Source organism: Drosophila mojavensis, unplaced genomic scaffold (assembly GCF_018153725.1).
Source record: "Drosophila mojavensis isolate 15081-1352.22 unplaced genomic scaffold, ASM1815372v1 contig_136, whole genome shotgun sequence".
Taxonomy (NCBI): Eukaryota; Metazoa; Arthropoda; class Insecta; order Diptera; family Drosophilidae; genus Drosophila; species Drosophila mojavensis.
In genome coordinates, this window is record NW_025318667.1 from 2,285,719 (window position 1) to 2,407,614 (window position 121,896).

At 43.0% G+C, this 121,896-nt stretch overlaps 20 protein-coding genes and 1 long non-coding RNA gene across 34 annotated transcripts; 12 read left to right on the forward strand and 9 right to left on the reverse strand.

The window, feature by feature from the left end:
- Positions 1-6,093: 6,093 nt before the first annotated feature.
- LOC6585547 (alpha-endosulfine) lies at positions 6,094-6,900 on the reverse strand. Its single transcript, XM_002011139.4, has 2 exons — positions 6,731-6,900; positions 6,094-6,662 (listed from the first exon to the last, which is right to left on the reverse strand). Exon 2 carries the CDS (start codon positions 6,622-6,624, stop codon positions 6,334-6,336), a length of 291 nt encoding a protein of 96 aa, XP_002011175.1. The 5' UTR covers positions 6,625-6,662; positions 6,731-6,900; the 3' UTR covers positions 6,094-6,333.
- A 16,344-nt stretch (positions 6,901-23,244) lies between these two features.
- Positions 23,245-25,776, forward strand: LOC6585545 (venom carboxylesterase-6). Its single transcript, XM_002011137.4, has 4 exons — positions 23,245-24,227; positions 24,287-24,637; positions 24,702-24,994; positions 25,061-25,776. The coding sequence occupies exons 1-4, from the start codon at positions 23,325-23,327 to the stop codon at positions 25,296-25,298; spliced, it is 1,785 nt and encodes a 594-aa protein (XP_002011173.3). The 5' UTR covers positions 23,245-23,324; the 3' UTR covers positions 25,299-25,776.
- On the forward strand, positions 25,695-28,173 carry LOC6585544 (ubiquitin-conjugating enzyme E2 G2). The gene is made up of 4 exons (XM_002011136.4): positions 25,695-26,173; positions 26,366-26,447; positions 26,545-26,804; positions 26,896-28,173. The coding sequence occupies exons 1-4, from the start codon at positions 26,131-26,133 to the stop codon at positions 27,012-27,014; spliced, it is 504 nt and encodes a 167-aa protein (XP_002011172.1). The 5' UTR covers positions 25,695-26,130; the 3' UTR covers positions 27,015-28,173.
- A 434-nt stretch (positions 28,174-28,607) lies between these two features.
- On the forward strand, positions 28,608-33,998 carry LOC6585543 (MAP kinase-activated protein kinase 2). The gene is made up of 5 exons (XM_002011135.4): positions 28,608-28,720; positions 30,419-30,725; positions 32,175-32,446; positions 32,518-32,933; positions 32,998-33,998. Exons 2-5 carry the CDS (start codon positions 30,439-30,441, stop codon positions 33,088-33,090), a joined length of 1,068 nt encoding a protein of 355 aa, XP_002011171.1. The 5' UTR covers positions 28,608-28,720; positions 30,419-30,438; the 3' UTR covers positions 33,091-33,998.
- Positions 33,999-35,248: 1,250 nt separating this feature from the next.
- On the reverse strand, positions 35,249-39,221 carry LOC6585542 (N-acylneuraminate-9-phosphatase). The gene is made up of 3 exons (XM_002011134.4): positions 38,729-39,221; positions 37,043-37,528; positions 35,249-36,463 (listed from the first exon to the last, which is right to left on the reverse strand). Exons 1-3 carry the CDS (start codon positions 38,885-38,887, stop codon positions 36,047-36,049), a joined length of 1,062 nt encoding a protein of 353 aa, XP_002011170.1. The 5' UTR covers positions 38,888-39,221; the 3' UTR covers positions 35,249-36,046.
- A 471-nt stretch (positions 39,222-39,692) lies between these two features.
- Positions 39,693-40,556, forward strand: LOC6585541 (protein lin-52 homolog). Of its 2 annotated transcripts, none has more exons than XM_032732715.2 (4): positions 39,693-39,848; positions 39,910-40,014; positions 40,078-40,182; positions 40,239-40,556. In XM_032732715.2, exons 1-4 carry the CDS (start codon positions 39,806-39,808, stop codon positions 40,400-40,402), a joined length of 417 nt encoding a protein of 138 aa, XP_032588606.1. In that variant the 5' UTR covers positions 39,693-39,805; the 3' UTR covers positions 40,403-40,556. The 2 variants fall into 2 exon arrangements, with proteins under 2 accessions (XP_032588606.1, XP_032588607.1); XM_032732716.2 differs by having other exon boundaries at positions 39,694-39,848; positions 39,913-40,014.
- Positions 40,516-42,488, reverse strand: LOC6585540 (high mobility group protein DSP1). Its single transcript, XM_002011132.4, has one exon. The coding sequence runs from the start codon at positions 42,127-42,129 to the stop codon at positions 41,341-41,343; it is 789 nt and encodes a 262-aa protein (XP_002011168.1). The 5' UTR covers positions 42,130-42,488; the 3' UTR covers positions 40,516-41,340.
- Positions 42,489-42,755: 267 nt separating this feature from the next.
- Positions 42,756-43,794, reverse strand: LOC6585539 (NTF2-related export protein). The gene is made up of 4 exons (XM_002011131.4): positions 43,682-43,794; positions 43,496-43,548; positions 43,343-43,429; positions 42,756-43,254 (listed from the first exon to the last, which is right to left on the reverse strand). The coding sequence occupies exons 2-4, from the start codon at positions 43,502-43,504 to the stop codon at positions 42,943-42,945; spliced, it is 408 nt and encodes a 135-aa protein (XP_002011167.1). The 5' UTR covers positions 43,505-43,548; positions 43,682-43,794; the 3' UTR covers positions 42,756-42,942.
- Positions 43,795-44,065: 271 nt separating this feature from the next.
- On the reverse strand, positions 44,066-45,356 carry LOC6585538 (putative glutathione-specific gamma-glutamylcyclotransferase 2). The gene has a single exon (XM_002011130.4). It carries the CDS (start codon positions 45,213-45,215, stop codon positions 44,247-44,249), a length of 969 nt encoding a protein of 322 aa, XP_002011166.1. The 5' UTR covers positions 45,216-45,356; the 3' UTR covers positions 44,066-44,246.
- A 421-nt stretch (positions 45,357-45,777) lies between these two features.
- LOC6585537 lies at positions 45,778-47,011 on the forward strand. The gene is made up of 2 exons (XM_002011129.4): positions 45,778-45,974; positions 46,040-47,011. The coding sequence occupies exons 1-2, from the start codon at positions 45,946-45,948 to the stop codon at positions 46,881-46,883; spliced, it is 873 nt and encodes a 290-aa protein (XP_002011165.1). The 5' UTR covers positions 45,778-45,945; the 3' UTR covers positions 46,884-47,011.
- A 566-nt stretch (positions 47,012-47,577) lies between these two features.
- LOC6585535 lies at positions 47,578-54,563 on the forward strand. 3 transcript variants are annotated; one of them, XM_015160945.3, is made up of 5 exons: positions 47,578-47,756; positions 53,129-53,377; positions 53,440-53,622; positions 53,684-54,142; positions 54,213-54,563. In XM_015160945.3, the coding sequence occupies exons 2-5, from the start codon at positions 53,225-53,227 to the stop codon at positions 54,312-54,314; spliced, it is 897 nt and encodes a 298-aa protein (XP_015016431.1). In that variant the 5' UTR covers positions 47,578-47,756; positions 53,129-53,224; the 3' UTR covers positions 54,315-54,563. The 3 variants fall into 3 exon arrangements, with proteins under 3 accessions (XP_015016431.1, XP_043867573.1, XP_043867574.1); XM_044011638.1 differs by having other exon boundaries at positions 53,149-53,377; XM_044011639.1 differs by having other exon boundaries at positions 47,582-47,686; positions 53,149-53,377.
- On the reverse strand, positions 47,862-54,665 carry LOC6585536. 2 transcript variants are annotated; one of them, XM_002011128.4, is made up of 4 exons: positions 54,554-54,665; positions 49,001-49,115; positions 48,749-48,940; positions 47,862-48,673 (listed from the first exon to the last, which is right to left on the reverse strand). In XM_002011128.4, the coding sequence occupies exons 1-4, from the start codon at positions 54,559-54,561 to the stop codon at positions 48,047-48,049; spliced, it is 942 nt and encodes a 313-aa protein (XP_002011164.2). In that variant the 5' UTR covers positions 54,562-54,665; the 3' UTR covers positions 47,862-48,046. The 2 variants fall into 2 exon arrangements, with proteins under 2 accessions (XP_002011164.2, XP_043867571.1); XM_044011636.1 differs by lacking the exon at positions 54,554-54,665 and adding an exon at positions 49,167-49,212.
- A 1,905-nt stretch (positions 54,666-56,570) lies between these two features.
- LOC116804814 lies at positions 56,571-57,020 on the forward strand. The gene is made up of 3 exons (XR_004364832.2): positions 56,571-56,674; positions 56,737-56,802; positions 56,895-57,020. It is a non-coding gene; the product is annotated as an uncharacterized LOC116804814 (long non-coding RNA).
- Positions 57,021-59,172: 2,152 nt separating this feature from the next.
- LOC6585534 (homeobox protein B-H1) lies at positions 59,173-65,652 on the reverse strand. The gene is made up of 3 exons (XM_002011126.4): positions 65,211-65,652; positions 60,119-60,626; positions 59,173-59,873 (listed from the first exon to the last, which is right to left on the reverse strand). Exons 1-3 carry the CDS (start codon positions 65,281-65,283, stop codon positions 59,615-59,617), a joined length of 840 nt encoding a protein of 279 aa, XP_002011162.3. The 5' UTR covers positions 65,284-65,652; the 3' UTR covers positions 59,173-59,614.
- Positions 65,653-66,437: 785 nt separating this feature from the next.
- On the reverse strand, positions 66,438-70,888 carry LOC26528675 (folylpolyglutamate synthase, mitochondrial). 2 transcript variants are annotated; one of them, XM_015160943.3, is made up of 5 exons: positions 70,800-70,888; positions 69,997-70,384; positions 69,764-69,937; positions 67,888-68,726; positions 66,438-67,099 (listed from the first exon to the last, which is right to left on the reverse strand). In XM_015160943.3, the coding sequence occupies exons 2-5, from the start codon at positions 70,285-70,287 to the stop codon at positions 66,685-66,687; spliced, it is 1,719 nt and encodes a 572-aa protein (XP_015016429.1). In that variant the 5' UTR covers positions 70,288-70,384; positions 70,800-70,888; the 3' UTR covers positions 66,438-66,684. The 2 variants fall into 2 exon arrangements, with proteins under 2 accessions (XP_015016429.1, XP_015016430.1); XM_015160944.3 differs by having other exon boundaries at positions 70,759-70,849.
- Positions 70,889-71,095: 207 nt separating this feature from the next.
- On the forward strand, positions 71,096-72,581 carry LOC6585533 (box C/D snoRNA protein 1). Its single transcript, XM_002011125.4, has 3 exons — positions 71,096-71,187; positions 71,269-72,038; positions 72,096-72,581. The coding sequence occupies exons 1-3, from the start codon at positions 71,156-71,158 to the stop codon at positions 72,353-72,355; spliced, it is 1,062 nt and encodes a 353-aa protein (XP_002011161.1). The 5' UTR covers positions 71,096-71,155; the 3' UTR covers positions 72,356-72,581.
- Positions 72,582-73,887: 1,306 nt separating this feature from the next.
- LOC6585532 lies at positions 73,888-89,392 on the reverse strand. Of its 5 annotated transcripts, none has more exons than XM_015160939.3 (12): positions 89,243-89,392; positions 84,695-87,873; positions 82,820-83,140; positions 80,487-80,943; positions 79,674-80,419; positions 79,117-79,381; positions 78,890-79,054; positions 78,347-78,832; positions 77,553-78,017; positions 75,385-75,548; positions 74,733-75,319; positions 73,888-74,668 (listed from the first exon to the last, which is right to left on the reverse strand). In XM_015160939.3, the coding sequence occupies exons 2-12, from the start codon at positions 87,844-87,846 to the stop codon at positions 74,466-74,468; spliced, it is 7,011 nt and encodes a 2,336-aa protein (XP_015016425.2). In that variant the 5' UTR covers positions 87,847-87,873; positions 89,243-89,392; the 3' UTR covers positions 73,888-74,465. The 5 variants fall into 5 exon arrangements, with proteins under 5 accessions (XP_015016425.2, XP_015016427.2, XP_032588747.1 ...); XM_015160941.3 differs by having other exon boundaries at positions 78,347-78,835; XM_032732856.2 differs by lacking the exon at positions 89,243-89,392 and adding an exon at positions 88,573-88,678 and having other exon boundaries at positions 78,347-78,835.
- Positions 89,393-89,560: 168 nt separating this feature from the next.
- LOC6585531 (kelch domain-containing protein 4) lies at positions 89,561-91,468 on the forward strand. The gene is made up of 4 exons (XM_002011123.3): positions 89,561-89,774; positions 89,838-90,143; positions 90,206-90,626; positions 90,685-91,468. Exons 1-4 carry the CDS (start codon positions 89,661-89,663, stop codon positions 91,401-91,403), a joined length of 1,560 nt encoding a protein of 519 aa, XP_002011159.1. The 5' UTR covers positions 89,561-89,660; the 3' UTR covers positions 91,404-91,468.
- Positions 91,469-91,793: 325 nt separating this feature from the next.
- LOC6585530 (mitochondrial potassium channel ATP-binding subunit) lies at positions 91,794-94,845 on the forward strand. Its single transcript, XM_002011122.4, has 6 exons — positions 91,794-91,980; positions 92,251-92,584; positions 92,643-93,176; positions 93,242-93,724; positions 93,791-94,396; positions 94,461-94,845. Exons 1-6 carry the CDS (start codon positions 91,934-91,936, stop codon positions 94,629-94,631), a joined length of 2,175 nt encoding a protein of 724 aa, XP_002011158.1. The 5' UTR covers positions 91,794-91,933; the 3' UTR covers positions 94,632-94,845.
- Positions 94,846-95,026: 181 nt separating this feature from the next.
- LOC6585529 (LIM domain kinase 1) lies at positions 95,027-103,826 on the forward strand. Of its 4 annotated transcripts, XM_032732897.2 has the most exons (6): positions 95,027-95,223; positions 96,084-96,719; positions 97,890-97,976; positions 98,089-99,391; positions 99,875-101,534; positions 102,918-103,826. In XM_032732897.2, the coding sequence occupies exons 2-6, from the start codon at positions 96,133-96,135 to the stop codon at positions 103,217-103,219; spliced, it is 3,939 nt and encodes a 1,312-aa protein (XP_032588788.1). In that variant the 5' UTR covers positions 95,027-95,223; positions 96,084-96,132; the 3' UTR covers positions 103,220-103,826. The 4 variants fall into 4 exon arrangements, with proteins under 4 accessions (XP_032588788.1, XP_032588789.1, XP_032588791.1 ...); XM_032732898.2 differs by lacking the exon at positions 97,890-97,976; XM_032732899.2 differs by lacking the exon at positions 95,027-95,223 and having other exon boundaries at positions 96,631-96,719; positions 97,890-97,980.
- A 4,625-nt stretch (positions 103,827-108,451) lies between these two features.
- Positions 108,452-119,728, forward strand: LOC6585528 (probable E3 ubiquitin-protein ligase IRF2BPL). Of its 2 annotated transcripts, none has more exons than XM_002011120.4 (4): positions 108,452-110,133; positions 118,056-118,145; positions 118,218-118,870; positions 118,970-119,728. In XM_002011120.4, exons 1-4 carry the CDS (start codon positions 109,215-109,217, stop codon positions 119,108-119,110), a joined length of 1,803 nt encoding a protein of 600 aa, XP_002011156.1. In that variant the 5' UTR covers positions 108,452-109,214; the 3' UTR covers positions 119,111-119,728. The 2 variants fall into 2 exon arrangements, with proteins under 2 accessions (XP_002011156.1, XP_043865327.1); XM_044009392.1 differs by lacking the exon at positions 108,452-110,133 and adding an exon at positions 116,544-116,592.
- The last annotated feature ends 2,168 nt before the right edge of the window (positions 119,729-121,896 follow it).

Below are 121,896 nucleotides of genomic sequence, written 5' to 3' on the forward strand. Positions count from 1 at the left end.
CCAAACGGTCGAACGTTTGGACGAACACAAGGAGGAAAATATAGACGAACGAGAATACGGGCATACGAACGGACGGAATATGAACGGGCGGACAAGAATACGAATAGATTAACGGGAATATGAATGGACGGATGAGAACATGGACAGGAATACAAACGGACGGAGGGGAATTTGAGTTCAACGAACGGGCATACGAACAGACGGACAAGAATATGAAGGGACGGACGGAAATACGAATGAAAGCAGGGACAGATACATCGATATATACGCGGACGGAGTGCCAGACGGATGGACAAAGGGCTCAACAAATATACTGAGCTATACTAAAGGATAATCGAACAGATCGACGAACAGACGGACAGACAAACTATAATAATAGTCTAGAATGTTTCACCTAATCAAAGAATCAATACATTTATATAACTAAGCAAGCCTATTAACTCAATTTCCAATTTTTCAAGAACTTTTTTATATTAACTACATCGATTCTTAAACAATATACGTGAGATTTGAAATAATAAAGATTTGTCAGTAAATGTCTAGCCTATTTGCTTATCAAAAGGAGTGAAATTCCTCGGATGTAATACAGATTACTTAAATGTGGGCAAAGTAATGAACAAAAATATGATGAATTTCTAGGAAAAGGCCTTACACATATTTTCCAATCGGTTTCCTTAGACTCAAATTTGATTGGCATTTGAGCTGCACTACATTGTTGTACGTCTTATGTGTTCTCTCCCATCTTGAAGTCGAACTCAGAGATATTTAAGGTGTGAGACATGCCGAAAAGTCGATCGTTTCATTCAAGGTAAAAATGTCACTTGGAATGCATATCAGAGCTACTCTTATATGTATACAATTTTCAACATATCATAAACAAATCTAATGATTAAATGGACTTGGATGTATTTATTAAGAAATTCTAATTTTGAAGACTTTAATTCTTAGTTTTATTGAGATTCCTATCTGAGAACTCTATCTTAAAGTCTCTAGAAATTCAAGATTTAAGACTTCATTTGAGTTCGCCTGGCTGTGACTTAAACCTCAGAGATTTCTCAGTCAGCCAGAGAGCAAAGCCTGAGTCCCAGGACTTAGCTGCTCTTGTCTGTGAGCGCCAACTTTGGATGCTCGACAAGTAGCTCTACTACATCTTCACACATACGCGGCGAGTGTTAGATAATGGATGCTCAGCTCAGATCCGTTGGGAACTGGGCTAATTGTTAACTGCTTGGCGATGCGCCATCGGGTCATAAATACAATAAGTTGGCCTTGCCAAAAGATATACGACTCTTTATACGCGACAATTTATGAAAGTGCGAACGGAGGGGGGGGTGGGGGCTGGCTTGGCGAGAGGCGGGGCAGCTGACATTGGCGCTCAGGCAAGGCGCTCATTAGGATAATTGCAGGCAATTAACTAAATTGCTGGCGCATTTGTCGCTTTAGCCTCCGAACAGAGTGAGCGAGTGAAAGAGAGGGAGGGGGGGGAAGGAGAGAGAGAGCGCGAGAGGGGCGCGAGCAAAATAAAGGGGGAAAGTTAAGTGCGGGGGTTGTTTGGCTTATAGAAATTATGGTTCATAAATTGCGCCAGCTGAAAGTATGCCACACATACAAAGAGAGAGAGAGAGAGAGAGGGAGAGAGAGAGGTAGAGAGAGGGAGAGAGAGAGAGGCGAAGACACGTCAGCGTCTGCTTTAGTACGTTTTAATTAGCTGACGCATTTTTTGGCCGCCGCTGCCGCCCCATGTGGCACGTTCGGCAACCTGGCCGAGCCGTGATTAGATGACCGCTGAATTGGTAATCAATGCCGAACGCTCACTCCCCCCTGCTCTCCCTCTCCCTCACCCTCTCTCTCTCGCTCCCTCTTGCAGCTTAATAAAAGCGCGCTGCGTACGTGACGCTCACGTTAAGAGTTTTCGCACACACTTTACAGCCAACCGCCCCCCCCTCCATCCCTTCCGCCATCCCCCTCAGTTCTGGTGCTCTACCTGCCACGCCCATCAGCCTTGTTTTAGACGCCTTTCGCTGGCCACGTGATGCGGCTGGAACGTGTCTGGTAATGAAATCATTTCCGTGCGCTTTTGAAGTTTCTCTGCCGGTATTATCTGGTCACAGCTGCCAAATGCACTGAGAGAAATCGCCTAGCAATAAGTGGAAATGCAAAGAAGAAACACAGATGGGACAGACGACGGACGGACGGACGGATGGATGAATGGAGAGAAAAACATATACAAAACTAGGCGGATGAACGGAAAAACGCACAGAAGAATTTCATGGGTCGAAAGGAGGATCAAAAGTACGGGTAGTCGGGCAAAATGACGAACTGAGAACTGAGAAACAAACAGACGGACGGAGAATCCGGCGGAACCTTAGACGAACACCCAGACGTACGGAAGCAGAGACAAGCGAGCAAATGTACGAGCGGACAGATGGATACAAGCACGGAAAGACAGACAAATGGGCGAAAGAACAGACAGAGAGACGTCCAAGCAGAGAGACAGATGAATAGAAGGGTAACGGCACAGACGAATGGATAAATGGACAGAGAGATGGATAGATAGGCAAATAAGCTGATAGATAGACAAACGGATGGAATGAAATCCTCTAGGATCCTCCAAGACCGAACTCAGCTCCAAATGCAAGACACATTGTCCATAAACCCCATTCAATTATTTTCTATCGGTATCAAACTGTAATAAAGCTCATATACTGATACGACAATGTCTTTTTTTTTCAGTGTACTTTCGGCTAAGATGCTTTGATCGCATTAAGCTGCAAGCTTCGTGTTTGTGCTTCACTTGACTGTGGCAACGGAATGCTAAATTAGTGCTACGCCAAAAGGTGGGCGTGGCTGGCCACACAGAGAGCGAGAGCGAGAGCGTGAGAGGGAGAGGGCGAGGGAGAGAGAGAGAGGTGGAGCATGAGAGACAGCGCCTAGTGTTATGCAATGGTAAAATTTTTGCAGCTTCAAATGCAACAACAACAACAACAAGACGAAGCAGCAGAAGCAAACGAAAGCTGAGAACCAAAATGAAATCGATTTATCTGTTCTATTGACGCAGCTAACCAAACACACACCCACATGCACACACCCACACATACATACATACAGAGGAGCGCACATATGACCATTGTGTGGGCGACAAGCTGTCGGTGGGAGTGTATATATTTGGCTTATATACCTAAAATAACGTATACACACACACACACAGCCACACACATGTGGGTGTGTATGTATTTGTGTACATGTTCCGCTATGTGCGGTGGGTGGAGCCTATGAAATGGCCAAGCGCTTACGCTCGCTCTGCATGTGTGTGTGTGTGTGTGTGTGTGCATGTGTCGCAACTGTTTTGTGGCTGTGTGCGTGTGTGTTGTGTCCAATCAGAAGCAAGTGCCAGGCACACACACACACACGCACGCACGCACACAGACGTAGGCAGCTGCACATGTGTCGGAGTCGTGGCTCGCAGTGACAATCGCAATCAGACGAGGAAAAAAAAACAACAACACACGAAGAAGAAGCAGCAGCAGCAGCGGCAGCGGCAGCAGCAGAGAAATAGTAAAGCAGAGCAACAGCAACTGGAAATACAACGGTGAATGGTGCGGGGCAGAAAGCAAAAGAGATGGCAAACGAGCTTCAAGCAAAACGGGAAAAAAACGAAAAAAATTACAAGGCAGAAGAGCGAGACAACAAATAAAATACAATAAAAATTCAAGAAGAAGAAGATGAAGAGCAGAGCAATAAGAAGAAGCTGAAGTAGAAGAAGAAGAAGGCAGTATCAAAACAACAAAACAATAAAAAAAAAAAATAACAACAAATGAAATAAAATCGCAAAAAATCGCTGAACCAAAAATTGTTGAAGCAAATAACTGAGAGAAATATACAATAGATGTAGCTATAGATAGATATATGTATATGTATGTATGTGTATGTAAAAATGTATAGGAATAGTAGATGTAAATATGGAGAGAGGAGCAGGCAGACAAGTCTCAGCTTAGAGCTACAGCAAAAGTTTTGTTTAAAAGGTCTATACATATATGTATGTACATATTTCTATACATTTGGGTCTATATAAGGTTTTTATATATAGTAAGGAATAAATGGAATAAATAGTCTTTAATATATGGTATATAGCGAATATAAAATATAATATAATATAATATAACATAATATAATGTATAATAAGATTGTATTAGAACTACTACATATGTATGTACTATGTATATAGAAGCAGATATCTAAGGAATGTTATTCATAATCTATACGGATGGTATTTGTAGTCTACATACATATATTGAATATATCAGTTTAAAGTTTTTCTTAACTTTTCATAATGTTTGTTAATTCTACCTAGGAACATAAGATATATATAATATATACATACATATATGGTACATAAGTCGGGGCTCACTTTTTTATATAGCAAGATCTTTCAATTGTTTGATTATATCATATGTATATGTACATTCATATGTAGAAGGTCTTCTGATGCTCATTGCTTCATATCTACTGACATGCATAAGTACACATAAACAGACATATACATATCGCGATAAATCGAAAAAAATTCGATCCCCTTGAATGAAATTCGTTCCAATAATTCTCAATAATTTCAATTTATGTGTAAATCGAAAAAAAAACGGATCCCTTTGCCATTTCGAGCTATCCGGATTCTACTGTATATCTATAAAGAGTTAGATCTTAATACTCGCCTATTAAGGCTTTAACTATATAGAGGTTGATCCTAGCATTACATTTATTGAAAGCCAACCCGAGCTACTATACTATATATAGAATACTACTATATATAGAATACTACTATATATAGAATAATATTATATGTACATATGTCTATAGAAGAGTATATGCATTTCCATACATATATAAACATGCAGCCATGCCCATGATCTTTAAGCATTCATACGGACACATGAATACATATATACGTATGTACATATGCATTTGTATGTGATTTTTTATACATATACATATGTATGCTACATTTCCCTTTGCTTTTTGTGTCTGCATTAAAGTTGACAAAGTTGTCAAATGTTGAGCTGGAAACGAAAGGCGCAAAACACACGCACACACTTAAACAGGCATACACACACACACACACAAACACACACAGCTAGAGCAATGAAATGTGTGCTGCATATTTGTTACCAAATGAGTTTCTGGCTGCAATGGGACATGCAGCAACAAAGCCGAGCACAGCAGCACTCTCTGCTTCCTTCCCCTTCTCCTTCGCCCTTCTCCATTCCCCTTCCCCTTCCACAAGCACTTACCCTGCCGAACAGCTCCACTTGCCTTACCAGCCGTTTAACACTAACTAAGCAGCTTATTTTGTTGTTGCTGGCGATTTTTCTAATACACAAAAGAAACAGCAAGAGGGAGGGAGAGAGCGAGATGAAGATGAAGATGGAGAAAAAAATATATGTATGTATAATGTGCCGCAGGGTTGTGGCAGTGGGGCAGGACGCTGGGCAAGTTAAGAAATCAAACAGCTGACATAAATAACATTTTAATTTAAATACGACAGGACAACGGCTACAACAACAACAACAACAGCAGCAACAGCAATAATAATAACAAAAGCGGCACAGCACATCTTTTTACCGTTAAGGTAAAGCCAGCGAAGGCAAGGCAAGGCAATCACAGCAACAGCAGCAACACATATTTAAAGAGCAGCTCAACAGCAACAACAACAACAACAGCCACAGAGAGGGACAGCGAGCACGGCAGGCAGGCAGGCAAACAAAATTAAACAGCACCAACAACAATAAGCACATAGCAGCAATGAGAGAAGAGAAGAAGAACGGTAAAAATTCAAATGCATTTGCTATGGCAGCATAGACACAGCAATGCCCTGTAAAAAATCTTTTTCAAAATCAAATAAATTAAGCTAAAATTTAAAAAAGAGGCAAAATATAGATAAATATATATTTAAGAAAAAAGAATACATGCATTAAAATCTGTATTTAAAAAATAAAAAATTTATTAATATATATAAACACAAGGTATGCATTTAAACAAGTCTCTATAGAGCTCTGTCTTGTAAAGAGAGTTTGAGAAGAAAAGAAAAATACATCGTCGTTAGTTGAAATAAAGATATCTCAGCATTATTTATATATACACAGAAATATACATTGTGTACAGTAACATACATATATGTAAATATTAACATTTACATAGAGAGTAGTGACAATAATTTTGCTTTCCTAATGAATATAATTATCTCAAATTGATTATGGCACCACAACGTTATCTATATACATATATGTACAAATACAGAATGATATCTGCATATATATGCACATGTGTATGTATATACGTCTATTTCTTAGCCAAATTGGATGTTTTGATCAAGAAACATTTGAGCTTTGTCACAGTTTCGGGCGTTGGAATAATACTTCCGGTAATCACTTTATTCGCCTGCATCGGCTGGGCGGGATTCTGTTTGGCCATCTGGTAATCGCCCGAATCGAAATATTTTTGCCCCTTATTCAGGCGCTTCTGCAGAAATATGGAGCCAGCATTGGGTAAGCCCATTGGATATTTCTTTGCGATTAGCTTCTCCTCCTCCAATTGCTCCACTGATTTGGGCTCCTGCTTATCCTGATCCATGCTGATGCAAATATGTGTATATGCAAATATATATATACCTAGACATATGTGGGTATGTAATTAATGTGCCAATCTACATATGTGAGCAGAATGTGTTGGTAAATACCTGTAGATTTATGCCGTTGGCCTCGAAAGTCTTGAAACGCTTTTAGCTTTAATTTGTAACTTGAAAAGTTTTTTTTTTTTTGTTCAAACACAAGTGAAATATTGAAAAAGCGAGAGAACAGTGCTCGAATGGGAAAAATACGAAGCACCTATACAGCGTGACAAGCAAGGCTTACTTTGATTTGTCATAAACGGCTTTTGATTTGAGGCGATAGCCCACCTATCGATAACAGCTAAAACTGGAATACTTTGAAAAATTGAAAATACGATGAATTCCGATATGCAAAATTATATATATACAATATATATATTTTATATTATTATTTGACATCTTTTATCTATATCTAAGGTTGATCAAGCCCCACTGCCTTGCCTAAGCCTACAGGGTATTTGTAACGAGCAACAGCAGTGGGAAAGTAAATTTTATTTTAAAATAAATTTATCGCCTTATCCCGTTGTCCACGGCAGCAACGGGACATAACGGGACACACACACCTATACAGAGGGCAAAGTCAAGTTATTTTTTCAGTTTTCTTTTTTGTCTCTTTGTTGATTTTGGTTGCAGCGAACTGGCCCATAGCGCCAATTGCAGGGACACAACACATGCCATGAGCCGGCCCAGCTCACCTGCCCACCAGTCCAGCAGTCCACCTGGACGCAGCGCCCGGCTGCCCCCCACCCTGGGACCCAGTTGGCCGCACGCAGCGCTTCATTTGAACGAAATGAAATCATAATGAGATTTTCGTTCAGTTTTTTGTTGTTGTTGTGCTTGAGAGGGGCTGGGGTGGACGACGCTGGCTGTGGGCGTGGCTTGGGCATTGCCATGGACGCGGCATAATGACAAAAAATTCATAATTGGATAAAGATGCGAACGTGTGCGAGCTGCTGCTGCTGCTACTACTACTTCTGTGTATGTGTGTGTGTGTGTGTCTGTGTGTGTGTTTGTGTTGCGTTTAGCTATTAAAATCAGAGTCATAAAGTTAGCCAAAAGCTTGAGAGCGCTTTAAAGCTGCAGTCTGCAGCACATAACGTAAACACACACACACATTGACACACACACACACACACATGTGTGTGTTCGTATGGCTCATTTGTCAGTTCGTTCGCTTGGATAATTGTCCTGCGATAAACAAAATTAGCAGCAATTTAAGCGAATATAGCTAAATGCCAGCCGACAAAAGGACATCGACAGGCGACAAATGCCATCAGCACACACACACACACACAAGCACACACACCCTCAATTTATAGCCTTTGCCTGGATATTCATGTGCCTGCTGTCGCCCTGCGACGACGACATTAGTTATAGTTTTGATGAGTGGCATTAATGAGTCGTCTCTATGTCTGCAACTGTCTAACCGACACACACACGCACACACACACACACAGCTAGTGCCTTTCTGTGTCGCCTTTTGTCTTTTTTGGCTGCGGAGGGAGTTTTGGACGCTGACATTAATGACACCCACACATGGCATCCAATTTGACAGGCAACATGAGCAAAATTAGTGAAAATCACAATCGCAACTCGCTAACCCCAGCCAGCACTCACACACTTACACACTCACACTACTCGCACTCCTCACACACTCACACTACTTTTGCACACTCTCTTTTTGCTGGCACTCTCTCACTCTCGCTCTCTCCCTCTCCTTTGCCTTTCTTTATGCTGCGCCTTAAAGCACTTTTTTTCTGTCTACTCTGTGACTTCTGCCAGCTGCTGCTGCTGCTGCTGCTGACCAATTCGAGGGGTTTGGGCTTGACTTTTGGGTGCCGATAACTATCGACAGCAGCCGATACTGGCAACAAGGCATGAGTTATTTATGGCTTTTAAGCGACAGCTACAGCTACAGCTAAAATCTTTCAAACACTACTTACCCCACAAAAAAAAAAAAAAAACCAAAGCAAAAACAAATAAATAACGGCATCAAGACTCGATGCATAGTGCAAACATGTTGGCTTTCTTTAAAGCTAAATTCCAGCTAGCCATTGAGTGCTGCATTAACAGTTATAGCTTTAAGGCTAATGTTTTTAGCTTTATCTAAATAAAAACTAGCTTTTAGCCTTGAGCAGTCTAGTTACCTTTTTAAAAGTAATTGAAGCACAAATAAATGTGTATTAATAATTTACAAAATTTTTTTTAAATGTTTTTTTAAATCAGTTGACACATTTATACTATACTTAAAATATATATATGTATATACTTTAAATTGTAGAACATACTATTAATTCGCTTCAACTCCCTCGATTATATTCTTATTTGAAAGTTAGCCGTTTTCTGGCCAACCGCAATACGGCAGCACTGTAGCGTACGCTGTGGCAGGCGCCTTAACAGTTAAACAGCAGGGATGCCAGCCGGGCGAAGGCCTGTCAACTCACATATGGAGATTTATTTGCAGCACATTCGCATGTTAAGCGCATTTGTAAGCATTTTTAATAGAGTCCGCTGATACTAACGGTAGCGGGTCTTCGGTGGGTTAAGCGCTGCCAGTGTATGCGTGTGTGAGTGTGAGTCCACTCTGCCTAGCAAAGTTCTCCACTCTCTTTCTCTGTCCCTCGCTCAACATATCTAGCTGTCAATTGCCCTCGTTTGCCCTTCAACAAATTTGGCTGATTGTGATTTAAGGCTGCGATTGTAGCTGACATAATCGAAATGCCAGAGATCAGAAATCGAATTAGAGCAAGAACAAGAAGAAGCAAATATGAAGTGAATTTATATATATTGTACACATATATTTTTCTTTAACAAGTTTATTTGAGTTGGATTTGTTTGACATGTTATACGAGAGATGGGCAACTGATACTCAAAGCAAATCCAATTGAATATATCATGTCAGATAAACATACATTCATAGCTTTCATATATGTATGTATGTATATGTATGCATGGTTAGCTGGTATTAAATACCTTTCACTCTAAATTACTGGACGACATTTGAAATAGCGGCAATTTTCCAGCCAAACACTCATTGAAACGTTAAGCAGCTGCTTTATGGCTTAATTTTTAGCTTTAAACAGCGACCGAATAAGCGCAGCGGGTGGCAGCGACGGCGACGGGTGAAGGACGGCAGGCACGTATGCATATTTGCCGAAAAGAAAAAACGAAAAACATCTGGCAACGCTGCTTAAGCAGACAACAGACAACAACACCGCAGAGTGCCAACTACATGCGTGCAATAAAAACATAGCCAAAAGCTACAGCGAAAAAAAAGGAGAAAAAAAAACACGAAGCAAAACGAAAAGAAAAACAAAACAGAAACTAGACAAGCAGTGCTGCTTGCGTTTATGTGTGTGTGTGTGTGTGTGTGTGGGTTGGTGTGTATTTTTAGCTTAATTTTATTATAAAGCGCAGCGTGTGCAGGAGTGAGAGCGAGAGGGCGATGCCCGAGAGCCGCTCCCGACGCTGATAAGCCGGCAACGTCTTGTGACTTTGACTTTAATGACTGGATTTATAGGTCCTTGGAGATAATCTCGGCCAGCGAGCGACACACACAACAGCAGCAGCAGCAGCAGCAGCGCTGCCGGCGGCGACTGCTGCTATTTTGTTTACCAAGCGTCAGGGCAAAAATTTGCCAGCGTCTCGCATTCAGCGAGATCCACTGTGTGTGTGTGTGTGTGTGTGCGAGTGTGAGAGAGAGGGGAGGTGATACTATAGCGCTAAGGACGTCGTCGTTGTTACAGGGTAATTAACATCAAAGCCCGACAAAGCTCATAAAAAGACAGCGAGATAAACATACGCACACAGTGAGCGAGCGCGTGAGAGTGAGTGAGGGGTGGGGGAAGAGACGCACACATGGGACATAGTACGTGGTGGACGTGCATAGTGAAATCAGAGGGGGAGTGGGCGAGGGTCATCAACTTGTCTGCCAAGTGGCAGCACTGTTCGGCGAATTGACGACGAAACGCTCAACGTGAAATAATGTTGACAGCGACAGAAAAAAAGGATGCGCTAGAAAGCAGGAGACACACACACACACGCACACGCACACACGGACACTCATTGCCAGACAATGAGCGTGCACGCACATGTTTGAAGCAATTAAAATCAGATAAGTTATAGAAAATGGCCTGTCGTCGACATTTAGACATGCCACTGTCACAGGAGTAGCCCTGTCTCACTCTCCTCCTCTCTCACTCACTCCCTCTCTCTCTGCCTTTGTCTCTCTGTCTGTGACGTCTTCCGTTACGTTTGTCACGGCTGCCATTGTCTCGTGCCTTGTCTGCCATGTTGCATGTGCCGTTGGCTCTGCATCCGCCCGCCCGCCCGCCGCCACGCCCCGCTTTACCTAATGAATTTCAACGAGCCAAAGTGACAGCCAAACGAGCAACAGAAGCAGCAGCAGCAGCAGCAGCAGCAGCAACTGCCACTTGCCACACACACACACACGAACACACACTACTATTGTACGGCCACATAGGTGTGAAATATTTTTGGGTTCAAATGCTGCCAACAACAAAAACAACATGAGGAGGAAGAAGAAGCAGCCAAAGAATCCGCAAAGGCAGCCGGAGCCAGCATTCAACTGTTCATTCGTATGCCTCATACACGGAATCAGCTCCTGCCACTTAGCCACGCCCCCTCACACACACACACACACTCACTCACAGAGAGAGCAACTGCGCTCAGCCGCATCCGCGGCATCTTCAGCTGATGTATTCATGGCCTTGACGTTAACGGAGTGACAAAATTCGCACCCTTCGCTCAAGTGTAAATGGCAAAAACCCAAAAGAAACACGACAAAAAATGTGGATGGCTCGAACTGGAAGTGACCGACTAGAAGATACACTGCTATTGTCATCAGCATTAGCATTGGCATTGACATTAGTATTAGCATTCAAACTAGTACTAGCGCTAGCACTTGCACTTTCATTAGCATTAGCATTAGCATTAGCATTAGTGTCAGTATTAGTATTAGCATAAGCATAAACATTCATATTTTCATTAGTATTAGCACTAGCATTAGAGTTAGCATAAGCATACGAAGCAACATAAGTATTAGCATTATTATTAGCATTAGCATTAGTGTCAGCATTAGTATTAGCGTAAGCATAAACATAAGAATTAACATTGGCATTAATATTAGCATTAGCATTAGCATTGGCATTAGCATTACCATTAGCATTAGTATCAGCATTAGTATATACATAAGCATAAGTATTAACATTTGCATTAGTAGTAGCATTGGTATTAGCATTATTATTAGCATTATCATTAGTGTCAGCATTAGTATTAGCGTAAGCATAAACATAAGAATTAATATTGGCACTATTATTAGCATTAGCATTAGCATTGGCATTAGCATTACCATTAGCATTACCATTAGCATTAGTATATACATAAGCATAAGTATTAACATTTGCATTAGTATTAGCATTGGTATTAGCATTATCATTAGCATTAGTATTAATATTATCATTAGCATTAGGATAAGCATAAGCATTCGTATTAGTATTAGTGCTAGCATTAGTATTAGCATTAGCATTAGTATCAGCATTAGCGTTAATTTTAGCTTTATCATTAACACTGGCATTAGCATTAGCACTAGCATTTTTTATTACATTATCATTGCCATCAGTATTAGCATTAGCATTATTATTAGTTTCTCAGGCTCTCTAACTAAATGATAATACCCTAGGGTAGAGCACTCAAATCCTACAGTCACGTTGAAATATTCGCACGCCCCGTTACCACATTGTTGTCCCGTATATGTATGTATGTATGTGTGTGTGTGTGTGTGTGTGTGTGTGTGTGTGTGTGTGTCTGAGTGGTTGGGTGGATGTAAATCCCCCTCTACTCGATGTCGGGTCTGCGGCTCCATTGTGCACTTAAGACATTTGGCGTGCTTAACGCGCCCGCGACATTTGGACAACATGACGGAGATATTTCGAATGCCAGTTCATAATTCCGAGCAGCAAAGGGGAGAATGGAGAGAGGAATAGAGCAGAAGAGCCCCAGCCCCCATCCAGAGCAGCGGGACACTTGTCTAAACACTTGCGTTTATCACATTGCCAAGCGATTGTTTCTTGTCCCCGTATAGCCCTCGAGTTGATTGCGAATGAAACACCGTTTTAGACTTATAAAATTTCGATTTAATAGAGGTCAATGTGTCAAAATTTTAATTTACATATTAGAATAGACGCTGTATATATATATATATATAAATGTATATAAGAAATAAACATATATATGAATCTATATATATATATATATACACATATGTCTCTATATATGTCTATGATTGGCTTCTCGGGAGCAAGAGCTACTTCCTCTTACGTCATTTGGTGGGACTGGTCAAAAGTTGTCGATTTGGAATTTGTGAAGGAAATTAAAAGAGAAACAATAACTTTTTCGCTCTATCGTATGGATGCGGCTTGGCGGTTATGTGGGTAGATCTTGAATAGAGAATTACGGAATTAGATAATTCGAATTTAGCCTTATACCATACATAGATCTCGGGCTTACCAAGTCCGATGCTGGAGCGGCTATTGCTTCTTGTCGCTTGGCTCGTAGCCCGTTTCGACGATGTTCTTACCAGGTTGTTCCGTATCGCTCGACTGATGACGCAGCTCCGTGGGCTTATGACTTGCTTTAGAGGTAACTTTCGGTTTCTGCTTGCCCTCGATATTGGCCTCGGAATGACTCAGTTGCTCGGCTATGAAACGCTGCAAGCGGGATCGAGCGAGGCACACATATATATGCATATAGTTCGAGGGATCTATGATGGATCAGGTTGCCTGTGGCCAAGAGATGGCGGCCCACCACCCACTTACCCCATTCAGGTCGAGGCTGGCCTTGCTCTTCTTCAGCATTCCGTACAGACCCTCCTGCGACATGTCCATATCCATGCTAACTGTATATGCAACGAAAATTTTGAGACTTTGGAAAATGTAAAAACAGAAATTTAAAAGAATAAATTGTGTACTTCAAAAATTATTTGTGAATGGAAACAATTTTTGGACTGAACGGCTGAGACAAATTTTGTTGACTTTTGACTGGATATACTTCCCGGCCTACTTCGATGACTTGAAGTGGCCCAAACCAGGCCTACTTTGTCAAATGGCAAGGGGGGGGGGCTGTTTCCTGCTGCGGCTGCTGCTTGCGGGGCAATTGCTGGCACTTGATGCTTACCGCCCACTTGGGCACTCAACAGGGCGTGGCCCAGCTGGCAGCCAAAAAGAAGTCATTGTTGTTGTTGTTGCATTGTTGTTATTGTTGTTAATCCAAATGCCAGGCATTCGGATGCACTCGCGCGTACCCAAGCAGCAGCAGCCGCAGCCTCATCCACCCCCTCCCTCTAGAGGACTACACTCCATCCCCCACCCCCCCTACACTCCCCAACAAGAGCAAATGCACTTGACTTGAAAAGCCAAATGCACAACAACAGCAACAAAGCAGAGAGCGAGAGAGAGAGAGAGAGAGAGAGAGAGCGCATGAGGACAGAGAAATCGCATTCGTAATGCTGTAGCACATGCCACGCCTCGGCGCGCCCCTCGGCCATCGTTTGCCAACAAAAGCGAACTTTCTGAGTTTTTGTTTGGAATCAAAATCTTGGGCAACACAAATATTATGGCTTTAATATGAGGCACATATGTGTGTGTGTGAGCGAGAGAGAGAGAGAGAGAGCAAAAGAACGAGAGGAAGAACGGGAAAGAGAAAGATATAGAGATATAGAGAAACAGGAGTAAAAATCTGAATACAAAAGATTTTGAGATGAGAATTGAGATTGATATGTGAAAAATGAGAGAGAGAAAGAGATAGTTAGAGAAAGAGGGAAAATAAAACGAGTTAAAGGAAGGGAGAAAGGAAAGAAAGGAAAGGAGAGCGAGGTAGAAACTATAGAGACATCGAAGAGAGAGAGAGAGACAGAGAAAAGGACAGAGAGGTATAGAAGCGATAGAGAGAGAAAGAGTGATGCCAGCGAGAAATAGAGGAAGATAGAGAGACTGGGACAGAAGTGATAAAGAGAACGAGATAGAAGCGATAGAGAGAGCGAGATAGAAGCGATAGAGACAGAGAGATAGAAGCAATTGAAAGATAGAAAGATACAAGCGATAGGAGCGAGAGAGAGGAAGAGAAAAGCGATTGAAGGCGAGAAATGCGAGAAGGGAGAGAAGAAGAAGTGATACAGAGAGAGAGAGAGAGAGAGAGAGATAAACATATAGCGCGAGAGAAGAGAATAGTGATCTGGAAACCCAGATTCAATTAGAAATGAAGTAAATTTATTAAGATCTTGAAGAGAGAAAGAGATGGAGATAGACATAATTGCAGATTTAACTAGAGAGAATGAGAATATGAATACAACTTAGATTAGAGTTAATACTAATTTCAATGCGAGCTGAGACTTAGACATTTGCTTTGTGAGAATGCGTGTGAAACAAAGAGAGAGAGAAAAAGAGAGTGAGAGAGAGACAGAAAGAGAAACCTAGATTAATTTTTGCATTCGTTGGGAATGCATTCAACATGGACATAAAATGAGATATCAATGGATACGACTAGGGATGGATACAATATGGTCTCTATAACTCTGGAGAAGGTGTATGTGTGTGTGTGACTGTGTATGTGTGTGTGTGTGTGTGTCTTTGTCTGCAGTCGAATCTGTATTAAATCGTGCTGAATAACGAAGTTTGACAGCAGCTCTTAGCACTCTATGCCAATACTATGTGTGTATGTGTGTGTGTGTGTGTGTAACATCAGCTGCCACAACTAATTAGCTGTGGCCCATATGCATTGGCAGCGGGCGTTAATGGAGTGCGTAATGGGTTAATTTTTTGTTGTATGAACAGAGGAGAGGGGCTGGGCAGAAGGCAGGGATACAGGGAGAAAGGAAGGGCGTTCGGCTGGGCTTGGCCAGTGGGCCGCTAGGTGGACTGTCAGGCTGGTGGGCGTGCCGTTGGACGTGTTGGTGCGTGTCATGTCGCGCGACGTGCTCGCCTCAGATGAGCCGCCAAAGCTGATGACAAGTTAATCACATCGTGTCCAATCAGGCGAGCTAATCCCCGGCACTGACTTCAGAGAGCAAGACCACCGCCCACCCCCCTCCCCACCCTCCTTACTCACCCCGTGGGCAGAGGCTATCTCTATATTTGTATATATATATCTGACTAAACATATTTTTATTATTATTACTATGAATGGCGCTTAAAATGCGCAGCTGTCCCCCACAAAGACCCCTCCCGCCTGCCCCCTCCCTCCGCCACAGCCCAACATCGGAAATACGCAACAGCTGCTGCATATCAATTTGTAGAGCGCACTAAGACCCCGCCAGGAGCTGGAGTTGATGTCCATGCTCGTGGCCTTGTCATTGGACTGGATTCCACCACCAGCGCAGCAAAAGTTCTGCTTCTTCTGCTTCGTCCTTTGGCTTAGAGTCTAAGCCCGAGCCGAACATTGAGCGATTTACATTTGGTATTTGGGCATGTTTCAACATCCTATCGAAGCACATCCACATCCACATCGACATGGACATGGACATGCAAATGGATATAGCCACGGATAAGGCTAAGTGGCAACTGCGCCGCGGCCTCCACGCGTTCCTAGTGGCCAATTATCGCTTAAGCCGCTGCGTTTTGCCATATTTTAAAGTTCCATTTTGAGCTGTTTTCAAAATTTTCGTTTAAATTCCATTGCCATTGAGGCGGCCTCGGCCCCTGCCCATAACGAGCCATAACACCGCCTGCGCGCACCCCCCGCCCCTGAGCAGCCCTTAAAACTCGAAGCCAAGCAAGACGTCAACTCACTCGAGTGAGGAGCGAGAGAGCGACGCATGGAATACCCTGTAAAAAGGGGCAAGCAACAAGTTGATAGAAATGAGAGAAAGCGAGAGAGAGAAGCAAGGGAAGAAGTTGAGGAGAGGAATAGAGAAATGAGGGAGGGCAAGTGAGTGAGAGAGAGAGAGAGAGAGAGATAGAGAGAAGGAAACAATCAAGTTGAGAATGAAGAAGCTAAGAGAAGTTAAAGGCAAAGGGAGAAGCAGAATCAAAGGGAGAAGCAAAGGAAAAAGAGCAAACAGAGAATCTAAGAAAGTATCAAATAATCTAAGAAAGAAGCAAAGTAAAAAGAGAATTGAAGAGCAAAAGCGAAATTGCAAAGAAAAAAAAAAGTGAGAAGCAACAGAGAAAAAGAAGTAATAATAGTAACAAGAGAAGCAAAGCGAAAAGTAATGCCAAGAGATAAACAAAGTGAGAAGCGAAGAGAAAAGAGCAGTGAGAAGCTAATAAAAGAAGTCTTGCAAAGAGAAAATTCAAGTGAGAAGCAAAGAGAAAAGAACAGTGGGAAGCTAAGAAGATATAAACCAGAAAAGAAAAGTACAAAGAGAAGTAAAGACCAAAGCGAAAACTATTGCAAAGAAGAAAAGAATGTGAGAGGCAAAAGAGAAAAGAAAGTAGTAAAAGTAACAAGAGAAGCAAAGAGAAAGCAAAGCGAAAAGTAATGCAAAGAGCTAATCAAAGTGAGAAGCGAATAGGAGAGACAAGTGAAAGAACTAAGAAAGTATTTATAAGAAAAGAAAAGTACAAAGAGTAGTCAAAGGCATAAGTAAGAAACACATTGCAAAGAGAGAAACAAAGTGAGAGGCAAAACAAAGAAAAAGGAAAAGAAATAAGACGCTAAGAAAGCAGCAATACGCAAGAACAAAGAAAAGTGGAAAGCAAAGCTAAAGAGAAGAAGCCAAATCCAATGATAAAGCGCAAATCAAGAGAAACTGACAGTTGGCTGTGCATACCCCGCCTGGCCAGCGCGTACAGGGTATGCCGCGGGCATGGGAAAATATGCAGTAACCGCGAAATTGAAATTTTGGCTTCGGCTTCGGCGGCGGCGGCTTCTTTGCATTGTTTGTATTATATGTATGTATATCTATATATATTTATATGTATATATATTTATTTTAATTTTTTTTTTTTTTTTTTTTTTTTTTGGTTTGGCAAACGAACGACGCTGGCTCAGGCTCGGGCTCCGGCTAAGGCTCACCACCTGATCCTAAGTAAATACAAGGATGCCAACAAGCTAACAAGACCAGGGACAGACATGCATGTGAATATATACCTCTCTCTCTCTCACTCTCACTCGCTCTCTCTCCCACTCTTTCTATATAAATTTATACGTTTTTTATTGTGCGTCGCGCTTTTGCTTTTTTAATTAAATGAAACCAAAGGAATTGACCCAAAATGCAGAATAAATAAATACAGCAAAGGCGAGTGCTGGGCGAGGGGTGGGAAAGTGCTGGGCGTGGCCCGCATATTTCTAAGCAGCTGCTGACCCGATGCGCGCTCGCTCTGTGTTTTGTTAATAATTATTTCACTTTTTATACTCGTTCGCTTAGCCGCAGAAGAGCTTATTGGAGACTGTGTCCAGCCGTCCGTCCGACTTGCCCAACAAATGGGCGAGTATTATGCAGTCGTTGACGCCCGACAGCGAAATTCTCACTTGATTTTTAAAGGGTTTTCCGAAAGAAACAAGAATTCAAAAGATGCCGCGTGACCTTTTGTTTATTTTACAACAAAAACAACGGGAATTTGTGTAGAACACAAAAAAAGTTGAGCGCGAGAGAGAAGGAAAGAGAATGGGAGAAAAATAAAAAACAACAATAAATATTTTACCTACAATAAATCATTTTTGTATTTCCATTCGACTTGAGTCGGTGCTGGGGCTGGGGCTGGGGCTGGGGATTTCAGATGTGGCTCGACTTGTTGGCCCGCAAAAAGGGTTTTTGGTCAATCTTTCTCTGCCCTTCAAGTGCAAATACCTGCATAATCTGAGCGGAAATACAAATTTTTAGTCAAATAATATTCCTACTTTTCCTTTATTTATTCCCCTAATATTTGTATATGTCTTTCTAATTCGCACCAACTTGACCAAAGTTTTGTTGGAATTTGCAAATTTTTAATTATTTTTAGATTTCTTTGTTATTTGTATATCTAATTTCCATACAATCTATCGTAACTCCGCTTTGACTTAACCTAATTACTTGATTTCAGTTTCGTTTTACAAGTTTTTTCTCTCACAATTTAGTTTTTCCTGCATTTCCGGTATTTTATCAAAACTCTAACTCAGCTCCCGAGAGAAGTATCAATAATAGCATAAATTTATATGATATTATATTGATATATATGTATATGTCTATATATGTCTTATATATTGAGTTTTATATTACATATGCCTAATTTATTTATCCATATCATGAGCTATACGTACCTTCTTCAATATATTTATGCTCTTTTATCAGAATATTTTGTTTCTTATCTGTTTTTTATTTTTTCTTGCATTGTCCTAATCCTATCCTATCTTAATCCCATGTATTTATTCTCCTTTTTTCCCTATCTATCTTTGATTTACTTAGTGTAACCTATCCTATACCTTCTATACCATCTCATCTTATCCCTTATCCCATTCCCTCTATTCTTATCCATGTGCCAACACAGACCTAACCTGCTCTATTAATCAATTGGAACTTTATATGCTTCGAGCTCTTTTCTCTCTCTCTCTCGCTCTCACTCTCACACACACACACACACACACACTACTCACATGAAGCAACATACATATATGATCATTCATTTCTATCCAAATGACCAATTGCCCGAAATGTCCTGCGCTTGTCCTGCCTTCCTCGCATCCTTCCTTCTTTCCATATACACATAGATATATACATATATACGATTTTGTTTTTTTTTTTTTTTGACAAATGGCCACTCAAGTGGATTAAAATCTGGTCGGCTAACTGAATAACTAAATAAATCTGCGGCCTAGACACGAACATTTGTCAAACGTCGCTTCAACAAATTAAGCGTTGGGCGTGGCAGGTGGGCGGCACGGTGTAAGTGAGCATGGGGAGCATGTCGAAGTATTTGTCGCATATTAGTAAAAACTTCAAAAACAACAAAAAAAAAAAAAAGAGAAAATAAAAGAAAAACTGAAACAGCTAAACTTTCGTAGCATATCTCTCTCTCTCTCTCTTTCACCTTCACCTTCTCTCTCACACACTCATCAGCTGCCGCAAAGTGAACTTCAAAGGCCGCAGACGTTGCGCTTATTAGCCCGATGGTATTTTTCCACTTTTTCTCTTTTTCTGTGGCATGCAAAGGCATTTTTTGAAGTGCGCTTCAATATAAAATACCTCGTAATTTGAAAGAAGTGTGGGTATATGTGGGCGTAAAGATGATATATATACATAGTATATGTATATATGAAGTGGAAATGCGGAAAGACTAAGAGAGGGAGAGGTAGAGAAGCGAGAAACGGAGAGAGAGCGTGGACCAAGAGAGAGAGAGAGAGAGAGAGAGAGAGAGAGAGAGAGAAAGAGAGAGAAACAGAGAGAAGGAGAAAGGGAGTGAAAGAGAAAGATAAAGATAAAGAGAGAATAGAAAGTGACGGCAAGATATGTAGAGTGAGAAAGACAGTGAGAGTGAGTGAGTGAGAAAGCGAGAGTGAGATAGAGAGAGCGTGAGAGAGTAACAGCGTGATGGAGAGAGAGGAGAAGAGGGAGTGAAAGAAGACGGAGTGTAGAGAAAAAGACAGCAGACTAACATAGAAAAACATAGAAAAAGAAAAAGAGAAAGAGGGATAGACGTAGGGAGAAGAGGAGAGAAACAAGGAAAAAGGAAAGAGTGAGAGAGAGAGAAAAGAGCGAGATAGTTGTGCAATTAATGTTAAATACAGTCGACTCTTGTTATTTCAAACCTGTGTTATTTCGAACCTCTCATGAATTCAAAGTTATCACTCAGTAATTCGAACTAAAAATCATTGCTAAGACGCGGTAATTCGTACTCATATGGTTAAACACTCGACAATTCGAAATATTTTAAGAGTCCCTTGAATTTCGAAATAACGAGAGTCGACTGTAATTAATTTGAATTTTTTTGTTTATTTAATATTTATTCACACCTTAACAATAAATAATTAAAGCTCAACATGATCACATAATATCTGCAGCAGAAGGTTTACTAACATATTCTTAGCCATATTCCACTTATTCTACTCGGGCTCATAAGGCTTACCTATCTGAAATTTTCAAGTGTTTTTTATTTATATTGCTTTTACAACAGGATATATCAGAGTCGAGTACTCCCGGTTGTGAGTACTGCGATTTGCATTCATTTGCTTTTAACTTCAGTTTGATTAATTTTTGTTTGCTCTAACTTTTAAGTGGAAGCTGCTAATCGGGTATATCAGTTCGTCTGTCGGCCTTGAGATTGTTCGTGTATTGCTTTCAGTTCAAAAAAAAAAAAAAAAAAAAAAAAAAACTTTCAGTTGATTCATGCGAAATTCTGCTTGCTTCTTATGGCATGCCCCCGCCACGCCTTAAGTGGGCGTACATCAGAGTCAACTGCAATTGAGTAAATGGACAAATTGGGTTTCATATACCCCATCATAAAATAGAGAAGGGTATATTGGATTTTTCTATAACTCCACTAGAGGCGTGGCAAGTCAGAAAATACTTGAAATTTGAAATTTTGACAAACCCAAAAGATGGAAACTATATAGATAGATATTACTTCTGGTTCATAAAGCAGTTTTTTAATTAGCTCATCTGTGGATTGACATATATATATATATATATATATGCCTCTTGGGGGCGTGGCATATCGACATACACTCTATCTTCGCAAGCTCTATGATTTAAGTTGATGTAGATGCCCTCTTAGAAATCAGAGCGAGCGAGTATTATGCAGTCGGTGAGGCCCGACTGAAACACTCTCAGTTGATTTACTGTTGCGTCGCTAATGAGGGTGAATAATACAATATCAATCGAGTACTCGATCGTCGAGTCTTCGGCTGAAGGCCAAGTTTTGATTGGCGAAATACCAGATTTCAAAAAATCCCATCTTAGATCTGGTGCGAAACGAAAGGAGAACACAGCTTGAGCGAATGTCCAAATCGGATTGGGGCTGACTATATTTATGTGTTTGTTTGTTTGTTTGTTTTTTTGCCAACTCATGCGACACAGTTAGAAGCGCAGCACTCGGAGCCATCGCACAGTGGAACGAAGCAACAACTACTACAAGAACAAATTCAGCTTGGCAACAAATCAAAGTCTAAACAAAGGAAAAAAATTAAAAAACAAAAAAAAAACAAGTATGAACGTTGCAGTGGGGCGTTACCGACTGTCGAATACTCTGTCATGGCCGGATCCATTTTGCGATTTACCACGCCTTCAATTGTCAAATACATTTTCCGCTCTGCCACGCCCCTGGTGGGCGAATCATGAAAGACTTGACAAAGATGAAGGCTAAGAAGAAGATGGAGAATAAGAAATTGAACAATAATACGAAAAAAAAATAATAATCATAAGAATAAAATATATACAACATAAAATAGAATACAATTCACAAAATTCGAGCAAGTCTATGCTGCACTTGACCCACTGTGCGCTAATCTGCGTTCGTCAACAAATCAACTTTTGCATTGCAGATTTTTTAGGAGTATTTATTTCACACATTTGGCTAAGTACCGAAGCAGGCAACAACAACAACAACAACAACAATAAAACATGTATTTTTAATTATTGTAAACAATTTAACAAATCAGCTTGAGGATGCGCACAGTGGGTCAGGTGAATATTTGTCAAGTTACAAAAAAAAAGAACAATGCAAATAAATTATTCATAAAAAAAATAATAATGTATTTTATGAACTTAAGATTTGTATAAAAACGAGTTTGCGACAGTAGAATTAAAATAAAACAGCAAATATTTTTTTTTTATTTTAATTTATGTTTTATTTGCAAAATATTTAAATATAAACAAAAAGCAAAATTTTTGGGTTTAAGGTTAAAGCAACAGAATTTAATCAAAAATAAATAAAATTAAAAAATTAATAAAAGAAAATAAATAAAAAATAAACAAAGAGTGTGCAAAAACCCAAACCAAAATTTAATTAAAAATAAATACAAAAAATCATAAATAATAAAAAAAATTGAACCAAGCGTCTATATAAGCCCAATCTGTCTAAGCTTTGCATGAAGAAGCATCTTAAGAAGCGCATAAGAGCTTGCAACGCCTGAAAGCTCGAAAAGCATAAAGGACTTGCTGCAGAAAGCTCAGCTGGCCTAAGCTTTACTGCGAAAGCACACAAAAGCTCCGCGTGAACAGTGATAATTCTTGAACTAACTCAAGTTCAAGGACTTTCCGCAAGCTTTGCTGCGAAAGCACAGAAAGCTCTGTCAGTTCGTGAAACTAAAGTTACAGGAATTTACAGCTAAAGTACGCCGAGCCCAGAGTGTGAGCCCATCGAGCACGTGCAAGCTATCAAGCAGCTTTCAGAGAGACTCTGATTAAGGTAAATGTATAATAGCTGCCAGATTTCAGATCAAAGATTACAGATTACAGATTACAGATTACAGATTAAATTATAAATTTGACGAGTCCGAAAAACGACTTTCAATCTCTAAGAATATGTTGGCCTTTTTCCAGTTATGGAAATTTATTGAATTTCAATTATTTTGTTGGGTTCATTTAGTGTTGTTATTGGTTTCATGGGTATTTTTAGTAAGCGGAACCAGTGTGCGCTGCCCGCGCCTGGCAAGAGCGAATGTTGTAATATTAAAAGCGGCAGCAGCGGCCGTTGGCCAAATCAGTTGGCGAGTTGAAGAGCTGGGACTGAGAATGGCAATCGACTGGAAGCTGCTGTGGCTGGGGGCGCTCGTGCTGGGCGCTCTGATCGATGGGGCATGGTCACGCGCCTCGCAGGGCATGCACGTCCAGATGCCGCACGGCGGCTGGCTGGTGGGCCGCCACAGGACCACCCACAGCGGGCGGCATATGCGGGCGTTTATGGGCGTGCCGTATGCTGTGCCGCCGCTGGGCGAGCTGCGGTTCCGGGCGCCCGTCCCGATGCCAGCGTGGCAGGGCGAGCGACTGGCCGTTAAGGATGCGCCCGTCTGCATGCAGCGCGATCCGTTTCGACGCGACATGATCATCGAGGGCTCTGAGGACTGCCTGTACCTCAACGTGTATACGCCAGATCCGGTGCCGGCGGAGCCGCTGCCCGTGATGGTTTGGTTCCACGGCGGCGGCTGGCAGTGCGGCGCGGGCATCAGCAGCTTCTACGGGCCGGACTTTCTGCTCGAGCACGACATTGTGCTCGTCGCGGCCAATTTCCGGCTGGGCCCGCTCGGCTTCCTCAGCACCGAGACGCTCGACTGCCCGGGCAACAATGGCCTGAAAGATCAGCTGGAGGTGCTGCGCTGGGTGCGCGACAACATTGCCGCCTTTGGCGGGGATCCGCAGAGCGTGACGGTGTTCGGCGAGAGCGCCGGCGGTGCCAGCGTCACCTACCACATGCTCTCCGAGAAGTCACGCGGTCTGCTCCACCGGGCCATTGCCCAGTCGGGCACCTATTTCAATCCATGGGCACAGCCCGCCCACACGGGCGTGGCCGCTCGGCGCGCACTCAAACTGAGCGAGCTGCTGAACTGCACCGCAGCTGGCGAGGATTGGCCCGCGCGCTTGAGCTGTTTGCGCGGCAAGCGAGCCGAGGATGTGGTAGCCACGCTCTACGACATGTTTGTAAGTGTGTGGGTGCGCGTGTGTGTGGCGACAGTATATAAAGATCCCTCCACTTTCAGGTTTGGGACTTCGATCCGATGATACCGTTTCCGCCCGTCATTGAGCCGGAGCATGAGGGCGCCTTCCTGACGCAGCGACCACGCGAGGTGGCGCAGCGACCGCACGGCCAGGAGCTGCCCCTGATGATAGGCGTGACAGCCGAGGAGGGGCTGCTGAAGACGGCGGCGCTGCTCAATCTGCCGCATCTCATGGCGGAGTTCAAGTCGTCCTTCGAACGCCTCCTGCCTGTGGTGCTCAACTATGACCATCACGACGAGGAGAAGCAGCAGCAGATAACGCGCCACATAGAGAACTTCTACTTCAAAGCGGGCCACAACTACAACAAATCCAACCACCAGAATCTGACCGATGTAAGAATCAGATCACCATACCATATATATATTCCAATATATTGATACATTATATCGCTTGCAGCTTATATCCGATGGCTGGTTTGTGGCTGGCGTCGATGAGTACTTGCAGCTGCGCTTGGACGACCAGCAGCTGGCGCCCACGTATGTCTATCTGTTTGATCACAAGGGCGCGGCCAGCTTCTCGGAGATCTTTAAGGGCGCACGCAACGAGTTCTATGGCGCCTGCCATGCTGAGGAGCTGCAGTATCTGTTTCCCATCGGCCGGGAGCTGTTCGTGAGCGCGGTGCCGACGCGCCAGGACCTGCAGCTGCGCGACCTAATGCTCCGCCTCTGGGTGAACTTTGCGCGCAACGGGTATGCCAGCTCTCTCTCTTTAGCAACTGCAACAAACATCAACTGAAATAAATCGATTTCATTTAGTGATCCAAATCATGTGAATGGCACCAGCAACCTACCCACCTGGCTGCCCACGCGCACCTATCCAGTGCAATATGCCCGCCTGGGCTCCAAGTTGGACTTGGACGAGACCGAAACCGAACTGCCGGCGCTGCTGCGCATGGAACTAGCGCTGCTGCAGCATCGCGTCGACTTCTGGCGCGAACTGAAAGCTCATCTGCCTGCCAATTCGTCTTCCCGCAATGAGCACAACGAGCTGTAATTTTTAATTATTTTAGCATCTCAAAAGTATTTAAGTTTTGATTTATAAATACAATAAATAAGAAGTAAACACGGAGTGTATTGCCAGATCTAGCCATTTGAGAGAACGATAGAACAACGTTGCCACGTTGTAAGAAGCAGGCAGATTTTCGTGTTGGCAGAAATAAATAGAAAAACAAAGAAATTTTAGCTCAAACAGGTACTTACAAAATTCGATTCCAACGAAACAGTAGAACAACAACAATAACAAGCAGCAAACACAAGAATGCATACGATTACCAAGTAGCTCGGCGCGTTGTGCGCACCACGATTTGCACACATATGTTTAGTGTATGCGATAAGTGCGATGTCAAGTGAGACAGTCTGGCAACCCTGAAAAAGCAAAAACGTAGTTTCATTTTTTTTTCAAGCTGGCCGACATTGACATACGCATACGGACAAAATAAATACATATATACATATATATATATATACATACATACATATATATATGTGTATATATACACACACACACAAGGCAGTTCGATAGTTTTGTTTGTTTTTTTAGTTGTATATATACGTATATATATATATTCATATATATATACCACACACTAGCATATATCTTGTATATATACATATATATACATATACATGTATATATAATTATATATATATATGCATATGTATGTATGTATATATATGCATATGTATATATATATGCAAGCAAATTATATACATATATAAAAATAAACACTTTGCAACTTTATGCCACACGCTCGCAAATACCAACGTGGTGTTTTTCTCGCTTAACTTGACCTCGAGCTGCAATTTAAAATTAAAGTGGACAACAAATGGCTGGCTCGGCGCTGCGTCGCCTGATGGCGGAATACAAACGTAAGTGAACGGGACTTTGGGCAGGTGCTAAAAAGATGCATATTAGCGAGCTGCGTTCGGATGAACTTTCATCAACAACAAAAACAATCCACCGCCATAACTGTTCCCCTATCTTTCTATCTCTCCCTCTATCGTTCTCATACACACACACACGAACTCACACACGTTCGCTCGCCCTACTGCATCATATAGAGTTAACACTGGATCCGCCTGAGGGCATTGCCGCTGGACCCATCAGCGAGGACAATTTCTTTGAATGGGAGGCGCTAATTGCGTGAGTTGTCAAATCATGTGCATACACATACATGTGTGGGTGTGTGTGCAGATGTATGTGTGCCATTATGTATATCTAATCTAACTGTATATTGTAGCGGACCCGAAGGCACCTGCTTCGAGGGCGGCGTGTTTCCCGCCCGTTTGGTCTTTCCACCCGACTATCCACTGAGTCCACCTAAAATGAAATTCACTTGTGATATGTTTCATCCAAACATCTTTGCCGATGGCCGCGTCTGCATATCAATACTACACGCCCCTGGTGACGATCCCATGGGCTACGAGCTCTCCGCCGAGCGCTGGAGCCCTGTTCAGAGTGTTGAGAAGATACTCCTGAGTGTGGTCAGCATGCTGGCGGGTAAAGACACCTATAGACCTATAATCTATATGCATATATATATATATGCTTGTATACTTGTCCATTTGACTAATCGTCTGCCTTCCCTTAGAACCGAACGACGAGAGTGGCGCCAATGTGGATGCAGCTATCATGTGGCGGGAGCGAAGGGACGAGTTCAATCGGATCGCACAGCGATTGGTACGCAAGACACTCGGCTTATCCGCATAAGAGCGACCACAGCGACTGATCCCCAGACACAAATAATAATCAAAAACCCAGCAACAACAACAACAGCATCAAAAAACCAAAACAACCACAGCAACAACAATATGCAAAAATCGGAAAGGAAGTAGGGAGTAATGCGAAAAGGTCACGGAGGAGGAGGAGGAAGACGCACATAAAACCCAACACGTGCACGATCAAGGACCACTACCCACTGCATACCATTAAAACTACTCGAAGGGAATCGAAGCAACCAGCTGGAGAGAGTTGCAAGCAAATCGATCACTACTACACTTCCTCCACAGTGCGTGTGTGTGTGTGCGTGCGAGTGTGTGTGTGTGTGTGTATGTGCATCGATATATGTGTGTGCTTGCATGGAGCTAGTGGCTTGGTTGCGTGCAAATTTTCAAAATTTAGAGATCAACGTGAAAATAGAAAGGAAATACGGAAAAACCCCCCTTTCAGGCGGAGGATAATGAAACAAAGAAAAAGGAAGAGACAAATATGATGAAAATTCTAAGCTAATCTGAAATTACCAAACACTTTGTCCAATTGATATTTTGAAACAAAAAATTCATGTCCCTAACATGTAGTGTACAAAACAGAAAGAAAAAACCATAAAAGAAATGAAGCAAAAAAAAAAAAAAAATGGAAAAACAATGCAATCCCAAGTCTTATAATAACACCCAGGTCATTCACTAACAATTTAGCACTATACAATAATTTTCTCCTTCCCAAGCCCAGGCTAGTTTCAATTTTAACTCTAAGTAAAAAAAAAAAAAAAAAACGTGAGCAAAAAGGAAAGCTGAAGTCCGACAGAAAGCGAAACTGGGGAAAATAAAGTTTAAGTTAAAAATGAAAAAAAAAAAAAAACAAGAAAAAAAAACAGTTAAATATGTGAGCCATTAGTGCAATACTCAAAATAAGGACTTGTTGGGCATAGCTTTCGCCATGTCCAAATGCACAATTGTGAACAATATAGACCTAAGCAAATGCATGTTTTGTGAACAGTATGTTTAAAAAGTCCTTTATCCATAATTATAAATTGTATGGTGTATTGTGTGTTTACCTATGTTACTCACCTTGTAGATGTGCCGCTAAAGACATTATTTAGGTTCTTTTTTTTTTATTGCTCTAAATTAAATATACATACACTTATGTTGCACTCATAGCGATTTTATTTCTTCGAATCACTGACTACATATTTATCTTCCATTCACAGTAGTGCGCGTTTAAATGATGGCGGCTCAGCAAGCGCTACCAGATGCTGCTTAAATGCAAAGAACACTTTAGGTGTGACCAGCTGTTATGCGCGTGCTATGGACAACTTCGAACAGCACGGAGTAGGCAATGCATATATTCGTTTGGATAATTCAATATATGAAACTCAAGCTGTCAGATATATACACAATTTATATATATAATTTGATATTGAATTTATTGAACAAAAATAATGTCTTGTGTCATCTTTTACAATATTGCGCCCCATTCACAATATTGCGACCAAGGGAACGCTTGGCAGCCACACTGAATGTGTTTGTATTTGGTATTATGCGCCTGGTGCAACCTGGTCGCACTTGAAAAGGTATTTTCAGTTATTGTTTTTGCTTTTAAGTTGAAGCTCGCAGCGTGTTGTGTCCGGAGCGTGTTGTTTTCTTTTTTTTTATTGTTATTACATCGCACGCCGAACAAAAAAAAAAAAGCAAATAAAGGTATGTTAGCGAAGAACGAGAACACAAGTGCTAATATCTAAAATATATATAACACTGTGAAGCGACATTGACCCGAACTTTTAATCAAAGAGAAGACAGATCTCTGCGTGTGTGTGTGTGTGTGTGACTGATAAAAATAAGCGCAAAGTGAAAATGGTACTAAAAAAAAGAGTACCGCATTAAGTGGGGGGAAACATGACGCATGTAGCTGCGGCTTTGACACACACGCCAGGTGTGTGAATGGCTGTCTGTGTGTGTTTGTGTGTGTGTGCGGGGGCAACTGAAGTTAAGAAGAAGAGCTGTGCAATATGCTGTATTATTTTCAATATTGCTTTTACATAAATGCATTCATTGAACCGCAATTGGTTTTGTGCATTATATATTAATCACAATAAATAACATAAACTCATTTCATCAGCTAAGCACACACGCACACATGTGAGAGTGACAGAGAGAGCGAGAGTCGTGGGATAAAGTGGGCATGCCAACGCAGCTCAATGTCCAATCAGAGTTGCCAGGCTGCAAGTGCATTTTCCTATTAGCACTCCCCGTTTAAACATTGTGTAATGTTTGCTGTGCTCTCTCTCCCCCCTTCCCCCTCCAGATCTTCATTATTTAGTGCAAGATTTATCATTTATACTAACTGTACAAGTCGCATGGCTAAAGCAGCTGACCACGCACACACACACACACGTACGAACGTTTGCTGCATAAAATTTCATAAACAAAACGGAAAGCCCTGTAATGCCAATTAGCATATGCAAAGCAATTCCAATTCAATGTACAATTCCAATTCGAATAATTTATGCCCATGTAAAGAGCCACTCGAAATGCTAAACCAATGCGAATTCCAATTCGAATCCGAATTACTTGAAGTTCGGTTTTGTTGCGAGTTTCGCAATTTCTGCCGAACAGAATTTTATCTCTTCTTTATTCTGTCTATTCGTTAACAAATTGTTGCGCCCACGTAAAGCCAAATGACAACAGAAACGTAGCATCAATTTGTTTATTTGTAAATAATACCACAAGTCAAGTGTCTCTCTGTATGTATGTGCGTATATGTGTGGTTGTGACGTCATTGCTTGAATTATTATTCTTAAAAGATCATTATGATGCAATGACACTTTAAGCTAATTGCGACACGGCAACACTGTTAACAAGGTACTTGAATTCACACTCCGTTAACGATATGGCAACTCTAGCTGGAGGCTGCCTCTATCTGGTGTCATCCTGTCTGCCAATTGCAGCACGGCAACACTGTCAGTTAATTTTACTATTCTAAGCCGACTCTTTATTCTATTAGCGAAATGGGAGCTCATTCATACTGCTCAGTGCAGCACGGCAACATTGGCACCGGCTGCAGCTACAATTTGCCGGGAGCAACGGGCACATCTACTACTAGTTGCACCACATGGCAGTTAAAACTAGGATTTTACTGTGTAGCAGCAGCAGCTTATATTTATGGCTGAGTGCAGCACTGCAACACTGGCGCTTGGAGCAGTTAATGTTATTCTTTATGTTATCCAATTAGTCGGCTCTAACTAACTGCAGCACGGCAATACTGTCGATCTTACTCTCACTCTCCCTCTCTTTGCCTTCCACTCGCTCAGCTCGTTCAAGCAGCTGTAAAACCCGCATAAACTATCAATTCTAATTTGAATACTCTCTCCTCTGCCTCTTTCGCTCTCTCCCTTCTAGGCTAGGCCCCAGCTTTCAAGATGCTTTCGCTGCAGAATCAACGGCAACCAAAGACAACGCCTTTGGTGGACGATTACGAAATATCGGACACGGTGCTCGGGCTGGGCATCAATGGGAAAGTGGTGCAGTGCACCCATCGGCGCACCAAACAGAATTTCGCCCTCAAGGTCCTGCTGGACAACGAGAAGGCGCGACGCGAGGTCGACCTGCACTGGCGGGCCAGCGGCTGCAAGCACATCGTGAACATCATTGACGTCTACGAGAACACGTACAGCGGACGCAAGTGTCTGCTGGTCGTAATGGAATGGTAATTAGACGGGCTAGCTCCAATTGGACACGTGTCTGTGGTGGCTGACTGAACGAGTGATCAGATTGGGTTTCGGAGTTTCCAATTAACGGTATCATATATCAATCAGTCACAAAGCTGGCTCCATTCGGGCAATTAACAAGTCTCATTTCCAATATGGGTGTTCAATGAAGCAGCATGATATAACAATATAATAACAAATCCAACTAGGCACTGGCTTAACCGATTTGAATGTTATGGAATAGCTCTACAATATAGTCCAACTCAAACCTTGATCCCAACTAGTTTCAGTTATTTGTACAGTCAATTAATTTCCAATTAGAGCGTATAGAATGAGTCCGACTTCGGGTGAACCCAATAGAATAATGTATTCCAATTGGATATACTCCACCTAACCGCCAATCTCATCTAATTTATTTTATCGATTTCCAATTAGATGCTATACTACAATGAGTTCTAGTCGCGCCATCCAACTCGCATTTGCCTATTTCCAATTGGAAACAATAACTCAGAATGGCACACGCTATACACCGTTATTCATTAATTCGGTTTTTCGCACGCAACTCAATTAGTGCGTTGCCACCTTGTTTACATTCAGTTGCCATAAAGGCGCCATAAATCCGCATTATACGCGCCATAATTAAATAAGTTTCGAGTTTTTCTTTCGCATCGCAACTAATTTATCGTTAATTCGTCTAATTGTGGCCGACATTCGCTGTGGCTCTATAAATAGGCCAAAGACTCCAGCGCTCTTGGCAGACAATTCTGTCTGTGGCATTCGTATAGAACAATGGGATGAAAGAGAAAAGTGAATTGCGGAAAGGAGATAGCTCGTGCTGGGAGGGAAAATGATTACAATAGAGGGAGAGGTACAAGTTCAGTTCTCTCTCTCTCTCTAATAAGCGAAAGGCGGAAAGGAAAGCGAAAATCAGAGAAGAGAGAGCGAAAACTTATCTTACGATAGAGACAGGCAGAGAATAAAATGGAGAAAGAGAGCTTCAGGACATGGTTCTCCATCATCTATAATTCATTCGTAAATCGAAAGATCGATCGAAGAGAGATCAAGGAAAAAGAGACTGACTTCTCTCTCCCTTTCTCTCTCGCTCTCTCTTGCTCTATTTGTAAGATTTAGATCTGATGAGTGGTCTAAGATTGAAAGAGAAAGAAAAGGAAAGAGAGAGAGAGAGAGAAAGAGTGCAAAGCAAAGAGTGCGAGAACTAAGCTCACGATTTCTTCTTCTTCCCCCACACCCCCTATTTCTGCTTTCCTCTCTCTTTGCTATAAGTATTACTTCCGCTCCAGTCAGTAGAGGGGCCTTCTCCCTTCCCTCTTTCTCTCTGCAATCGCTTATGATAGACGCTCAAAAGGTCTCTTTCCCTAGCCAATTCAGTCACCCTCCTCCGCCAGCTTTCCACACCCAATTCACGCGACTTTTTCTCTCATTTGCAGCATGGAGGGCGGTGAGCTGTTCCAGCGCATCCAGGAGAAGGCGGACAGCTCCTTTACGGAACGGGAAGCGGCTCACATAATGCGCGAGATATGCGAGGCGATTTACTATCTCCACAGCCGAGACATTGCGCACCGCGACCTGAAGCCAGAGAACTTGCTCTACACGACAAAGGAGCCGAATGCGATACTGAAGCTGACAGACTTTGGCTTCGCCAAGGAGACGTTCACCAACGACACCCTACAGACGCCCTGCTATACGCCGTACTATGTGGGTCAGTGCGTCTATCCTGATCCTGCCCCTTTAAATGTTTCATTGAATGATTTCTTCCGTTCGTCGCCTTAGCTCCGGAAGTGCTCGGCCCGCAGAAGTATGACAAGAGCTGCGACATCTGGTCGCTGGGCGTGGTCATGTACATCATCATGTGCGGCTTTCCGCCGTTCTACAGCATCAACGGACTCTCCATATCGCCGGGCATGAAGAAGCGCATACGGTCGGGCCAGTACGACTTCCCCGATCCCGAGTGGACGAACGTCAGCCAGGCGGCCAAGGATCTGATCAAGGGCATGCTCAATGTGGATCCCAGCAAGCGGTTGCGCATCGAGGATGTGCTGCGCAACAAGTGGATAGCCCAGTACGATGCGGTGCCGCAGACGCCACTCTGCACCGGCCGCATGCTCAAGGAGGGGGAGGAGACCTGGCCGGAGGTGCAGGAGGAGATGACGCGATCGCTGGCCACCATGCGAGTGGACTACGATCAAGTAAGCTGGCGTGCAATACGTCAAGGCGGGGCACTTCTCTAATCCCTCTCCCTTCCTATTCCAGATGCAAATCAAGGCGCTGGACAAGTCCAACAATCCGCTGTTAACAAAGCGCAGGAAAAAGATTGAGGAAATCTATGCGGAGCACAAAAAATAGATTTAGCGGCCGCTGCCAGCGTGAACAAACCAAGGCCAAAACCCTTTTTTTCCCCCTTACCCACACACACACACACACACACACGCACACATGTGGGTCTATGTGTGCGTGTGAAGAGATAGATCATAATAAGATTTATATGCCACATTTGGCGTGCTTCTCTGCATACATATATATATATATATATATGTTCATATATATGTTATGTATTTTTTTTTTTGTTCGCCTTACTTAAGAGTTTTAACCCCGCCCCCAACTTGATTTTGACAATGTTAAATTATACGGTCCTGTCCTCGATTGTCCCATGTATATGTACGTATCTGTATATCCATTTCCAGTAAAGGTTTTAAGGGTATTTCTATAGTGTGCAAAAACTAAAAAAGTCCTATCTATATATGTATATGTATCTTATAACTGTACTATAGGTCGCTAGCCATCGACCCGACTACAACACAGACAACTAAACGAAAACAGAGCTTTTAATCTAATTTGTAATGTTTTCAAATATGCCCAACAAAATTACGTCTATGTCCCCCGACATTTGCAAGCGATGTCTGTTAACTATATATAGCATTAGATCTGCTCCAGTTGATGTGTATGTGTATATATACGTATGTGTGTATATGTATGTATATTGCTTCGCTTGCTGCTGACAGCTCTATATACAATTTATCATATAAATAAAGTATTTGTAGTTTATAATTTCGAAAGAAAAGCCCCATCAATGTTTCATTTAAAACTTGGACTTCTGTATAGGTTTATAGGATATATATGTATAGCTATATTATAAGTGAGGGAGAGAGAGAGAGAGAGAGTTCGATTATACATATGTTTAACAACTAGTTTTTACATAGTCTTAAACCTGTTCCGACTTTATCATATAAAATATATATCATATTTAACATGTATATCGTCTATATCATCTATATCTTATATAACAACTTTGACTTATTTAGCACATTTATCAGTCATGAATCATCTTATCTTTACGGCGTATTCCCTATTAGTGTTATAGCTAGATCTTATCAACAAATTTACTGTGGGAAATTTCCATGCGCTTAGCTATGATTCATCCAAATTGCTTGCTTCAAGAATGTTTATTTAGCTATACCAGATCTACCGGAGCTGCTGAGTCATTTAGTGATAGATAATCTGACAAGTTGAAAATTGTATCCAAGTGACATATTAGTTAAGACAAACGATTTATTAGAGTGCTCGATGATATTCATATTTCTAGATATCTCAGATGCTTCCGTATTTCTTATCAATAGTATCTCTAGAGATATTTCATACCAGTTGATCCGGATACAAATCATAATCATAGCAACATGTCTTATCCCTAGATATGTTAATCTCATATCTCTTAAGTCTACTATATATCATATAGAACCCATAACAGTTCGAAAAGCATCGGGAATTTGTTGTTTATCCTAAAATTTAACATTTCATTTAGTCATAAGTTGAATTAATGCTGTACCCCTCAAAGTAGGACCCACCCAGATTACTATATCCACGCTCTTTACTAGGGTGATCTCTGTAAAGCTCATATAGAGTTGCTCTAGGGATAATTTGTAAGGAAATGAGTGCAATATATCCTTCCAAAGCTATTTAGATAGCGATACATTTAAGGTAATTCGAGTGCCACACCAATTAAAGAGAGTAGGCTATAAATCTAACTCTCTCTCTCCCTCTCTCCCAGCCTTCCTATCTCTTTCTTTTTCAGGCTCAAATCAAATGAGAACAAGCTCGTTTAGATTTTGCAATGCTATTGCTTTGTTATTTATTGACGTATGTATGTATGTATATAATATATAACAGTGCAGTTCAACAGCCACACTCACGCACACACACACACACACACACACACGCAGGCATACGCTAGGAACAGTTCCTTAGGATTGCGCTTGGAGGGAATTTGTGCGAGGGTACAAAGCATTGCGAATAACAGTTTGCTAAGTGTTTGGCTCAGTTCCGTTGGCTAATGCTACAAGATACAAAACACGCACACGCACACACACACACACAGACACACATACATACACACACACACACGCAGAGAGCATGTGTTTAAGTAAAAAATAAAATAAAATAAACTAGCAACAACATATATCTATATATATATATATATATACATAAATATATGCATGATATATATATAAAGAGAGAGTATCTATATATGTGTGTACATATTCAACATACCTACAACATTAGTTAACAATTTGTATTCAGTTTTTCCTTTACATTAATTTCTTGATTTCATTTCTCTAACAGGTTTTCTTCCGTTTCGTGAGTTTTCTTTTGTTTTGTTTGTTTTGGTGGTGCAGTTGGTGTTTCGGGTGGTGCAGATTTTACAAATTGTGCTGTCTATAGCTTACAGCTACCATAGCCTAGCTTTATATATTCCTATATATATATATATATAATGTGTGTGTATATGTATAGTACATGCATATATCATATCTCTGCTATAACAATTTCATTTGCTCTTATTGGTTTTTAGAAAAATACATATTTATATATATATATAATACATATGGATGCAACAGTTGTTGAGTTTTGGTTGCTTAAAGTATTTCATATACATATACATATTTATCCGATATATATGGCAGATTTGCGAGATTCAGCTTGGCTTATTAAAAATTTTTGCGCTGATTCAATTCCAATTTGATTATTTCCGTTAAGACTTCAACCTTTTTAATATAGTCGATTGTGAGTGTGACTGTGTGTGTGTGTGGGTGTGTTTCTGTATGTGTGTGTGTGTGTGTGTGTGTGTGTGTGTGTGTGTGTGTGTGTTTGGTTTTGTAAACTGAAGGTACATCATTTCCATGTCTTGCACGTTCAATTGCTCATTGTCTCCTCCTATTCTTCATCTCTTTCTCCCACTGCTGCTTCACGTAACATTCGCCCCCCGCTAGGCAACCGCGTATCACTCTGTCCGATTCCGTATTAGTTCCTAAATAAAGCTATCGCAGCTGTTCTCCGCCTCGCTGTTGGAGCAGTCCATTGCTGGCAATGAGCCGCCACGCCTATACGCGCTCTGGCGCTGATACGAGTCCTCGCCATATGGCTGCTGACGCACTCCAGCCCCGCGATCATGATCGCTATTGCTCCCGGCTCCACTTCCGATTCCGCTGCCGCCGATACTTCCGCTTCCGCTGCTGCTCTGGCTGTGACTGCTGCGACGATTCGTGGTGCTCGGAGTGGCGGCTGCTGCGACGGCATTCAGGCGCGGAAAGTATTTGTACAGATCCAGCAGGCTGTTGAGTTTTACGTGCGGCTTGTACTCCACATCGTCCAGGCACTGTGAGGCGGCGCTGCTGGTGCTCAGCGGCAGCCAGAAGGTCAAACCCAGCTGGGCCAGATGTCCGCCCTGGCAAAGAAGAAGAAGATTGAGGAGTTAGTGGAGCTAATTCAAAGAAAAACTTGCAGTTGTGAATGGGGAGTGAGAGAGAGGACGAGACTGAGAGGGAAAGGGAGAGAGAGAGAGAGAGCCGGCTAAGAGAGGGAGATATGGGGAATGAGAAAGAGAGAGGGAGATAGAGGCAAGAGGAATCGCAATGGAGATCTGCAGCTGAAGAGAGTGAAGGTAGAGCAATGAAGATCGAAGGAATGAGAGAGAACAATAGATGTCGAAGGAATGTAGACATATATGAAGTGGGAGAGAAAGAGAGAGCAAGAAAGTTAGTGTAAGATCAGTGCAGACCTAAAGAAAGAGAGAGAGAGAGAGAGAGAGATATGCAGAAGTGGAATCCAGCTTGTTTTACACTAGGCTACACCCAAATCTCTACCTAGACTAGAATTGAAAATGAGACCTTGAAGTTCAAAAGTTACACTAAATATACATGAGCAGCCTTCCATTGCTGTCAGCTCAACAAGGCTTCCCAGTACTACAGGCAAAAGAATGTAGCTCACTTTCAGCTGGTGTCATTGGATCATGGCGTTCACTCACCTTGATGTCCGTCTCGAGTTTATCGCCAATCATGGCGCATTCGTGCGGCTTGACGCCAAGAAAATTGCAAGCGGCATAGAATATTTCCGGATGCGGCTTTTCCCACGGCAGATCCGAGGAGACGAGCACGCAGTCGAAGTGGCCCCGGACGTGCAGCTTGTTGATCTTCTCGCGCTGCGCATTCGACGGGCCATTGGTGATGAGCGCTAGAAGGTAGCCGGCGCGACGCATGCGCTGCAACAGCTGCACATAGTCGGGCGGTATGGCCAGGTAACGGTAGCGTAGCTTCAGCCACTGCGGATAGATCTGCTCGGCGAGATGCTTGTGCTTCTGCTGCAGCGACTCGCGCCACAAGTGCGTGCGCCACGAGTCCAGCGACGTTTGCGAGTTGTCCGGGCAGCGACGGAACGACTTCAAAAAGTTCTGTGTGGCTAGGTTGGCATCGTCTTTGGTAAAGCTATACTGGGTTTCCAGCACGTCAGCTAGCTGAAAGAAGAAGAAGAGCAGACAGTGAGAAACACATCAAAAACAAAAGCAAAAACAAAGCCAGGAACTAACAGCAAACATGTGCGAATGACACCTGTTAGCTAAGCCGAATTCACGTATTCTTACACCCGCCACACGGCATGCGCCTACGCTAGAATGAGACAACTATAGGGTTGAGCCTGCCAGGATGACACGTGCGTATGTGCATAAATATAATTAGAAAATATATATGCATTTGTATTTCAAAATTTATATTTAATAGAAACATTATATACAGAATATATAAATAAAATATATTTCATTGAAAAATTCCACCATTATAAATATTTTATTTATATATATATATGCATATATATTTTTTTTACTGCCTTAAATGGTATTCAGATTTCTTTATATTTATTACAAGAATGAAAACAACAATATTGTAATTCCGGGCTTTCCACCATTTGTAAAAATATAAAATAATAACAATGATAATAATACCCAGGCTTGATTAAACATATTCACAGCCACCGATTTCGAAAGAAATCAATTATTTATTCATCATATACATTTCGTGCACATAGAACACATTTGTTTGTTTAAAACGCAAATGACGCTATTAATCATTTCTGTATTATACAAAAGGCAGTTAGTAATCAACTGGCTTCCTGTATCAAATTAATATTAATTACGCCCGAAAGCAGAACATTTGCACTGATTTAGGTTCCGGTTATTAGCTTATGTCAACAACAAATAAAATAATAATAATAATAATAAACAAACTGCGTACAAACAAATAAACAAACACACTCACACAATTGTATCACTTCATGCGTGAGCGATTTGAGTGGGGGATTCGTTAAGCGGTAAATGGCAAAACTAACAAGTGTCATTCGGCCATTGAAGATGTGCGGCTGTTTATTTTGGGTCTCTTATGACTTTGACCTCTAGAGAAAGACATGCATGCATTGATCAAATATGCACATGCACATGCTCACGCACACGTACAAACGGCTAAATGCACGCGCGTGCTTTTTGCCTACACACACACTCACTCACACAGGCGCACACAACAACAAATATACGTACGTAACGAGCGGTTGCAGTGGAAAATTTTCGTAAATGTCTATGGAAGTGTGCGTGTGTGTGTGTGTGTGTGTGTGCGTTTGGTGGTGCGCGCGAACTTTCACCCACGAAGTTAACAGTAAGTTATCGTACCTTGCGTATTGCTTTGGAATCACCGGCCCGCGTTGGGATTAGCGTGTTATCTAAGTCAAAGTAGAACGCTGAGATTTTCGCACAAATGCCATCGAACGGTGTTGTGTGCTTGAGGCCCGTTGTTAACGACGTCGCTGTTGAAAATTTGCTAGCGGCCATGAGTTATTGCCACGCACTGTTGATTGGAGAACTTGATTCTTATTAGGGGGTAGGGTGCGTCTATGGGAAGTAGTAGTTGGTTGCACATATATCATAAGAGCTTTATAACAATTAATTGCATATGTTTGTGTATGTACAAATAATTAATCTATTTCAATTTTGGCGCCACTCGAATAAAAGTGGTAACTGTCGAAGTTGTCTTTGCGAGGTAGTTGCACACGTTCCGTTAGTTAAACAGCAACTAAATTGAAAACAAACGTTGCTCTAAAGTTAAATAAGGGAACAGGTAAATGTAACCAAAGTAAGAGCAAAGCAATGACTGAAAGAAAGTGCTCACACGCACGATTTGACAGTCAGCAATGTAAGTAAATGTGCAGAAATGTTGACGTTGAGTCAGATCAGCTGTTCTAAGCTCATGTTTTAACCCAACTGTTCACCCTTAAACACATTTTAGTTGGTTTTTTAAAAAGTTTTCTACAACTTCAACAGCTACATTAATTTTCTATGGTTGAACACTATGATTTTTATATTGAAATTGACAATTTATTTTTTGTACGCAGCTTTTTAGCGGGCACTATAAACTGAGTAATGACAGATGTCAGGTTGGCTAACTCAATGAGCCAGAGCGAGCACGCAATACTCTCACGAAGGAAAGCTTATGTATATAGTTTTAGTCTTTATTTTAGACAAATCGGCTGAAAATTAAAACATTTAAATAATAATCAAATTATTTATTAAAACGATAGTATTGTATAACAATATGCAGTAACGCTATATATAATTATCGATATATCGCATAGGTATAGAATTATTTTAAGGGTGGCAACGCCAGCTGAGTGTTGACGGCAAATTTTGTTTACCTTTTTGTGCAATTGATGTTTATTGACAATTCGTATATTGTATTACTCAATAATAACAATGACTGGTAAATCAAAAGCAGATTCGGATGTGTCAACACCAGGTGAGCCATGTAAATAAAGACTACACTGGGTTTGAATTAACTAGTTAAGTGTTAATTGAAGCAGAAAAACATCAAACGAGTGAGGACGCCAAAGAAGCCGCCAAAGTGGATGAACTATTTTCGCTGGAAACCCTGCGTGAATCGCCGGTACAATGGCCAGAACGCTGTAAGTAACACGTCAATTCTGAGAAACCCACATCTAATTGCCATGAGTTGCAATGCATTGCAGTTCCCGGCATGGAAGAGTTTGTAACTATGAGTGATACACCAATCCACAGACCAAGCGTTGACTGTAGCCAAATCCCCACCAAAGTCAATATGGCTGCCATTAACCGTTAGTATAGCGGACAATTAAATTGGGACATGAATAATTTCGCTTAATCATTGCAGAATTTGCCCGTCTACCGCCCGAACAGCTGGTGGAGAAGATTAAAGCAATGCACGATCAAATCTATAGATTAGGCCTACGAGAGTCCAAGGAAATGACACGTGGTAAATTGCTGGGCATCTTCGATCGCGACCGGCTGACCAAAGCGAAAGCCCTGCGCAATTGATTACGACTGACTTACAAATTCAATTTTTACAACTATATACATACATAATTATTCATATATTCATTATTTTTCCTGATGTCTTAAATTGTACAGTTATAAGCGCGTGCTATGCATTTATGCTAGTCAACAATAAATAACATTTATTTCCATTAAAGCAGCGTAGTAATTTATCTACCATATATATAAATTTATAGGCAACTAAATTAAGGAATAGAATTTAGATTTCCGTGTGAGGCAGAAACAGAGACAGATAGAGTTCGAGTGAGACAGTGAGAGGGAGAGAGTTCTGTGTGATGCGGCTGGAGGAGAAGGCACAGTATATAAATTCCGCTAGCCGTAAACCAATAACTAACCAGGTTCTATATCTATATTTATATATAGGTGTGTATGTGTGTGCAGGTACTGTAATGTTTCTACATATATATAGATATATATTGTATATACGTATATGTATAATATTTTCATATTTATGATATATTGATTGCTAAACGAATAGCCGCATTGCCATTTACAATTGATATGCATAAAAGTGCAAAAGATATAGATCTCGTCAATATATATAATAATATATTCCCTTAAATAAGCCTTTTTGTAAACCTAACCTCAACTAAAATAAAACCTAGCCTTAATGCAAATTTTGCGCTGAGAGAAAAACACAAACGAGTCAAATAACTTTAAAGGCTTGCTAAAAATAGCTAACTTTTCTAATTATCGTTATTAGATAAATGAAAATGAAAACCTAACCTTAACAGCAAAGCAACTCTAACGGTATATGGTTGCTTTGTACGACTCTAATATACTGTAGTAAATCAATTACTTATTTGTTGATTCATTTCACTTTGGCAAACGTCTTTCTAGCTCAACTACACGAGCAGAGAAGTGTGGGGTAGAGGGAGGGGCGGCTGGGGGGTTGTTTGTGTGTCGTGGGTCAAGGTCATCTATTCCTGCCACTGCATGGCGAAACGCTGCTCGAACGTAATGCGATTATAGACGCCCACATCGGCCAGCTGCATGGGATCCGTATAATAGGCGAAACGTCGTATGTCAATCATCGCCCCATCGAACATCTCCTTCCAGGTGGTCAGGTCCGTGACGCTCATGTGGATGGGCAGCTGTGGGTCCGGTATATCGATGGCCGCCTGCAGTCGATCAAACGCTTCGGCCACCGGGCCGACCGACAAGTTTACCCAATACTCCGCCGGAAAGCGTTTGTTCTCACAGAATGGCGCGCCCTTGCGCATGATGAAGACCAGCATCAGGATCTCGTAGCGCTCGGAGCTCTCGTAGAAGCGCTTGGTGCGTGTCTTCTCCACAAAATCGATTAGCAAGATGAGCGGCGTATAGTTCTGCAGATGCATCAGTAACTCACGATCCGTCCAGAGATAGCGTCCGCCACCCTTCACATTCAGCATGCTCATGTTGTTGGTCAGTTGATGATATTGCTGCTGCTGCTGCTGCTGAAGATGCTTATGTTGCTGCTGCTGTTGCTGCTGATGTTGGTGCTGCTGTTGGTGCTGCTGCTGCTGTTGCTGTTGCTGTTGCTGCTGATAGTGATGGGTATTGGCAGTGGCTGTGTTTGGGCCAGTGCTGCTGCTTCCGGCGCCGCCGCTGCTGCTGCTGACAATGATGACGCCTGCTGCTGGTGCTGTTGCTGGCGTTGCGCTGGCAGCTGCATTTAACGCACTTGCTGTGGGCATGCCAATGGGGCCGCCGAGCTCCCCAATCATTTGCCTTGGCTGTTGCTGTGCGCCCGCCCACACACACGCACACACAGCCGGACAACTAGGCCAAGGTTAAACTCAACCTCGCACAACTTGTTGCAATGGCCCAGGCCCTAGTTGCCAGCCAATTAATAAATAATTCGCTCAACTCTGCCAATTATCAACGTCTAAATATATATGTATTCCTTTTTGCTTGCTTTTTTGTTTAACAACTTTTGCTGCCAGCTAATAATCAAGCGAGGCCAATTTGAGCAGCAGCCACTGGCCGCACGTGCGGGCTGGACGATTGTTGGGACGCGAGTGCGTGGACACAGCGCTGGGCGAACGAGCTAAAAGGGGTCAACAGCGAAAGGTACGACCGCTCGGCTCAAAACGAAGCTCTCTCTGTCTCTCTCTCTCTCTCTCTGGCACAAGTGCATACATGTCTATTTCATTTACACACATGCATATGCAGCTAACTTAATATTAGTTTAAATATAGCTTAATGTTCTTTGTACTATTTTAATTGTGTTTTGACGAGTAAACCAGATACATACATACATGCGTAGTTGACACTCTTCTTGGAGGACAACGAGAGTCCTTTAAACAATTTCCACTCTTACATATAGTAAATATGCATATGTATGTACATATATGTATAAAAATATATATTTATTTACTTAAAGTTTACATTTTATATTTAAATTTATTTACTAGATTTAAAGGCTGTTTGCCTTCTGGACAGCTGACAAGCCCTTCCAACTCATCAAACTGCCCTGGCTCCACTTGCTCTTGTTCATTCTTAGTCTCTACTGTAACAATGTAACTGTAATTTACTAACTAATTAAGCGGCTCCTGCAGTCGATAACAATCGGAGGCAATTTTCCATTTATCATTCTCGGCGGTAATTACAAATGATTGCTGAAACGTGCGCATGGATTGTTCGGCATATTTAACTGTGCCGCTGGCCAGTATTATGTACGTCGTCTGGCCGCCGACAGCTGGATCTAGAATTGGCTGCGAGTCGAGCGTGGTCAGCTGATGACGCGACGAGGGCAGCTCCAGGAAATAACGCTCGATCGTCTCGCGGCCCTGAGCTCCATTGCCGTTCCAGCTAAACGTGGCCGTGTCTATGTATAGTCGACCCATTTGCTAAAAGTAAACAAATAGAGTAACTGCAATCATACTGTTGATACTTTATGCTATTGTAAATATTGCATTTGCCGGCTCGCTTGCGTACATGTCGGCGATTATCGAAGGAAGCGTAGTACAATCGCGTAAAATCTTCCGCTGTGCGACAGCATGCTTCCACTTTGGCTTTTATCTCCTGCAAATGTAAATAAGTTAATACATTATATTTAATTTTTAAATATTGTATTTATTTGGTACTCACGGCGTTCATCTCGTATTTTGCAATATATTTCGAAATAAGATATAGTTTCAGCGCTGCATTTAAAAAATATCGAATATATCAAATATCTCGGCATGCAAGCAGACGTTGCGTGAAGCTGGCTGCACTAAGAGCCCTCCGCGCTTTTAAATTTGATGTGCTTGCAACAATTGGAGCTTTCATACTTACCTAGTTAATGGCGTTGTTTTTTATGTTAACTTCAATTACACAGATTAGCTACAGCAAAATGAATATTAAGCTCCTCACGTTGGTTCGTTGAAAATGATTTAACAATCAATTCAACGAGAATATTGTGTTGCCTGACGAGACAAATATCAGTTTCAAGCAAAATTTAATCGATAATTGTGTGAAATTACACTATCGTACCTGAACAGGATTCATCGAATTGCTGAGATTTTACATGTTGTTGCTGGCTTATTAAAGCCAACAACAAAATATCGATAACTTGTTATAAATTATAAACAAAATGTTTGATACGGTTGTAAATAATGTTCTATCAGCAGAAATTTATTACAAACTTCCCAATTACCCAAGACGATTAAATAGTTTCGATTTGCTTAATACCCATTTACTTAATATGTGTACAAACATTCATATTATTATATGTATGTATATGTATATAGATATATGTATGTATTGATATTTATCTTACAAATCATGTACACGGATGAATTGAATCTATAAGAAACATGGATATCGAAAGGGTGTCCAAGGGAGGGGCGGAAGAGCTTGGTCAAATGGTCCGTTCCTGCAATTCCTGAATGAGCAACTCTTCGCGCCAACCCGGTTGTTGGCAACGTTCGAGTAAAGCCTCCAAGCGCTGAGCAATTGCCTCCTGCTGCTGCTCACTCGCGTCTTTGGCCAGGAATTCACTTAATATACAATTGATTTGTGCTTTGAGAGCTTGCTCCAGCAACGCCGGCTCTTCGTTCTTAATATACTGCTTCACACAGTCTACCAGCTCGGTGAGGTGCTCGTCAACGACGTCCGGAAAGAGTTCCTGCATCGCTATGAACAAATTGAATAGATACTCGCGATTGGGGCCGCTGGGACCGGCCGAGGTAAAGATTTGCCTTGCTATGCACGGTACCTGCCACACATGTCCCGCATAGGAGTCGTTCGACTGCGTGGCCACGTATATGATTACCTCAATGGGCATCGTTGTGGATGGATATTCATGGAATTCTAGGTTGCAGCGTTCGTAGCCATTCTTCTCGCGGTAATCCAGATGATCCAGCACCTGAGACTTTTGAGCAGCGGCAATGCGATAGGCGACGCCGTAGACTCTGTCCTGGGTTAAGTCGCCAGGCAACAGGGTTACCACGCGGCCCGGCCTCTCGGGTATGCCACGATGATCAATGCTGTGCTGATAGAATCTGCGTTTGTAGCCACAAACGAACCCGCGTCGTCGGTCTATGTACGGAAAATCCGCTTTCCACACAAGCGAGCCATAGCCAAAGATCCAGACATCGTCGGGGCTGGGTGCTATACTCTCCGTCTGGTTGCTGGGCTTCGCATCGAAGCATTGCAGCAGCGTGGAATGCTGCCCATTGCTATTGGAATTGCATTTGTGTTGGCTAAGCGGGCAAGAGCTGGCAGCCAGCTCAGCGAAACATTCTCGATAAATCTCGGCAGCCTTAGCTGACAACTCATTCGAGTTTGAATTACTGCTAAGGCGCAGGCCCTGTACGAGGCGCAACATCTGTTCCAAGGGCAACCAAATGGCGTCTGTGCCCGTATCGACACTCAATTATCACAGAAATTTAACAAAAGCTGTTGCCGTTGTTGGACGAATTTAATATTACCGACTTTATCGATTTACGTCTGTCGTGATTCGTGCACAGCTATCGATTTGATTTGAAGCAGGCAAAGCACAGCAATGTGCTTTGAATGAAAAGGTGGCGGTAAATTTTAAACACTGATGCCATATATTTTTTCTACCGTACTTTGACATAAAATATTTACTTCAGTTATTCATATATATATAAATAATCATAGCATTATTTGTCATTCGTTATAAATCGTAATTCTTTCGAAGCAAATCAATAAATCACTTTGTAAATCGTATCGATTAATCAAAAACGATAGTTGCTAAATTGTGTCAGCGATTAATAAAGATGCGGCAAACTTTGAAAAGAGCTTACAATTTTATTGAATATTTGTAAAGTAATAATATAAAACGCGATATACTAAAATGTTTATTGAATTTATTATATGCTCGTATAGTATTTTTGTTTTAGTCTTAAACGTTTTAAATAAGCTTCATCGATTAGGCGATAGTTGCTAGCGTTTGTTACCGCTAACAGCTGTGTTTTGCACATTCGCAAAGGAAAGCTACCGGCCCAGCTGTTCGCGCTGCCACAGCAACAAAGTACTGAAGGAAAACGTAAACAAATCATTTTAATTACATTGTCATTGCGTACAAGGCCAAAATGAGCGAAAAGGACAATCGATCGAGGGAGTAAGACATACGCCTACGTAATCGCAAACGCGAGTAATACAAAATCATTTATATATTCCCTTCAGCAATCGGAAGAACATGAAGCAGCATAAATATTATCATAAGCAACAGCAGCAGCAGCAGCAGCAATCGCATCGAGGCGGCAACAATACGTCCTCCAGCTCGCCAAAGGCGACAACAGTCCGAAGCATAGTGGATGTGGCAGACTCAAGTGATGAGCCGCGTTTCGGTCGCAAAGGCTGGTCGAGTGGCACTCGCTCGCTGGCACCGCAAAAGAATCGCGATATGCTGGATACGCTGCCGCCGTCGGACTCGGAGGATGTGGACCATCTCGTTGACGGCGCTCCCATCGATGAGAATGCACGCGCCCAGCTGCGCGCCGGCGACTACAAGCAGATGTCGCAGTTCCCCAGCATGGGCGGTGGCCACTTCGCCTTTGGCGTCGAAAAGGAATGGAGCAACATAGCAGAGGGACAGACCCAGATGCACACCAAAGCCGCCAGCGGCTATTTCACACTCAATCTCAGTCTACTGAACTGCGGCCTGCAAACAATTCCCTTCTACAAGCGCATGGACTATTCCCCAGCGATGTTTACGCGATCCCAGATTATTGCCCAAAACGAAGCAGCTGAGCGAGCCGAGCGCATCTACCAAGAGCTTTTGTTAAAGGAATTGAATGCTAGCAAGTCCCGTGCCCCCTCGGCCATATCCACAAAGTCTGCCCAACCAGCTGCACCAGACGAGCTGGACGAGCTGCTGGCAATAACCGATGCACAGCTGGCTCAGGCCTCCATTGCCAAGGGCCCAACACTGCCAATTGCCTCGCCGGTGGTGCAGCCAGCGACGCCAACGACGAACACTAGCAAAAACGATGTCGAGCAATGGCTGGACAGCGTGCTCGACGAGTGAGCTGTGTCAACTATTAGCCATAAGCGAAATACGCATTTGTAGCAACCCAAACCAATTCCAAACATATCTGCTGTAGGTGCTACTTAAAAATAAATTCAATCAGCTTTTGCCTTAGTAGAGAAACCCAATTGAAATGTATTTAAGTGCCATTCCATTTCAGTTTGTTAGCTGCGCACGCTGCCTAACACTGCGCAGAAGAGGATAGCAAATGACAATGAAGCTTTATCTGTCGTTTCATTCCAGTTTGTTCCGCTCAGCACAGCTATAGAACCATTGATTTCGTTAGCTGCGCACGCTGCTCAACACTGCACAGAAAAGGATAGCGTATAAGAGCGAGGCACTACCTACCGTTCCATTCCAGTTTGTTCCGCTTAGCTCACCTATAGAACCGTTGATTTCGATAGCTGCGCGCTGCTCAACACTGCGCAGAAAAGGATAGCCAATAAGAGCGAAGCCTTACCTACCGTTCCATTCCAGTTTGTTCCGCTCAGCTCACCTATAGAACCATTGATTTCGATAGCTGCGCGCGCTGCTCAACACTGCGCAGAAAAGGATAACAAATGTAAGCGGAGCTTTACATCATTACATCTGCCGTTCCATTCCATTCCAGTTTGTTCCGTGCAGCTTTTCTGTGTTACCGTTTACTTTGTAAGCTGCGCGCGCTGCTACTCAACACTGAACGGAAAACGACAGTTAAGGAAAACAAATCTCATTTCCGGTCAGCATTACAGGGAAGGCGTTCGACATTTTCAGTTTTAAAAAAATTTTGCTCTAAATCGTAATACAACAACCAAAACTAAAAAGTCGGTATATCACTAAAATATCGAAGTAATATTTAAGTGAATCTCAGTGGAAACTATATAGAGATAAAAGGTGAGCTATTATACACATATCTGTAACATTTTACATAAAAGTAACGTCCCATTCGCGCATAACCTCAAAGACGTTTTCTGAAAATTTGCATTAATATTTTGCATCTGAAATATAAACGCGTATGCTTTAATTATTGATCAATAATTTGTTAAGTGAATAAATTATTACATTCTATTGTTTCTTGATAGATTTTTCATATTTGTGCATAATCTCATATTCATAAAATTGATTATCGTATTTGAGGCAATTAACCTGCTGCGCATATACATACATATTCCAATAAAGTACCGTTATAGTAGCCATTCGAAATCGGTATCGTTGTCGCACTGCTGGTCCGATACGAAGCCATCGTCCTCGAAGTCGGCAATGCTATACAGGCTCTGATAATAATCAGCCAGATGAGCATGGACCAGCTTTAGTAGCTCGCATGACGCCTCCAGTATGATCATACGCTCCTGGACGTGGCCGTCGCGCACTTGGAGCTCGTCGCGCAGCTCCTCGATAATGGTGTTAAGCCAACGGAATAGTACAGCCGCATCGGCATTGGGAAACTCGAGCACATGCTCCGGTACGCCCACCTCGTTGCGTAACTTCTCAGTGGAGCCATACGGCCCGGCAATCAGCAGTGCAGCAATCACGCGCACAATCAAATTGAGCGAATGCAAATAGTTCTGCAAATAGACCAACGGATTGACCATGGCAATGGCCATCATCAATTCCGGATAGGGACGGAGACGATACTCATCGAAGCCCAGATCCGTCAGCTTATCGAGCATAGCCCAGAGCAGGCAGCTGCCGACGATTTGGGCCATGGTGCCCAGCGGGCTGGCGTAGCGGCAGCACAGGATCAGGTTTAGCATATTGTCCGATTGATTCACATCCCACAGCAAGAGGATCTGTGTGCACAGATCATGCACCTGCCAGGATTGGGAAGAATGTCCGTTAGTTAGCTAGCGGTTATCAGTTACTGTTATTAATCATCAGTCGCCTACGTGCGTCTCCTCGGTGCAAGCCATATAATCGAAGCAGCGCTGCATGAACAGCGTGCGCTGCACTTGAGTGCTGGCCAAATCGTTATGGTGCAGCATGAAGAGCATCATTCCTGCCACATGGAGCCCAGCCAGCGGCTCAGCGCCAAATTCGATCTCCTCCCGTGACATCAGTTGGCCAAAGGCCTCAATTAACTAACCGTGTTTAGAAATGTAAAAACGTTGTATTTGCCTCTATATTGTCGGCACACTCACTTCAATCACGTTGTCCGTGGAGTTAATGAACTGGATTTTCTCATTTAGAGACGATTTAACCATAGCCTGGCGCACTTGCTCGATATCAAAGCCCTGCGGACGTATGGCCCAAGTCCTATAAAAAACGTTTCATTTTAAGGTTAATTATTTAGATTTACATGCTTACTCCATTTCCGTTAAACTGGCCATTTGGCTGACAGAGCCAAATGAGTAGTTGAAGTGAAAGACTATCGTTAGACATGGACAATCAGTAAATGATCGCTTTAATTATCGATTATATCTTATTAACTTTGTAACTGATATCGAGGACTCTTGTGCAAACCCCAACCAATAAATGTAGCTTATGTATGTAGATTGAATATAATATTACAATTTTCTTAAGACTTACATGGAACAATGGATCGAATGTAAGCTAAGCCTCGATGTATTGATATTTTATAAGCATTGTACATGCATATATACATATGTATGTCCATATGTATGTATGTATATTTTTGAATGTTTATATAGCATACATATATGTATATGTATGTATGTAGAGTGACAGCTTCTAATTACATACATACATACATACATACAAGTTGGTTTGCGCCTCTCTTAATAGGCAACTTAACATTGTTTACAAGTCCAATGGGCAGCAATTTTAATGAGCTCTTCTGCTTAACATCTTTCGACGGCACTCAATGGCCGCCATCTTTGTTTGATGCGCACATTATGCGAATATGTGCTAGTGGAGATGCTTGGGCCAAATATTTTCAGTTTCTTGCTGCAATATTGCATAAGCATATACACAGTATGCATATTTGCATACTCGTGCTACATACATACATATATATGTATGTACGTGTGTGTCCTTGTAAGCCAGAATCTGACAAAATGCGAATGCACGCGCGCCTCGCACATTTTAGCATAAAAGTTGACGCCCCCCATGGTCCACGCCCATCGTTGCTGCTTGAAGTTTCCTTTGCACACTTGGAAATATCTGCTCATTATGCATTCATATTTTGCAATTACTTCGCACACACATAGCCAGCTAAAAGCGCAAATGTGCGAGAGGGAGAAAGAGACAACACCAGAAGCAGCTTCAGCGGCGAGGCCAAAAGCTGACTGTTAACGAGCAGCGACTGTTAAGTTGCTGTCTGTCACTGTATGTGTGCAGGTTTTTTCTTATGCCTTTTTCGCTGCTTCTAGTGTTGTTGTTGTTGATATTTGCATTTGGCCCATTTGGAGGCGCAATTTTTTATAGAATTTCTATATTCAGATTTTAATTATGCAGCTGCATGAAAAGATTAACAACTTTTGCCCCAAGACGACGGCACATTGTGCACTTTATATTTATATTTTAATTATGCATATTTTACAAAGGCAGCCAAGGGGCCAAGGAACGCGCACAAACTTTTTCCGCATTAACTGCAGAAATTTCACACATGCACGTACATGTGTGGGTGTGTGTGTGTGCGCAATTATAAGTGCTTGGCATCTAGCCTAACCTCAAATTGCAATTAACACACACTCAACGGCTTTTCAAATTAGTTTCAAACTGTTTTCAATTAAAAACTTAGTCGCAATTTCTATTTAATTTTGGTTTGAGACTTAATAGGTGGACTTACTGTTAAAATTATTTATAATTCCTAATTACGAGTTCATTGTATTTGAAAGGAAATTTTAAAAATATTTTCAGAAATAAACAAAATAACATTCCTCAGCTGAAAACTTCTATGTGAATACCCAATCAATGTCTGAAGCTGCCTTAACTCAACCTGTTTCCATGGGAAAAACATTTTTGCTCTGATCAAATCAGATTTGATCTAGATCCATGGGAACAATTAAGATAGCACTTGATGAGCTATACAAGGTGCAGCTATACGATATATATCTGGCTTGAGCCAATTATGCAAATCAGCTTAGATATATATATACAATGTATAAATTATTCTAACGATTACAATCTCGAGTGGGTGAGAGAGTTTCGCATAAGTGCGGCATTAGTCAACACTGTAATCCTGTTCTTTTCACTGTTACCACAAAGTCGCGCAATCAATGCCAACTGTATTCGCTTCTACTTCAATTAGATGTCATAAAAGCCTCAAATTAGCGCAAGGGGGTTGAACAAAGCCATCCCCCTCGCCCCCTCCATACATACCCTGTCCAGCCAATTGAAGAGTGTCGAAAAAAAAGAGAGTGACTGAACAATCATCATAACGATAACATTCATAATCATGAGCATGATGTGGATGAGGATGTGGTTGTCGACGAGGTTAAGGTTGAGGCTGATGATAAGTAGCAACTACCCTTTTATTAGCAACCTTTTTTATACCAGACACTCATTAAACATACTGTGAGTGGGTATATTAAATGTTTGAATCATCAGGTATGTATTAATAGATCTAGCTGTATGTTCTAGAGACAATGTCGATATTTTTTTTAAGTCTCTTTCAACTCAACTTTGCGAGTTACATTCCGGTTATGAAGCGAACTTAATTTATTGCGTGTTTAATTGCGAATAATGCAGTATGTATTGCGAATCCTAATTGGGGATTACGAATTATGAGCCACAGTACAAAAGATGAATTATAAATGAATCATAAGTTATGCATCTTTCATTATAAGTCAGAAATCTCTCAGTTCATATCAAACATAGATAAAATATGTCTCAAAAATATGGAAAAATATCGATAAAAATCGATTTTGGGCATATATAGTAACTTGTAAGAGCACTACAGGATATCTATTAGTCAGTCTGTTTACGATTTAATTTTTTTTATTAGGGGTTGGATCGTTGTTATTGTTTAGCAGGGCAATCTGTAAATTTTACGCCTAATTTAGGACAAATTGTTGACATACACTCGCCTACTTTTATGTGTGGAGTGTGGTCGAATGGGTGGGTGCGGGGTGGGGGCTGGGGTTGAGAGGTTAAGGGTGAGGCGAATGGCTTCACTTCAGCCGGAATACAAAAGCCAACAGATTTTCATATCATTATGCGTTGATTTGTTGGGTTTGCCACTGTTTTGACTGTTTTTTCCTCTCGTTGCCGTAGGCGGGTTTTCCTCTTTTTAATAATAATGCGAGCCGCGGGTTGGCAGCTTGGCTAAAAACTCGGCGAGTTCAATTTCGTATCCCCAAATTTGCAATTAGTTAGTTGAGTCGAGCTCTAAACAAAATGTATATGTTTCTTTTCTTGTGGAATGCGAGACAGTTCTCATAACATTTGTCATAAACATAGACAAAGTCTCTATTAAATCGATATCTTTGATGTGTTTACGTATTATGGGTGGGATGTATGTATAGGGTAGTTATAGAGGTAGGCGGGTTGGGCAGAGCTCTTGTCACTCAAAACTCATTGAAGCCTAACGGAAAAGAATTTTATATGTTGGACTATGAAAAAAAGTTTAGTATACAACTGTAATTGATAATCGACTTCTAAAGTTATCGGAATTGCTAAACATACGCAATGACTAGGATAAATAATGAAATTGGAGTTGAGGCAATTCTCGAGAATTTAACACAAAATCTGTGGCAAGCCCTGCTAAGCAAAGCATAATGACTGTTTATCGATAACAAATCGAAATCAGTAAATGTCTTGAATGTCAAAGACCGAAGTTGATTTTTGGAATACGACTCACAAGTATGGCGTTTGAGAATATATAACATGAATCTAGTGATAATTATTACTTATCGATAACTTGCTGAAGGGAAAAAGTGATCATAAATGACAAAACTTTATGGAAAAGAGAATGTAAGCAATGTAAGGGAACGAAAAGCAAGCTAATGGTTGTGTATGTGTATCGATAATTTATCGAAAATAGAATGTGGCGGTAACTTGTATGTTGAGATAGTCTAAAAAGTTGCTAAGCTTCAAGTTATTAGAACTTGTGAAAGAAGAACTCATCAGGATAGGCATTAGTTTCGATAACTTATCGATAAATTTAGAGTGCTACATAATTAAGATGAGGTGCCTACTCTCATGAAATGGGATACAGGAATAGAAGACTTTAGTAACCCCCAGCCATTGACTTCTGTGTAAAAAAATGCAATATGAAAAGTGAGAAGCCTCGATTTTCAAATGCCCATCTGTATATGCATAATTGATAATTGATCATTGATAAACAATTCTGGCCTCTATTCCAGCTCTCTCTTCTCTCTTACAGTTTGCATATCGCTGTTTGCTTGCTTTTTACGCTTTGACAGTTCGCGCTAGAGCATCAAGTCACTTTGAGTCGAGATATGGAGCCAAACAAGGGGAAGACCGCTGGGCCGAGCACATCAAAGCCGAGGTCCAAGACATTTTGTACTCTGGAGCAACTACGCACTTGGGTCGTGAACAGCCCATTGGCCGACAAGTGTCTGATTATCCATATGACCAATGATCTGGACGAGGTGAGCGAGAAGTGAGAGCTTCGATTCGATTTGATTTGACTCTCAACTCAACTCCCAACTAGATTATCAATGGCTTGGAGGCGGTGCGCAGATCGGAGCGCGACTGGGATGACGACAAGCTGCGCGCACTGTTTGTCACTGTTTCCATGGTGTTCCTGTGTTCTGGCCCAGTCGAGATGAAGAAGAATATGCGCGGCCTGATCCATCGTGTACTGGGCATGATGGATACCACGACTCCATTGGGCGTAGGTTGGGCCAAGGGGCGGTAGATCTTCATTGAGCTAATCTTTGCTGCTCGTCACGCAGGTGCATTGCCATGTCGAATATTTGCTGGATGAGCTGAGGAGAGTGGGCGCCTGCATCGAGGTGAATCAGCTTCACCTGGCTCTGGCCCTAATGCGTGCCAATGAGGATGCCTTGCCGGTCGGCGTTTGCATTCTCTGGGCGGTGATTGGGCGCATCCTGACCATGGATATTTCGATGCATCGCTTTCGCGAATTCAAGGAGCTGGCCGAGGCAATAGGAACGGAGGTGCTGTTTGACGTTGCCAAAATGGACTCCATCCAGTTGGGCGAGCTGAGTGTGCTATTGGAGTCGGTCAATCGCATCTTTCAGCTGGTGGTGCTCACCGACAATGAGCAGCTCAAGGAGGCCGGCTATCCGGATTACTTCTTTAAGATGCGTCACGTCGATATTGACTCCATGCTCGGCTGGGCAGGCAATGTAATTTGTCAGATCCATCCCGATGACCATTGGACTAATCTGGTGAGCAGACACTGAACCCAATCAATCAATCAATCAATCACACACATATATACACACATCTACATTTTAGGTTGGAATGCAGTTGACTTCCATGATACAAATGTTGTCTCGCATCAAGAAGGAAATACCGGAACTAGTCGAGGTGGATGAGCAGGACGATCAGGACGACTAACCTACAACCTAAACCCATAGCATATACCACATTCAAGTACTATATCCGAATACGCCTCAGCTACAAACGAAACAGCATTAATAATGTGATGAATACCCACACCCGTATCAATCAATTTATATATACATATATCTATATATTTGTATTAATATAAATGTATACCTATGTATGTATAAATTGATACACATATATAGATCTTTTCTGAGAATAAATATCAAACATGTTAGCCGACTACTTACGGCTCCATTATGCGATTCAGTTCTTGTTATCGGATATCCCAACTCTAAAACACTTGGCGACTTCGACGACGACGTTCAGTCCGGTTAGCTGCGATCGCTTCTACGCACAATGATCAACTGATTAGAAATTAGATCGGGCCTAAAATCAACGTCGAACAAGTTGCTCGTTCGGAGCTTTGCGTTTGTTTCGCACTCCATAGATCGTAGATAGCCCTCCCTCCCTCTCTCCCTCACACTGTCTGTCTTTGTTTTGCCTCGTGCCGCGTGCATGTTCTTCTATAGATACTCCTTTAGTGCCAACAACTAGTAAGTAGTTCAAAAAATTCGAAGAAATCATTTTTCTTGGCTTTTATTAAGTCGATTCTATGTAGGAATATCGACATATTAGATAGATCAGCCTATATATGCATCGACAACTGGTTATAATCGACTACACTAGAATCATCTTTATGATATTATATCCCAGCAAGAAACTAATTCATTCTAATAGGTTCTTGTATTGCAAAGTTTAGCAAAAGAGTCTATAACTTCATGGGTTAGCTGGAGTACATAGATAGAGGTGCAGCTTAAAGGTTTATGCAGGATAGCGCCTGGTTCAAAAGTGGGAGGTCATTCAAGCGAGAGCAGAGGCAGCTGATGAGATGTATGTCACTACAGAAAGCATTTTGACTTACCTCAAGCGCAATTAAGAGAGAGAGAAACACCATTATTATCATCATTTTAATTGTTATTATAATATAATTATTCATATATAGCATTAGCATTAGCATTGAAATTCTCATTGGAATTAGAATTTGGATAAGAATTTTCAATAAAATTATCATTATGGTCCTCATTGACAATTGCATTACCATCGCCATTATCATCAGAGTTTTCATTAGCATTACCTCATTATCTCTCTTTCTTACTCACTGTCTACCGTTCTCTATCTCTGTACTCTCTCTCGCCTTCACTCTCCCCTCTCTCTCTCTTCTTGAAATAGATATACTCTCTCTTCTCCCCATACATGAAATAGATTTTAAGTTATATTCTCTCTCTCTCTCCTTTCTCCTCATAGGTCTTACATCATATTCTATTTCATACGCTTTCACGACTTCTTTAAAGTTAAATTTCCATTTTGTATCGCTCTCAAGTTGTGTTGTTAATGCCACAGATTATGTCATATCACTGTAGCAGCAGCAGCAACAACAACAACAACAACAGCAACAACAACATAACGAAGAGGAAGACGCTGTAAGAAGAAGCAAAGACAACCCACTTGACTTGCGACATCAAGTGGTATTTGGTCTGCAGGACCTTTCGCTGTGGTGTTTTCGGTTGGTGGCCCTGCGCTCGCACCTCTTGCTGTCCTGCTCCGTTTGCTTGCTCGTTTCGGTGGTGGATTTTGCGGATTTGGATTTGGTTTCGGTTTCATTTTGTGATTAAAATGTTTGTCATTATCCGTTTGGAAAAATGTTGCAAATTGTGTTTGTGCCGCGGGGCGTGTTGAACACTTGTCTTTATGATGATGCTGTTGGTGGTTGCTGTTGTTGTTATTATTATTATTATTGTGGTTGTTTTTGTAGCTGTTGATGTCACCAGCAGGCTCTAATTGTCTCTGTGTGTGTGTTGCATTTATCGTTAAATTGCTCAGGTGCAAAAAAACCTCTTGGCTACGGCTGAAACTCATTTTTAAACACCTGAAAAAGTTGTTTGTCTAATATTTCCAGCTGTCCATTAAGTTTTGTAATGGAAATAAAATATATGTACATACATATGCGTATATATATATATATTTATGGGCATTAGACTTTCTCATCATATTCTTTCTAATTGAAATGAAATGCATTCATTCTGTTGATCTGAAGTTGCTTTGAATAGTTCTCAAATGAAATAAATTCGAGCTTAGCGTGAGTAATATATCTGTCAGCTTCAGTCAAGCTGCGTCACAGATCAGTAAGCTGCAGCAGCTCAGGCAGCATAAGTCAGTGCTGGGAAAAAGATCGATCTAGCAAACGATATATCGATGTTTCATATCCATCGAAAATATCGATGTAGAAAACTTCGATACTTGATATATCGCCATCACTATACCATTAATTCCCCATCACTTGAATTAAAAGCGTGGGATAAGACTGTCAGGTAATTTGCAAATTATTTTAACAATATAATTCAAATACTAACGTAACCCACTTTTCATTTAGGATTTTGGTGTTGGTAGTGTTGTAGAGAAATGGATAAGTTTTTAAACAGCAAGGACAATGGCGAAGGTAAATATTATTTTACTGCTTATGTCAGCCACACACGTGGTCTGCAGCTTTTGCGTTTTAAAATAATGTAACAAACACGCATTTGTTTGTAGATTGCGACGCGGATAAGGAAAATGGAGAGGCTTGTCTCAAGCCGCAGCAAGTAGATATGCTGCTCTTCATAAACAAAAATGATTGGACGAAGTAAATGATCTTATTAAATAATATAATCTTTGTTACATAGTTTAGTTTAGTTTATATGAAACGTTTTTTAATTTTAATAAGAAATTCATCTTTTGTTTTTTATATGAAAACTTTTTTTTTAATTTTGGGAGCTAAAATATGTTTATGAAAATATCGATACATCGATCTGAGACCCATACATAATATCGAAATATCGATCTACGTAAAGATCGATCTTTTCCCAGCACTAGCATAAGTGAGTCAGGCGAAGTGTCATAGCAGTCAGGTGCGCGTTCTTTTGCACATACAAATACATACATATACATATACATATGCATATCCATATATGAAAAAGGCAACTTTGGGCATGGCCTTTGACCATATCTGATTACCTTTCGGTGCGCTCTTTTCAGCTTTAGTTGGGAGTTGCGTCTGCGTTTGTGCAATTGTAATCAAAGCTTAATGCAATTAATAACTCATTAAATAAATACAAATCAAAGTGGCAGCCACTGCTGAGCACTGCGAGCCGAGTTCCTTTGCCACTCAAAGGATGGCAGACATAAAATGTACCAATTAAAAAATGCAATTGAGTTTTCAATGGCTGCGCAAATGAACCGCAAACAAAAATGTATTCGCAAAGGCAAACGAAACTGAATGCAGAGCGGGCCAAAGGGGGCCAAGGGGCGAAGGGGCGCAGCGGTTGAAGTCTGCTTGCATTTTATTCATTTAATTACATTCACATTTCATAGACAATTTCATGGATAACTGTAATGCAGCGACGCTACAACGGCAAAGTTAACTTGTTTCTCTCTCACTCCTTCTTCTCACTTTTTAGTTTGCTTCTTTTTTTTTCACCATCGCCATCGCCATCGCCATCGCCGTCGTCGTCGCATCCAGTTCAAGTGCCTTTTTAATTAGCGTTCTGCGCTGCTGCTGCGCTGCTTCCGTTGCGGCCACTCGAACTATGACTACAGCCCCGCTTGCTCCCCTCTCCTCGCCGCTCTCGCTCTATCTCTCAGTGTCTCTCTCTCTCGCTCTCTCTGCTCTCGTCTAGTGCCTGCTGCTCTGGGGCCTGCATCCATGTCAGTGCATCTCGCTCGCACTCGCTGGGGCCGGGCGCTGCTTGTTAACTGACTCGCCGCAGATTCAATTTGTGGCTAAACATTTCTCGTCCTTTTTGTGCTGTGGCCCCCCATCAGCATAGCGAGCTAAATGTGCATGAAAATCTAACCACAAAAGTCGACTGCGACGCGACGCCGCTGCTCAAGGCTCAGCCCAGCCACAGCCAGCTTATGCTCACTGTCACTACTGCTGTCTCGCTCTCGCCCGTGCGTTCGGCATATGCGCAAGCTCTTTTGCGGCCCGTTTTGTGGCCCGTTTTAATTGCATGCAGTGTTGTTGCTTGTTTTCCGGTTGGCTGCTATGCCACCCGCCTCAGCCCAATCTAACTTTTACATGCCTTCCAAACACACACACACACACATACATATTCGCAGCACATATACATATGTATATGTATTGGCTGCATGCACATAGCATGCCATTTACTACTATATAGCGACAAATTGATATCGTTTTGTATCATTCGCTCAAGTTGATTTTTAAGCATGAGTCTCGATGCTCTGCACAATCGGAAATACAGCTTGCAGCGTTTACTTGCAGCTGCTACAAGAAGAGAGAAAAAAAAAAAAACCAAACGGTAAATGATGGCATCTAAAGATATATCAAAAGTTGTTATTGATAGTTTTTCTGACGAGACTTCAAATCGAATAAAATTATTTCGTAAATGAGATTATTCCCTCCTGAAACACATTGAAGTAAATGCCTCTTAAGTAAATATACATTTACTTATCGTATATGTTTATATTTATATTTAATATTTTCTAATGAATTCAGCAGTTCAGAAACTTGAGTAATGTATACAGATATAAGAGGGCTGTTCAAAAAGTATCGCAATATTTGTTATTTAATTTTAATTCAAAGTTAAAATTTATTCTCAAAATAATCCCCATTCATATATTATTTCATAGAACCACTTGAAAATAAAATTTTGTTCTATGTTGATTTTATCTATGCATATGAAGCGTAACGTCCTCCCTTCCTGGACTCGTATTACTCTCTGAATATATCTCGTATATCATTTCTCAATATATTCACCCGAAAAAATCACAGTTAAGCAATTTTATAACGAAAATTTTTGGTTTAGTGTATTTTTTCATCAAATATGCAATTCAATTTTTATTTTTCACAAAAAAAATGTATCGTTTATCGAGTGCACAAAGTTCACAATTGTTATTACCGTTACATACGAGTGTGTTTAAGTGTGTGTGATCGTGCGAGTATATATTACAGTTAATTTGACTAAGCCTAGGGTTTACTGATAAGAGCAGACGTGAGGGGAATTGGGATATTCTTATACACTTATCGATAAATGCGATAGATCGATAGTTCGATTACGCACTGAAGTAGACATCGAGTTAGAACTAAAAATTCGTATTGCACAAAAGAAAACAAGTTCATTCTGATCATCATCATCATCATCATCCTCCTCAACATCATCATCATCATATTTACATAGGCAAACGTGGAATTTGGTTGGACTCTGGTTGGAGTTGGAGTATTGGCAAATGTCTTGGGGCTTGCCGCTGCTCTACATGGGGCAGCCGTGCACGTAGCTGACGTTGCGGAATATGGCAGCCGCGGCGGCCGAGGTCAAGAAGTTGCACGGATTGCCAGCGGCAGCGGCAGCAGCGGCTGCGGCGGCGGCACTGAACGAGCTGGACAAGCCGCTGGGACAGCAGCCGAGCGCATTGCCGCCGCCATTCTCCTGCACCGCAAAGTCCTTCTCTAGGGTGGCCTGATGGCGCAGCTGCTCCAGGCGCAGCTGATTCTGTCGCTTCCACTTAGTGCTGCCAAGAAAGCGATAGAGAGAGAGAGAGACAGCTTAACATTAGTTACATAGCAACGAGCTGCCTGTCCATCGCGATGGAGCTTCCAAGAGTGTGAAGAAAATGTAGTCTACTTATAAGCGCAAACAAAAAATTAAATTCAAATTAAAAAAATGATGTCAAACTCAAATTTCAATGAACAGAAGATAAGCAGATATAAAATTGATAAAAATACACTAATTAGCTCTTACATTTTGGCAACTTACCGTCGATTCTGGTACCAGGTCTTCACCTGCGTCTCGGACAGGCTCAGCGTCTCGGCCACATCGCTGCGATCGGCGACGCTCAGATACTTCTGGCAGCGAAACTTGCGCTCCAAGTACGCCAGCTGCGCGTGCGTGAACGCTGTGCGTCGACGGCGCGGCTTGCGTCCGCTCTTGCTCAACTGCAGCTTGTGCTCGGCGTAGCTGCCGCCGCCCACGGCATTGTCGCCACCTGAGCCGGCACCGCCTGCTGCACCCGAGCCGCCGCCCACAGCAGCGGCAGCCAGTAGGCCCGCCGCCATGCCAGCTGCAGCAGCAGCGGCGCTTAAGCCGGCGCCGGAGCCAGAGCCCGGTCCCGGTGTAACCGTGCCGCAGGAACCCACGCTCGACTCCTCGTTGTGGTTGTAGTGATGCGACAGCAGCAAATCCTGCTGGCAGCCATGCGCCGTCGAGTCAGGCGTCGAGCGATCCTCAATATCGATGTCTGAGTCATCGTTAGACAATTCGATCTCTGTTGGAGCGAGATGTAAAAAAACCGAAGGGATTACCTATGTTTCATAAGAACTATTCAAGGGCAATGTAATTCCTTCATTTGAGTCTCAGCCAGTCTCAGTAGAGCTCTACTGTGTGTCTCTCTCTCTCTCATTCCATACCTTTTTCTCGATCTCTTTCTGTCTCCCTCTCTCTGTGTGTTTCTCTCTCTTTGCCTCTTTCTCTCTCTGTCTCTCTCTGTCTTTCACTCTCTGTCTCCCTCTCTCTGTGTGTTTCTATTTTTGTCTCTCTCTGTGTCTCTCTTTCATTCTCCCATTCTCTCCCACCCCTTCTCTATCACTCTTTCTCATCCTCTCTCTCTCCCTCTGTCACCATCTACGTCTTTCTCTCAGTCTATCCCGCCCTCTCTCTCTCTCTCTCTGTGTCTCTCTGTCTTTCTCTCTCTGTCTCCCTCTCTCTTTGTGTTTCTCTTTTTGTCTCTCTCTGTGTCTCTCTTTCATTCTCCCATTCTCTCCCACCCTATCTCTCTCTCTCCCTCTGTCACCATCTATGTCATTCTCTCAGTCTATCCTACTCTCTCTCTCTCTCTCTCTCTTTTTCTGTCTCTGTCTCCCCCTATGTCTTCTTCTCTGTCTCTTTCACTCTCTCAGTCTCTCCCCCTCTCTCTCTCTCTCTCTCTCTCTGTCTCCCCCTATGTTTTTCTCTCTGTCTCTTTCACTCTCTCAGCCTCTCCCGCCCTCTCTCTCTCTCTCTCTCTGTCTCTGTCTCCTTCTCTGTGTGTTTCGCTCTCTCTCTCTCTCTGTCTCTCTTTCACTCTCTCAGTCTCTGCCATCCTCTTTATTTCTGTCACCTTCTATGTGTTTCTCTCAGTCTATCCCTCCTTCTCTCTCTCTCTCTGTGTCCCTCTATGTCTTTCTCTCCTAATCTCTCTCATATGTCTCTTTTACTTTATCTCCCCCTTTCTCTCTGCTTCATATAATTTCCCAATCTCTCTCTCTCCCTCCAACATTAGCTCAATTATTTATCGAGTATCAGACCATTCTCATTCTCAAAGCCCAACACGAGATCAAGAATTCTATAGATAGAATGTAGCATGCTTTTAAGCGCAGCGTGTCGTTAATGCGTTCTCTGCTCCAAGAGTCAAAGAGGCTGAGAGATTGAGCAAAGAGATGCTGTCAGGCTGATGCTGACGCTGATGCTGAGGCTGAACCTGAGAGGTTAAGAGCTTCCAAGTTTCGAGAGATGAGCGCGTGCAGGCACTTTGGCCAGGCTGTGGATAACCGATGGCTGGACTCATTACCATCCAGCTGCGACCACAGGACGCAAAGACAACGCAAGCTGTGCGAAGTGGGGGCGTGGCATTAAGTGGGCGTTCGTTCGTGTCCATTAAGAAATGAAGGCAAGACAAGTGGCGGGGGGACGGGAGAACGAGCATGGAATTTGTGCCCATTGACTCAATCAAGATGTTATTTATATCCGATGCGCATATCCTTATATAGATTATATATATCCTTTCTATATATATGTACACCATGCCGGCTGCGCTGCGGGACAGCCTGATTAAATTCACGTGCTTTTGCTCGAGATGCTCAATTGTTTCCTTCCTATTGGAATTTACGGTCAAAGACGAAAGCAGAAAAAAAAAAAAAAAACAACCACCAGCAGGAGGCGGCTGCAGCAACGGCAGAGCCTGTTCACGTGTGCCCAGCAAGGATTCTACTTGATTTTTATATAGATATATGCACATACTATATACATATATATATATATAGCAAATATATATCATATTTGCGCTGCGGAAATTATTTTTATATTTTAACCCCAAATGCTTTTTGACTTCGACAACAACTAAGATAGAAAGAGAGGGAGAGAGAGAGAGAGTGGGCGAGGAAGGAAGGAAGAGAGCATAAAACATGTGAATGATGATTCAATTATGCACGTGTATGTGTGGGTGTGTGTGTGTGTGTGTGTGTGTGTGAAGCAGCGTGTGTGGCTCGTCTCAAGTGAGTTCTTTTTAGATTTTCGATCAAAAGTCACGTCGTATCAATTTGCGGCACAATTGCCATTTAATGGGTACTTCAACTCCGAGAAACAAGTCATATATACATATATAAGAACATACATTTATAATATTCATATATAGAGAGAGTGAGCGATATTTAGTAAAGTTTTCACATGATGATTTCATGTCAACCTAAAGCAAAGCAAATTTATCTGCAGAAGTTCCTAGCGAATACCCAGAGAAGCTAGAGTGCTCGACTTATAGATTTCCCCTAAACTCACACTTAAATTTAGTACGCTAGCTCTTTGCATCTATGATATATCTATGACCTATTTATGACATCTGTAACAAATTAGCTCAAGCCTATTATCGATTTCATGATATCGAAATTTATCGATTGTTATTGTAGAACCATACCTGAATTGTAAGTGCGACAGTAAGAACTTTTCATAATATTTGAAGTCTTCAACTCTTTGATGGGATCATGCTAGGAGAGGAAGGAATGGAAAAACAGTCCTTGCCGGAGCCAGAAGCCTTAGGAGGGACAGATCTAAATCGTATCAGGGCAAGCTGCTGATCACGGCATTTCGAGGGACGGACAGTCGAAGAGACGGAATATCTTGTTAGGAATTGACCACACCTAGTTCTATAAGAAGCAGGGAAAAGGATTTTAAAACCTCAGGTTCGAATTGAGCTTGAGCTTAGAGACCATCGTTAGATTGAGCCTCAGCTTCGACTTGAGCTTCAATATGGATATAAACATGGACTTTGTCTTTAGCTTCGTCTGGAACAAACTTCGCTTTTGGTTTGGCATTGGATTTACTTACTTTGGCTTACACTAGAGCCTCAGTCTTACTTTTAGCTCAACCCGGGCTTGAATTTAGAGCTGTAGATGGGCTTCAGTTTTGGGGCTAAGGATTAGACTTAAGGCATCTCATTCAAGGCGTGAGCATGATTGAGCTTGTGCTTTTACTGGAACAACTCGTGTTATTCTTGGGATTTAGCTTAATCTAAGCTTAGATCTCGAGCCAGGCTACCTTCTAGCTCCGACTTGGGCCTCAGCGAGAGAGCGCCCCAGTCTCAATCTGTGCTTCTTGCGCCTTAGCTTGCCTATTTCTTAATTGTCTCGCATTACTCTGCTGTGTGGCGGCCAATTAGCTGGCACTTTACATGCACCACCCAACCACCCACACATACTTCTCTGTGTCAAACCGCTGAGCAATTGGCCGCTGGCATTTAAATCTCACACCTCGCCACAATTAGAAACGACAACAAAACTTTTAGCAACAAAATTGAGAGGGCGAAGGGCTACAGGGCTAAGGGCTAAGGCGTTGGGTGAGCGAGTTGGGCTGGGCTGGGTTGGGTTGGGTTGGGTTGGGTTGGGTGGTGCAGTGAGGCGTGTGCATACAGTTGAAGCAACAATTGCTCGAGGCAATAATTTAATTTGTTGTTGCTGTTGTTGTTGCTGTTGTTGTTGCTGTGCTCGTAACTCGCGCTCGAGCAATTTGTCACGTACAACAACTTTGATTGTTTAGCCCCGGAATCAGCCAGCAACAACAATGACAACAACGAAAAGAAGAAGAATGTGAAAACAATGCTATGCAAATGCTTAACACCAAACAAAAGACTAAACGTAGATTGTACACGCCTAACAGATACCCTAGAATCTGCATAGAAGTATGCTATGGAAATGGTCCAAGCTAGTAAAAGAGAAAGAGAGAGAGACAGAATGAGAATGAGAATAAATGTGAGAGACCGAGAAAGTTAGATAGAGGCACAGTAAAACTGAGGGACAGGCAGAGAATGAGTGCGAAGCGAGAGACAGAAAGAGTAGGAGGATGAGAAATGAGAAAGAAATAAAGAAGGGAAAGAGTGAGCAAAACAGAGATTAGTGGGAAAGAAATAAAGAGAAAAAGCGAAAAGTCAGAGCGAGTGAGAAGAGAGATGATATACAAGTTAGAGAGAGAGAGAGAGAGAGGGAAAGGCGCAAGGGCCAGGAAGTGCAGAAAGATATACAGAGATCTACAGATAGCGGACAGCTTATAGATTCTAAATATCGCAAAAGTCAAATCAAAACCATTTACATCTGTGATCCTTAGTCAATATACCCTTCCATAGGGGTATTCCAGGGTATCAAACCGCCTCAGGTGCTCTCGCATTTATATGACTTGAGCTTTGTGTTTCTCTGTTTGCATTTGTTCTCTAATTATGCATGACATTAAATAAAGTTTAGCTCAACAATTACAACTATTTAGTAGCTAATTGCTTTCAGCTTGTGTGTGTGTGTGTGTGTGTGTGTGCAGGTGATAGGTGATATGAGATTGAAAATATAAGATATAAGATATTCATCAGGAGGTAGAATTCAGAAGATGTAAGATGGAGGATAGGAAAAGGAAGAAAGAAGATAGAACAAAGAAGGTAGAGGATAGGTAGAAGATAGAAGATTGAGGTTATAGCCATTAGAGATAGTTAATCGTTAATAATTTCAACCCATTCTAATAAGCTTAACAAAATATTCACGAGAGAGAGAGTGAGAGAGAGTCAGACGATATAGTCAGGAAGATAGAAAGTCCAAAAATTTCCAATTGTAAATTCGCTTACCGGAATCCGTTTGTCGCCGATTGATTAGGTCACCCAGTAGATCGCGTATTAGAAACGATTTTGAACTTTGCATTTTGAAGCTTGGGCACTTTGAACTTTGAACTAAATACACAAATTTTCAAAATTGTTTAAGATAGCTCAAAGCTGTGCACTTAACATTGCGTTTTGTTTTTTGAGATCTTTTATCGTTTGTTTTGACACAACACTTTAAAACAAATATTTCAAAAAAAAAACTAGTTTGCTTTGTTTAAACAGGAATTCCGTCGGCAGGCGCTGAGCAGCTTTCACTTATTTGAAGCTCTGCATATTTGTTGTTTATGTAGTTTGGGTTTAATTAAATTTCTGGCAACGCTGGCAGCTGAACCGTTAAGCGCAGAGTCAAATGAACAACTGAAATGTGAACGTTTATTAATCCTTTTAGCGCAGCGCAAGGCTCTCACACACAGACGCGCGCGCACACACACAGACACACAGCGACTAGAAAAAAGTGAATTACACGATTTGTTGCTGTAAACGGCACAGTTTAGCGTGCACAGCCGGCAGTCGCAGCGCCCACAAGTCGGCAATGGCAGCCGCCCAACCACCAATCCCGACCCCGTCTCCGCCCACGCCCCCGCCGTCGCTACATCAGACAACTCGCCTGGCATGTTAACATCTCATTTAGCTTTGATTTAATCAGTCAACTATGCTGCCATCTCGCTCGCCCCCAACGCCAAGTCCTGCTTCCGTTACGCGTTAGCCATTTTGTTTTTACAAACACACAGAGCGCAGCGATTGCCAGCACAACAAGCTAGCTGGCTCACTCGCACAGTCATCGCTGCCGCCGTCGCTGATTGGTCGACGGGCATTGCTCAAACAACCCTGTCGCAGGCAGCTGACAGCAGAACAGCCTGCTGCAGCTCGCACTCAGGTGCCAGCCGCGCATTCAGCCAGTGTTGCCTGCCGTGAAATTAACGTCCGCATCGCAAATGCGCTTTGCCGTCGGTGTCGGTGATTCTTTTTAAATATATATATTTTTTTTAACGTGCTTAGTCTAAATGGGCATTGCCGACGGTTTAGTATTGGGTGAGATTCAAAGGAAGAGAATTGATACATCAAATTCGTCAATTGAACATTGCTTTTAATTTAAGTGGAACATTTGTTCGACTGCATGTGCATGGCTCACCTTTCGAATACCACCTGTTTGGCAATTCAAAGCACAAGCAAACCAAATAAATATTTGTCATATATTGTTGTATTGTATATTCGTTCGCTATGTACAGCATATAATTACGTTATAGGGAAAATTGGAACTGTGCCTTAGTGTTACAGATTGGAAGAAATTTTTCATTTGGCCATTTAGTTATAAACTCCGATTTCAAGTCCTATGGGGAAATGTTTACAAAAAGAAATTTATACTATCTTGGATTAAATATCTAGTCTATAATCTAGAGAAACATAGCTTTCAATTACAGTGCAACTCAGGTGTTCTCACTCAGGTGCTGCCATTTGTTGCCTTCGACTCCGAATGGAAATCGTCCAGCATCAAAATGGCAGCACCCAACAAATGAATGGATCCCGTGATAAGCACATCCAGCTCAATATGGGCCGGATAACGTGTGCGCATCTCAACGAAAGCATCCCAGACCGTATTATACATTCGCCCACGGTTGACCTGCTTATTAGCATCGCACAGCTGCTGCCAGGTGGCGGCGATCAGGCTGGCTCGCTCCCGCTGTGCCTCATCACTGTAGCAGACGCTAGTCTGGTTGGGATCATTGGCCTTGGCACTGGACAAATTGGGCACAAAGCAGACCATATCGAACCTACACGACTGCTGCAGCACCTGCAGCAGGGCCTTTGTATCCGTATCGCCAGTACGATTAAAGACCAAGATACTTGGATTGCGACTGCAAATAGAGAAAGATCATTATAGAGAACTGTTTATAAATGGTGTAGATAGAAGAAATAGTATGGGCAGATCGTACTAACAGCATTATTGGTGCAGATAATATAGACATTGTAGGGTAAATGGCAAGTATAGATAGTAGGATTAGCATGGATAGTACGGATAGGAAAGATAGATAGATGTAGTATGGATAGTAAATATGGCATGGGATGGAATAGATCGTGTGGATAGTAGATATAGTGTAGATAGTATAGCCTCGATAGATGGTATGGCTGGTGTCGATAGTACGGATAACATAGGATAGTATGGATAAGGTAGGTAGGTAAGCAGGGATAGATAAAATAGGATTGTAAGGGTGGATAGAGTTATATAGCTATAATAGATAGTAGATAGAGTATAGATGGTATGAGTAGCATAGAGGACATGGATAGTACAGATGATCTGAGTCCAAAATAGGGCTTAAGCAAATACAATAGAATTCGGTTATAACTACTCCGCTTATAGCGTCTGTACGGTTATAGCAACGAAAATTCTGGTTCCCAGACGAATTTCTATGAGCAAACTTATACGGTTATAGCGACGGTCCATTGAGTGTCGTTATAACCGGATTTTACTGTATATAGATAGTACTCGTGGTATGTAAAATATAGATAGCAACATGACATGATATGATAAGGCATATCCAGAATAGATAGTATATAAAGTATGGATAGTCTATGCCCCACACTGTATACATATCAACTACCTCTGATGTCATCCATAATTTCCTCTAAGATCTATATGGCCTACCTTGATTTGGTGCTCTTCCGATACCAGTTGCAGCAGACGCGTATGCTCTCCACTGTGTGAGCTCCGTCGAGATGGATGCGCATATTCTCGTAGTTGACCAGCTGGCAGCGACCTGGCCAATTGGCCTGGCTGATGCCGTGGAGCACCTCGTCGGTGAGCTGCAGCCAGTTGAGGGGATAGTCGCGATGCAGTCGACCCGTTGACTGGCGCAGCCAGTCGTAGGCCAACGCGATGGCCAGGCAGCCATTCAGTCGAACATAGTCGTTGCAGCTGTTCAGGTAGTCGGAGCGCTGGTTGAGGGCGAATAGCTCTTCGGCCTGGGGCACCTCGAAGAGCTGGGCGTGCTTTTCGGCTGCCCGTTCGCGTATCACCTGCAGGCACTCCGGCTGCGTCACGTGCGTATAGACGTGGGCGCCCGGCTTGATGATGCCCGCCTTCTGCCAGGCGATCTCCTTGATGGTGTTGCCCAGCACTTGTGTATGCTCCAGGGACAGGGATGTAATGCCCGCCGTGCGCACATTGCGCAAAATGTTCGTGCAGTCGAGCTCCCCGCCGATGCCCACCTCCAGCACCACCACATCCACGCGCTCCGCGATGAACACATGGAACCCGACTATGGTCAGGAACATAAAGAACGCCGGCATATCCCGGTCATGCTCCCGCCCGTACAGCAGACGATCGTAGACCAGCCTGAAGAAATGCGTGAACTTTGCCTTGGCCAGCGGCTCCCCATTGATCCGTATGCGCTCGTTCGTGGACACCAAATGGGGCGAACTGTAGAAGCCCGTCCGTGCTCCATACTGCCGCAGTATCGACTCGGTCAGCGCACAAGTGGAGCCCTAAAATGAAACCAAAGTCAGTCAGCATGACTCAGCATGACAGCATCGAATCAAAGCAACTAAAATACCCTAAGCCGAATCCAGCACACAGTACATTCGCTATTCACATACACAATTAACACTTTTCACTTCTCACTTCTCACTTATCAGCTATCAGCTATCAGTTCTCAGTTCTCGGTTCTCAGTTGTCAATGAACATGCTAATCAAGCCTTGTCATGCACTGTGAGAAAATATGTCCATGTGTATGTTTGTATATAAATAAATATTTCATAAAAAAAATAAATATGAAAAAAAAAAAATAAATAAATAAATAAAAAAAAAATAAATAAATAACTTTTAAAAATATTACAAATAAAAAAAAAAAAAAAATAAAAACATGCAATGTATTACAAGTAAATTTGTTAAGTATCGAAACAAATTCATTATTATACAATATTTTTTTCTAACTAGACTTTTCAAACTTTCGTTTTCTATAAATAATTATACTAAACAAAATATACATATACATATATATATTTTTTATATGAATTATGAATTAAACTTATTCAATTTTACAATTTGTAGTTTATAAGTCAAGAAACTCTTTGAATTTCTAATTTCTGATTTACAGAAAGTCAAATTCTGAAAACTTAAAATGCTCTTTTCATAAAATAATATATGAATATATCTTTATAAAATATACAATAACAAATCTAAAAACAAAACAAAAAATATGTTTATCGAATTCCGCTGGGAATTTGAATCAATTCAAAGGTGTTAAGTGCTTAGAGTTTATCAATAGATACTTAGCTTAATGAAAATTTTGCCCTATCTAATCTTTTGGTCAACTAAAAATATATGCAGTTTTTGAATAGTTGATGAACTTTTTAAGCCAATTTCCTACTATTTAAATAAATTTATATATAAAAGCAAGCAAACATGCATCTAGATTTGTTTTTTTTGTTTTTTTTTTTTTTTTAGCACCTCGTGTTAATTTCCTATTGTTTATCAAACAGGAAAAGCGGCAGGGTGAAAGGGGTTGACGGAAGCTACGTACCTTGCCCTTGGTGCCAGCTACGTGAATAACAGACAGCTTCTCCACATCCTCTAAGGTTAGGCCACTCCGCTCCAGGTACTTCAATGTAATTGCCAGCGTATCGCAGCGAGTGTTAATCGAGTTCTGGATGCTTTCCCGATTCGACTGCAGAATCTTCAGCTGCTCAATGTCAGCCTAGAAGCAACAAGAAACAAATAAGGGATCTCTGCACCCCAGTTAGGCAGTAAACTTACATTGTATTCGGCTTCCTCCCGGGCATCCTGCTCGGTGAGCGTCCTACGACGATCCGAGAAGACGAGTTCCGAGAATGTTAACTTCATCTGATCCGGCTGCGGCTGGGAGCAGCCATTAATGCCATTAATGCCGGCAGCTGGTCTGGGCAGTGCCTTCAGTATGGGCGGTTTTGTGGCCAACTTGCGCAATTTGATCGTACTGTTCATCCGTCTGGTGCTGTTCAGTAATGCCACATCCAGGCAGATCGTCGTTATTGTTCGTACTGATCGAAGGGGCTTTCGCAATGGCATTCTATTACGTTTAACGCTCTCTCTCTCTCTTTCTTTCTGTCTATGTTAAAGCTCTCTCTATCGCTCTCAGTGCTTCTCTTGGTATCAATGTTAAGCTCTGCGTTAAAATATATAATTGATCAAATAATAACAGCGAATTGACAAATTTATAATATAAACAATATAAATGCGTGTGCGACCAACCAAGAAAAGATTAGATAAGATCAATGTCATTTATTAATCGAACATGCAACGATGACATACAAATTTACACATACACATATTTCATTTATTAAGATCTATGCATGCAAAATCAAAACAAATTCAAAGATAACGTATATATTGATAAGGCGCAATTTCACAACAAGTGGATAAATATCGCTTACAATTAATATCGGCACTAGCGATAACGATACATTTCAAAAAAAACTTGTTAGGTGGCAACATCAAAAAAGCATGCACACATGTGCACACAGTCATACACACACATACCCACATACACAGGCGCATACACGCGGTTTCGTAGTATTTACATTTTTTTGTTTTTTAATGTTCACAGCAAATTTTTATGATGATAACAATTGTAACGTGCTAAATGCAGCTAGCATTTACAGTGGTACCGCTGTCACCGTAGGCCGACAGTTTTTGTTTCACAAATGGAAAACATTTAGAATTTATTTTTAACCGAAAGCGAAAACCGCGTTTTTACACTTTCCACACGCTGCACGTGTGAGCGTGTGAATGGCAAAACTACAAAATTGCGATAAATTCAATGCTTGCTGTGTTTACGTTTGCTGCTGTATGTGTGTGTGTGTGTGTGTATTTGAGTACGTGTGAGCATGAGTGCGTGTATGAGTGCGCGCACGTGTAAACAATAATAAGAAAAACCATGACGGAAACAACGGATGTGCCAGCATCTAGGTAAGTGCCATAAAATACGAAATTAAATATAATTGAATTCATGATACTATTGTCTACACACACAAACACACACACTCACAGACAGATTTCGCGTCTGGGCAACTGCGAGGTCTGCGCCAGGCAACCGGCGCGCTACGCCTGCCCCAAATGCGAGGTGAAAACGTGCTGCCTCACTTGCGTGCAGATCCACAAGCGGGAGCTGGAGTGCGACGGCAAACGGGATCGCACCAAATTCATGCCCATGAGCGAAATGACCGAGCGTGAATTCATGAGCGACTACTGCTTCCTCGAGGAGTGCACCCGCTATGCCGAGCATCGCAAGAAGGACCCGTGCAAACGCTATACGCAGCAGCAGCGACAGCTGCCTCTGCCACTGTATCGGCTGCGCAATGCAGCCGCAGAGCGCGGCACACGTCTGCAATTCATGCTGGCCAACTTCAGCCGGCACAAGGAGAACCGCACGTACCTGCACTGGAAGGAGCGCTGCATCTACTGGCAAGTCGAATGGCTGTTTGTTCATATGGATAGCGAGACGCCGACACGCTTCGTGGAAAAGCGCTGCAGTGAACAGCAAACACTCGAACAATTGCTGGAAAAATATCTGGATATACAGCATGACTTGGCCAGCAGGCACCGCAAAGTGTTGCAACATCATCAGACCGCTGGCATTGGCGAGCTCAGCCTCTGGCTGCGTGCCGAGGGCGTCAAGCGGAGTGGCCAACGCTGCTACTCCCTCGCATCCTATAAGACACTCGGCTCGAACCTGGCGGGCAAGACAATTGTCGAATATCCAACCATATATATCAGCTACGAACAGCGTCCACCTGCTGGCCTTGAGGCGATTGATAGCGGTAAGTTTTCGACTCGGCCTGTTCAATGCGAATCGCTGTAGCTTTCGATCTTTGCAGATGAAGAAGAAGAGGAGGCAGCTGGCACTGATCCGCAACCAACGGCCGCGAAACGTTCCAAGACTGAGGCAGCTGATCCAACTGAGCCAGCTGAGCCACCAGAGCCAGAAGAGCCAGAAAAGCCAAAGAAGCAGCTGCCCGAGCTCTTGGACCTTTACTCATTGGCAGATAGCTTTGGCGTCGACGACTCCCCGGAGAGCAGCAGCAGCAGCAGCAGCGACGACGAGCAGCTTAGTGTTAATGAAAATGTAGACAATTAATTAATAAGCAAACAGTTTAAACAATTAGCATAAGATTAAGTTAACTTTGTGGACGACTTACAAAATGTTGCAAAATTCATGCAGAAACAGTTATACAAATTTCGTCACTAACCTAAAACGAATGTTGTGAAAGGAGTGACAAATAGAAAATACCCTGTTTAACATTATTATACACATAATATAAATATTGTACAATAGATTTATTTTTATAAATCTATTCTGTAAATAGAAATGACGTTCAATTTGAAAAGGGTTAGCTCAAAATCATGGCCAAGTTAAAATGGAGATTGCATTTATTTCTATGAACTGAACTGAGCTGAGTTACTCGAGCAGCCAAAAAAAATACCGTACGAATTATTTATTTTATGGGAAAACATGTTAGCTTTATATAAGTAAGTGTAATTAAATTTGATTAGCTAATAGAGTCGATCTTTGCATGACGTTACAAAAGAGCTTTACAGATTTAGTGAAGGAACTGCAAGTCCCATGAAGTGGAACCTATGCAATATGAACTGAGTTAATTGCTCAAAAAGCTAGTAAGGCTGTGCAGCCCTGCGCAAATCTAGCTCCGCCAATTCAAATGTGAACTGTTTTATGCAAAATCCATCTTCCTCTATTGGCATCCCTTTCCCACACATGTGATGGAATACACTCAAAATGGCAAACACAGAATTTCAAATTTATTTATGAATTTATTTATTTTGTTTTATTTTTTTATAGGCTAATTAAATAATAAGACTTCTAGGGGTTTGAATAAACTGTCAATTTTAGCTCTGCCCATATGTATATATAAAGATTATATATATCTGTATAGACATAATCATACGTGAGCTCTTTGTGTACAATTCGGGTTTGTATAATGCAATTTCTTTAATTATAGCATTATATACGATATACCAATTAGTTGCTTTTGTACATCATACATAAGTGCACAATATTCATAAATATATATATTTCAATTTTTATATATATGTATGTATATATAAGTTATAAATTTCATTTTGTATTTGTATTTTTAAATCGATTTGTTTTATTTTTGCCTGCACCAGTTTGTTTTTTTTTTTTTTTTCTTTCTTTTTTAGGTAACTAAAAATTAAATTAATTCTGATTTTACACAAAAAATTATAATAATTAACACATAGAGACAAAAAGTCGTAACAATCAAAAATTAACATTGTTTCTGCATACAAAAAAAAAATTAAAATAAAAAAAAAAAAACAGAAAAAAAATTTAAGCAAATGGAATATTTGATAAATATGGATTATGTATATCAATATATATATATATCTATACATTGAATTAATGCAAAAAGTTGAACAACTAAATCTTTCCATTTTTCTCTTTGCTTTCATAATCTTTTGCTTAAAAATATGTATATATATTTTGAAACATTTCGAAACTGCTCTTTTCATACTCCTTCTCTTTCATTCAACAATACGTACATGCGTTGTTTACCTTTTCTATCAACGTAAATCAAGAATCGAATTTAAGAATCGTACGACTAAAAATGATGCAAACATACAAGAGAGAAATGAATTAATTAATTTATGTAATTACATAAATATATATATATATATATATATTTAGTTAAGCAAACAATTTTCTTGCGTGGGTGGGGGAGGGGGTGTGGCTGAATGGTTTATTCCAATCGTTTACATAAGGAGGGGAATACAAATTTACATTTATATATATATATTTTTTTTTTTTGCTAATCATACATAAATTTGATATCAATTTCGCTAAACGCACACAGTCATACAATTACAGCTTGTTTTCCTTTTTTTTTTTTTTTTGTTTCGTAAGGACAGATGAAGGAAGAAAACGAAAAACAAAAACTAAGATGTAAACAACAAAAAAAACACGCAGTGAAGCTGCCAAGTTGTTATATTTGTCTCGTGTTTTATCCGTCTGTTCTTTCCAGCATGCAGAAAGTTATAAAAGAAAGTATTTTCTGTTGTTGCTCGTGTTTGTGTGTCGTTGTCGATGTTGTTGTTGTTGTTCAGCTCTTGTGTTGATTACGTATTACTTGGGAATTATTATATATAATATTATATTATATTATATTGTTTGTTAACAACATTTTCATTCGCTACTCCAATTGCTGCTATTGCTATTGCTGCGGCTGCTGCTGCGGCTGTTGATGTTGTTGTTGTTGCTGCTGCTGCTGCTGTTGCATTGGCATCGCGCCAGGCACAAAGAAACCGCCCTGTGGCACGGCAACCGGCGCCATTGCTGGCGCCAGCACATTCTGTGGCGCTGCAGAGATGGGCGCACCAGATGGATTGAATACATCAACGTAGGAGTTCTTCAGCGCTGCAATGAAAACAATGCAAATTCATGAATATTGGCAACAACATTGGCTAGCTGCAACACCTACTGCGATTGCGTTTAATTTTGAACATGTTCGATTGAAGCTTTGGCTGCGAGCCACCAGGCACCGTTGCTGCTCCTGCTGCTGCCGCTGCCGCTGCTGTTGCTGCTGGAACGGGAGCTGTGGCTAGACCATGTGCCGGCGAGGCAGCTGGCGCAGGCATTGCAGGGATTTCGGCTGCTGTTGCTGCGGGTGCTCCTCCATACATTGTCTCCTGATAGCCAGCTCCGTAATCGTATTCCGCTTGATTCTCATAGACATTCGCATTGTTGGGCAGCTCGGGTGCAGTCATGGACTGCTGTGGCAGCAGATTTGGCGCCGCCATTGGCATTGGCACATTGCCCAAAGTATTGAGAGCTGGTGCTGGCGCTGGTGCTGGTGCTGGTGTGGCGCCCATGTCGCTCATCTTTGGTGGCGGCTTAAATGATTCCGCCTCATCGGCATTGCCCTCAGTGTTTGTCCAGCACTTGCGCTCCTTATCCCAAACAATTGTCGGATTCTTGTCGTCCGGCAAGATCATTTGATTTTTGGGCTTCAGCGAAAACTTGTTCCACAGCCCGCCAAACCAGCCGGAGTTCTGGTTGCCCTGCCCGCTGCAAGGCATGAAAGGGATTAGGATTTGCTTTACGTGGGATTGGCTGCATTGCTGCATTCTTACCCTGGCAAGCCGCCAGCTCCGGCTTGTTGCTGTTGCTGCTGCTCTTTGCCTGTCTTTGCTGTTGCATTGCCGGACGTGGAGTTTCCGGCCGTAACAGCTCCATCGTCGTCATCGTAACTCTTTGATTTTGGCATCGAAATTGTGGGCAGCCTTTGCTGATGTTGCTGTTGATCGAGTGTTGTGGTGGTTGTTGGTGTTTTTGATAATTTGTTGTTGGTTTTTTTTTTTTATTGATTTTTTTATTTTTTTATTGCAGACATGGAAAGTTTTCGAGTTTGTTTTTTGGATTTGGTGGGGATTTGGAGAAATGGCAGTTGATTAGTTTCGGTTATTTGGCAAACGTAAAGCAAAGAAATTAGTTAAAGTGCATTAACACACATACATAAATATATTAATATTTAAATATATATATATATATATATATATATATATAGACAGTAGATAGAGAGATAGATGGTATGTCTAGTTAGTGAACTACATAGAATGAGATTTTAGTTACTCAACTGGCGCAGTCAAAAATAGAAACTTAAACCAGGCGCTCATCGAATTGCAATTAAATATTTCTATAGCTTAAGCTTACAATTTTGTATTCAGTTATCTGGTTTTGTATATATGTATCTGTATAATATATTGCTTAAACATTATTTGTTTGCATATGAAAATCACAGAGTGCCATTTTTACAGTTAACTGTTGTACATATGTATGTCTTTGATTCTGAATTGCGCGCAGGTACTTAAAAGGCGAGCGACAGAGACAGAGACAGACAAAGTTAGAGAGAGAGAGAGAGAAAGAGAAAGAGAGCGAGAGCGAATAGGAAAAGCTGTCACGAGCAGCAATCAAACGACGCGCGCAGCGTGTTCTTTTCTTCTTCTGACTTTGGCAGTCTGGCAACGCTGTGCGCACTGCTTTTACATATTGCGATTTATAACTGTTTCTTAGTGCTAAGAGCCAAGCCGGCGCCGCCTTTGCCATCATCGGTGGGGGCATCGATGTCGAATGTGCGTACCACGCCCATTCTGGGTGTTGCTGTTGTTGTTGTAGTTGTTGTTGTCTGCTTTTTAGCATCCAAATAGGCTTCGAATTTGCTCAAACTCTGCTCCACTTCGGTGCACATTTTCTTATAGTTGATCGGTATGGCCGGATTGGCAATTAGCTCCTGCATGGACCAAACATGCTGAGGCGTTGCAGCCACCAGAGCTGCTGTTACTGATGCTGTTTTGGCAGTCGCTGCTGATGGCTGTTGCTGACGATGTTGTTGTCGGTGATGCTGCTCCTGCTGCTGCTGCTGGTGGCGTTGTCGCCGTTTGATGATGCCCAATTTGCTGAGAAAATCATCGTTGCGCTGCAGCACATAATAATCATCGTATTCATCATAGCCATCATCGTCCTCATCATCATCATCATCGTCGTCCTCGTCCACATCATCATCATCATCATAGTCATCCTCGGCCAGCTCCTCACCCTCGGCATCCTCGTTTATAACATAATCGTGCATCATATATCGATAGCGCAGCATCTCACTGCGATCTGCATTCGCCTCAGCATCGTAGCTGCTGCGCTGCTGCTGCTGCTGCTGCTGCTGTTGAGCAGCGCTCAATGGCATATCAATTGGATAGGTTCCATTGAATACAATATGAGATTTGCTTCTGCCGCCGCTGCTGCTGCTGCTGGTGCTTTTGCTTAGGCTATAGTTGTTGATCGTGCTGTGTTTTGTCAGCGCTAGGCTGTAGCTCTTGCTGTTATCGCTATCGTTATCATTAGCGTTATCGATATCGCAGTCTTGCTCCGCTGCCTCATCAATTGTCGTGGGCAGATCAAAGTTGACGCGCTTAACACCGCCTGTTGCTGCTGCCGCTGCTGCTGCTGACACTGACGCTGTTGTTGTTGCTGCTACTGTGCTTGCTGCTGTTGTCGTTGTTGTGGCTGGCTTGGCTAACACCGGCTTGGCTGGTATGAAGCGCGTGGGCGTGGTTAATGTTTTGGGCACAACATTTATCAAATTGCTGTTGCTATTTTGAAAACTATTCACGCGACTAGCAATTGTTGTTAATGTGGCTTTGCTGGTTGCTGTTGCACAATTGCTGCTGCTGCTGTTGCTGCTGCTGTTGCTTCTACTGATGCTGTTGCTGGTAGCATTATGTTTATTTATGGCTATAATGCTACTTACATCATTCAAATTAAATGGCTTCGCTGTTGTTGTTGCACTCATTTCCGCAATATTGTTGTTGTGGTTGTTGTTGCTGCTGCTGTTGCCAAATTGCAATTTGCGTGACAATTGTTTGCTCTTGTCCTGGTCATGGCTGGCGCAATGCATTTGCTTGCCATTGCCAGCAGCGTGCAGCTTTAAGGCATTGTGTTTAAAGCGATTGTTGCTATGGTCCATCATGTTGCTGCTGCTGCTCTTGCTGCTGCTGCTGCTGCTGCTGTAAGCACTTGGCTGCGGCAGCTGCAATTGTTGCTGCTGTGTTTGCTCCACATCAGCATCTGTTTCAGCTTCAGCTACAGCTACAGTTTCAGCTGCTGTTGCTGCTGCTGCTGCTGCTGCTACAATATTGTTGCTATTGTCTAGATTGCTGCTACTCATGTTGTTGCTGTCGTCAGCAATTTGGTCATTGCTCTCCATCTGCGCCAGCTGCATTCCAAGTGTTTGTGTGTGATTAGAAACATTAGCAACAGATTGCTGATTGAGTATTGCATGCAGCGCGCTTTTACAATTGTCGCTCTTAACAAAATTATGAACAATTTCCAAAATAAAACTACATCAAAGAAATCATAAACTTAATGCCAACTACAACAGCAAGATCAAATCTAAATAAATTTGTATAATCATAGAAAATGCACAAAATTTATAACCAAGAAGAAGAAGAATGGATGGGCTCTGAGCAAAATTTGTAACTAAAACTGCGACGCAACTGTTGCCGCTACTGCTGCTGCCGTTGCGGCTGCTGCTGATGCACCTACCTCATCGCCAAACGGCTGCTGTCCATCCCCGGGCCAATAATCGTAGCCAGATGTTGCTGCTGGCTGTGCATCATAGGCTGGCGTATTGTGGCTGCCATATGCCTCGGTTGCAGTCTCAATGTGCCCATAGACAGCGCCCGGCTGCAACTGTTGCTGTGAGGGATCATACAGGTGTTGCTGCTGCTGTTGTTGCTGCTGCTGCTGTTGCTGTTGCTGTTGCTGTGCTGCATTCGGATCGTAGTACAAAGGCGGCGCATAGCTATCGGTGAGCGCTTGCTCGTGACTCGGCTGCACTTGAGCCGATTGCTCATAGTATTCCGGCTGATGTTGCTGCTGTTGCTGGTGCTCCTGCTGCGCCTCCTGCTCGCGCTGCATGGTGTCCTCATATTGCATGTTCAGCTCGCGCATTTGCTTATTCAAGTCCACGAATTGCTGATCAATATCCGCTTGCTGTTGCTGCTGCTGTAGATGTTGTTGCTCTTGTGGCTGCTGCAAATGAATCCGTCAACAATTGCCGAATATGCAACAGCTGCCACAACTCACCTGATCAGCCAGCGCGCGCAGCTGGCGCAGCCATTCCTTTTCCTCAGGAGCACCGACTTGTGGCGCCGCCTGACCGCCATTAGTTGCATTCGTTGGACTTGCAAAGGACACACGATTGATCAGTATGGGATCATAATAGCGCAAGCGCTCAGCCAGCCCGCAAACCTAAACCAGAATATCACACATTACTATATGTATATGTGTATATAAATATTTATGGAGCTTACGCGTTTTATAAAGTCCGCATCATAGCTATCCGGCTTGAGCTCAATGTGATTGGCGATCTGCTCCAGATAGTTGGTGCAGCGGAAATGCTGCCCATAGTCCAGGATGCGTGTGGCCAACAGGAATTTGTAGTGCTGGAAGTTCACAATGCTGAACTTGTTATCGAACAGCGAGCGTGCGTACTCGTAGATCTCCGTCATGATGATTGCCTCGTTGCTGGCAAACTCATTGAACGGCTTGTAGTGTGAGGCGCCCAGCAAGATGAGCCTGCAAATGGAAAGCATAATTGAATGAATGAAGTGAGTGATGCCCTTGTAAGTAGAAGATGTCCTCTAGCAAGCATTTTAATCGATCAAAGTTTGCTAATCGATATCTGTTGATGACACTCATCAATAAAGAGAGATGGAGCAGTTCTATAAACTTTTAGATTCAACTTGATTTGAGAGTCTTACAAATGTGCTTTGGATCACTCACACACTGGAAGACTAGCAATAGATACAGATAACAATCGATTATTTGATCGATTTCTCAGCTTGATCTACTCCTACTGTCTGCTCACCTGGGCACATTGGCTGTCAGCGTGGTCAGTTCCGTGGCACCGCTGTCGTAACGTCCGAACTCCTCCTGTGCAACTAGATAGCAGAAGTGCGCCGCATAGATGTCGCCGCGCTGAAAGAGCGTATCGCCCAGAGCAACCACCGAGCTGCGATCGTATTCGGGCTGACGCGATTTATTGGTCACCAGGATGGAGAGATGCGAACGCCAGTCGCCCCATTGCTCGTCGCGCAGCTGGCTAACGCAGGCGGGCGTATGGCAGCTCTTCATCTGATAGAGCGTCTGGAGCGGGTCGTTCGCTTTGATGGCGCGACTGAGAAACTTTTGTGCCACATCTGTGAGGGCATAGCGATCCTCGTAGAGGGCCAAGAAGAAGGCGTGCGTCCACAGGTTGTGATCGGTGGCCCATTGCAGCGCCTCCTCGACGTTGCCGCGCAGCACAAAGCTGCGAAACTTGTCGGTGGCAGCTTGCTCCGACATGGGCGCCTCTGTGGCAGCCGCATCTGCATCAGCATCCTGTTCAGTCTCCGCAGCCCCAGCAGCAGCTGCAGCAGCCGGAGCTTTTGTCACAGCCTCGCCATCTGAGTCATTGGCAGTCTCGCTACGATCTCCCACGATACGCACAGCCGCTGAGTCAGCATCCGCTGAGTCGGTGTCCGCTGATTCGGCATCCGCCTCAGCTTCCGGTGCATACGGGTATTCGCGCTGATTCTCCAGCAGCAGATCGCCCACATCCGTGTCGGCAATGACCTGGAAAGAGACGCAACGATGTTAACACGCTGTTAAGTTTGCGGCAAAGGTCAAGCGCTCGACTTACCCCATTCTGTCGCAGCAGCAGTATGAGTAGATTCCACATGAGTGCGTGCGAGGCACGATATTTGTCCACGCTGCCCAGCGGCTTTGTCTGTGTGGCGTACAGAATGCTGCAGGAGCGCGACGGGCCCAAGCGAATCTGCTCCTTGCAGAAGCTGATGATCTTGTCCTTGTGCAGCTTGCGACCCTGCAACGGGCCGGGATAGGCGCGCAGCAGACTGCTGGTGGCATCCTTGATCCTGGGCGCTGCCACATCCACCTCGTTGCGCAAACGTCCGGGTCCAGCGTACATGGGGCGCACGCGCAGCAGCACGCTCATCGAGTAGTTGGCCACCAGGTGCGGCTGATTGTGCAGCAGCGGTGTGCGACGTCGCGGCGGACGCGCCACGCTCGCGTTGCCCATTGCCGTGGCGTCCGCATTGCTGTCGAGAGTCGTTGTTGTTGCACCACCAACAGCAGCTCTGAGCGATGTGCATAAAGAGTTACAAGATTAGTCGGGAATTGTGATGGGCGGGGCGGGGGGAGTTTCATAGAGAACAGCCACAGGCATTATCCGAAAATCATAAATCAAATAAATCAATAATCCAAAAGTAGAATTCCAAAGCAAAAATACATGCAGAAGGGGCGTGGCAGTGTAACGGCTAGGCTTGACAGCGGATAAAAAGAGTTGACAGTGTTTTATTTCTATTTCCCCCAATTACTCCTTATCTTAAAAGCTGAAACAATGCGCGCTTTGATGATAAGCAAACACCATAAACAAATTAGATAGATTGTCAAGACATAAGTATATACACGGAGAGTGTATACCTGTACCAGGTAGACCACCATCTGATAAATGAGAAAACTTTCCTATAGTAAAAGTTAGGTATCTATCAAGAGAGAAGGATAGAGACAGAGACAGAGAGAGAGAGAGATGATAACTAACGTCTCATAATTTAGCTGAAGAAAACCTTGGAGGGTCTCAACACAATATTTAGCAGACTGTAGTTAAAAGACTGTATATACATAGCTTAAATATTTGTATATTTACAATTACTTTCCAAAGAGCTTATTCTCAATGCAATGAATTTCCTAAGCTTCTCTTTTGCCTCTTAGACTGCTGCTAAGCTAACAGAGTCTTCGCTATGTTAAGTCCATGCTTAAGCTGATTATAAACTAAGCTCTGCATGTTAACTGTTAAGCTGCTGTTAACTGTTAATGGAGCGCTGTTAATAGTACTTTAAGTTATCAAACACAGCATAAATAAATGCATAGTCTCTTCTATGAGTTTATTGCAAGCATTGGTAACAGCAACAGGCGAAAGCCAACATTAACAGCGTCACATTAACATTAACAGAGTTGAGAACATCTAGAAAAAAAGCCTTCACTCGAAGCCCTATTCATCACTTCCGATCGAAAAATATTTGTGTTGATATTCCCAAATGTTATGATGTGTGTATATAGGGAAAGATATTTACATAGTTGATGTCTAAGCAGCGCAGCTAACAGCCAAAAGCTGAAATTTCCCGAAAATTTCAAGTCAATAAAGCACAAATTTGGAATAGAAGAAAACTCTAAGCAGAGGACAAATAGATAGGCAGCACTATAATGGCAAAGATAGATGTAGAAGATGTGTTATTTATGTGTGGATGTATGACGAACTTTGGAACCATGTTGAAGGCATGTTTTTTGAAGTAGCACAGTCTACGATGAATTTCGAATTTCGCTTGTGATGTTTTATTAATCTGATACTCTTGCAACGGGTATAGAGAAACTTGTACCAAGTTTTTGTTTATACATGTGCAAATATGATTGGGTCTTACAGCCCAGTTCTATTTGAAAGAATCGTGTTTGTGTATCTAGTTGAAAGTCAACTCGTTTGCCTTGAAGTGTTCACGCCCAACATATTCGGCATTTTGTTTCATAAACAAATTAACTGTATAGGGAGTTATCATATTCAGACTGAGTGACGCTTTGGTATTAGGATACAAAGGTATACCCTGAAACGTGCTGAGAGCGGTAATTAACCCAATCACTCGATCGATTCGATTTGATTTCATTGTTCTGATCGAGAATTCTATAGGAAGCCTATTACTGCTTCTACTTCATTTTACAATTCCCATTTTTAGTGGATTATTCCGGGTATATTTTAGGCTCTAACTCCATTGAAGTCTAGCTATAGCTTATAATCAATCTTCTCAGAGCACTGCAAGAGTATTCAAACTTTGGCATGCCAAAGTCAGCTGTTCCATTCTCTACTTTGATGAGCTTATAGCATGAGTGTTAGAGAAAGAGAGACAGAGAGAGAGAGAGCGAGCGAGAGTTTTGGGTTTGTTTTTTGTTTTTTGTAGAGACCACCTGATATCGACGCCGCATTCCGAGCCAGCATAATAACGCTTATATCCGGCTATCGTTGCATCCTCACAGTTCAAATTGCTTAACGAACGAGCGCTGGAGATGCCATAGGAAGCCAACCTGAGATGTCGATTGTTGCTGTGTGTATCGCTGCCATAGAGGCTGGCGCTGTCATCGCCCCCTAGTGTGCTGTTCAATAGATCCGAATAATCATGTTGCTGTTGTTGTTGTTGTTGTTGCTGCTGTTGTTGTTGCTGATAGAGATTCAGTTGTTGGCGACGACGATGGAATTCATTGGCTTGTGTTATGTATGCGTGTGTGTACCTAAAGAGGGAGCACATGACGGCGTTTGGTTGTTTTTGTTGTGTGTGTGTGTGTGTGTGTGTGTGTGTGTGTGTGTGTGTGTGTGTGTGTGTGTGTGTGTGTGTGTGTGTGAGTGTGTGTGTGTGTGGTTGTTCGAGTTGTTGTTAGAAACGAAAAACATTATTTGCTTGTTGTTGGTTGTTGGTTGTTATTCTTGTTGCTGTTAGTAGAAGAAGACAGCACAACTGCAACGAGCAGTACTTGGAATGCTAGTGAGTAGTACTTCTTTAGGGGGAGTTACACAAAGCGCAGCGAGCAAAATCGACGAACTACTGTGAGGGAGTGAGAGAGAGTGACAGTGGATGGGAGAAAGAGAGAGAGCGAGAGCGAGAGAGCGAGCGAGCGAGTTGGTTTGGCTTTGGTTGGATCTGGGGAATAACACATACATAATTATTTACGCTGGGAATTTGGAGGGAAATTTCTTGGCCGCGCCGCTGTTAGCTCAATGATAGACAACATAATGTTAAGTAACATAACGAATAAGCCACAGAAACTAAACAAATATAAGCAGCGAGAGCACCAAAATAAAAGGAGCTCAGCGAGTAAGTGAGGTGAATTGAGTTGAGGTAAGTAAAGGTAGCTACGACAACATGCCCAAGGAGTTGTAAGAGAATTAGGATAACAAAAAAGTTAAAGTAACGAGTAACGAGTAACGAATAACCATTCAAGAGTAACGAGTAACGAGCATTTCATTTACTCTGACCAAAAAAACGCAACTCTGCAGACGAGAGTTGATGAATTCTACTCTACTCTACATAAATATTCATACACAACTAATACTAGCTTGATCCTAACAATCTTACATCTGAAGAACGTTGGAATGAAACAATACGAAGAACTAAAGCCAAACGAAAAACTGTTTTTAAGAGAGTGTTATTATTATAATTTTGTTACTATGTTTCAGGCCTAATTAAATGACACTGTTCCATTCCGAACGTTCCTGAGTGAGCTTTAACTATCTGCATTGCTTTGCGACAAGTGTAGATATGACTTAAGTGTTTCATTTCCAGTCGTTCCAGTCGAGTATGAACTAATAAAGGACAGGTAGACAAGTGTTTATTTCCTAATCGTTCCCATACCCCCTTACAACTATGTAGCCTAGAATTTCAGTCATATTTATACAGGCATTTCATTTCCAATCGTTCCAAAAGCTACAAAGGCTACTGCTGCTTTGAAAAAACCACTCGAGTGTTTCATTCCCAATTGGTCCCACGGTTATTGCTAACCACTTTGGATGTGTTTCGACATGATTAATATATATTAATAAGTGCTTAGTTAAAGTATTTGTGAAAGTGTTTCATTTCAATACGTTTCTGTGCCTATTTAGTTGATATTCTATTGGGAGTTTAGCCCATTTTGATGGAATTAGTGGCATTAACTAGTGCAGAGCCATGGATTAAAATAGATAAACCAAGCAACTGGTGAACTAGCCTACTGGATCAACTGCTCAATCTGCAAAGTTGGCGCGCATGGATTGAGATTGACATTGGATTCAGGTTTGTCCCTGGCACTTACCTTTCCCGCTCACTGAGCGCGTCCTCGTTGCCAACGCCGGCAGCAGAGCCAGCGCCGGTGCGGTCCACAAAAGCCCTGGGATCCATACCGATCAGCTGATCGTGCATCGGATGCTTTGCTGCCTTCGATGCGGCGCCCGCATTCACCGCAGCGCTCATCATCATCTGGCCATACAACTTGGTGTACATGTCCATATAGGCGCGCGGATCACACGACATCTGCTCGTAGATGCTGAACGGATCGTAGCCGGCCGTTGGATTTGCATACTGTTCGTAATTGCGTCGCTTGCTGCTGCCATTGACCGACTCCTTCTTGAGGTCGCTGTTGCGCGAGCTCTTGTTGCGGTAGCCCTCGTAGGTGCGCGCATCCCATTGCTGCTGCTGCCAGTCCGCGTGATGCGAGTGACGCCCTCGCTCGCCGCCATCATGGCTGCGCCGGCTGCTGCGCTGTTTGTCCTGCTGCGAGGAGGGGGCCTGCTTCTCCGAGCGCCTCGAGCGATAGTGACTGCCGCCGCGTGGCATCGATCGCATCTCATAGTCATCGTAGTCGTCGTCGGCGGCCACAGCGCTGCGGCTGTGACGGCTTCCCTTGCTTTTGCGTCCGCCTGTGCCGCTGCCGGCAGCGCTGCCGCCACCTCCGCCGCCGCCATCGCTGGCTGCCGCCTGGACGGCTGCGTCCGACTCGCCGTCGTAGTTGCTGTTGTTGTTGCTATACCGCGACATTCGATACATCGTATCATCGCGTCGCCACGTATGGCGATCACGCTCTCTTTCGCGTTCCCTTTCACGTTCCCGTTCCCGTTCACGTTCACGTTCACGTTCACGCTCTCGTTCCCGCTCCCGTTCTCTGTCGCTGCGCTCTCTGCCACTGCGCTCCGGCTCATGTCTGCGATGCTGATCCGCATCACGGCTGCGTCGCTTCATATCACGGCCCGATTTGCTGCTGCTGTTGCTCTCGTTGTGGCCAGCTGGGCCTCCGCCGGCACCGCCGCCGCCCACAGCACGTGCCGAATCCTCTGTTTCGCCTTCGTAGTTGTTGCTCGTGTTGTTGCTGCTATAATGGCGGCGATTGCTGCGCAAGCTGCGCATGCTCCGCTCATCCGTCTGACGTCGCGGCGGCAGGTCATGCCTATCACTTAGCAGCCACTCATCCTCGGACTCATCCTCCGACTCCAGATCGAGCGAGGCCGCCGGACGGGGCTTGCCACGTGCATGTTGCTGCTGCTTCTTCTCGAGCAACAGTTGCTGTTGTTGCAACTGCTGCTGCACGCTCGTCTCATTGTCCTCGTTGCTAATGTGATGTGTTTGATGTATTTCCGAATCCAGTTCAATTGCAGCGGCTGATCCCGATGCACCTGTACCCACTCCTCCTACTGCTCCACCAGTTGCTGTTGTTGTCGGCACTGTCAGCGACGCTGGCGGCTGCACTGGCCGCTGATCCTCCAGATTCTCGCCGTCAAGCACCACCTCACGTTGCTCTCCGGACAGCACCACGGCTTGGGCGTGCGTCTCCACGCCCGTTACTACGCGATGCGCTGATGTCTGCATCTGTTGCTGTTGTTGTTGCTGTTGCTGGTGCTGCTGATGTTGTTGCTGCAGCTGCTGCTGTTGTTGCTGCTGCGGGTGGAAGAGATCAGTACGCATCGGCTGCTCACCCTCGGAGGTGTCCTCGCCATCGGCTTGGCGGTCGGACATATGCAGCGCATTGGCCACATGACTGGCTGGCTGCTCGGTGCCAGTGACCAGACGTTGCTGCTCCACCAGCTCCGGCTGTCCAAGCACAAGTCGCGACAGGCCTGGCGGCGGCAACAGTCCATCCGCCTCCCAGTTGCCCTCGTTGGCCTCCTCCTCGTGCTGCTCAGACAGATGACTCGTCTGCAGGTATTGTGCACGCTCGTCATTGGGCGCTGCTAGCAGTACCTCCTGATTCTCATACGGCTGCTCCGGCTGGCTTGGTTCCGGCATCAGCATCTGTACAGGCGCTGCAGCTGGCATGGGCACAATTGGAGTTGGTGCTGGTGCTGCCGCTGCCGATGCACCTGGTGTGGCCAATATATTCACGCGCTGGCTTAGTCCACCGGAACGCTTGAAAGGATTTCCGGCTGCCGAGTCCATTGAAGGCGGTGGCAGCACAGGCGTCGCGGCAACAGGAGGAGCGGCCGATGGAGGATTGCCCGGTGGAGGAGCAGTCACTGGAGGGGCTGCTGCTACTGGAGGTCCTGCCACTGAAGAAGCTGCAGGTGGCTGATTTTGGAAAGCTTGTGGGGGCACAATGGCATTCAGTTCGGGCTCCGACACGGGCGACAGTTGCTCCGCGGAGGGCGATAGCAAAGGCGGCAATTCCAATGATTTGCTTGGTTCAGTATTATTATTATTGTTGTTGTTGTTGGTATTGCTGGTATTGAGGTTGTTGCTGGTGTTTAGGTTATTACTAAAGGTGTGCCAGGTGCTCTGGCCTTGCACATTAAAGGAATCCTCCACAATGTTAGCGACCGGCGACACCTCATTGTGGCTATTAATGCCGCTGTTGTTGTTGTTAGTGTTGCTAATGTTGCTAATGTTGTTATTGCTATTGTTGTTGACATTATCATTCCAATCGCCCCAATCACCCCATCCATCATTTTTGCCACTATTATTATTATCAAAGAACTCGGCAGCTGGCTGTATCTGTGGCTCCGGCTGCTGCTGCACCAATGGTGATGGTTGATAATATTGTTGTTGAGCGGACATCATATCGGGCTGTGCATAGGTCAGTGGAACAGCAGGTGCTGGTGCTGTTGCTGGAGCGGGAGCAGAAACAGGAGTAGGAACTGTTGCAGGTGATCCATAACTCAGTGGCTTGGGTTGTGCTGTGCCGGCAAAGTAATTGTTATAGCTGAGCGACGACGACTGTTGTTCCTGTTCTGGCCAAAATGCTTGTTGGCCGGGCTGTGGCAGCTGTTGTTGAAACATTTGGCTGGCATAAAGCTGCGGCTGCGGCTGCGGCTGAGGCAGAGGCTGCGACTGTGACGGCGACTGATTGTGATGTATTTGAGATGCCTGCTGCTGCAATTGTTGTTGCTGTTGCATTTGCTGTTGTTGCTGTTGCTGTTGTTGCTGCAGACGATGCCGTTGTTGCGGCGGTGGCAGCCAGCTGGCATTGTTGTGCAACATGTTGTCGCAGTGCGTTAGCTGGGAAAACTGCAAGAAACGAAATCGCAACAGAAAGAAAAACAGTTAAACGTTTGGTCAAATTTAGTGCTAAACAACTTTTTAAGCGCAATGTTAAATAGCTGGCAACGGCCAGGCCTTTCTGTTATTATTATTATTTTTCTCTCTCCATTTTAATCCCAATTGAGTATTCACAGTTATTTGCGTATGTGCGTGTGTGTTGGATTGAGCAAAGCTGCCACACAGCTTTTCGGTGACAGCTGTGCTCATTTCACGTTAGGATAACGCAATCGAATGCTTCAATACCTGCGCTTACATCGCCTTAATTGTTATTTGCAGATCACAATTGCTAATTACTGTTGCTGGCAGGCGACTTTAGTCTAGGGGCAAATTGCAAATTAGTTAGGCTTTTGACAACAACAAATTAGAAAAGAGAACCAATCAAGTATATGTGTATTAGTGAATTTGTTATGCCGTGCATTGCTTTGCTCATGTCTTGTTAATTATTTCTCTTGTATTGTTGTTGTGCAGCTTTTTTTTTTCTTTTTGTATAATCCAACGATCACAATGGCTGCAGTAACAGTAGCAAAAACAACAATAACCACGTTGAGCTAAAAGTTTACGTGGACGTTTGATACGCGCACCCCTATACCCGCTTGAAGCACCAACAGACACGCACACACACGAGCACGCACTCACACTGACAAAATTTTTCGTCGTTTTTATTACCACGGTTTCGCTCTGGTATTTGTTGTTGTCGTTTTCGTACTGCTTGACACAGCAGGTTTTTTATTCGCTCTGCGGTGTTTTGCACATGTATGTGTATATATTATTTACACTTGCATTTTTATAATATTTAATAACTGTATGTTGTACAAAATTTTGTAAATTTTTGCCTTTTTCAACATCAACGTAAAGTCAAAAGTGAAATAGCCAAATTGGAGCAGTGGTTGGCAGATAGAAAGAGAGAGAGACAGAAAGAGCGAGAGAGCTATGCTGCCAGAGAGCCGTCAAAGTTTCAGTCAAACTGCAAAAACAAATAGACGTACGCACACACACACACACAAACACAGGGCTGTCACCGCTTAAATGTAATTGCTCCAAGTGGCCCGGGCGGTGGGGTTGCTGGCACTTGCAGACAACCGTTTCGCATAATTAGGCATAAGCAGCTGATTAGCCGATAAGTAGCCGTCCATCATATTTATAAAAATAACAACAGCTACACCGTCGTACATGGACCGAAAGAAAAGTGCACACACACACATGCACACACATACACTTGCGCCCCACTTCATAAGCACATCAACACAAACACAAGGTGTCAATCCTGGGCCTTTCATTTTTTCTTTACTTGTTAGTTTGTCGTAATTGGTATAGTATTGTCGCTATAAACACTTACACGAAACTTTTCCTCAATTACGCCAGTGTGTTACTTATTTAATAATTTTCTGCAGTTTGGTTATTTTGTATTTAAATGGAATTTTTCGAGTACAAATGCCAACTCGACTTTTCGCAAGCGTTGCCAGTCTGATAGCGATAGACTAACTTTCCTAACTAATATCTGTTAACGCAGCCTGTAAACGCAAAATTGACTCTTTTAACATATGTCAACGCAGACTGATTCACAACAGCTGTTAACAAGTCCCCAGAGCGATGAGACCATATGTATGTTACTTTTAAAATACCAAATTTTAGATGTGAAATACCATAGACTTGCGCATAAACGGTGTATTCTGAAGTTAAGCGTATATGGTCACTAAAACGTGCTTTCAATCTTCAAAAATTCAAGTTGTATTTGTATTTATAATTTAATCGAAATGGGTAAAAAGGATAAGAACAAGAAGAAAGGCAAGGGTGCCGAAAAAACAGCCATGAAGACGGATAAAAAACTGGCAGCCAAACAAAAGAAAATGCTTGAGAAGCTCGGGGAGGTAAAGCACGTTTTAAATTCTCAACAAGAGTTTATATACAAAATTTTTAATTATTTTTTTTAGGCGGATATTGCGGATATTGTTAAAAAACTGGAAGCCCAAGAGCAGAGCTTAACGACCATAACCGAAAATGTATGCGAAGCACCAACGCCTCGCTCCAATTTCTCGCTAGTAGCGCATCCCGAAAAAGAGGAGCTCATTCTCTTTGGCGGCGAGCTGTATAATGGAGCTAAAGTTTGCATTTATAACGACTTGTACTTTTATAATATACCGCGCAACGAGTGGAAGCAACTGCGCTCGCCGTCGGGCCCAACGCCACGCAATGGCCACCAAATGGTTGCCACAGCTAACGATGGCGGCCAGCTCTGGGTAAGGGATTCGAAGAGATTCAAATTGGTTTCTTGATTTCATACATTTTGATGGTTTTTCAGCTTTTTGGTGGGGAGCACGCCAGTCCGTCACAGCTGCAATTCTACCATTACAAGGATCTCTGGACACTCAGCCTAAAGACGCGACAGTGGTCCAAGATCAATGCACCGAACGGACCCAGTGCCCGCAGCGGACATCGCATGGTCGTTTCCAAGAAGCGTCTCTTCGTCTTTGGCGGCTTTCACGATAACAATCAATCCTATCACTACTACAACGATGTGCACGTCTTCTCGCTGGAGACATACGAATGGCTGAAGATTGAAGTTGCGGGCCCGATCGTGCCGGCTGTGCGCTCCGGCTGCTGCATGGCCGCCGCACCGGACGGCAAGATCTACATATGGGGTGGCTATGCGAGGACCTCAATGAAAAAGGATCTGGATCGAGGCATAACGCACACAGACATGTTTATGCTGGATGTGGACAGTACGGCTTATCTGATATCTACTGTTGCTTATCTAATTTGATTTCCTTTTCCTTCCAGAGTCTGGCAACGGCAACAAGTTCAAGTGGAGCACTGTCAAGCCCGGCGGCTATCGTCCGAAGCCGCGCAATAGCGTTGGATGCACCGTTGCAGCAAATGGCAAAGCGTATTGCTTTGGCGGCGTCATGGACGTCAACGAGGATGACGAGAATGTGCAAGGGCAATTCGGGGATGAGCTGCTCGCCTTCGATATGAGCTCGCAGGTGTGGCGCCTGCTGGAAGTCGCAGCCAAGACCAAAGGCAGCTCCAAGCCGGATAAGGACAAGGTGCACGATGTAGAAATGGCAGGCGATGCGGTGCCAGCTGCCGAGAAGACGGTCACCACCAGCACAGATGGCATTTTCACTGTGACCGTGGGCGGTCCTGGCTCCAGTCAAGCTGCCACGCCCTATGTGTCCAAGATACCCAGTCTGTTTGGCCCACCGAGGCGCACAGATGTGCCGTCGCCACGCATGAATCCGGGCCTGTGCGTCTGCAAGGGCATTCTATATCTGTTCGGCGGGCTCTACGAGGAGGATGAGAAGCAGCATACTTTGAATGATTTCTATGCCCTGGATCTGCACAAGCTGGAGCAATGGAAAGTCCTGATAGCGGGCAATCAGAGGGCGCACGACTGGATTGATGATGATGAGAGTAGCAGCTCCGACGAGGAGTGCTCCGATGACGATGATGACGACGATGATGATGATGATGATGATTCAGAAATGGAAACTGATTGAATGCCTAATACACTGTATATAGTTAAAATGTATTTGAAGCAATACAATTTTTTCTATACACCTGAGCATTGAATATAGTTTATTAACTTGTAGAGGGTTAAAATAGTTTAATTCAAATATTTTCAAATTTTTATCAGTACCGTAGCTGGCAGCTATAGTGCATAGTAAACAAATGTATTAAATATCAAATAAAATACTACATTATTGAAGTATTATCAGTATTTTCGTATTAAGCAAACAGGTTTAATGTACTAAACTTCTTGCAAAATATACTAAAATGTAGTATTTAATGCATGCCAATTAGCATTTGTCCAGCGTACACCTGACCCGTAAACATGTTATGTGTGCGTGCGTTCGCATATCTCCCTGAGTGTGTGTGTGTGTGTGTGTGTGTGTGTGCATGTAGGTGTGAGCATGTGTGTGCGTATTATTATTATTGTTAAGGTTAACCAACAAGTTAGTTAAATGCTTAAGCGCTTGCGTATATAGTTAATTACTTTTAAGTTAAGTGCGACAAATAGAAGCTACAGATGCTGCGCCTACTCCTCAGCAACTGCAATCGCAGCGACTTGATCAGGTAACGCAGCCAAGTGGAGAGCAGCGGCTCACTTGCTCCACACGCTCCTCACTTCACACACAGCCTTGCCCCAGACGCCCTCATCACGCCTCCCCTGCACCCGTCGTCCACTCCCCTCTCTAGCAGAAACGCGCGCGCGTTTCGTTTGATGATAAAGTTTTTGCCCTTTTTGCTGCTTGATTATGTCATCAAATGTTGTTTTTCTATCGTTGTCGCTGCTGCTACTGCTGCTCCCTCATCGTCAACTCGTCGCTCTGGGTGCCCCGCCAGTCGGAGCCTGCTGCAGCATCTGCCGCAGTCGCCGCTCGGCGCACGGCTCCAGAATGCCACCAGGCTGATGCGCCAGCATCAATGGGCCGGGCCACGGCCGGCGGCCGCCAAAGTCCAGACGGCGCGCGCCTTGCTCTGGGGTGGCGGCTGTTTGGGCGTAGGCGTGGCAGCGCGCAGCTGGTGGACGAGTCGAGCGCTGGCCCACTGCGAGGCCAATCGGCTGGCCGGCGTCATACAGCACACGCTGCAGCAGGAGACGGATAAGAACTTTGACTGGAAACGCCTGTGGACATATCTGGAGCCGCACACCTGGGAGCTGATCGGTGCAATATTGGTAAGTACTGCCGCTGCTCTCGCTGCAGTGCATCCACATTTCATCGCTGTCATTGCAGGCAGCCCTAATCGTGGCCTTCATAAACATCCGGATTCCCAATCTGCTGGGGGATCTGGTCAATAGGCTGGCGCGCTACGCCAACACCTATGTGATGGACCCGATCAACAACTCCTTCGTGAAGGACGTCAGCAAGCCGGCCAGCAATCTGCTGAGTCTCTACATGCTCCAGTCGGGCTTCACCTTCGTCTACATCTACCTGCTGAGTCGCGTGGGCGAGCAGATGGCCGCGCGGATGCGCCAGGATCTGTTCAAGCAAATCGTGCTGCAGGACATCTCGTTCTTCGACGAGAACCGCACGGGTGAGCTGGTGAACCGCCTCACCGCCGACGTGCAGGACTTCAAGACCTCCTTCAAGCATTTCGTCGCCCACGGCCTGAGGAGCGGCGCCCAGCTGATCGGCGGCAGCGTCTCCCTGTTCATGATATCGCCCCACATGGCGGCCATCGCCCTGGCCAGCGTGCCCTGCGTGGTCCTCTTCATGTCGTACCTGGGACGCAAGCTGCGCTCCCTCAGCAAGAGCTCGCAGGCGCAGGTGAGTCGATGCTGATGCAGAGAGTTCTCCTTGTCAATTCTCTATATGTAATCTCCATTCCTTAGGCGGAACGTGCCACTGGCGTCTGCGAGGAGGCTCTGTCCAACATACGCACGGTGCGGTCCAGCGCCTGCGAGTACCGAGAGATGGAGCTCTTCGAGCAGGAGACGAACGAGGCGGCGCGTCTCGCCCAGGAGCTGGGCTACGGCATCGCCGTCTTCCAGGGCCTGACCAACTTCTTCCTGAACACCCTCGTCCTGTCGACGCTCTTCATGGGCGGCCACCTGATGTCCACAGAGAGCCTGACGCCGGGCGCTCTCATGGCCTTCCTGGTCGCCTCGCAGGGCGTCCAGCGCTCGCTCTCGCAGGGCTCCATCCTGCTGGGCACCATGATACGCGGCCTGACGGCGGGCAGCCGCGTCTTTGAGTTCCTCTCGCTGCAGCCCAAGGTGGAGCTGTTGCGTGGCTACGTCATACCCGAGGAGCGGCTGCACGGCGAGATTCGCTTCGAGAACGTCTGCTTCGCCTATCCCATGCGACCGGATCATGTAAGTAGTGGGCATATCCAAAGCTGCAGCTGATTCTAATATGGAATTCTCTTGCCCGCTCTGCAGCTGGTGCTGAAGGACTTCAACCTGACGCTGCGACCCGGCCAGACGGTCGCCCTGGTCGGCGCCAGCGGCTCGGGCAAGTCCACCATCGCCGCTCTCCTCGAGCGCTTCTACGAACCTACCTCAGGCAACATCAAGCTGGACGGCTACAAGCTCTCCGACATCTCGCCCTATTGGCTGCGGGCCAATGTGCTGGGATTCATTGAGCAGCAGCCCATTCTCTTCGGCACCAGCATCCTGGAGAATGTGCGCTACGGCAAGCCGGACGCCAGTGAAACGGATGTCTTCGATGCATCCAAGCTGGCCCAGTCGCACGACTTCGTCACCAGCCTGCCCGATGGCTATGCCACGCACGTGGGCGAGCGCGGCACCCAGCTGAGTGGGGGCCAGAGGCAGCGCATTGCCATCGCCCGGGCGCTGGTCAAGAATCCGCGCATCCTCATCCTGGACGAAGCGACGAGTGCGCTGGACGCCACCAGCGAGTCGGAGGTGCAAAAGGCCCTAGACACTGCCGTGCAGAATCGCACCACCCTAGTGATAGCACACAGGCTGTCCACGATACGCAATGCGGATCTGATTGTGGTCATGGATCAGGGACGCGTTGTGGAGGTGAGTCGAAGAAGGATTCTGTTTTCCTAGAAACATATATATATATATATCTCTCTCCCTGCAGACGGGCAAGCATGATGAGCTGATGGCCAAGCGTGGCCTGTACTTTGAGCTAGTGCGTCAGCAGGAGCGGCGCGAGAACCAGGAGCAGATCCTCGACCAGGCGCAGATCCTGGAGCCGCCAATTAGCGAAAATTCCCCAAACGTCGAGACGACAAAGAATACAGTACAATAACATAACGACATATATATAGATATGTATCTATATAATTCCCCTGTACATACAATATTTTTTTAATTTATTTAATTGTTTGAGAGATTTACATTTAAATTTAAAAAACAAAAATCACAAATTCGATAAGTTAAATAGGCCGAACGACTGCTGTTCATGTTAAAAAACCAAACCGTAATGCATTATTTTCAATGTACATAAAGCAAGTCGATTATAATTTGTCAGTTGTTTGTTAGAAAAATATACAAAAACACAGATAAAAAATTAAATAAAAATTTAACTTTTTGCGAAACTAAGCTCGAGCCGTTAAAATAGCGTCTGGTATTTCTATGGTATTTATCGCGTTGTTTGTTTTGGTATTAACGGTCTTTGAGATTTTCGGATTTAGTCGAGCGCGGTCGCACTATACACACAACGCTAGTCTCATTTTGGTTTTTTTTTTTAAACAAATGCATTTGTTTTTTATTTTCGAACTGTGTGGAGTAATTGAAGTGGCCAAACGTTCAAACGCTTGTGGAAAATGGTGTGAGAACGCAATGCACCAAAATTTGCGATATGCATTAGCCAACAGCATCAAAATATAAGATAAAATTATGTAAGTGTGTTAGTGTGTGTATTGTTTTGTATGTGCGCGCGCGTACATGTGTGTGTCATGTGTATAGTTTTGGCAGTAACAACTATTAGTAAGAATGCAACAACAACTTTAACAACAATAGCACAGGCTTTGCCATTTGCTAATGCTGATGTCGTTGTTCCCGTTCCCCCACACACATTTCGTTCAACATGTCAACTGTTTTTTGCGCGCGTGTGTGTGTGCATGTTATGTTTTTGTTTGTGTTTGTGCATTCGTCATATTATGTGTGTGTGTGTGTGTGTTTTTTTTTTTTGTTTTTCTCTTTAAATTATATGTGCATAACAACACAGCTGCGTCAGCTGCTACTGCTTGCTTCATTAGTTATATTAAGCACTGATACTATTGTTAAAAACACATGCAGTCATAAGTTGGGCAAGAGTCAGTCACAACACCATTTCTCAGGGTCAATGCTGGCAATAACAATAGGTTTCCCACCCCCAAGCGCATTTGGAATTCCCATAGAGTTGCGCGCTACAGATCCATTGAACTAGTTCCGTACGGTCACGTGATCTGCATAGATGCTGTGAATAATGTGTGGCGGTTATTGTGTATTTGTGTAGATATTAAATCAATATTCAATGTAATATGCCGGCTAAATGACATCATGTTCGGATTAGTTGATAAGTAGTTCGACTTGATTTGCACCCAGCTCCAGCGGCGCAGTTATGTGCAGTGTGTGTTGTAGTAGTTCATTTGCAAAACCGGTTCAGTAAACAAAGGCTTGCCAGATCGTTGCACAAACAAACATTGCTCTCATCATCATCATTGTGCTCTCATATGCTCTCTCTCTCTCTCCCTCTCTCCCTCTTCTCTTTAACCAGCAAGCGACGCATACATACACACATTCACATTACACACACATACATTTCCATGCATCAACAAAAAGAACAAGCACAACAACAGCGCACAGCGGTGGCGGCGACAGCGGCGGCTGCGCTGCCAGCTTGCGCCAGTTGCCTCTGCCCGCTGATCGCCAACAATCACAACGATGAGCCGATAGTGATGGCACTCGGCCAGCAATGGCACTGCGATTGTTTTCGCTGCTCCGTTTGCGACTCCCACTTGCATAGCTGGTATTTTGAGCGTGAGAACCTGCTCTATTGCCGCGAGGATTATTATGCCCGTTTCGGCGACGCCTGTCAGCAGTGCACGGCGGTTATAACGGGACCCGTGATGGTTGCCGGCGAGCATAAATTTCATCCGGAATGCTTCTGCTGTGCCGCCTGCGGCTCATTCATTGGCGAGGGCGAGTCCTACGCCTTGGTCGAACGCTCCAAGCTCTATTGCGGCCTCTGCTATGGCAAATGCCTACCCCTCGATGCTCGGGCACGTATCACAAATGCAGGCAAGCCGATGCACTCCATACGCCTGGTGGAGATACCCAAGGATGCAACGCCCGGTCTGCGTGTGGACGGTGGAGCCTTGGACGATGGTTGTCCCACTGTGCGGATAACCGAGTAAGTAGCCAACCAAAATAGAAATGGCTAAACAACGTATAAAGCAATAGAAATTCCTTACGTATTTAGTAGCATATAAAATAGAATAACACAAGCTTTTAATACTAAAAAAATATTGTTTAAAACTAAAAGCTATATTTATGCAAATAGCAAATGATCAAAGATGATCATCTCACATAATAGAAAAAAATAATAATTACAATAACCCAAATTAGTTAAGGTAGTTAGTTATATATGCATTAAAAACGAGCTTTCAATACTAAAAAAAAAATAACCAAATAAAACAGCTGGTATATAAAGTAAAAAATCACACTTGAATCATAATAAGCAAAATTTGTCAATGCAAATTAATCCAAAAGCTTTTTTCTAAAATACTAAAAAATGTAAAAGCTCTAAAGGATTAATCCAAGAAACTAGCTGAAACTAAAAAATATATACTAATGATTAAGGGCAAATTAAAAAAAAAAATCTGAATGAATTCATATTAATTTATTTTGTAAATTTACAATTTAGCAAACGAACTTTTTTAGATTGAAATGTTTCGATAGTATTATTATCATATATATTATGAATTAGATAGTATCTAAAAAGTAATTGTTGCCTGTCTGTTAGAAGTTTTCGAAAAAAAATGAAACTCAAATAAGAATGAAACTATGTAAACTCTCAAGATAAAGGTGCTTGATATAGAAACATATTATTGTCGTAGAGGCTCTAATCTAATTTTGATTTACTTGATACTACATACTAAAAACTAAAAAAATTTAGGAAAAAGTTCTTCTAATAATTTGCTTCTGTGCTAAGAATCTGTCAAAAACAAAAAGCCTTTATAATCAGCTCTAACAGTAAAGTACATAGTTTATATGCTCACTAAGAGTTTTTTTTTTTGTCAATGAAAGCATTTAAAGCAGCTTTAGCTTAAAAAGCTACAATGTGCTTTGCACAAAACAAGAAAAAGCTTTTGGAAAAAAAACAGCTGCTTTGAGTGCTTTTACTTGAACTATTAATTTGTAATTGAAATTTGTTAGCAATATTTTAATGCCTGGTGTTGGTTTTACTTTCCTACTCTCTCTCTCTCTTTTCTCTCTCTCTCTCTCTCTCTCTCTCTCGCTCTGTTTGTGTGTGTCTCTGTCTCTGTCTCTTTTTGAATTACACTGTGTCTCGCTTATCAAGCTTAATTTGTAAATTTTATGGTCGCATGGGCAAATACGCCTTCTCCCTGCTTACCTCGGTGGCGGATCGTTGTTGTGCTTCATATATGTAGGTAAACCAAGAACCCCAAAATACCCAATACGAATCCACAAGAATATCCCTGAAGCGGCCCCTTGCAGTGAACGCTCATTAATCCAATCACTCTGCGCGTGCTTTTTAGGATCGATGTGAATCTCACGAATTTGCATATCGGCGATCGGATACTGGAGGTCAATGGCACGCCCGTCAGCAACTCGTCTGTGGATCAGATCGACAAGCTGATACGCAGCAATGAGAAGATGCTGCAGCTAACGGTGGAGCACGATCCGGTGCAGGTGTGTCGCAGCTGCAGCCAAGCGGACATCCAGCGCGCCAGCTCCGCCTCGACTCTGATCCTGCCCCTGAGCACGTCCGCCTCCAGTGTTGAGGTCGGTGGCCGTGGCCGGGAGCGCCTGTACAAGGCAGCGGCCACCGAGCCCAGCGGCAAGGTGCGCAAGATGCGACAGCAAACGTTGCAATCGCTGCAAAGCAGCAAATCACTTGTGCCACAACAGTCGCAGCAGCAGCAGCAAGCGCCGCCGTCGCAGCAGCAGCAGCAGCAGCAACAACATCCACCGGAGCAGCTGTCGTCGCAGCTGAAGGAGAAGGAGCGCTGCTCGAGCCTCTCGAAACTGCTGGACGAACAGCACACGGCGCAGCAGCACTCGGCGCATCCACAGCTATACGATTTGTCGCGCACGCAGAGCTGTCGCGTCGTCCAGAAGCCGCAGCGCATCTTCCGCGCCTCCGACCTGGTGATGGGCGAGAAGCTGGGCGAGGGCTTCTTTGGCAAGGTGTTTAAGGTGACGCATCGGCTCACCGGCGAGCTGATGGTCCTCAAGGAGCTGCATCGCGCCGACGAGGAGGCGCAGCGCAATTTCATCAAGGAGGTCGCCGTGCTCCGGCTGCTCGACCATCGGCATGTGCTCAAGTTCATCGGCGTGCTCTACAAGGACAAGAAGCTGCACATGGTCACGGAGTATGTGGCCGGCGGCTGCCTCAAGGAGCTGATCCACGACTCGAGTCGCGTGCTCAGCTGGTCGCAGCGCGTCTGCCTGGCCAGGGATATCGCCTGCGGCATGAGCTATCTGCATTCGATGAACATCATCCATCGTGATCTCAATTCGATGAATTGTCTCGTGCGCGAGGATCAATCGGTGATCGTTGCCGACTTCGGCCTGGCGCGCAGTGTCGATGCGCCACGCCTGCCCGGCGCTGGCACCGGTCCCGGTGCCGGTGCCGGCTCCACCGCCAGCTCCAACTCGGGCTCCATCGATGCCAGTGCCATGTCGCCCAGCGGCACGCTGCGGCGCAGCAAGAGCCGACAGCGCCGGCAGCGCTACACGGTGGTTGGCAATCCCTATTGGATGGCGCCCGAAATGATGAAGGGCCTCAAGTACGATGAGAAAGTTGATGTCTTCTCCTTCGGCATCATGCTCTGCGAGGTGAGTCAATATCGGAGCATATAGTGAATATATCTAATTGCTTTCCATACACTAGGTGATAGACATGCCTATATGGTGTTGCATTCCGCTTTGTGCTGTCTTCGCAAACGTTTCACTGACTGCAGTTGCTCTTTCTCTCTGTCTCTCTTCTTTCTTCATTTTCTGCTGGCGTCTTTGTTCTTCAGAGCTTTCTTTGCTCTGTAATCTGTAACGTTTCACTCGTTTTTCTATATTATATGTCATCAATCTGAGCATTCTCCAGATTATCGCCAGCTTTCTTTACTTCTAAGGCCTGTAGTCTATCAATGCCTTACTATTGATGCATTCGTAAACGTTTTACTGGCTATTAGCCATATATAGCTGCTTGGCATACTATACGTTACTTAGCTTAGCTCTACCCTAAAAATGATTCTGTCTCGCTCTTCCTAAACGTTGCTGGAACACCAACTAATGCTGCTGCCCTCTCCCTCTCTCTCCTCACAGATAATTGGCCGTGTGGAAGCCGATCCGGATTATATGCCACGCAACTCGGACTTCAGCTTGAACCAGCAGGAGTTTCGCGAAAAGTTCTGCGCCCAGTGCCCGGAGGCCTTCGTCAAGGTGGCCTTTGTCTGCTGTGATCTGAATCCGGATATGCGTCCATGCTTTGAGACGTTGTACGTGTGGCTGGAGCAGCTGCGACAGCACTTGGACGCACAGCAACAGCCGCCGGCGCGTCTGCTGGACGAAATCGAGAACTTTCAGGACAGCTACATCAGTTCCGAGGATGCGCTGTCGCCGACATCGCAGCGCAGCCTCGACAATCTAACGATGGCCGAGACAGCACCACAGCAGCAACAGCAGCAACAGCAGCAGCAGCAGCAGCAACAGCAGCAGGAGCAGCAACAACAGCAGCAGGAGCAAGCGATTCAAGCCAGTCGGGCCAATGAGGTGGAGGAGAAGGAGAATGTGGAGCTAATGGAGAACGTCGTAATGCGCACCCATGACATACCCAAGTCTCCCCATTTGGGCAAGGATTTCTCGCCGAGTGGCGAACGGCTGCGCGACAGCATGCGGGCCCGGCGCCGGCAGCGTTTCCTGGGCGCACAGCCGCAGCTGCGTGGCTTAACGCCGGAGACGACATCCACGGAGCGAGCGCTGAAGCAGGCGCTGAAGAAATGCCGTCCATTTGGCGAGAAGGGCTACCTGGTGGACCTGCGTCCCGGGGCTGAGCTGCAGCTGAACGATGTGCGGGACCTGAATAACTATTCCGATGTCGACTCCAGCTGCGATACGAGTCTCAACTACCACGAGGTGAATGTGACGCCGACGCCGACGGTGACGCCGCCGCCAGAGGCGCCGCCCACACCGCCGCCGCTGCCCGCCGTGCCGCTCGTGCATCAGTTGGCCTTCGAGGATATGCGCACGCGGCTGCATCAGTGCCGCAGCAAGTTCGAGCACCTGGAGGAGGCGAATCGCCGCAACTTCAGCCAGTCGCAGCACTCGATGCGCCACTTCTTCAAGACGCCGCCGGTGGCACTGAAAATGTTCCAGCGGCTCGAGCACGAGGCATCCCTCAATGGCAGCAGCTCAACGGCAGCTGCAGCCGCAGCAGCCAAGCAACGCAGCACTCAGCGCATCAATCAGACGCCCATCTTTGGGCGGCGCCAGCTGCCGGCGCAGCAGCCACGCCTGCAGCACGCCGGGTCCTTCGAGCAGCTGGCGATAGCAGCGAAGCCAGCAACAGTCGCCAAGCGCAGCAAAGCAGCCGAACAGCCAGCCACAGCACCAGCAGCAGGAGTAGCAGGAGCAGCAGGAGTAGCAGGAGCAACACCAACAGCAATAACAGCAGCAACAGGAGCAGCAACAACTGCAGCAACGTCAGCGGATTGCCTGGCCAAGAAGCACAAGCTGACGCTGCCACTGTCAGCCACTTGGCAGCGCCGTGCCGCTCAGCCCGTCAGCAAAGCCACAAAGCCACACAAATCTGCAACAGCCATAGCCAACAACAACAACAACAGCAGCAGCAATAGCAGCAACAGCAACAACAATAGCAGCAACAGCAATGGAGCCTCGCCCACTCGCCACCGACCGGGCTCACCGGGCAAACATCTCGCCCAGCGCCATACAGCAGCGACGGCACAGCGCCAGAGCCACAATCACGGTAAATCCATTAGAGCATGCCATTCAGAAGCGGATGGCCCCTTGAGTGCCACGATAGACCCAGGCTAACACAATGGCGCCGCTGTTCCACAAGAGAGCTTAGAGTCAAATAGATCAAACGAATGTACCGTACTGTTCCCCTAGAGACCTTTAAATAGATTGTATTCAACAAAACTAGAAAAACTAAGCAACAGCCTCCCACAGCACTGGTCAATAGCTTTCGACTATCGAGAGCTTTGAGCTTAACTAAATGCTAGCTAGTCAGCTATTTACTATCTAGATCTAGGCTATGTTAAATATCCCATTAGGCCAACATCTCTAAGGCTCAACAAATTCATATGATCTCAGAACAAAATCTGCGCTCCTAGGATTCGCAACAACTTAGAGCAAGCTGAAAGCTTAACTGAAGGAATATATCTGCCTAGCTTACCATAAAAGCTCTATATATAGTATGTATATGTAGTAAAAATCCGTATAGCTCGAGAGAAAAGTATGTCTTTTTACAAATATCCATAGTTTTTCGTTTAGAATTCAGAGCAGGCTTAAATTAGAGCATAGATCTCCCTGTTTTGAGCTGAGTACTTGAACGAATCTGTTGTTAATTATAGTTGTATATACAGTTCTATATATATCTGAATATACATGATACCTCATCTTCCCTACATAGCTTTAAATCATGACATTTTCTTATGCAAAATCAACAGTTTTTCGCTTAGAACTGATAACTACTTAGCTTATCATAGGTCTCCCCAGATATTGAGGAGCTATAGAGTGGTAAGCATTAACATCCATAGCAACATCTAGACATATCTCTAGTTTAAAGCGTGTCTCGGAATACCAGTCTCAAAAATATATTTAAAGTACATAGATCGGGGGGGAGCAAATGTATGTCAGTTTGTAATAGGTATTTTTATACCCTGAACCCATTAAAAATAGGAAATGGGTATATAATGCTTTTTCTTTATAATTCGCCATTGCTCTTGAGCTTAGTATTAAACAGAGAATCAAATGTCTAACAAGTTGGCAACAGATGTAGTAGAGAGAGCCTACATAGAGAGTAGATTAAAGTGATAATCAAGGGAATGATATAAAACCATGGATATATATATAATTCTTGATTCAAAACGATTCTTTTTAATAGTATTACTAGTTCCAGAAAAACCGAACGGAAGGAATAAAGACTGAATGGATCAAGAACCTATTATGTCAAAGCACAAAACGCATTATAACAGCTTTCAATTATAACAGTTTTCCATCAACGATTACTAATAAATATGACTTTCATCTGTCCCATCACATCTGTCACATAGCTATAGATCCATCCATATCCACGTATATAGTGAATCTGTATCTAAATCTTGGCATCTTCTTCTAACCCACACAGTCTCGTCTGCACCACAGCAGCTGTCGAAGAGCACACGCCTCAGCATTCTCAGTCCGGAGAAGGTGCATCGGCTGGGCGCTCGCCTCACCGACCAGAAGCAGAAGCTGCGCGAGGAGGCGGCAGCAGCAGCAGCTGCAGCGCTGACAGGCAACAGCAATGGCCACGCCCACGGCCACGGACACGGACACGGTCGAGCGGTGGTCGGTGCAACGGCGGCGGCGGGCAATAGCTTGAATGTGGATCGTCGACGTCGAGCACCGCCCCCACCGCCAGTGCGAACGCACTTTAATACGCGCTGTTAACTGTTATACACGTGTGCTAAGTGGACGTTAGCTGTGCTGCGGCTTGAAAGCAATACAAAACTGTAATACATCACGGCTGTTATACACCAGTAGTGCAGAAATTGATAAACAAACTGTGAAAACTGTTATACACAGCGGCTGCTATACACCAGTACAGTACCAGAACAATGGCAACTATAAAACAACAAATGAAACTGTTATACACGTCGGTTATGCACTAATCACTGTTACATGCATCAACATTGAAGCACATGTTTGAAGAACCCATAATTACCATAAATCAAAACTGTTATACACAACAGCAACAGCAGCTACAACTTTTATATGCCGCTTTCAGTTGCTGTTATATGCGAGTGTTAAGTGCTCTATTATACACAATATGTACACAGCAGAGACAGCAACACCAACTCATTCCAACAACTGTTATACGCAGCTATGATGGCCTAATAGTGCGCCACTAATGTGTTATACACATCAACATAAAAAGCGATACACAGGAGCAGCAGCAGCGAATCACCAAATCATCATTTCCACAAACTGTTATACACGACATTCCACAGTTGCAAACATTCCCACATGCATTGCATCGATAACACGAAAGCAAATTTTTAAAAAATCAAAACGAGTAATCGAAATCGAAGCAGACGAAACAGAAAAAAACGAAGCGAAACGGCGTTGCCATCTCGGCAGCGCAGCGACGACAGTTGCCACGCCCCCAAAAAACTGTTCGAAGAGTAGTAATAGGAGAACGAGAGAGAGAGAGAGAGGAAGCAAAAGGCACCCAAGGGTGCTAAAGACAGTGAAAGAGAGATAGAGAGAGAAAGAGTGTCCAAGCTTGCCCGATAACTGTGCAACTAATCTAGAACTGTTATACAGCTTGAATAGCATAGCAGCCGCAGCTATAACAATTAACATTTATACACAATATAACAGTAATGCTCAATATATATATATATACATTTTTTTTTTATATATAACAACTGTTATACAGCATTAGTATTTTATTTTTTTGTTCAAATAATCAATATATATATATATATTTATAATTTTTTTTATATATATATATAACTTATATAGATATATATCTCTGTATACATTTAAGATTAAGTGCCTGTTAAAGTGAATAATCTGAAGATGTTGCAATATTTACAAAAACAAAAAACGTTGTATAAGTTTACAGGGTATTCGAATTAACAAAAGTTCCCCAAAATATATAGATATATATAAAAATAATAATAATAATAATAATAAATTAAAAAAAAAAAAAAAAAAAAAAAAAGTATGACAAATCCAATAACGAAAACGAATCGAAAAGAGATGGAATGAGAGAAACTAGTGCCATGTGCCCACCAAGCGCGAAAGAGATGACAACAGAGAAAGGAGGCGAAGAGAGGAGCAAGAAGAAGAACCAACTGGTATATAGTATATGAGTCGAGATCTGTGTTAGGTTGGGTCAAAATGCTGACAAGTGAAAAAAGACGAAAACTAATATTTTTTTTATACACATACAAACATACATACATATATGTATATATAGATCTATATACATATATATATCTATGTTCCATGTTAGTGCTTAAATCTAATTTATTATATATTAAAAAATCAACAAAAACAAATTTGATAAACTATACCCTCCTATAAATACTAATACGAACTAAAAACATTAAAAAGAACATACACAAAAACTGTACTACTTACTGTTATACATACATATGTTATATGTGTGTCTATATATATGTAGCGATCGAGAAATTGAAAGTCTAACTTATGCTCGTTTACTTTATATTTATATAAATGTTTAACTGTACTACGTGTATGTGTTATACAAGAATTTGCAATTTGCTCAATGCGGCATTAGTTCATAAGTAGCACAGTGCTAACTGTTATACAGACACACACATAGACATATATACACACACATACACATGTATATGCTGTTAAAACAAAACAAAAACTGTTATACGCTCTATTATACTTTATATAACTAGGCAAACAAAAAAAAAAAAACGCTTACAAAATGAATTATGCAAACATGCCACGCCCCCACCACAGCCCTCCAATAACTGATTCATGTAGATGTATATATATATGTATGTGAAAAGTTGCTTAGCTGTTATACGAATGGTTATAACAGCTATATTGCCTCGATGTGCGCTTCTAAATAATTCAAGCAATATATATGTATATATAAATATATAAATCAAATACTTTATAAATTTAGTTATACTACTATAATATTACCAGATATATGTACATATATATATATATATCGAATGCATATACAACGCGTATATTTTTGTATGCAGAGTTAATAATTATTGTTTTAAAATACAATTGATTTTGATCAAAACCCTACACAGCAAATGGTTTTTCTTAAAGGGGTTGGATTATAGATTATTTCTGGAGTATAGGCACCTCTATTTCAAAATGGATTAATGCTTGCCAGGAACAGCCAAGTTCTAAGTTCCTTAAATATTTAAAGTCTATATGGAAGTTCTGACTATACTCTATTAGCTGAGTCTAGAAGCTAACAGCATTACAAAGCATTCATAAAACTTGAAGGGACTTTTTGGATACACATGCATAAATATCTATTAGATATTATTCAAAAGCTTATACAGGCAGAACTACGAATGTCGACTGAGCGAATGCAGAAAATCCCATAGATATAATTACCATAGAACATAGAAATAGAGCTTTTTACGGTTTTCCGTGTTCCGGTTAAATTTCTTCCGCTTGTCAATAGAGCAAAATTGAGAGATCTGAGAACTGGCGTATAACAGTATAATGGTTAATTGCTATTAAATTGAGTTAGCTCTGCCGGTTGAGTGTTTCAAGTGCACTTAGTTCACTCGCCTGCACTACGGCCGTAATGCTACGGGATGGGAAATTGTGGGAATGGGGATGCGGAACAGGCGGGCTCTGTTTCTCTTTTTCTTTTTTCGTTTTTTTCTTTCTTTGGCATTGTTGCTTCCAGGAAGCCTCGCAGCCTAACAATGTTGGATACACACAAAATAAAGGGCAATACGACAGGTTGTATCCATCGTGGAATTTGTCCCAGACCATGGTCGGAAGACGGATCGATATTAGTGTATGTATACATGCATATACATACACACATATATATGCATGTATTTAGTTGGCCGGGCCAACAGCCCAGGACAATTGTTATACATGCATACAAAACATTAGAAGTAGGAGGCGTGGCATATATACACATATATACATACGTACATACAGTTACGTACATGCGCAATGCAAACGTTTCCTGGTCATAAAATGGAACGCACACACACACTCAACCACGCTCGCGCCTTACATATGCATGTAAAATGTATGCTAGAAATTCGTATATACATACATATGTATGCATGCATATATTATATGGGCTGAAGCGTAACAGCGCTGCGCTGCTGGTCGTTCTTGGCAGCGCTGCAACGTTGCCATTTTTCAAGCTGCTACTTAACAGCTGCTGTTAAGTCAGCTGTTCGCTGACGAAATCAGCTGCTTGCGCTAATTAGCTACAGTTTTTCTCGCACACACACACACGCACAGACGCATGCTGTAGTCATTGCTTGCTAGCATAACGGTTTAAAAATGCGTAATGTAGTCATCATGCTATACGTCATTCGGTGCAGCAGTAGCAACTGCAGCTGCGCCACTGTCAATGCAATTTACTGCAATCATTAACAGGCTCTGCCGCTGCAATTGCGAGCGCCACTGACGTGACGTAGCAGCGACGTCGGCAGAGACAACGACGCGCCGTTACGTATTCAAGGTCTACATTTGTGTATCGATACACGAACGTTTGTATGTATGTAGCATGTGATTGTGCCACAATTTCGTATGTATACGCTAGCCCATGTACATTTACATATGTATGTATACATTCATGGATATATATTTATAGATAAATATGTATATATGTACGTACATACATACATATATGTGCCTGTACAAATGGTATACATACACGCAACGCTAGTGTACTGGAGCAATGGTCGCTGCTCTCGTTTCAACCCCCAACACGAAACGCGCCCCTTTTGCACGACATGCCCATTGCCATGCCCCGTCGTCACAGCGTCGTCAGCGCCATGCTTTGCGTTTTGCTTTTGCTTATGACGTGCTCGCACGTACGCGACGCACAACTGTTGTGTATATGTGTATATGTGTAAGTGTTTTGGTGTATATATACATCGCGTCATACACACATATGCATAGAAATACGTATATGTGATACAGTGATATCTCGCTAGCACGACACGCCATAGCCATGAATTAGTTGCCTGCACAACACGGACATCCGATGTGCTGACTGTGTTCTTAGTGTAGAGCTTACACTGTAGAAGTAAATGCACATGTGTGAGAGTGTGTATCTGCCAAAAGGCGCACGCATACATATGAGAGCGAGAGCGTGCGCGCATGAACTCAAAAATGTGTACAATAGTAAACGGCAAGAAGCCCAATTGCCAATTGGCATCACTGAAATAAGCTACTATGTACAATGAATCGGAATTTGACAGATCTGAGTGTTTCAATTTTTTTACATCGTAACATTTGTATTATTTATACTACTTCATATCCTAAACTTGAATTATATTATTGTAAATTATTAAAATAATTCTGCATTTGTACTACACAATATATAATAATCATATTTAGTATGCGAATAACTTATATTTCATTTTTAATACCAATATACAATATCCAATTGTCCATTTCCATAGATACATACATATATATATGTACGGATGTATAAACATCCCTGTTACATTGGCTATCTGCATGTGCACATTTACCACTGGGGCGTCAGTGCTGCTGACTATTTGACGTGCCTGCTTTTTTTTTCTTTTCTTCTTTTTGTTTGGTTTTGCTTTTACGCTACTTTGCTTTGCGCACCGCTCATTTTCATCATTCTGTAGCCGAACGTTGCCGCGTCAAGTTACGCTTACGCTAAACATTCTTCGGTGTTGTTGGCCACACATATTGAGCGTCGCTCGGTACGTGTCTTTGCTCTGTGCTCTGTGTGTGCGTGTCTCTGTGTATGTCCGTCTCTGTTCATGTGTGTATTTTGTGCAGGCGACAAAGACGTAGAAAAAAACTGAAGCGTACGTGTATGTATAATACGTGCATACATACATGTGCAGCTGCGTGTTTATGTGTGCGTGCGCCGCAGCGCAATAGAAAAAATATTTAAAAACAATCAAACTACATTTTTTTTGCCAGTGTACGGAAAAAAACAAAGTTTAGAAAAATAAATAAATTTTTTTTTTGTATTTTTTGCTGGCCATGTGTGTGTGTGCAGCAGCGAAAATCAATAACAAAGCGCAAGACGCTAACAGCAGCAGATAAAAAGAAAAAGAAAAAAATTTGAAAAACAAGTTTTGCAGACGGACATGGCTATAGCGTGTCAGCTAGTCGTGCTGAACAAGAATATATATTCTCTGTGCTTCAAACAAATTTATAAGAAGTAATTTACATATGTATATGTGTGTAGATGCATGTGTATAAAATGCCGGAGCGCAATGATAAAAACGACAACAATTCGCCGGTACAACAAAAGCAACAGCAACAAAAACAACAAGAGCAGCAGCAAGCGGCGCCATTGTTAAACAATTATCGATATTTGTTATCGACAAGCAATTAATCAAGCGCTTGACAGAAAACCAATTCTCGTTCTTTCTACTCCGTGTGTGCGTGTGTGCGTTTGTCTCGTGTGTGCGTTTTTTTTTTGTTCTTGTGCATTTGTGCGCGCAGCGACGCTGACGCCAAAAAGTGGGTCGAGTTGCGCGCGTAAATTTGGGTCGCAGCAGCCGCAGTCACCGTCGCTGTCGACGCCGTCGTCGTCGTCGTCGTTGCAGCAGTGCATTCCATTCGACTTCCAGTTGAACTACTAGAAATCTACACAGCACATATACAAATACACCCAGCCCCACCCCCTCACAACAGCAACAACTGCAACTACAGCAATCCCAACCCCAACCCCAACGAGATGTCGCTGCAAACGAAGAGGCAGCACTGCTACCTCTGCGATCTGCCCCGCATGCCCTGGGCCATGATCAATGACTTCTCGGAGGCCGTGTGCCGCGGCTGCGTCAACTACGAGGGCGCCGACCGCATCGAGGTGGTGCTGGACGCGGCCAGGCAGATGAAGCGGCTGCATCCGAGCAGCAAGCGCGCCCACGAGAACGGCGAAGTCGTCGTCCTGCAGCAGCAGCAGAGTCTGCAGCAGCAGCAGCTGAGTGGCGGGCCACAGCATCGAGGCGCTCCGAGCACATCGACAGGTGGCGGGCCAGGCCCGTTGTCGCTGTCACATCATCATGCCGTGGCGGCCGCTTATCAGATGCCGCGCATCGGTCCACCGCCGCCGCCGCCACAGCAGCAGCAGCAACAGAGCAGCGGCGTCATGGACTTTCCCGTTAAGTTGGAGTCGGCGCCGGATGTGCGACCGGTGCGCATCTCCCATATGACGCCCCACCATATGCCGCCCACAGCCGGTCAGCGTGCCGGACCTGGACCCGGTCCCGTTACACAGCAGCAACAGCCGCCCGTTGGCAGCGGCGTCAGCGCCTCAGCTCTGCTGCCCGCCCTCTCCGTCAACTTGAAGCGTCCGCCCTCCGAGGACGTCGACATTGAGTCACAGCAGCAGCAATCGCACGGGCCACCGCACGTTGGCGTCGGCGTCGGCGTCAGCGTTGCCGATCTCGCTGCCGGCAGCAGCAGCGTCGGCGTCGGCCCCTCCAGCGTCAAGCGCAGCGCCCTCGATGATCCCAACGGCGTGCGGCCGCCCTTGACACGGGGCGAATCGCTGCCCGCGGTCAGCTACGTGCCCGAGCGGCAGCTCAACTTGCGCGACAAGCAGCAGCCGGTGCGGGCGCCCAGCTTCGATGCGTCGACCTTCAAGGCAGCCGGTGAGTTATGCAACAACGACTGACTAGTCGAATACCCTGTAGAATAGGAGAAACTAAAGCTAAAACTAGGCAGACAAGTCTCATAGTCAGGTACTTGCAGAGTAGATGTGTGTAGTGTGGCTAAGCAACTACTATGTAATACCCTGTAAAAATTCATAACATGAAAATCTTGTCAAATTACATTCTGGCTCTTTTAGTAGCTGTTAAAGTTGTTAGCTGACTAATAGGCAGCCAATGCGTAATACCCTATAAAACCAACTTCACTACTATGTTGATCATTTCATGCCTTGGTATTTTATTGGCACTTTATTCTGAGTACCTACTCCAATCCACAACTGTAAAACATGGAGCTAGTAAGCAGTGACTGTGCCATACCCTGTAAAAACTGTGAGAAATTTGTTGGCCATTTCATGCATGCCTTGGTATTTATAGTATCTTGTACACGTTAGCAAGCAGCGACTGCGCCATACCCTGTTAGTTGGTACCAAAAAAAAAAAAAAAAAAAAAGTACCGCAAGTATTTGTTCATGGCAAATTCAGAGAATAGCTGTAAATTCCATGCTGTGTTAACAGTGGAACAAAGGCAGCTTTATTCAAATAAAATTCTCCATTATCTATAAACACATTTATTTATATACATATACATATATATCAATGTATACTACATACATACATATTTTATGAAACATATGTCTTCAGCTCTGATTTCAAATTTTTCAATTTTAACATCTTTCAAAATGTTTCCAATGAACATCGAGAAACATGCAAAAGCTTCGATTCCGTGTGTATGCACACACACACACGTACACATATGTGTATACATGTGTGTGTGTGTACCGTTGGAAGATAAGCGCCGCTGCGAACTGGCACACAAAATCCCAAGCCGAGTGAGCGAGCGTGATTGTCGCTTATCAGAACGAAAGCGAGACAGAGAGAAAGAGAGAGAGAGAGAGAGGGATGATAGATAGACAGACAGACTAGGCGCAACAGAGATAGAGAGAGAGTGGGGGCACAGGAAGAGATAGCAGATAGGAAGAAATAAGTTGTGCTTATCAGTCGAGCAGCAGCGCGACTATTGGCTGATAACTGGCAACGCAGCGTCGTCAACAGCAGATTAGATAACGGAACCGTCGTCTATATATGCATATATATATATATATATATATATATATATATATATGTATGTATACATAAATATGTATACCATGTACATACAGCCTGTTATCAGCATGTCGCCGCCGCAGCTTATCGGCCAGAGGCGCAGTCGCTGAGCTAATTCTGCTTCTGCTGGTGCAGTTGCAGTTGGTGGGTTGCCTTGACGCAGCTTTTTTTTTTTTTTTTTTTTTGGAACGCATGAGCTCTTCCAGGCGCTGGGCCACAACAAATAATGCGTATGAGTGTGTGTGTAAAACACGCATATGTATGTTGATTTGCTAAGCTTGGAAGGCGTCAAGTGCATGGTCAAATGGAGGGGGGAGAGGGAAAGAGATAGAAACATAAATAGACACGGGCAAAGCTAAACAAATTGCATTTGTTTAACTAATTTTGGTAGTTTGGACACACCAAAATGTCACGTACACAGTCAAGCACACAGGCACCCACACAGACAGAGTTGCACGCATTTTGCAATACAACAAGGAGGACGGCGACGACGCAACCCTCATTGACAGTAGCGGCACCTTTTGGTGCTGCCAACCCTTGCCATAAAAAGGCATTTGCTGCTCGTCATGCGCAAAGCTAAAAAGCTAAAATACATAACAGGCATTCACAGAAATACATATGTATGTATGTACGATACATATATATACATTCATACATACATATATGTATATGTATGTATGTATGTATACATACAACTCGTATTCGGCTACACGTAACCCGAAAGGACGGTACGCGACCCGAAAAAATGTAATAAAAACAGACGTGCAAAAAGTCAACATCGCTCGCTGCTGCTGATGCTACTGGATTGTGAGTTAAGCTGAGCTGTGTAACTGTGTCTCTCTCTCTTGCGTGCCAAAGCTCTGTCGTTGCTATTACTGCTGTAACTGTGCCTCTCTCGCTCTCTCGCTGTTACTGCTGCCTGGGCTAAACGGGTTTTTCGATTTACTGCTCGGTTCTCAAAGTTTGTATATTGTTGTTTTTTCTTTCATTCTTTTGTTTTTTGTTTTTCTCATTCTTTTGTGTTCGTGCGTGCGTGTGTGTGTGTGCGCGCGCAAAACGTCATTAAACTTGTTTTGGTTTTTATTTCTCCTTTGCTGTTTTACGCTATGCGATAACAAGTTGCACACACACTTACACAGATACGCGCGCATACGCAGAACAGCAAACAGTGTAGATAAAATTTGTAGTTAGTATACGGAACGGCGAACTGCAACAGCAACGTTTATCGTACACACACACACTACTTACAATCTATATCTATGTATATGTATATTCATGTACATATGTGTATACATGCCCGAATACTCACCAAATAGAAATGAAAACCAAAATAATGAGAATTTTTCGCGCATGCCGATGCCGTCATCTGCCGCTATACAGTGGGCCCAAGCGTATTTTCATTGATGATCATATAAGTTTAGTAAAATATTTACTGCTGAGTTGGAGAAAAAAAAATGTAATTGATAGTTTAATTGTTACTTACGTTGTACAGCATTTCGATGGTATTTGTTTTATAATAGTGTTTTGTAAAATGTAGTGCGAATCTTATTGACAATCGCATTGACACACTGTGCGTGTTTCTCTGTATACATACATACATCCACACATACATGCACGTATGTATGCTTCTTGTTGATTTTAGGTCTTTTTCGTTTTACTTTGCTGCGGCCATTTACTGCCTATTGCTTGTATTTACGTTACGTTTGTGCTTTGTATATTATATGTATGCATGTACTAGTGTTTCATTACCAAACTCTGTATGTGTATATGTATCTGTGTGTATACTAAAAATACAACATTGTGGGATACATACAAAATAAGGCTGCACAATATTGATACATATATATATATATATATATATATATATATATATAGATAGATAGATAGATATGTATAAATATAAATATGTATGTATGTATATGTATTCATCAACAGCATCAGCTTTTATAGCTTAGAACATAATGCATACATGCACTGCATACATACACAAATATTTAGGCACACACATAGAACGTGCGAGTTGCTTGCTCCCGGCCGCCCACTTCTCTCACTCTCTCGCTCGCTCTTTCTTTCCTTCCTTCAACGCGCTTTGTTGTATACATTCAGCTCTCTTGCAATTGCAGCTTGCATTGAGAGCGCAGACATTTGCGACCATTCCAATGTGCGCGTTAGTCACAAATATTTCATTGTGCACACGCTTCTCTCTCTCCCCCTCGCTCTGTGTCTGTCTCGCACTGCCCTATGTAATAATTAGGCACGCTCTCTGTCAATCAGAAGCATCTCATCATCAGCATGCAGTGCAGCACCTTTACCGTTAACACGTGAACAGCAGCATGCAGAGAGAGATATTGCGATGAGAGCATTTGCACTTGTGTGTGTGTGTGTCTATGTGTGTGTGTGCATGAACCTAGGCAACATCGCAGTCGACGTCGCCACCGCTAGCTCTGCCTGCTGATTAGCTGCATCAGTGCACAGTGTGACCAACCACTACAAGCGCACGTAATACGTGTGAATGAAAGCGACACTGTTCTTGGGTGCATAAATCACGGAAAAAAGAAAAGAAAAGCAGATTTAATAAAATTTTATTTTGGTTAGTCGCAAGCACATGCCCCAATGGATGATAAGCGAGACAATAAAATAGGGTATCATGCCGCGTTGACATATCTTATCTAACGTTCTATCAGCGAGCAGTGCTTATCAGTCGAACAGTGGTGCAGATAAGCAGGTACAGTGGTTGTGAAAGTAAGTATGTGAAAGCATATTCATTATGTATGCAGGAACAGAGATACGATTAAATATAATCAATAAAGCAGAGTTAGCGCTTTGATAATGTAGATTAAACATTGCATTATCAATGATTTATCGATTCCATGGTTCAGACATGTGTATTTGACGTGAGTGTGGGAGGAGTGTGGCTCATAGAGTGAGTGTTTATCAAGAGTTATATAATTTTGATATATATACTAAATAATTTGTCGCTTTCTCTTAACATAACTAGAAGCAAATCAAAATGTAAATTTGAGATTTTCAAGCGTTTCCGTTGTAATTCCCAAGCACTTTAAGCATATGCATTAACTGAGCAGATAAGACGATCATGAGTAAAGCACTTATGAGAGCTCCCTTGCGATAAGTGCTATGCCTCTCATGCTATTTATATAAGTTCCAATTAAATTAGTTTATTTTGTGTATATATGCTATACATATATAGAACGTGGCTCCACTTTCGTTTGCTTTTGGGTTGGTTGGGTTTTATGCACACAGCTGTTTTTGGGCTCTTATCTTATCGCTAGGTAATTGCCTGCTCCTCATTGAGGCCACTATCTTATCTTATCCATGGCCAACTATGACTGATAGCGTGTGGTTTATGTACACATATATAATCATTTATATACATATATATATAGATAGATAGGGCTAGTATTTGTTTTCTAGATAGAGGCAGATCACACGACTTAAGTGCTGCTCTATTCTAGGCATATCGTTTGTTTATTTTTGATTACGGCTTTCCTCTTCTTTCTGTTTGCTGATATGGAAGGAAGGCTTATTATCAACGGAAATCAATGGAGAGATTTGTAGGCTTATGTACATATATTGAAATAATCTGCTAATAATACAAAAAGAAAATATAAAAATTCTCTAATTACGCACTAATGTTTCATTTTCAATAACAATAGTTGAATAATTTTGCAAATTCTTCAAGATCTAAACATATAGGCTATAAACCATACATAAACCATACATATGCATATATGTATGTGTTGGGGTGTGGCCCCATTCATTCATCTAATACAGGCAAATAGTTTTTTCTGTGTTTAAAAATTAACAAATGATTCATGTTTGCGCTGTAGTGTGCAAATATGATGCCAAAAGCAGCAGAAAATAGAAATGAAATGAAATGTAAAAGAATTGTAGCTAAAAATAGATTGGCCCGAAGAACTGAATGTCTACTGCATTCACACTGAAGCAAATTGATTGTTTCCAAGTGAAACTGAAAATATATTTATATCAAATTGTATGTAATGCAAATATATATATTTATACATACAAAATAATTAACTGAAATAGTTAAAATTTCTATTTTGTAAATATATTAATTACATACACACAAATGGCTTTCTGCTCACTGTGCACATGGCGCTCAGTGCGGCTCTCTCGCGCGCTCTTTTTGAATGGAGGCGGCAGCGATGCTCTGCACGCATTGCATACATGTCGATGATGCTGCTATACTTTGTTGTCGTTGTTGTTGCTGCTGCTGTTGTCATTGTTTATTGTTTTTCTTCTTCTTGCTTATTATTATTATTATTTTTACACATTTTCGTGCAAAATATAAACAAATGCTATAAAAAATCACATTTCATTATTGGTGAGGCCACACACACACAGCACGCACGACGCTGATGTCGGCGTCGACGTCGACGTCGATACCAACGGAGACGGCAACGCCAACGCACCAAATTGCGATTGTCTGTGCGCGTTTTTTGACTCGCCAATTTAGCAACGTGGCGCAGGAACAGGCAACAGCAACAACAATAATAACACAGCAACAGTTTCCAATAAATAAACATAACAGCACTCCCGGGGCAGACGGTAGCACTTGGTATGCAGCCCACTGTGCGGCCGCTGACAGCGTCGTCGACATTTGAGCAATGTGCACGGCCCCGCTAGGCATACAAATTAAAGCCCAGCTCAATTCCAGCGTGCCTCTGGGTTGTTGCTGCTGTTGTTGTATTTGTATTTTTTGCTTCTTTCTTGTAGCTTTTCAATATCATCATCGGCAGCAAAAGTAAATTGTGGCTACGCGTGCGCGTGCGCTGAATATGTTGAAGCTCATTAAAAGCAAAGGAAAAAAGTAAAATAAAAGTAATAAAAAAAAGTCATGTTAACAGCAACAGTTAACAGAGCAGCGGGACAGAGACGCGACCGCGGCCTGTTAAGTCTTGCGCATGTGCGCACACACATACTTGCTCACATAACTATGCATATTTAATACATATATCTATATATAAATAATATATACAACTATGTACCTATATATAATACATATGTATATATATAAATTACGTTTGTGTGTATGTTAATTGGCGTGACCGCCGCTCGGCAAGTCACGCGGCGGCCGTGCCGGCTGCGTGACGAAAAAACCAAAGCAAACAGTCAAAACAAAACTACAAATATGCTTGCGCATGTGTATGCGTGAGTATGCGTGTGTGTGTGTCGTCGTATCTGGTATACATACACGAAGTGTCTCAGAGTCTCGTCTCGCGTTGCATGCTTGCAGAAAACGAAAAGGAAGAAATAAAAAGTAAAGAAGACAACAAAATATATAAAAAGCAAAAAAAAAATAAAACCGGCCCAGCCAACTGCCAACTGCATTCTGCACGTTTGCTAGCTCGCTCGCTCGGTCGCTGTTGCTGCTCTGCATGCGTCGCTGCCTTGTGACGTATGCGCAGCAGCACCAAAAACTTGTTTCGTTTCAATTCGTGTCGTTTGCTTCGCTGCCTAGCGCTCTGGCACTTTGCCAACTGACGTCGCGTTTGCAAAAAACCAGCTGGTTGAAGATTCTATTGTTGTTGTCGTCGTTGTTGTTATTGTGGTGTTCGTGCGCTGCGCTGCGGCACAGTGGGGCCAGCAACCTGCACAGTGTGTTGTGCTGTGACGTCACGTTGCCGCTGTTGTCGCTGCTGGTGAATGAAAATGTTGTCGTTGTCGTCGTTGCTGTTGCTGTTGCTGTTGGCAACATACATACAAAGAAGCACATGCATGTGTTTGTGCGTATGTGTGTGAGTAAACTGTGAAACGTTCCGTGCCAAGTTCTAAAATTACAAATATTGCGCCAAAAAAGACGAATGAAGAGAAGAAAAAACATCTTGCAATGAAAATGATTTCATTTAGTAGTTTTCCTTTTTGATTCATTCGCAATTTAAAAACGAAAGCAGCCTTCATTAAGTAAATGTCGAGCATTTTTATGCATGTCATAGATATGTATGTATGTATGCATAGCTGCATGCTTTGTGAATATGTATGCATGTGTATAGACGTATTTATGTATGTAAATATGCATTTGGCTTTTAGCTTAACATTTTGATGTACAGTAAGCTGTCAATAAAACAAACAACTGTTTCATTAAAATGCTTGATAGTCAAATTTACTATTTAATGTATGTCGACTTATACAATGGTTGAGGGTGCTCGACGAGCAGATACTCTGCAGAGCTATGGTAACGCAATTTGAAAATACACCTACCCACATACATATGTATACATATTTTATGTTTATATAGTAGAGATAATTAACTAACTACTATCTGGCTGCCCTGTAAATTTCATTAACAAATTGCATATAGTCGCCTATGGAGCGCAGTCGCTGCATAAACTACGCAGTAAACAGAGCGCGCTTAGATTTGTAAGTATGTATGTATGTATGTGTGCGTGTGTGAATAGCAGGATTTAGGGCATCTCTTAGTCGAACAGAGCGTTATCAATTTAACAAAAATTGTTTTTTTTTTTTTTTTTTTTTTTTTTTTAAATTTACGCCATATTGACTAGGAGACAAAGACAGGAGATCTCTCTCACTTTCTCTTTCCCTTCTATGTCGATTAAGCTCTCTTCCATGTTAACCGTTAAGCTGTAAAGCTTTCTTTCAGTTGCCTAGCGCTCTCCAAATTGAGTCTCCCTTTTATCAACGGACGAGTCTTTACATATCAGCCTCTCTCTTACTCTTGTTTGCGTATTCTAATTCTTTTTCCATTCGTTCTTCCATTTGCAGAACACTTGTCTCCAGCCAGCCGTCGCAATGGATCGAGCCCACCATCGGGGCCGATGCCTCCGCGCAGTGTTCACTCGCCGAATAGCTCGGGTAAGTTTTAGCTAACTGTGAATACAAATAAAAATGAAACTAATTGCGTTTCTCTATTGTTCTCTTGTGCAGGCTCTTCGTCGGGTCGCCGCTCGTCGGGCTCTCGCCATGTATCCAGCACAACGGTCACAAGCAGCGAAGTTGGCGGCTCGAATTCAGTGCAGGCGGCCGCCGTTGCTGCTGGCTTGGGCGCTGGCAGCGGAGCTGGCGGCGTCGCCGGCTCGCTAGGCGGACCGGGCGGCCCGAGCAACTCACAGCTGAGCAGTTGCAGCAGCGCTGGCGCCGGCGGCGGTGGCGGCTCTGCGTCTGGCAATGGCAACGCTGGACCCTCATCGCTGCCACCTAATCCGAACGCCGTTGCTGGCGATGGCAGCGGCGGCAGCGGCGGTGGCGCCATCGGACCGAGTGGCAGCAATGGCAGCGGCGCCGTCAACGCCGGGCCGGGCAGTAGTGGCAGTCAGGGTGCGCCCGGCATGAGCAGCAGCAGCAGCAGCAGCGGCGGCGGTAGCAGTGGCGGCAGCGCGGCTGGCATTAGCGGTGCGCCTGGCAGCAGCGCAGCGCCAAATTCAGCGGCTGCAGCAGCAGCGGCCGCAGCCCAGAATGCGACGCTGAAGTGCACGCTCTGTCAGGAGCGACTCGAGGATACGCACTTCGTCCAATGCCCATCGGTGAACATCCACAAGTTCTGCTTTCCCTGCAGTCGTGAGAGCATTAAGCGACAGAATGTGAGTAGAAAGTGAAAGATAGAGAGCGTTCTATCTTTGTTACGTCAAACTCAATATGCTTACTAATGCCATCTCTTTTCATCCCATCATCGCTTACAGGGTCTGGGCAATGAGGTGTATTGCCCAAGTGGGGAACGATGTCCGCTGGCCAATTCCACCATACCGTGGGCCTTCATGCAGGGCGAAATCACCACAATATTAGGCGAGGAGGTGAAGGTTAAAAAGGAGCGAGAATCTTAATGTCCATTTTATTGCAAAAAGCTGCGCAGAGCTTTGGAGCACTTTTGAGCCAGCCAGTGAACAGCGAACAGCGAACAGGGAACAGAAAGAGAGTGAGAGAGAGAGGAAGTTTAATATTGTTCGGCGATCACCGGCTGCACACACACGCAACTCTCTTGACTCTGTCTCGCTCGCTCTCTAACAACAATGCATATGTCTGTCTGTCGCCGACGGCAGCCGAATGCCAATTTTTACATTGAGCGAGACAACAAAAGGAAGAAAACACAAATTTTTTTTTCTGCGGCGGTCGCGACGCCGGCGTCGCAGCTACAACGGGCGAGCGCGCTCTGTCCATGACGACCAACAACAACAACAACAACATTTTTGTAGGCATAAGCAACAAACGAAACAAAAACAAAAACAAATGCAATTTGTTTGAAAAAGAAAAAAATATTTGTACTTTTAAAGCAAACGAAAAAAGTAAACAAAACACCAAAACAATTTGAAGAAGAGAGCGCAAATGCAAGATGGCAGACATTTTGTAGCGCAAGCAAAGGATTCTTTTTAGCCAAGTGAGGGAGAGAGAGAGAGAGAGAAAGAGAAGAAGAAGAAGGTGCAGCAAAGAGTAAAATGAATTAATGCAAATGTAACAACAACAACAAATCACTAAATAACTGAAACAATGAAAGCAAAAACAATTCGATAGGCATTACGTAATATATACATATATAAACATAAATATATATGTAAACTTTTTTTTGATACACTTAAGTTAAGCTACTTTTTTGTTGTTAATTTCCTTTAATTAAAAGAAAATTAAGAGAAAAACAAATGTCTTTAAGCTTACATTAAGTTTTTTTTTTTTGTGCTAATTCAATAATTTATTTTTGTTCTCTTAACTACATTAAAATATATATGTCTTTATATATAGAAATGTATAACTAAAATATATACATATATTTTTACACTAATTTTAATTTAATTTAAAAAACAAAACACCAGTTTTATGCTAAAGCTTGTAAATATTCATACCACATAAACGGAATACAAATATATATATGTATTTCTACATATATATATTTGTATAAATAATAATAAATAGAAATATATTTGATGTTGAACAAGAAGAAGAAAAGATGCGAATGAAAATTGGTAAAAAATACAGTAAAGAAATGTCATTGGCGTAATACGTAAAAAAAAAAAACTTGAAAAAATAAAATTTTTTGTGAATTTGTGTCGAATGGGCAAAGCGGCAACTAACTAACGGTACTCACTATGCAACGTTGCCGAATTTCAGTGAGGCAACAGCGCATGGAATATGTAATTTTTATTTGTTTTTTATTTTTTATCTAGCAGAAATTGTAAAAAACAAGAAAACCGAGAAAACAATTAGCATTTTCGAGAAGATGAAGAAGAGATGTTAAAAAAGGCCACTGCTAACACTGGACCAACACTGTGTTGTAAAATGCCAACACAAGAAAGTGCGCATAAAGCAAATCTAAAGTTGCCACAAAACAACACCAAACAAAAACATTTTTCTAAAATGCAAAAAAAAATTAAGATAAAAAAAAAAGAAATAAAACCAAACTAACTTAAAATAAAAAAAATAAAATAAAAAGCAGACACAATGCTGAAAATAAAAATAAACAAAATTGAAGATTAAAATAATTTGAATTTGTACAAGAGTGTTGCCACACAGTCAGACACGTTTGGGATTTGGTGCGCTGAGGCCCGTTTTATAAATAAGCTAACGTGAAATCAAAAATTCAAGGAAGAGTTGCAAATATATACACATATAAACAAGAATTTATATGTATTAGTAGACATGCATAGATTAGCTGTAAACGAATTTGTATGGCATTCGCTGTTTCACTTCCAAGCGTTCCGACTAACTCAATTGTGTCTGTGCCGTCTCAGTCTCAGTCTCTGATTCTGTTTCAGTTTCTCATTTTTGTTTTCAACACTTTTTGTGATAAGTAAAAAAAAAAAAAATAATAATAATAAATAACAAAGGAAACTACAACTTGGTGGCAGCACTGGCACCGTGGTGCAAGTCTTAAGTATAATTGAAGATCTCAAATATGTAAAATTACGCAATAGGCCAAAAAAATAAATAAGAAACATTTTGTAAGCGTAAGTTAGAAAGAGCAGGAAGAGAGGAGAAAGAGAAGAGTTAGAACGAGAAAGGTTGAGCGTGGACAGCATATAGCAGTAATATAACATTTCCTTTTTGATGTGTGTCTCGATGTGTGTGTAACGTAGTGATACAGTTATCAGATTATAAAGGCAATTTATCTAAGAACAACAAAAATGAAAAGAAAAAAAAAAAAAAAAAACGTAAAATAACACAAAAAAAAAAAAAACAAAACAAATAAATAAAGAAATCATATTAAGACATTCCTTTTGTGTATGTTCGATGTCAACTAAATGTCTAAACTAAACAGATCAAGATCAATATATAACATATATATACATATATATAGAATGAATCGATAACCGATAACACGTATGGCTCGCATATACCAAGTATATCGAATGAAAAGTGTCACCTAAGGCAAAGCATGTGGATAGAGACGATACAGATACCGATACCGATAACGATTACGATAACGATTACGATCAAGCTGATACATATGTCAGCCAAACTGGCAAATACTATAAACAACAAGAAAAAGCAAACTTAAATATAAAAAAAAAATATATTAAAAACAATTTTCTGTGCTTTTGGAATGGGAATTCGAATGGGAAATTATGTTACAAGCAAACCATTTTATTTGCAGATAATATGCGCGGGTCTAATTTCACTG

Coding starts and splice junctions, on each gene's coding strand:
- LOC6585547 (XM_002011139.4), bottom strand. CDS start 6,624: ATGGATCAGGATAAGCAGGAGCCCAAATCAGTGGAGCAATTGGAGGAG.
- LOC6585545 (XM_002011137.4), top strand. CDS start 23,325: ATGGCAATCGACTGGAAGCTGCTGTGGCTGGGGGCGCTCGTGCTGGGC. Junction 24,228..24,286: donor CCACGCTCTACGACATGTTT/GTAAGTGTGTGG, acceptor CTCCACTTTCAG/GTTTGGGACTTCGATCCGAT. Junction 24,638..24,701: donor ACCACCAGAATCTGACCGAT/GTAAGAATCAGA, acceptor TATCGCTTGCAG/CTTATATCCGATGGCTGGTT.
- LOC6585544 (XM_002011136.4), top strand. CDS start 26,131: ATGGCTGGCTCGGCGCTGCGTCGCCTGATGGCGGAATACAAAC. Junction 26,174..26,365: donor CCTGATGGCGGAATACAAAC/GTAAGTGAACGG, acceptor TGCATCATATAG/AGTTAACACTGGATCCGCCT. Junction 26,448..26,544: donor GAATGGGAGGCGCTAATTGC/GTGAGTTGTCAA, acceptor TGTATATTGTAG/CGGACCCGAAGGCACCTGCT.
- LOC6585543 (XM_002011135.4), top strand. CDS start 30,439: ATGCTTTCGCTGCAGAATCAACGGCAACCAAAGACAACGCCTTTGGTG. Junction 30,726..32,174: donor CTGCTGGTCGTAATGGAATG/GTAATTAGACGG, acceptor TCTCATTTGCAG/CATGGAGGGCGGTGAGCTGT. Junction 32,934..32,997: donor TGCGAGTGGACTACGATCAA/GTAAGCTGGCGT, acceptor TTCCTATTCCAG/ATGCAAATCAAGGCGCTGGA.
- LOC6585542 (XM_002011134.4), bottom strand. CDS start 38,887: ATGGCCGCTAGCAAATTTTCAACAGCGACGTCGTTAACAACGGGCCTC. Junction 37,529..38,728: donor ATTCCAAAGCAATACGCAAG/GTACGATAACTT, acceptor TTCTTCTTTCAG/CTAGCTGACGTGCTGGAAAC. Junction 36,464..37,042: donor AACTCGAGACGGACATCAAG/GTGAGTGAACGC, acceptor CTTCTTTGCCAG/GGCGGACATCTGGCCCAGCT.
- LOC6585541 (XM_032732715.2), top strand. CDS start 39,806: ATGACTGGTAAATCAAAAGCAGATTCGGATGTGTCAACACCAG. Junction 39,849..39,909: donor TTCGGATGTGTCAACACCAG/GTGAGCCATGTA, acceptor TGTTAATTGAAG/CAGAAAAACATCAAACGAGT. Junction 40,015..40,077: donor GGTACAATGGCCAGAACGCT/GTAAGTAACACG, acceptor AATGCATTGCAG/TTCCCGGCATGGAAGAGTTT.
- LOC6585540 (XM_002011132.4), bottom strand. CDS start 42,129: ATGATTGGGGAGCTCGGCGGCCCCATTGGCATGCCCACAGCAAGTGCG.
- LOC6585539 (XM_002011131.4), bottom strand. Junction 43,255..43,342: donor CCTTCGATAATCGCCGACAT/GTACGCAAGCGA, acceptor GTTTACTTTTAG/CAAATGGGTCGACTATACAT.
- LOC6585538 (XM_002011130.4), bottom strand. CDS start 45,215: ATGTTGCGCCTCGTACAGGGCCTGCGCCTTAGCAGTAATTCAAACTCG.
- LOC6585537 (XM_002011129.4), top strand. CDS start 45,946: ATGAGCGAAAAGGACAATCGATCGAGGGA. Junction 45,975..46,039: donor AAGGACAATCGATCGAGGGA/GTAAGACATACG, acceptor TATTCCCTTCAG/CAATCGGAAGAACATGAAGC.
- LOC6585536 (XM_044011636.1), bottom strand. CDS start 49,189: ATGGCCAGTTTAACGGAAATGGA. Junction 49,116..49,166: donor GCCAGTTTAACGGAAATGGA/GTAAGCATGTAA, acceptor CGTTTTTTATAG/GACTTGGGCCATACGTCCGC. Junction 48,941..49,000: donor CCACGGACAACGTGATTGAA/GTGAGTGTGCCG, acceptor AAACACGGTTAG/TTAATTGAGGCCTTTGGCCA.
- LOC6585535 (XM_015160945.3), top strand. CDS start 53,225: ATGGAGCCAAACAAGGGGAAGACCGCTGGGCCGAGCACATCAAAGCCG. Junction 53,378..53,439: donor TGACCAATGATCTGGACGAG/GTGAGCGAGAAG, acceptor ACTCCCAACTAG/ATTATCAATGGCTTGGAGGC. Junction 54,143..54,212: donor ATGACCATTGGACTAATCTG/GTGAGCAGACAC, acceptor TCTACATTTTAG/GTTGGAATGCAGTTGACTTC.
- LOC6585534 (XM_002011126.4), bottom strand. CDS start 65,283: ATGCAAAGTTCAAAATCGTTTCTAATACGCGATCTACTGGGTGACCTA. Junction 60,627..65,210: donor TCGGCGACAAACGGATTCCG/GTAAGCGAATTT, acceptor TCGCTCCAACAG/AGATCGAATTGTCTAACGAT. Junction 59,874..60,118: donor ACCTGGTACCAGAATCGACG/GTAAGTTGCCAA, acceptor CTTTCTTGGCAG/CACTAAGTGGAAGCGACAGA.
- LOC26528675 (XM_015160943.3), bottom strand. CDS start 70,287: ATGCCATTGCGAAAGCCCCTTCGATCAGTACGAACAATAACGACGATC. Junction 68,727..69,763: donor TAGCTGGCACCAAGGGCAAG/GTACGTAGCTTC, acceptor GTTTCATTTTAG/GGCTCCACTTGTGCGCTGAC. Junction 67,100..67,887: donor CGGAAGAGCACCAAATCAAG/GTAGGCCATATA, acceptor CTCTATTTGCAG/TCGCAATCCAAGTATCTTGG.
- LOC6585533 (XM_002011125.4), top strand. CDS start 71,156: ATGACGGAAACAACGGATGTGCCAGCATCTAG. Junction 71,188..71,268: donor ACGGATGTGCCAGCATCTAG/GTAAGTGCCATA, acceptor ACACACTCACAG/ACAGATTTCGCGTCTGGGCA. Junction 72,039..72,095: donor CCTTGAGGCGATTGATAGCG/GTAAGTTTTCGA, acceptor CGATCTTTGCAG/ATGAAGAAGAAGAGGAGGCA.
- LOC6585532 (XM_015160941.3), bottom strand. CDS start 87,846: ATGTTGCACAACAATGCCAGCTGGCTGCCACCGCCGCAACAACGGCAT. Junction 78,018..78,346: donor AGCAGCCGTTTGGCGATGAG/GTAGGTGCATCA, acceptor CTTGGAATGCAG/CTGGCGCAGATGGAGAGCAA. Junction 75,320..75,384: donor GGAGCTGGCGGCTTGCCAGG/GTAAGAATGCAG, acceptor CATGCCTTGCAG/CGGGCAGGGCAACCAGAACT.
- LOC6585531 (XM_002011123.3), top strand. CDS start 89,661: ATGGGTAAAAAGGATAAGAACAAGAAGAAAGGCAAGGGTGCCGAAAAA. Junction 90,144..90,205: donor ACGATGGCGGCCAGCTCTGG/GTAAGGGATTCG, acceptor ATGGTTTTTCAG/CTTTTTGGTGGGGAGCACGC. Junction 90,627..90,684: donor GTTTATGCTGGATGTGGACA/GTACGGCTTATC, acceptor TTTTCCTTCCAG/AGTCTGGCAACGGCAACAAG.
- LOC6585530 (XM_002011122.4), top strand. CDS start 91,934: ATGCTGCGCCTACTCCTCAGCAACTGCAATCGCAGCGACTTGATCAG. Junction 93,177..93,241: donor GCAAGAGCTCGCAGGCGCAG/GTGAGTCGATGC, acceptor TCCATTCCTTAG/GCGGAACGTGCCACTGGCGT. Junction 93,725..93,790: donor ATCCCATGCGACCGGATCAT/GTAAGTAGTGGG, acceptor CCCGCTCTGCAG/CTGGTGCTGAAGGACTTCAA.
- LOC6585529 (XM_032732897.2), top strand. CDS start 96,133: ATGCATCAACAAAAAGAACAAGCACAACAACAGCGCACAGCGGTGGCG. Junction 97,977..98,088: donor CGTTGTTGTGCTTCATATAT/GTAGGTAAACCA, acceptor CGTGCTTTTTAG/GATCGATGTGAATCTCACGA. Junction 101,535..102,917: donor GCGCCAGAGCCACAATCACG/GTAAATCCATTA, acceptor TAACCCACACAG/TCTCGTCTGCACCACAGCAG.
- LOC6585528 (XM_002011120.4), top strand. CDS start 109,215: ATGTCGCTGCAAACGAAGAGGCAGCACTGCTACCTCTGCGATCTGCCC. Junction 110,134..118,055: donor GTCGACCTTCAAGGCAGCCG/GTGAGTTATGCA, acceptor TTCCATTTGCAG/AACACTTGTCTCCAGCCAGC. Junction 118,871..118,969: donor AGAGCATTAAGCGACAGAAT/GTGAGTAGAAAG, acceptor CATCGCTTACAG/GGTCTGGGCAATGAGGTGTA.